Source organism: Vicia villosa, unplaced genomic scaffold, assembly GCF_029867415.1.
Source record: "Vicia villosa cultivar HV-30 ecotype Madison, WI unplaced genomic scaffold, Vvil1.0 ctg.001829F_1_1, whole genome shotgun sequence".
NCBI lineage: Eukaryota > Viridiplantae > Streptophyta > Magnoliopsida > Fabales > Fabaceae > Vicia > Vicia villosa.
Genome location: NW_026705740.1, coordinates 148,296 through 292,474, shown reverse-complemented (window position 1 = coordinate 292,474; position 144,179 = coordinate 148,296). Strand labels below are relative to the sequence as shown.

The window sequence follows — 144,179 nt, the reverse complement described above, 5'->3', positions numbered from 1 at the left end:
ACCTCGCTGTTTATTTCAGCATCATGAATCTCGAGCAATCAGTCAAAGACCTTCAAGCTCAGAACGCCCAGTTTCAAGATCTGATCCTGAACCTGTCCAAGGGGCAAGATGAACTGAAAGCACTCCTGACCAAGAAGAAGAAGAAGGGTAAGAAGACTCTGGGGAAAAAGCTTAGACCGATCTTGCAACTCAGGGATGCTGAACCCTCTGAAGACAGTGATGAGGATGAGCAAGATGATGATGCTAGTATCAAAAGTGATGCAAAAAGTAACCATGATTCTGCCAAACCCTCTGAAGAAGAAGAGGACTATCACCATGAGGATGAACATCCTGATGACAAATACAAGATGTTAGAAGAGCGTCTGAGAAGCGTGGAAATTCAGAAGGTACCTGGGCTGGATTTTGAAGAGCTTGGACTCGTTCCTGGGGTCGTTATTCCTCCAAAATTCAAAACTCCCGCCTTTGCTAAGTATGATGGAGTCTCTTGTCCAAAGATGCACTTGAGGTCTTATGTAAGAAAGATTCAGCCCCACACTGCTGATAAGAGGCTCTGGATCCATTTCTTCCAAGAGAGTTTATCTGGAACTCAACTCGAATGGTACTATCAACTGGAAAGTACCAACATCCGTACTTGGGAAGATTTGGTTGTTGCTTTCTATAAGCAATACCAATATAATTCTGATCTCGCACCAACTCGCATGCAACTACAAAGCATGTCCATGGGACCTAAGGAAAGTTTCAAGGAGTATGCTCAGAAATGGAGAGATCTAGCTGGAAGAGTCAAACCTTCCTTGACTGACAGAGAGTTGGTAGATACGTTCATGAATACACTGACTGGCCCTTTCTATAGTCATTTGTTGGGAAGTTCATCATCTGGATTCACCGAGCTTATACTGACTGGGGAACGGGTTGAAAGCGGCATCCGAAGCGGTAAAATTCAAGTGGCTACATATTCTAATACCGCAAAGAAAGTGCACAATGAGAGGAACGAATCCAATACTGTGGGATCAATCCTAGCCTCTAATCAAGTGCTGGTACGACAAAAGGGCAACCAGCGTAAACAAGGCGCATCTAAAAGACAATTCACAAAGATCAACATAACTTTGGCTGAAGCGTTACCACAGTTGCTGAAAGCAGGGTTGATTACTTTAAAGGATCCTCCTCTGAAGCCTAATACCGCGTCTCACCAATATAACCCTAATGCAAGGTGCGCTTATCACTCCGACAGCATTGGACATGACACTAATGATTGTTGGCCGCTGAAGAACAAAATCCAGGATATGATTGACGCTGGAGAAATTGAGTTCGACTCTCCTGCAACCATGACTAATCACAACAAGAATGCTAATACTGTGGATGGCTAGAAGGGTGGACTTTAAGATCATTAGTTTTACTTTCATTTGCAATTCCTTTTTCTGTTTGTTTAAACATTTGACTTATGATAGACATTATTTGTTTTAATAATCATCATCAGTGCATTGCATATGTTTATCTTGAGTAATTTATCTCGCTATCACTCTTTTTAAATTATGTCTTTACTTTGCATATGTTTTGTGATACTCGACTCCTACTAAAAGTTGTATGCCTTTTGAGGGAGGATGACGAAAACGATACCGCAACCTCATACAGTATGCTTTTGAGCGGACTATGCTGACGATGTACAGGCATTGTTTCAATTCCTAAACAGCGGAGATATAAGGATGTTAATCCCTCGTCAACCCCTTTGAGCCTAAGAAGTAGAAGTTTCTTCCTTGTACTAATTAAAACCATTGATTATAACCTGGGGCAGGGTAGTTCTCAGTTAATTTGGTTGTGCATTCTATTTTAAGAGAATCATTCAGTACACCTTTCGATAAAGGCTTCAATCACAAGCGTTCATCCGCACACATCAAAGAAGTGTTAGAGATGACAATCAAAAGACAATGATGGTTCGTCAATCATTAAACAAGACAGTCAATATCTTCAAAAGAAAAAATGAAAAATATAAATACAAAGAAAAGCCTGCTAAGTCAAAAATCAAAAGACGACTTAGGCAAAATCAAGGCTTCCCGCTGACTGTAATCTCAGAAATAAACAGTTCAGGCAAAAGTTAGGGATATCAAAAAGATGAAAAAAGAGAAGTCAATATACAACACAATGTTGTGACTACCAAAGGAAGAAGCGACTGCCATCTCAAAAGCGTTCCTTGCTTGTGAACCATCATCATTATCAAAGGTGCGAATCCAAAAGTCTCTTGGAACCTGAATGCACAAGTTGAATTAACTGAGCTTAGGATCGAAGATCATCACGAAGAGGGGTGGGTACAATCAATTTTTGAGCCTTTATCCTTCGTTTCTTAAACCGTGAACCAAGCCACGTTACAACCCTTAAAAGTCCTAACTGAAGCATGGTTAGTTCGAAAGCATACTGTCACAAAAAAGGTATCCTGACTCCTTAAGGTTTACCACAAATGCTGAGTTGACACTTCGTTTTTTTACAAACATCACGTTTTTATAAACATCATGCTTTTACATATCCAATTTTAATGTTTTTCAACAAACTCAAGACAGACATATGCATTGCATCTCATGAACTAATTATTAAACATATTCTGCTACATAATTTCAAAAGTTAGCATCAGAAAGAACTAGCACAGGGTATGACTAATGACTCAAAGTTATTCCAACCAACAAAGATTACTCCAAAGAAGCAATGTATCCTACATATACAAGGGGCATGACGCAGTTTATCCAATCAATCTGGGGCAATCAAGTCAAGAATCGAAGAATCTCTCAAATTCTAAACAGTCAAGGGCATACACCCAAGTGGACCCGAAGCTACTTCCCGATCAGTCAGGGGCATCATACGATTACTAGGGGCATGTCGCCCATAGTGCACATCTCATAAAGTCCTCGCAAGGCGAATCTTCCCAAAGTTCCTACTAGCAGGGGCAAATCTATGCAAGTCCAGTTCGACATCTTGATCAATACTCAGTGACGTGTCCTAATCAAATCCAGGGATGGTAGTTGCTATAATACTGGAGGAAATATTCAAGGCATCCATGCCTTCCCGCAATTCCGATTTTACAAAATCATATCCCCACAGAGCAATCCTCAAGAAGATATCTTCAAACATACTCGTCCTGACAAAGACATAGCTCCCCAACAGAGTTTACATCTTCCGCATTACCGGTCATCCAATATGTTGCTCTTCTCCAACATGGTTTATCTCTACAATCAGGGTACATCAAACTACTAATCATCCCCAAGCAGAAACCATAAATCACCAGCTGAGCATCTTCAAGACAAGATCCGACAATAAAATCACAAGGATATAGAGATTTATTTTCTCAATCAGGACAACATAAATCATATTCGCATATCATATGTCATAAACATATTCATACATTGCATACATCACTTCATGCAAGTTTCTCATTTATTTTGAGAATCCCATCTCATTCATTACATGCATCATGACATTGCATACTTTGTTTTCAGGTTCCGCCTCGACAATCATTCCTCTCAGATATAATCGAGCTGGAGATTCATTCTGACAAGCCTTTTTACATTCCAAAACTTCGTCAAATAACTCATCAAACAAACATTCTCTATCAGATATGGTCTAATATACGACCCGTTCCGGTATTCTTAATCAGATATGGTCTAATATACGACCCGTTCCGATATTTTTAGTCAGATATGGTCTAATATACGACCCGTTCCGGTATTCTTAATCAGATATGGTCTAATATACGACCCGTTCCGGTATTTTTAGTCAGATATGGTCTAAATGTATGACTCGTTCTGGCATTATCCATCAGATATGGTCTAATATATGACCCGTTCCGGTATTCTTAATCAGATATGGTCTAATATGCGACCCGTTCCGGTATTCTTAATCGGATATGGTCTAATGTACGACCCGTTCCGGTATTCTCAGTCAGATATGGTTAAATGTATGACTCGTTCTGGCATTATCCTTCAGATATGGTTTAATGAATAACTCGTTCTGACATCCTTCATCAGATATGGTCTAATGTATGACCCGTTCCGGTATTCTCAGTCAGATATGGTTAAATGTATGACTCGTTCTGGCATTATCCTTCAGATATGGTTTAATGAATAACTCGTTCTGACATCCTTCATCAGATATGGTCTAATGTATGACCCGTTCCGGTATTCTCAGTCAGATATGGTTAAATGTATGACTCGTTCTGGCATTATCCTTCAGATATGGTTTAATGAATAACTCGTTCTGACATCCTTCATCAGATATGGTCTAATGCATGACTCGTTCTGACACCCTCCAACAAATACGATCTAATATTCTCCTGCAGATATGGTTTAAAGCATGACTCGTTCTGACGTCCTCTATCATATATGGTCTAATGTATGACCCGTTATGGTATTCTATTTACAAGATCTAAATCTATCATCACAAACGAGGTAGATGCGATCAACTGTCAAAGTCTAAATCCTGTTACTACAGAAATGACACGATTAACATTTAACAACCACTTCTCAACACTTCAAGTTCAGATATAATCTAACGTATGATTCATTCTGACTTTCAAAACTTATCGAGACAAATGGCATCTTCAAACCCATCACAATCAAATCCCAAGAATCTGGATGGCATCTCCAAGCCCATCTCTGACAAAAATCCCTACTTCAGCTAGGGCAAATTTCTTGGTATTCTAGTGTTCAATCACCTTCCACCTTCAGATACCGACTGGCATACAAACCACTCTACATCTTCAGGTTTAAGATAATTGAACAGGGGCAGCTGTCATACCCCAAAATTTGCCCATACATTTTCTCCTATTCAAATTCAAATCAATACACAAAGCTCCAAAGACACACTCCCCTAAACTAGGCTCAGAAACTAGGGTTTGTTCTGCTCAAAGGAAAATCACAGAATCAATGGCTCCAAAGCATCTCATATGCCTCAATACATTTCACACTATCTCTATGACAAGTATCCAAAAGCCCAAAAATCTCGTTGCCACGAATTTTGATCATTATTTGATTTTTTATTGGATTTATATTCATTAAAATACAATTTAAATCAAATAAATCAAAGAAATTTAAAAAAAAATTGATTTAATTATATTTTCTAATTAATTCAATAAATAATATTGTCTAAAATTTGTGCAAAAAATAGAATTGGAGTGATTGAAACAATCTTGGCTATAATTAGAAAGAAAGTATCAAAATCAACAATCAAACTTCAATCAAATTTCCAAATATCAAAGATAAAGATTCAATTGGATTTTTTACAATTTTGGTGACCTAAAACCTTCATCTATATATTCACAACAGAACCAAATCGTGAAAAAGGGAATTGGGCAAGGTTTTTGCAGCCAAGAACAAAGCTTTTTTTCCATAAGAATTCAATCCGGTTTCAAAGGTTGGGGGAAAATTAAAAGTGTTTCGAGCCTTGCAATACATTCTCCTGTGTCTCCTGAAGCTTTCCAGGCCATCATCCATCACCAACGCGTTCGAATTCGCGGCCAATAGCATCACGGTTTGCACAATTTTCTCAAACTTACCTCTGTCAATTCACGCAATATAAATGACATTTAAGCATACCCATGTGTTCATATGTTTGTGTGGAGTAATTCTGAATTGTTAATTGTAAGGTTTGGTGCATAAATCGATAGCCACCATTGTTAGGGTTTGTGACCTTTAAAAAGGGGTTTTTGGGTTAGAGACAATTTCAGGGTGAATTAACGAGTCTAATCAATCCGTAAGGCTCTGTTTATATAATCTGGGCTATTATTCGGTATTTTTTGGAAGTGATTTGCAGGTTTGGAGTTCCCATACACATGGCCACGGTATAAAACCGTGGGTAAAGGTCCTTCCCCATGTAACAGAAAAACCCAAACGAGGAAGACAACTCCTGGGCGCGTCTCGTTTTGATTTAAATTTGCTAGCTTGTTTTCTTATTTAACGATGCGAAACGAAGTCCTTAACAGCGGCTTGATCTTGGTGTGGTGGTAAGAGCGCTTGCTAGTGACCAAGACGACCTGGGTTCGATCCCAGTGTCGTGTGTATTTTTTGCCTATTTTCTTGTTCTAATTTCTCTGCAGATCCAATGCAATTCATCAAAGCAAGATTACCATAGGCTCTCCAATCTCAGACGTCAGATCAAGCACCTCGCAGATCCAGCGTCTCCAAACATGCGAGTGTACCATACTCCTTCAGCCACTTACCACACACGATCATAAGCTAAGAATTCTTTAATTTTTTTATTTTTAATTGCATAATCTATTTTACCTATATATTAACATATATACTATTTTTATTTGTTTTTCTTCCTCTATTTATAAATAATTATTATATTTGTTTTCAAAAATCTTTTTATATACAATTGATAATTTATTTATTTTATTTATTTATTTTAAATAGATTATATTTAATTACTTATATTTATTCACAAATTCATACATTTTATTTTTATTCAAAATTTCAATGAAAACTACCTATGGGCCTGATTTTATTTTTTCTTCCCGATTTAATTAATTAGGTCACGAGACCAATAATTAATTAAATCGTTTGCGCTATTTTGTTCAATTCGTACCCTGATTAGGGTTCACAATGATCATGCCATACACTAAAAATATTGTTTTTGTGTATTCTTTTCAGGATTGTCTTTTCAAATGCCTTCCGAATACGCGCCTATCCCAAAACGCGAAGTTAAGTGTTCTATTCAGTTTAATTTAAATTCTATTTGGTTTATTTTTAAAATTAGGGTTTGTTTCGCCTTCATCCCTTTTCTGCCTTGCCTTTCAGGGTCAACCCTAAAAGCGCCTACTAACCATATCAGATCAAATGCAAAGCTAAGTATCTATTCTTCTTTATTTATTTATTTAGCCTTACAATATTTATCCTTTATTTTAGGTTTAGTTATTTTGCCTTCGAACCGATAATGCACTCACTGTACTTTGCCTTCTTGTTCTTCCTCCTTTTCAGGTTTATCAATTGCCAAAGCCACGTCATTGGTAACCCTAAACCTCATTTTATTCTATGCCTTTTATTATTATTACTTGTGTCAAACCCCATTGGGGATCCGCTGGTTTCATTGTCCCCTTCCCCTTTATTACTTTATAACTGCGTGGTTAATAATTTAGGGAGTGCAACTCGTTAATTGAATTAGAATAACTAATTAAAAGATAAATATTTGAATATAATCACGTGATTGTTGCACACACGCACCCTTTGGGTAACCTCTCTGCTGCCTTGTTGCCTGTTGCCTTTGTGTTTTTGCAGAATAAGCCATGTCCCTCGAATTCGAAGATACCTCAGCCATGTTGCCTCGAATAAAGGTTATGAGACCCTAAAAATGATGCTGCCTTCGATACACTAACATGACCTCGACCCTCGGATGTTGCCTACGGAAAAAGGCTGAGGTATCTTCTGGCTGCCTACGAAATGGCTTATTCTGATCCTTGCCTTAGACTACCTGCCCCTCTATGGCATGGGTCAGTCTTTGGGCAAAGGATATCTCGACGACCCTTCAACCTCCAAACGAAAGGCTTCCTGCCCTCTTATGGCAAGGATAGACCCTTTCATTCTGAAAGGCTAAAAAGAGACCTATCATCTGAGTTTAAGGTAATTGCCCCTAATTGCCTTGCAATGCTCAAACTTTCATTATATTCTTTCTCATAATTTTTCAAAAGGGCTACGCTCATTCACGAGCTAAAGTCCACTTTTTTTTCTTTCATCTACATTTTCTAAACAAACGAGCAAGCAAAGCAATTAAGAGCCCATGGAAAACCATGGATGCAAAGGGTGCCTTACACCTTCCCTTTGCATAAATTACCCCCCGAACTCAGATTTTCTTTAAAAAAGGTTTTTTTCTGTTTCTTTTTGCCTTTCCGAATAAATTTGGATAAAATAAAAGTCGGTGGCGACTCTTGCTTACCGCGACATTTCGATCGATAAAAAGTCAGTTCACCGTATTACACCATGTTATTAGAGTTATCTTTAAAGAAATTTCTAGTTCTTACCTGATCAGAGGTGTCTCCTATTATTTGTTCACGAGGATGATCAGTTACACTTTTCCATCCTTTTGGAGGATTTGTTGTAGGTTGTTCAGAGTTGTTTTTAGCTTCTTGGATAATGTTCATAGTGTTGCTCGTATCTGTTGATTGAGTGTTAGGAATTGCTTCTAAATCGGTTACTTCATCCTCGTGAGATTTTTCTAAAGCTGCAACATTTAGTTCATCAAACATAACACGCATGCTTTCTTCTACACATTGATTTTTCAAATTGTAAATTCGGTAACCTTTTGATGTTGAGGAATAACCAAGAAAGATGCCTTTGTCAGATTTTGAATCAAATTTTCCTAGAGAATCTTTGTTGTTAAAAAAATAGCAATAGCATCCAAAGATATGAAAATATGAAGTATTTGGAGTTCTATTTTTCCATAGTTCATAAGGAGTTTTCTTCAAGATTTTCCTTATGGTTACTCTATTTAAAACATAGCAAGAAGTATTGATAGCTTCAGCCCAGAAATATTTTTCAACATTTGATTCATTTATCATAGTTCTAGCCATTTTTTGTAAAGTTCTATTTTTCCTTTCTACAACACCATTTTGTTGAGGTGTTCTTGGACAGGAGAAATTGTGAGATATACCATTTTCATCAAAGAAAGTTTTAGAGGAAATATTTTCAAATTCTCCTCCATGATCACTTCTTATAGCAATAATATTTGAGTTTTTTTCATTTTGAACTTTTTTGCAAAAGATTTTGAATGCTTCAAAAGAGTCATCTTTATTTTTTAAGAAAAGTACCCATGTGTACCTTGAGAAATCATCAACAATGACAAAACCATATTTTTTCCCACTTAGACTTGAAGTTTTTACCGGACCAAACAAATCAATATGAAGGAGTTCCAAAGGTTTGTGTGTTGACACTATATTTTTTGAATGAAAACTACTTTTGACCTGTTTGCCTTTTATGCAAGCTTCACAGATTGAGTCTTTTTCAAAATTAAGTTTGGGAAGACCTCTAACAAGATCTAAATTTGAAAGTGTTGAAATATTTTTCATACTTGTATGACCACGTCTTCTGTGCCATAGCCATTTATCCTTTTCCTTGGATAAAAAGCAAGATTCAGATGAAAGATCATCTAAATAAAATGTATAAAGATTTTTGTGCCTTTTTCCTAGGAAAAGAATTTTGTAAGAAGATGGGATTTTTACAATACATGAATTTTGATTAAAACTGACTTCATAGCCATCATCACATAGTTGACTAATGTTAAGAAGGTTGTGTTTTAATCCTTCCACGTATTGCACATTGTTTATAAAGATATTACCTTTTTTACCTATGGAACCAATACCTTTGATTTTTGCTTTATCATTGTTTCCAAAGGTTACAGTTCCTCCTTCTTTATTTTTGAAAGAGACAAAACTTTCCCTATCTCCAGTCATATGTCTTGAGCAGCCACTATCCAAGTACCAAGGCTTTTTCTTGAGATTCAGAAGACATTCCTGCATTATGCGTTAGTAGCCTTTTAGGTACCCATATTTCTTTGGGTCCTTTGTTGTTAGAAATATGATCTTTTGATATAGTGGTTTTCTTTTTGAAATAACAATGTTTTTCAAGATGATATGTTTTCTTGCAATAACAACATTTTGGTTTGGTAATATTTTTCTCTTTTAAAATATTTTTTTCTTTTATTTGGATTTTAGTTCTATTTTTATTTGGAAGGAAAAAGTTTTCATAGATCATTTGATTTTCAGATTGTTTAAATCCTAAGCCAGCTTTATCAAAGACCCCTGATTGAGATCCCATTATTTTTTGAAATGTTTCAGTAGATTTTACAAAGGAGGTTATATTTTTAGTAAGAGTTTCTACTTGATTTTCAAGATTGTCAATTTTATCTTGATTGTTAAGAGGTTTGATTTTTTCATTAATAACTTTCTGATGTAATGACAAACAAGAATATGCCTTTTGTAACTCCTTAATGGTTTCTAAATGTTTTAGGTTGGATTTTATTAGATCTTCTTTTTCAGTTTTAAGAGTGTGAATTTGTTCTTTTTGAAAGAAACATTTCTGAGTTAAGATGTTTGAATCTTCTAATAAATTGTCAAACAGAATTCCTGTTTCTTTGCAGGTATAACAATAGTTTAGTGTATTTACCTCTTCAGAGTCGGAGTTAGTCATCAGGCATAAGTTGGCTTCCTCATCTTCGGCTTCAGAGTAAGAGTTCTCTGAGTCGTCCTATTGTGCAAGCCTGGATTTTTTAGAGGAGAAGTTCCAATGAGTTTTGAGTGGACATTCTGTTTTGAAGTGTCCAAGTTTGTTGCATCCATAGCATGTAATCTTGCTTTTATCAATCTCAGGTTTTTGGTATTCTTTCCTGGGTTGAAATGATTTTCTGTTTTGATTTCTTTTTAAAATCATTTGTTGAATTCTTCTAGAGATTAAAGCCAAATCATTTTCATCCTCAGATAGAAATCCGGTATCTTCTTCAGTTGTTCCTTGTGAGGTGGTGATTTTAGATGCAGAATTTTGAGAGGTTTTAAGAGCTATTATTTTACCTTTTCTTTGTGGTTTATCTTCATTGAGGATACCTTCATGAGCACAAAGAGATCCTATAAGTTCTTCAACTTGTAGAATCTTTAGATCTTTTGCTTGTGATATAGCTGTTACCATAGGTCTCCAAATTTTTGGGAGACATCTTAGAATTTTTCTGATTCTTTCATGAGCAGTATAAGCTTTACCAAGTGATCTAAGTTCATTGACAATTACAGTGAATCTGGAGAACATTTCATCTATGGTTTCTTCTTCCTTCATTTCGAAGGTTTCAAATTTCCTGACTCCTAGATCAATTCTTTCTTCTTTAACATGATTTGTTCCTTCATGATGTATTTTGAGAGCATCCCAGATTTCTTTGGCAGTTGTGCATTCCTCTATCCGGTCGTATTCTTCCCTGCTAAGAGCACATGATAATATAAATTGAGCTTTAGATTTTAGTAGTACCTTGTCGTTTTCTTTTTTTGTCCATTGTGACTGTATTTTTGGAACAGACGCAACTGTGTCTGTTGCAGTAGTCATTGGTGTGTAGTTGCCATTTTCAACCACAGACCACATGTTGTTATCTTGAGATAGTAGAAACAATCTCATCTTACCTTTCCAGTAGTAGTACTCAGAGCCATTAAAGTAAGGAGGCCTGTGTGATGATCCTCCTTCAGCTATAAACTTTGTATCAGCCATTTCCTGTTTGATCGATTAAATCTAACACGGTTAAGTGTTCTGTATATTCACAACCCGTAGCTCTGATACCAATTGATGGAATAAGGTACGACACAACAAGGGGGGTTGGATTGTGTCCCTTTTAAAAATTTACCTAAGTATTTAAAAATTTTCCTTTAATAAGAAGAAAAAGATTAGTAATAACTTTAGAGGTTCTAAGTAATTAGTGTTAATGTGTGTGATAAAGTATAGTTGTGAATAATATGAATAAAGGACAATAAATAAAGAACACAAGAAAACTTATCCTGGTTCACCAACTTGGTTAGTCCAGTCCCCACACCCTGTGAGATTATCCTTTATTGAATACTTCTTACAATAGCCTTTTTCTTCTATGTATTCTTAGCCTCACCAGGCTTACACTTCTGAATGGTATAGCTTACAGATAGCTTACAAGATGATTGGTTTGTATATCTATGATATACTTTGTGATCTTATGAGGTTTACAATAAATTCCTAAATACTCTCCGTATGGCAGTGAGTATTTTACTTACAGAATGTGTATGATAACTCTAATATATTTTCATCACTTATATGGTAGTGAGAGCTAAAGATAATATACAGAGATTATGAATAGATTGAGAGTAAGAGCTTTTGCTTTCTTTGAGTGCTTGTCAATAATTTTCGGTGCTGAGAGTAAAGCATGAGACTTGTATTTATAGAGCAATGCCAAGAGTGAATGCATGCCGAGAGCTTCTTGAGAGTAATGCTGGCCGATTTGTCTTTGTAGGACTTGGTCTTGGTTTTACTTGGTCTTGGTACTGCTGACACTCTGCAAATTCTGACATTTGACCATTTCAACAAAGACTTATTCTTGGCACAGTAAATCTGGAGGAGTACCTCTGGGATGAGTAACTCTGGGACGAGTAACTCTGGGACGAGTAACTCTAGGACGAGTAACTCTGGGACCGTGATTCTTGAGAGTAACTCTAGGGCCATAATTCTGAAGAGTAACTCTGGGGCCATAATTCTGGAGAGTAACTCTGGGGCCATAATTCTGGAGAGTAACTCTGGGACTGTCATTCTGGAGAGTAACTCTGGGACCATAATTCTGAAGAGTAACTCATTGATCTTCTGAGAGTCCATATGTTCTTAAAGCTTTGTTCTTTGTCAGCACGATCTTGAATCATCATTTTAACTCTTTGTTTGATAGAGACCATAAATTATTTAGATGATAAATTGATGAAATCACTTTGGAGTTTCTTTAGATAAAATAGTTTGTAATATTCAAAACATTAACAGAATATGTTTCAACAATACGCGTACCAACAGAGCCAAAATTCCACAAAACACACACCATACGCGTATCATACGCGTATCAACCGAGGCCAATTTCCATATAAAACAACATCATACGCGTATCACAGTCCATACGCGCCACCATACGCACGCATACGCGTACGGGCAGAAGGTGTGTTTTTGGTGCGTAACGGGGTGCGTACCATACGCGTATCATCCCCTCATACGCGTACCATACGCGTACGATACGTAAATGGGCAGAAATTCCCAAAACCTGCAACTTACTCATTCATCTTCCTCGCGATTTCACCTGTTACAGCCTGCGATTTTAGATCTAAAACAGAATTTCTACACTTCTAAACACATGGCATTCATCTATCATCCATAGCCTATTACCCTATGTTTATTTTATTCGATCCAAACCTAATTTCACTCAATTCATTAGGGATTCACAATCATAGGTTTCAATATACAGATTAACACAGTAACACAAATCAAAATATAGAACCTCTTGATCTAAACAACATCACTAATCAACGTCATCATTCATAACACAATAATAGAGATTAATTGGAGAGTCCCCCTTACCTTAGCCAAGAGTTCTTGATTGGTCTCTCCCTCTACAGTTCTTCTTTCACGTTCTTCGTGTTCCAAAACCTTCAGCTCTTCTTTCACGTTCTTTCCTTTCTTTCCCAATTCCTTATTATTTTATGAAAAATAATATTTAAATTTAGTAAAGGGCTTTACTACACAACGCCCCCTTACTTACTAACCTCTCACATGGCCCAAATGCCATAAACCATTCTTTTTCCAATTATTTTCATAAAATCCTTAATAATTCTAATTATTAATTCAATTTCCAAATTAAATTAAAATTAAAAATATATGGGTGTTACAGTAATACTTAACACTGACCTGATTGTATTGAGAATTAAACAAGGGAAAAATCTCTATGTAACTAACTCATTACTTTTGCTGGAATCCCTTGACCACTAGTCGAGCTTTGTATCTCTTGGAACAATCATGATCCTCCTTTACTTGATACACCCATTTGTTGTGAAGTGTCTTTTTTCCCACAGGTAACTCAGCTAGTTCCCATGTTTGATTGGAGATTAAAGACTTCATCTCGTCTTTAATGGCAAACTTCCACTTGCTAGAACCTACCGTCTGACATGCCTCTTCGTAGTCTTCAGACTCTCCTTCATCTGTTAAAAAAGCATAACATGTTGACCTCTAGTTAGGAACATGTGATCAAGTGGACCTTTTCATAGAAGGAGAATGTTCTTCCCTGCTTGATTCAGATAATTCCTCATATTGAAGACTTTCAGGAACATCATATAAGTTTGCATAATCATCCTCACGAACATCTGAATCTCTAGTGGTTGTTTTATGCCTATCATTGTACATCCCTCATTCATTGAATATCACAACTCTACTTCTGATCATCCTTTTATTTTCTTCATCCCAACGATGGTAGCCAAACTCATCCTCACCATAACCAATGAAAGTGCACTTCTTAGATTTAGGAACAAGTTTATTTCTACCTTTATCACCAATATACACGTATGCTACACATCTGAAACCTCTAAGATGTGAGAGTTTTACCTCTTTTCCACTCCATACCTCTTATGGTATTTTATGCTCCAATGGTACCAATGGACATCGGTTGATCAAGTAAGTTACTATGTTGACTGCTTCTTCCCAAAATTTCTTTGGTTGGCTTGACTGCATTCACAAGCTTCTGGCTCTTTCTATTCACGACTTGTTCATATGCTCAGCTACACCGTTGTGTTGAGGCGTACATGATACAGTTCCCTCCATTTTGATAATGTGCTCATATCAAAACTTCTTGAATCCAATGTTTTCATCTTCACTGTCATTGTTGGTTTTGGACTTTTTGATCTTCAACCCTGTCTCATTTTCTACCATGGCTTTCCACTTCTTGAAAGCCTTGAATACTTCTGACTAGTGTTTTAGAAAGTATATATATAAATTTTAGAATGATCATCGATAAAAGTCATAAAGTAATTATTCCCACCAATGGATGAGAAAATTGTTGAACCTCAAACATTAGAATGAACAAGCTAAAGTTTACCTTTTTTTTTTCTTCCACTTGTCTGAAAGTTGACTCTTTTGTGCTTTCCAAATATGCAGTATTCACATATATTAATTTCTATTGTTCGAAGACTTGGAAGTTTTCCCTTTGAGTGCGTAATCTTCATATTTTGCTGTATTTGCAATCAAGGGACATGTTCATGTTGTCTAGTAAAGAGTACCACCTTTTTACTGCCCCGCGATCATCATTGCACCCTTTGAAATCTCTCAATCATCACCTTGGAATACCGTTGTGTATCGGTCATTGGCCAACTAGCCTACTGAGATTAAGTTCTTTGTTAGGTCGAGAATATGTCTGACATTTTTCAATTCCTAAACAGACCCACTCAACTTAATATTCACTTCACCTTTGCCCATAATCTCACAAGATTGCTCATTACCAAGATAAACTTTACCAAGGTTACCAGGGACATAATTCTCGAAGAATTAATTTTGTGAAGTAGCATGAAAAGATGCTCTATAGTCTAAGACCCAAGTCTCTTCATTGCTCTCTAAAGAACATATTAAAGCAACACTTTGTCCTGAGGTGTAAGAAATGTTGGCCTCGTCCTTCGCCTCATTGTTCTTTGGTGGACTCTTGCACTGATTTCTGAAGAACCCCGTCTTTCCACAATTCTAACACTCGATAGTTGCCCATTTCCTCTTGTAGAATTTTTTCCTCTTGAATATGTAAGCAACACTTAAGAGGATGAAAATTCACCCGACTCTCTTTGTCGGATCTCTTCACTGAGAACCAGATCACGAACATCACCAAACTTGAACTTTTTACTTCCCAAATAGCTACTCACAACAGTGACAGTAACACTCTAACTATCTGGTAGGGAATACAAAAGTATCAATGATCGTACCTTATCATTAAACTTTATTCCAACTGAACTCAACTGGGTTGTGACGATGTTGAGCAACTGAAGCACCTTGTGTCATCCATAACGTAAATAATTGCCTCATCAAATGAACTTTATTTGATGTTGATGGATTTTCATACATATAGTAAGAGCCTCCATAAGACTCCCTGTGGTCTTTCCCTTTGCAATATTAAATGCAATGTTATGAGACAACGACAATTAGATAACACCGAGAGCTTATTTGTCAAGAAGCTTCCACTCACCATCTTTCATTTTGTTTGTTTTTTTTCTTCTTGTGAGAGGTTGATAGAGCTTTTTCTGATGTAAATATTCTTCTATCTGCATCTTCCTAAAGCCAAAGTCAACAACATCAAACTTTTCAATTTTCACATTTCCTTCATCTACAACCATCACTCCCACTTGAATTTGGCTTCCTCGGGATTGTTTATAATGAACCAAAACTCTTGATACCAGTTGTTACTTGTTAGGAAACTACTCCCAATTTCCCTTAAATCATATTTTTTAAAAACCCATAAATGCGGAATAATAAAACACAGATTGATTACGGAGTTCGGCCAAATATGCCTACATCTTTGGGTTGTTGCAGATCTTTCTATTTAAAAGGAAAATTTACACAAAATCTTTACCAATATTCACAATCACTCACTAGCCAAAACCCAATTACACTCAAGAATTTCACTAACTAGAAATCTCTCTAATTCTTTTGAAACTCTCTCAAGGTTGTAATGTTTTTCTCTCTCAATATTAGAATACTCTTGTGGTGTGTATTAAATGTTTTGCTCATAATCCTATTTATAGGAGAAGTAAGTCAAATGTGCCTTACATGCACGTAGACAATTGACACCATGCAAAGTGTCTCTTGCAAAACATGCACCACAACAAGTGTTACTCATGCACTACACCATTGTCTTCCATGCAAAGCATCAAATATCTCTTGCAAAGCATGCACCATAACTAATGTTACTCATGCATTACATTTGTCTTTCACACAAAACACCAAATATCTTTTACAAAACATGCACCATAACAATAACAAATGTAAATTTACTTCTTGATTAATATTTGATTAATATTGCTTTCACAATATTATAACAATGTTGCCATGCCTAAGAATCGAATCGTGAATTTTTAACTAATTAGGTAATTACTAATTACCCATAATGATACATAAAATCAATTTCGTTTTCAAATAATATTTATATATTTATATATATGAATATATGATACTAAAGTAAATTATTGACTAATCTACGCCAGTAGTACATTAGTACGCCCTATGTAAGAATGTACGGACACGAATTTTTCTTGTGAGCAGTATACGAACTATGATTGTTACGTGAAAAAGTAAAAAAAGGAGAAACTTCCGGGAAATTGGCCCGACGGAAAGAATGGAAAAGAAAAACGAACGAAGAACACCACGAACGCAATCTGACGAAAGCCATGAGGCACGAAGTTCATTCCACCATCCACTAAAAACGCGCCACGTAACAATGCCAAAACTCCGTCCAGGTTCAAAAACCGCCATAATAGAGAAACCTTTATAAGCAACCCCTACTCTCTCTTTCAACACCACACTTTTTCATTTTCCAATTTTAATAACTCACATTCCTCATGGCTCTCTCTGTTTCTTCTTCTTCAATCGCTATTTCAACTTCCACATTTCAATCATCACAACCTAAACGTAACCTCTCTTCTTCTTCTTTTTAATTTATTTTTAACACTGCATTGATCTCAATTCAAATTTTAACTCTTGATTTCGTGTTTCAGTTTCACAATTTGGTTCTATTAGGGTTTTGAAAAAACCTTATCATGGAGTAGGTGTTAGATCATCTCAACCACGGAGCTTCGTAAAACCGATCAATGCCACGGATTCCGATGTGCTTCATTTTGCAGAGGCTAATGAGACGCAAGAGGAAGATTATGAACGGTTAGCATATCAACTTGAAAATGCTTCCCCTCTCCAAATTATGGATAGAGCCCTTCAAAAATTTGGCAATGACATAGCTATTGCATTCAGGTAAAAAAATTATATAAAATGGATTTGAATTTATTTAATTGAATTGTAATAATATATGATATGATATCATGTGTTAACCGTGTTTCTAAATGTTGACGAAGCCGAAAATTTGTAGTATGATAGTTACGTTGTTGCGTTGTGTTTTCAGTGGGGCTGAAGATGTTGCTTTGATTGAGTATGCATATTTGACGGGTAGGCCGTTTAGGGTATTTAGTCTTGACACGGGGAGACTGAACCCCGAAACTTATCGACTTTTTGATGCTGTTGAAAAGAAGTATGGAATTCGTATTGAGTATATGTTTCCGGATGCTGTTGAGGTTCAGGCTTTGGTTAGAAGTAAGGGGCTGTTTTCGTTTTATGAGGATGGGCATCAAGAGTGCTGTAGAGTGAGGAAGGTGAGACCTTTAAGAAGGGCGCTTAAGGGTTTAAGGGCATGGATAACAGGGCAGAGGAAAGATCAGTCGCCTGGTACTAGGTCTGAAATACCGGTTGTTCAGGTGGATCCTGTTTTTGAGGGAATTGAAGGTGGAACGGGGAGTTTGATAAAATGGAACCCTCTTGCAAATGTGAAAGGAAATGATGTATGGAACTTTCTTAGGACCATGAATGTGCCTGTCAATTCCTTGCATTCACAAGGATACATTTCCATTGGATGTGAGCCGTGCACAAGGGCTGTTTTACCCGGACAACACGAGAGAGAAGGTAGGTGGTGGTGGGAAGATGCCAAAGCTAAAGAATGTGGTCTTCACAAAGGAAATATAAAGCAGGAAGATGATGCTCATCTTAATGGAAATGGTGCTGTCCAAGCAAATGGCACTCCCGAAGTCGCTGACCTTTTCAATACTCAAAATGTAGTTACTTTGAGTAGAACTGGAATTGAGAATTTGACAAGATTAGAGACCCGGAAAAAACCATGGCTTGTTGTGCTATATGCACCATGGTGTCCCTACTGCCAGGTAAACTAGTTTTCCTGAACTTTTTTGCTTACTGTTGCGATTAGCTCACATACTAATACTAATATGGTTACTTTGTCTAGAAAGATTTCGTTTCTAATGAGATTTGTATTCAAATTAAAACAGGATATGGAGCAATCTTATGTTGACTTGGCAGAGAAGTTAGCAGGGTCAGGGGTGAATGTTGGGAAATTTAGAGCCGATGGAGAGCAGAAAGAATTTGCAAAGCATGAACTGCAATTGGGAAGCTTCCCGACGATATTATTTTTCCCAGAACACTCATCGCGGCCGATAAAGTATCCCTCTGAAAAGAGAGATGTTGATTCCTCGATGGCATTTGTAAATGCATTAAGATGAGACTTATCTAGAAATTCATATTGTTTGGGTTGCAATCCAACTATAAGTACTGATCTGGGTTCTTTAATTACAACACATATATACTAGTATCATTCATTTCACTGTGGAGTTTAGGAGAATAATAAATAAAAAAATGTAGGAGAATAATGAGGTTCTGTACAGTAGGTTTGTCGTATTAATGTACTATCTTGTGGTGTTAAACTACATGAGTATAATGTACTATCTTGGTGTCAAAATTTAATAACTACATGATGTATCTATTCGATGTTTGTGAGTGTCCATATTCTTTGATAGGGTAATGCCCACGGGTGAGTAAGGGCATGTGATTCTCTGTTGCTCTGGTTAGTTCAGTATGAAGCTCATGAATCATTGTCTGTTTGATTGGTAACAGAGTCCTCACATGCAACTTGGGAGGAGTTATATTTTCTTGTTTTTTACCTTGCATCCAGATGAAATCTACTTAAATTTGGTATATAAGTTTAATAAAACTTCAAGTTTTCATGAGTTTTTGTTTGGACAAAATTTAGCTATGGTGTTTTTTTTTTTTTAACAAATGCTACGGTGTTGTAGCTTGTAAAGTTGTTTTCCAATAATATTTAATAATTGACTCAAGTGTTTTAAAAACCGGACCGGACATCAAATCGGTGAGGATATTAAGTCACTGGTTTATTGGTCGAACCACTAGGTCACTAGTCGAACCACATGATTAAACCGGATTAAACCGGATAACTCGGTTCAATAGATCGTCGTTATAACAAAATTATATAGGTATAAAATATGTCAAACCGGATGATTTAATCTCTATAAAATATAACTAGCACTTAAATTTTTTGAAAATATCATTTCATAAATAAATTTACAAGTTCATAATTTAAATTCAAATTTTAAACATAGATATCACACATGATAAAATAGTACAAAATTATAAAGTAGAACTGCAAACAAACTTTAATCGCAACATAATCTACTTAAATAATATATAATTAAATAATTTATAACCAAATAATTTCATTGTCTACTAAATTTAATTTAAAGGAAGAAACATTGTTTAGATGTTGGGATCTCCGTCTTCAATATCAAAATCATATGCAACAAAGTCAACTGTCAGTGGCATCTTTATTTTTATTTTTTATTTTTTATTTAAGTACTTTTATTTTTATTTCTTTTATTTTTTATTTTTCATTAAAATAATCAAAATGACGTCATTTTAATTTTTTAAATAATTTTTTTATTAAAATGCAATTAAACCACCGGTTCATGAAAACTGCCGGTTTTAGCGGTTTTGACCGGTTCACACCGGTTCAATGACATATCCGATCTAGCAATTGAACCAGACCGATTACCTGACCGGTTCCCGATTTGACCGGTCAATTCGGTCCGGTTTTAAAACACTGATTGACCCAATGTTATTCACACTCGCGTGCATCCTCTAATTTTCAATTTTCTCTAACTTTCTCTTAATTTATTTTTTTTCACATCTTTTTTCCTTTAAAATCTATATAAAAATCTTTTTTACTTCATTTATATTTTATCTAAAGTTACTCTAACTTTTCCTCCGAAAAATTAAAGAATCTTTTTTCATTCATAGTCACATGTTATATTTTAGAACTTTTTACCCTAATCAACTTCTCCAACTTTAATAAGATACCCAACCAACATTTCCAATTTTAATTTTAATACCATAATACTCAACTTTCCCCCTTAAAAAAAATTAAAATTGTACAAAACACTTAAATCCAATTAGCGCACACTCTAAATACATAGGACACTTAAAGTCAATTAACTTCAAAATGTATCATATTAACCTCAAGATTCAAGATTCATATTGGTCCTTTAACTTTTTAAAATGTATCATGTTAGTCTCTTTTGTCTAATTAGCTACATAAAAATTTAGAAATTGATCGCTAAATTTGTCTCTAATTAGACAAAAGGACTAACATAATATGTTTTGAAGAGTTAAGAGACTAATATTGATCTTTTTTAACTTAAGGATCAAAATGAACTCATGGTAAACATACGAGACATAAAAGAGTATTAAACCTATTTTAGATTATACTTAAATAGAACACGCCAATTGAATAAAAATGTACTTTCAACGAAATTTTGTATAGATAGAGGTGTGATATGAATCATTTTCGCTCACCTCTTCTAAATTTTTATAATTTTTTTGTTCATTTGGCGTAACTGAAATTCCAAGCAACCTAACACTAACTTGAACCTTTGGTTATCCAGATAGATTAAAGATGGTGAAATAGTTAGAAGAATACACCTTGTTTCGTACATATATATATATATATATATATATATATATATATATATATATATATATATATATATATATATATATATTACGGATGACATTGATGAAATCCAGCGTCGTTGATTGTCGGTTAAGGATGACAATCATGATAAGGATATGATTTCTGAAACAAATGATATTGTTTTGATTGTTGCATACTCTTAGATATTTTGTAGTGTTAAGTGTTTTTATTTGTTGTTTGTGTTATAATTTTAGACCATAATTCCATCACAACCACAATGATTGCATACAACAAAAACAAAAACAACAACAATAATAATTATAACAACGACGATAATAACAACGGCAAAAAACAACAGCAACAACTACTACTACAAATACATCAATAACAACATGCAGAGAGTTTTACATGTCGGAAACCTGATGAGAGAGTTGAAGAAAAGTGTTGGTTTGAGGTTCGAGCTTCGTTCCTCCTTGGAGAAGATGAAGTTTTAGTTCGTTAGGGGGAGAGAATGGTGTTTCAGTGGAAGAAATGTGCTAGGGTGTAAAAAGTGAATGAAACTTAACATTCTGATGAGTGAGTTTTCAGAAAAACCTAGAGAACATAACTGAGGTAAAAACTACGTTCAATTTATTTAAATAAAATATTAAAAAACTTTTAATGTCGGTTTTTTAAAAAACCGAGGTATAAGATAATTTATAAAATAAAGGAAAATTTTGGTTTTAAATAAAGCATACATTTGTAAGAGCTAGAAATTGAATCTCAAATAATAAGTTACATAACCTGTCGGTTTTCTATAAAACCGAGGGATAAAATTAAACTTAAAAAATGACATGTTTGAGGTCATTTGACCTCTAATTTTCATTGTCTGAGGTGAAAGCTCTATTATGAAATATATTATTTAAATAATGTGCCTGATACTGTGGGCGTCGTCTTCCAAGGTCTGGTTATGACGAGGTAATTCATCCATGGCGGCACGCATCTCCGTCAAAGCGGCAACATCATTGATACTGCTGGTACCTTCCGATGTAGGGGATGAAGCTCTCTTATTAACCATAGTTGAAGGTGGCTAAGTATAAAAGTAAAGGATAACAACAAGGGTGATGGTGGTAAAGAGGGTGTGGCATGGATTAGTTTTATTGGGATCCCACAGTGGGTGCCACTATACTGGTTAAAAGTATAAGTGTGTGTGTGTGTATTCCTCTTGCAAAGGCAGGAAGACTCAGAGGCCATAATGGGTTTATAACACGATATGGTGGTTATGGTTTGCTCACGACGATGAGAAACCCTGTATGGTGGTGTTTTTAGGTAGTTTAGGAGTCATGCTCATGTGAGGTGAGAGGCTCTAGAGATGACCAGTGATGCTATGGAGCAAGCGTATAGTTACGCTCTATCCTGTGTTGTGACCTTAATAAGTGTTATGCTCTTTTGAGTTGTAAAGAATAATATCTTCTCTCCCCTAGGGAGAAGAGTAATTATAGTGGCCCTTTGAGCCTAGGTTTTGAGTCCCCTTGGTGGCGTCAACCGTTCCCTTCTTATCAAGGGAAGTTACTGATCACCTAATTGTCAAGAATTAGTGGAGACTTTATCTTTCTTGACTTGCACGTTAAGGATACCTTTGGGCGGGTCTCCGTGTTATCACCTAGGCAACAATATTCCTATGCGAGGGCGCCGTGGTTTAGAACTTCCACAAATATAACACAATAATAATAAACCCTAAGTTATACAATTATTTAAGGACATTAAAACTACCATATAGTGATCACCTATGATGTCCAAGGAAGAAATCATTTAAAAGAGTCACATTTCCTTTCAAAATAAACACTTCAAACAAAGAAATCAAGTTTGTATTTAAAGAATGCAAAATAAACTCACTAGAAGAAAAATGTTACCACGAGCAACAAAGAAAGGAGTGAATATGGAGGGATTAAGAAGAAATCTTAGCGAGAAATGTTTTTCAAATAATCAAAGAAAAAACAAGAAGGAAAAAATATGGAAGAAGTAAATGCATCAATATATATATATATATATATATATATATATATATATATATATATATATTGAGAGAGAGATTTCAAAGACTAACGAAGAGTTGCTTAATGGACACATGTCCCAAGAAATAATGAGTGGTCACCTTTACCCATGATAAAATGATTAATTCTAGTACATAGGGGAAAAGGCGTTTTATACATACATTAAATATGGAAGTGATTAAGGTATGTCCCAATAAACGACAAAAGAAGATAAATGATCTGGTCCAAGAAGAACACAATCAAAATCCAAAGGATAACACAAAAATCATTGCTGATAAGCAAAAATAAGAGTACAACACAAGTAAAAAAAGATCGACCCTCATCACACTTTGGGACGAGATAGGGAAATCACAAATCAATAGAAACTAAGAACCCCAAACTCTAAAGGTGGATGAAATTCTGATTACAGCAGACTCAGATGTCATATATGGATGTCTTGACATCTGATCTGACATTATAAAAACAGACAAGGTAGGAATACAAATAACAATGCATGAAAGCAATAAAAACACAACAGAATTGTTTATCCAGTTTGGTGAACAACAATACCTATTCTGGGGGCTATCAAGCCAGGAATGAGATTCATTATCAATAGTCTTAATTTGAAGTTGAACTTCTCCATTCACAACTTCTCACTTAAACCCGACCCAATGCAATCTCTACCTAGGTTCTTCCTAGATATGGAATATCTCCATTCCACTCCCAATCACCCCAGTGATGTTGTACAATTCTCCATTCCCAGGAGCTGAAACAATGGCCTAATCACCAACTTTCTAACCACACAAACAAGCATAACTTAGAGTTACTTACAAGCTTTCTCTAAGAACAAAATTGCACTCATTGCTTCACAGGTTCTGAGTGAGTAAAATAAACCTCTTGCCTACAGGCTTCGAGGAATAAATCAGTGACCATCCCACAATCCGGGTGGTTCACTTACATGGCTAACCCTAAAGACTACATCTTTCTAAAACCGACTAGCTTATTAAACTAGGTTACAAAGCTTCCTATTTATAACCTATTCCCAACTAGACTTGGGCCTTCAATCACAGTCTTATTTGCTGTTACAAATCAGCAGAAAACTTCTGCTAAAAGTTAGATCTTCAATCATAAGTTTCCTAAATTATCTCCATAATTAGAAACTGCATAATCTTCAATATTCTGACTTGATTCTCTTGACCTTTAACCCTGCGCCACATATGATTGCATAATATTCCATAGAATATTCTGCATCTGTTGAGTACATACTGAATCTTCATATTCCAGCTCAGCAGGCGCGATGTCATGAGTTTCTGCATATGACATTTCATAAGACATGTTGTCATAGAACATGTCTCAACATTCCATAGGTCATCTTCTTGATGTACCTTGTTTTTTACAAATCACAGCAAACAGTATTCTTCACTTCAATTCTCTGTTTCTGAAAGTAGGACTAACAGTCTTCTGTTATGCAGATCCTGGGCCTTGGGCCTAAAGAACATAAATTAGGGTTAACCAAGTTAACCTAATTTTCACAAATCATGGTGCTAAAAATCAGGCCATGGCTTGGTCTCTTATTGATATACAGTCATCACATAATAGTTAGTTTCATAAAATATAGCCTGAGATAAAGTAGGAAACATAACAGAAACATAGCTGCCCATGCTGTCAGATACTGATTTCACAACATTCAGCTTGACATCCAATAAAATCTGAATTAGCTAACCATACATATCCTGCAGTACACTATAAATGCATGTCATGACATCAGTCAAGACATCTAAGCTCAGAATTATGTTTTACCATAAAATGCAGCCAATCAAAAACATCTACAAATTCCCCCTTTGACAAATTTTTGGCTAAAATAACTTGTCACCATATCAGAGATCACATGCAGCAGAAAAGTACACGTTATACACCCAATCATGCAGAATAGCTAATACACTACCAATTGAGATATACCACTATACCACCATATCAGAATCAGCTACCCTACAATCACATATAGCTATACTACCATCACACACATAGCTACACTACCACACCAGAAGGACTTCAAAATCAGCTTCATCAAAACAGGAATAGTTGTTCACACATACATCTGTTTTGGGTGACATACTTCTCCCCCTTTTTGGCCATAAAAGATGCCAAAGTAACTATGATATTCAGATTAAGTACAGACCATAAGCTATACAAAAATAGAAATCCATCATCACTATCATTGTCTTCATCAGAGCCATCTTCAGGACTGGCATCTGCTTCTTCTTCTGATTCAACTTCCTTTTCATCTCATTCGTCTGACACAACATCCTGTTCATCACCTTCCTCATGGCTATCATCCTTTTCATTCACATTAGTGACAGCAAACTCAGCACCTTCATTTAACATGTCCATGCAGAGACATGTTTTGTATAATGTCCTGACATTCAGTCAAATATTGTCTGCTGACTTTTCTTAACTTTTCAGCATAAAACAATTTTCACTTCCAAGTGTTCAACACTTCTTTTCAGACTATACTTCAGATGTGATATAATATTTAAAATCACATTCACACAGATTCCATCTGCCTTGGCTCTAATATTACAATAGCGCTGCTCCTTTAAAGTTTTTGTCTCCAGGACATTCAAGACAATAGCAGTAGATTCTCCTTCACATCAGCTAAAGAACAACTTCTCCCCCTTAATAGCAGCTTGGCATGGAAACATATTAGGATTAATGATCAACACATATAGCAGCTGCTCCTCATATATACAGTTGCCGGAGGAACAACCGAGTCTGATTTATATGTCTTAACATCTTGTTCGACATTTTTCAAAACAATAACAGAACTCTCCTTAAAACTAATTTACATATGACATGTGTACCAATCTCCCCCTTAAAACCTGCTATAGAGAATTATAAGCTTCTCCCTCACAATAGGCAATCAGTGCCACTTCAGCATAAAACAAAATCCACATGTATCTTCTCACATGCTTACAATGAAGGACCACTACTAGTGAATACACTCATATCCTTGTGAAAACAATTCTGAACCAGAATCTCTTACTTATTGATTGGTTCATACCGGCTACCTGGCCTAACCAATCCACACAACTTCAAGATACTCTTACAGTAGGACTTAGGGTATTTGACTAACTCATCATATGTGCAATATTTCCAAAGTATCACATGTTATATTTCCAGATACTATAAATTCACATGACTCTTGTAGGACCAGCACCTCCTCTTGGAGTAAAAATATTACAAAATAGTTACTCAAGGCTAAAAATAAACAAATTACATCTTATAGTACCATGTCCAGACATGTTATCCGATATCCTCATAAGAGGAAAACAAAACTCCATACGCTTACTCATTCCATAAGCCCAAAAATACATTTATTAATCCACCTATCCATTGACTCCAAATTTACTCCACTTACACAACACATATGTGACTATCCGATGCAGATGTGACAAGTCTTTTAACACCTGCTGATACAAAACAATCTCTTCCAAACATATCCATTAATTACCCGAGAGATGTGGACTCCATCTTCACATGGATAGATCCAACCATCCCTAGTTAGGATTTCCAACTAATTTTAATGTCACAACATGTTATATGACATCAAATTATCACAAGGTTATGCAATCTTCACATGTTTCACATTAACTGCTCCAAACAGAATGCAGGTATCCTTCAGCTAATAGCATCAGTTCTAATTACTGATAAATACATCTTCCCTTTAATGTCACTGTTCTGATGGCTCAGAAACAAGAGATAGACTCAGACTAAATGTACACGATGCTAGAACATCTCTGTCCAAGAAAGCACTCCCGTAGAGACTCATCTTAAATCAAGAGGCAACTCCCCCTATCCAAGATAACCTGTGCTTCTTCAAGGAAAACTTGCGTTGATGAATGGAAAACATAAGACACATCTTCATGTTTTCAAGAGCCCACTCTCTGTTCAACTAACCTGCTAAACACACTCATTTTAGCACCATTGCTCCTTCACACCAGTTACTCATCATGGTCAGATAAGATTACCTTCTCATACAAGGTATGACATTTTGTCAGACATTCTTCTTCTGCATATATGTTGCACTTAGCAGATCCCTCTTTATTCATCCACACCACTTATTACTTCAAGTTAGGTAAGTGGCATGACCGTATAATCCGCTTTCGACCAAAAAACAGTGCATTGAGAAGGAACCCAAAATAGCTAAAAAGTCCAAAAGGTAAAAACATTTGTGATAAAAATGACGTTAGAGAGACGATGTTAAGAGGAAAACTATCTATTTCAACATTTGATACTAAGTAGAAGGTTCTAAAACTTGAGGAACATACATAAACATGCCCTAAAAAGTATCTGATTTAGGCAAGAAACCAAAGTGGGGCATTCAGATGACAGAACAAATTATATTCTTTCACCTGCCAGTTTGGACGATTCTAATTGAATTTGTGGGTGGCTGGCCTACAAAACCCTAATAAGATCCCTATAAAAAAGACAATAGATGTGAAATCAAGGTGCACAAAAATTCCTTGAAAATTTATATCTCTCTATCCGACAACCATTAACTTGAACGTTAGAGTGTGTGTATGTACCACCTCCACCAAATCAATCGAGCAGCTAGGCAGGGACCGACCTTCAGATCGGTGACGACTAAAACTTGACCCTTTCGAAAAGAAGCTTTCTTGTTGGGAGGAATAAAGGGATTTAAGTTTCTCACACATGTCCATGTCAAAGAATATGCAAAAGTTCACAATCTAATTTGGGACAAAAAAGTTCCCATAAAAGTCCCCATTTGTGCTTGACGTTTGCTAAAAAATAAACTACCGACCAAAGACAATATTATGAGGAGTTGAATCTTTATCAATCATTCTTAGTTATGTGACTTAATATAGAAATAATGAAACATTGTAACATTAATTTTTTATTGTATTTTCTCTAAGAGTGTTTCGAGTGTGATTTTTGTATGGTAAGACATTTTTCGTGCCTTAACAAATGATCTTAGCAAATATACTATTCAATTATATGATTTATTTTAGAGAAATGCTAACAAGTGCCTTTAGGGCAATGATTAAGATTTTAAAAATAATAAATTTATTTCGGTAATCTGCGTATTTAATGTCTTGAAAATTGAAATATTATATTTTCTATAAAATATTTTCTTTTTTTGGAATGCTTAACCATTGTCCTGAGGGCATTGATTAACAAGACCCTTTATCTACAATATAAGAAAGTTAGATGCTCTGGAAAAGACCTAACTGCCCCTTTGCTTTGTTAGAGAGCCACGTGGCTACCTCCTTTGCGCTTCTTGCTTTTACTATCAGTCTCTCATTCCTTTTCCTATCTATCTCTCCCTCTTTCTCTCATTTTTGTTATCTTTTTCTCTCTCTCACGTGTCTGTTTTTCTTCCCCCTCTTTCTCTTCTTCATTCACTCTCTTCTCCCTCTTTCTCTTCTTCCTCGAAACGAAAGGCTACAGTGGTGCGAACAGGGGAGAAGATGACGAAAGGCTAATTTGGCGACGATGTCGGATTCGTAACGAACAGGTGGTGGTCGGCCACTGTTTATGAAATTTGAAGGTAATGTTTTATACCTTCACTCCAAGTTGCTTCTGATATATTATGCTCTTCCTCTTCATCCTTTTTTTCCAGATCCAACACTTTCGTGGCTTAGGTTTTCTATATCTAACACTTTCGTGGCTTAGGGTTTCCAGATCCAACTCTTTCATGACTTAGGGTTTGCGGATCCAACGCTTTCTGTTTCTTCTGTATAGGATGCAATAAGTGGTGGTGGTGGTTGTGTGTCTTCTCATGTCGACATATTTTTTTAGGTTTGATATTTCTGGCCTTTGTTACTCTGAAACGGGATATTTATTTTTGGTGTTGTTCTCACATTCTCTTATTCTTATGCAACCTATTATTGTTACAAGGTGAAAGGACATTGTTGTTATTTTCTTATTCCAATGATTATCGAGCAATACATGTGTCTCTGGTGAAGGTGTACTTAAAGGTTTGTATACAAACTGCTTAATCATGTACAATTATTTCATCTTTCACTTAACCATATGTTTGTTTGTTTTCACTTAACCATCTTTCAGTTATGTTTTAAAGTGACATAATTTAAACTATATTTGCAGATCTGTGATATTTGATTTGTGTGGGTGCGATTTTTGGTTTCAAGTGTGTTTCGATGGTGGAGAAGAAACATATAACTAGAGACAATGGGTTACCAGTATGGTGGTGGTGGTGGAAACGGGCTTGCGACGACGAGTGTGGTGGTGGTGGTTGAAATTGGTTAGCAGCGATGAGTTTGTATGTGGTGTATTGATTGGCTTAGCAATGGATGGAATGCAGGTAATCACTCTAGAAAATTTAGACCCTATCTATTGTCTCATTCAGCAGTTTACTTTATACTATATTAAATCATAATAAAGTTTTTACAGGGTGTTGTCTCTATTGTGGTGTGAAATGAAATTACTTTCAAATGCAATCCAAGATAGGGCATGAAGGTGTTAATATTATGTAAGTTGATTGTTTTGATTTATTGACTATTTTGTTTTTGTTGTTGTTGAACAGGTTTTTCACAATGCCATTGAAGCTTTACGAATCTCATATATGAAGATGAATCCTTTTTGTGTACCTTTTGCAACCACAAATGTGGGTTCTGCCATGCTTGCAATATATCTGGTTTTTTTAATAGATAAAATTAAGCGCATATTAAAGAGTACAAATTAAAAACATATTAAAGTGTAATATTTTTGTGCTCGAACTCTGATGGGCTTGCTAGCAGCAAGCTTTTTGTTTTGGTTTATATGACGCAGGTTTGGCTTATGAAGCTGGTGCATCTGTTATCGCGGTTTATGATTCGGTGGCACCTGAGCCGGCTATGACCGCGGTTCCTGATTCCTGTGCACCTGAGCCGGCTGTTACAGCTGTTCCTGACTTCGCTGCACCTAACGAACAACCTGTCGCAACAATCCTAGGTACTAATGAATTTAATATACCATTTTGGCAAAATCTCTTGATGAGGATGAATCAGAAAGTGCTTCTGAACTTACCAAATATTACTGGAGCCGGAGGAGTCTTAAGTCCGGCAACAAATTTGGTGCTTATATTAATAAATAAATTTCCAGATCTTACTGTCATTCCGAGCAGACGCAGATTTAGTCCTCTCAAAACTTCTTGCTCCTAGGCCCTCAGCATTCCAAAGTGGATGCATGATGATATGGTGAAAGAGGATTTTGTAGCATTGTAAGTGTGCAATATTTTAATATTGTGTATATTGTTGTCCATTATTCATTGTTTTAATACATTAATGCATTACAAGGTATACCTGTGGGATTTCTAAATGTGAAAGAAGCTGTCATGCTTGTGCCATAAAAAAAGAGTCAAGCTCACACAGAAAATTTCCAAAGAACCATGACACATGTTATCTCTTTCTTCAAAAATGTAAAAAGTATGTTGATCCACTTATACACCTTACGAAGCGACTGCTGATCCACTTATACATTTTACAGTAGTATATAAAACACATAACCCGAAAATGAAACGGGTATTGAATTGCAGGATCTAAAAATATGGGAGAGAAACACAAACTGTTTCAAAATTATCAACATCGCAATATAATAATGCAATCTGAACACAAACATCTACTGATTTTGTTGTTTATGACTTACTGCACATAGTGTATTAAGTATGCTTGCTTTAGGCTGGTATAGTAGCATCTCTAGATGACTTGGTGAAGGAGTTTGTGATAGCCGACAACGATGAGAAGAAGATTCTCTTTTCCCAACTTGAAGAGGAAGTTAATATACTTAAGGGTTCTGCTGCAAGGTTTGAATGATATCATCAGATATCCTTTTTTGTTCTGGTTTGATAAAGTATTATAATTTGAATTGTTTATTTTGTTTTGTTTTGTTTCAAACATGGCAAGCTCTACTTAAAACTTATGAATTTAAATATGGACAAGGGTAAAGATTACATGAAGAACGAGATTCAACGTCTCGAGGGTATGCTTCATAAGGTAATTTATTAATGACAGTAAAGTTTTTTAAAACATGAAGGCTATAAGTATTTCAAAACTTTCAAGGGTTATTATTTTGTATGGTAATTTGCATGACTTGTGTCTGAGTGCATTTGAAAATTTTCTTATGATGCAGTCAATAAGTGCACCAAAGGCAGATGAATTTACAATCAAGAAGAATATCTTATCTATCTTTATTTGATCTTATGGTGATAGAGTAGTCATTGCTTTTATCATGAGTGTATAGGTGTTATCACCCAAGTTTTGATTATGATGTGGCCTCTAAATATGTACTGTTTTACACACATTTTTTCATCATTTATGTACCAAATTGTAAAAATTAAAGTAAGTGATAGACTTTCATTTGAGAAATGGTATAATAAGTCTTATATTAGAATGACTTATGGTTTAGGATAAAGTCTGGACATTATTAATTGTAGTCATTTCTTGCATTTTCCTATCACTAATGATTTCATTGAGCTATTTTTGTTTCAAGAAGTCCAATTGGAAATGTTTAATTGCCTCTATTCCTTTGATTGTGACTTTTATTGGTGAGGCTACAATTACAATCTCCCATGTACAAAAAGCTATATATTTCCAACATTTATGTATATGCAGAACTAACTATATTTGTTGTTCAGTATAATGAACACATGCATATCTCTTCCTAAAAAGATGGGTGGAGGCATGAACTGGTGACTAATCAAAATCATGCAATACTAATTATATATATATATATATATATATATATATATATATATATATATATATATATATATATATATATATTAATGATAATTATTTGGCCAATGTCATTTAAAAAATAATCCTTTTCATACCTGCAATGGAATTGCAATTCTTTATTTCCTTTGCTTTTCATTGTCCATGGCTCATAAATTGATTTGGTCATTTATTTTGATAACAAGTATGTGAGTAATGTTGGAACAATGTTCTTTACTTTTATACCTTGGTTTTATCTGGCAATAATGGAGATTTGTTTCTTCTAAACAACAAGTGGTAGTCATAGCTGATGAGTAACTCTAACCATTTAAATATAATTTGGCAATTTAATAGTAATTTTTGAAGTTAAATTAGCACTTTGAGAATATTTCAATCTCACAGGAAACAAATCAATAACGTATCAACCAATGGGTATTATACCAAAATCCGCATGAATTCACGAAGAATCATACCAAAATTAATAATTTTGTTTTTATTTTACAAATATGTTTGTCTTTTAAAAATAATAAACTATTTTAGCAAAAATAAATTATTTTGATTATTTTTTTTTTTTTTTGCATTTTGAAAATAAAATTAAGCGTAACACATTTGTACCTGTACGAACGCACGGGTAACACTCCAGTACTGTGTGAACGCATAGATAACCATATTAAAATCCCCGCGAACGCACGGGTATAATGTATAAATGAATAATCCATATATTTTACGATTGATTATTTTTTTACAAATTATGTGTTTAATAGTTTTTTTTTAACAATAACAGTTTTTAAAAACTTATACACTGATCTTCCGATTCATTTTTTTTCTTTCTTCAATAATATTTTGATATTTTTAATTTGTTTGAATTTTCATGATAAAAACTATTTTTTTAAACATTATTTTTTTTATTAATATTATACCATTTTTTAAACTATTTTAAACTATTTTTGAATTTTTTTATCAATTTAATATTTTTGTTCAAATATTAAAACTTCTATATTTTACTTTTAATATTTTTTTTTTGATTTTTTTACTTAATACTATATGTATCTGATAAACCCAGTTCAATTATTATTTTTTTCACAAGTATCAGACATTTTTCTATACATTCAATTATTATTTTTTCACGGGTACCAGACATTTTTCTATACATTCAAATATTATTTTTTCACGGGTACCAGACATTTTTTTAAAAATTCAATTATTATTTTTTCACGGGCACCAGACTTTTTTCTATATATTCAATTATTATATTTTTACAGGTATCAAATATTTTTTTAATAAAATATATACACTTGAAACAAATGCGCGTCCCATACCAGAACCCGTGCAAACGCACGGATTATTACAATAAATACGTATTTTTTATGTGAGTTATCTTAAATTATGTTTCTATTGATTTTTAACTAATTTTAATTTTAAATATTGATTCATCTCATTTATTAAACTTAATATTTTCAACTAATTTTAAATTTAATCATTATCTTTGAACATTTATTTTGTTTTGGTTTTCCACAATAAAACATATATCTTATCGATGTTGCATGAAATACTTCTCGATCTTAGAAGATATACACAATTTATCTGGTATATCTGGTCCAGACCAAACCTGTACCCGTGCGGAGATAGCAAAATCATAAACCCTACATAATTTTGAATAATATATATTTTATAATACCAATTATACATCTGAAATGAATAAATGCGCGTCTCATACCAGAACCCGTGCAAACGCACGGGTTAGTTACTAGTTTTATAAGAAAGAGGTTTTAAAAGAAAACTTGGAATGATGTAGTTGATGTGCATCTTCCTGATTTGACATGAGAGGAATTTGAGACATTTTGAGCAAAAATAATCTTTTGTATTACAAATAGTTGATGAGGTGAAAGCTCACTCACTCGTAATGGTAGTTAAAATGCAAAAACTTTCGTTTTGATTACCTTCTTCACTAAAGCTGGTTTTATTTGTAAACTTACGGATGATTTTTTATGCGGAAAATGTTTAGACAACCAATTATGATGTGTCTCTTTTCCTTGTTTCGTTGCACTCTTTTTGCCTTGATATTTTCTTTAATATATTTTAGTTTATTAAAAAAACCAATAAAGTCTCTTTCGCCTTGGTATTTTCTTTAATCTATTTTAGTTCATTAAAACAAAAAACACGAAAGTCTCTTTTTTAGTAAGATAAAGAAATAACGAAACAAAACCAAAAAATAAAAGTACTAACCAATAAAGTAATTTTGGCTTACTTTAATAAATTTCATAACTTGTCTTTATCACAGACTTTGAGTTGAAGGGTACTTTAGAGAAAGCACAAGACAACACGAGCAACGAATCTTCAAAGACTCACAAGAAACCAGTAAAGTCCGAAGAAAGAACATCCAGTCAGTACAAACTATCTCTTCCCACCAGATCTCTCTTCTTCACTAGATCTTCTTCTTCCCTTAACTCACCCAAACCAAACACAATAATCACTTTTTTTTAATCACTTATATTTTTAATCACTTATATTTTAATGAGAAATAATGCTAGCTTCTGTTCTACCTGAAACTGAACCAGTACATCTTCAATGGCAATTTCCAACAACCTCATCTTCCTTCTCATTTCCTTCCTCTCATTTTCCTTCCTCTCCATTTCCATCTCAGGTAATCAAAACACACTATCTCATTCATTCAATTCAGCTTTTTCTATAATCCACTAAATAATCGATTATTTTCTCTTGCAGGTGAAGACGAACAAAAAGGACCATTCGTCGGTGTTAACATTGGAACCGACGTGGAAAACATGCCATCAACTTCCGACATAGTTTCATTCCTGCAATTACAAAAAATAACACATATTCGTCTCTACGATGCAAATCCCGACATTCTTAAATCCTTGTCCGGAACCAAAATTCGCGTTACCATCAGTGTCCCCAACAACCAGCTTATCGCTATTGGTTCTTCCAACACCACCGCAGCTTCATGGATCCAACGAAACGTTGTCGCTTACTATCCTCAGACACTAATCACCGGAATCTCCGTCGGTGACGAGGTTCTTACCACTGTTTCTTCTTCCGCTCCTCTTCTTCTTCCTGCTATGGAGTCTCTTTACAATGCTCTTGTTTCTTCGAATCTTCATCAGTTAATCAAAGTTTCAACTCCGCATGCTGCTTCCATTATTCTTGACCCTTTTCCGCCTTCTCAGGCTTTTTTTAACCAAACCCTTGTTGATGTTCTTCTACCGATTCTTCAGTTTCTTGAGAAGACGGAATCTCCGTTGATGATGAATCTTTATCCTTATTATGTTTTCATGCAGAATAAAGGGGTTGTTCCTTTGGATAACGCGCTTTTTAAACCGGTTACTCCGAATAAGGAAATGGTGGATCCTAATACTTTGCTGCATTATACTAATGTGCTTGATGCCATGATTGATTCGGCATATTTTTCGATGAAGAATCTTAATGTGACTGATGTTGTTGTTCTTGTTACTGAAACGGGTTGGCCTAGTAAGGGTGATTCTAAAGAGCCGTATGCGACGAAAGATAATGCGGATACTTATAATTCGAATTTGATTAAGCATGTTTTTGATCGTAGTGGGACTCCTTTGCATCCTGAAGCTACTTCTAGTGTTTTTATCTATGAGCTTTTTAATGAGGATTTGAGGTCTCCGCCGGTTTCGGAGGCGAACTGGGGTCTTTTTTATGGGAACATGTCTGCGGTTTATTTGCTTCATGTGTCTGGAATTGGGACTTTTTTGGCGAATGATACGACAAATCAGACGTACTGCATTGCTATGGATGGTTTTGATTCGAAGACGTTGCAGGCTGCGTTGGATTGGGCGTGTGGACCGGGAAGGGCTAATTGTTCGGAGATTCAGCCCGGAGAGAGTTGCTATAAACCTAATAATGTTAAGAATCATGCTTCTTATGCTTTTGACAGCTATTACCAGAAAGAAGGGAAGTCTCTTGGGAGCTGTGATTTCAAAGGAGTTGCTATGATCACTACCACAGATCCTAGTAAGTGCTTTCTAATTCAATGTAGCATCAAATTTGACTTGATTCTTGAAAGGGATGAGCAACATTCTTGCTTTTTGTGCTTCAAATCTTTGTTGTTTTTCCTAATTAGCATATTTTAATGTGGTAAAGTATAATAAACTCTTTTATGATTAGTAATAAAAGACCTTTGATTCTTGTAACAAACGTTAGTGATGATTTGAAAAGGGGAATAATTTAAAAGTAGAGAAGTATGGCAAAGTAATGTTATGTAATGATTCATGAAATGCATTTGTTTGTGTGTGGCACCCACTCAATACAAAGGAGCTTTTGGTTTGGCTCTACTCTTGTTTTATGTGAAATTTGAAATGAAAAAAAGGAGACTAGGTATAGCACTGGCACCCACTCTCCATGAGTTGGATGTTTGTTTGTCATAGAGCACCTGTTTGTTTCTCCTGACATTTGCAAAGATTCTGGACCATGTTTCTAGATTACCTTCACATATGGCAGTAATCTTTGGATCTACGTAGCGTGCAGTCACATGTGCCCGCGACTATATGCAGTCAGCCACATTTTTAGACTGTCCTAATTTCAAACTTGGTAAAAATTAAAATGTGTAATGTAATCTTGACCGACTGATTTTGATCGGGCTGTTTAGATGTGTCGACTGCACACAATCCAAATCCTGAAAACTTTAATGTTCTTGCCTTACGACTAATTTAGTTTAGTACATTGTCTTGTAAGCATACTAACCCCAAATACCTCTGCAGGTCACGGGAGCTGTGAATTTCCTGGAAGGTAAGAAACATTGATCTTCCTAGCGACCCTCTTGTTTTATTTATGCTTAAAATGCAAGTACTTGGGTTTTATCTAAGTGCGAGTCTTAATTTGATGTGATATTGCAGCAAGAACATAAGCAACAAGACAAAGGAAGTGGTGAACGCTACTCAATCAAGCAGCGCAGGAGAGAATTTAAGGTTCAAAACCTTAAACAGCATCGAAATAAACACAGTTAACAACGTTTTGCACATTTTCTTGACATGTCTCCCTGCTTTGTTGTTAGTTCTTTTATGAGGTCAGATAATTCAATTTTTTTTTTTCCATTATGGAGTTTTGTGTTAGTTAAGGATAACTAAGATTATAAGAGAAAAAGGAGTGATGATCTTTAGGTCTAATCTTAGACTTAGTGCATATGATAGATGCTTCCCTTTTTAATAATGATGTGGTGTGAATAATTTTTCACAGAGATCTTGTAATTAACGTATGTATTTGTTGAAATTACATTTGTTAATTAATTTTGTTTAGTGTAATGTAATTTGTTTAGTGATCATCATCATAATGTAATGTAGCACACAGCTCTGGGAAGTGTGAAGCAATATTGTTGACAAGAACATCTTCTAGTATTTGTGAATTTCAAGAATGTTAGTTAGAACTCTTTAATTCATTCATTCATAGTTGGTGTATTGAAGCTGCAAGCATGCAGCATTAAGAGCCTCATTTGTGAAGTAAATCTTGCAACATCCAAGGAGTAGGTAAAAGGAGGATCAATAATATAAATAATATTTTACTCTTCCTACCTCCATTATTATGCATTATTGCTTGCTTTAAAACAAAAATGCCTAGAAACTTTTTCAATGTCTATGATATGATAGTTCAATAGTAAAATGATGGACTTGTGACCTTGAAGGACCAAGTTTATATCATCTCGAGACCGATGGTAAAATAACTAATGACTAATAGAATAATTGTCTCTTTTTTCATATCATAAAATATACAAAATACAAAGAATATTCTATATTCTACTAATACATCCGTGTATTGAAAGTTAATGAATGTTGAGTCTGTCTCTAAAGGCAGTTAATGTGAAGAAACATGAACATCACATAATATTTTTTGTTTTTACTTTCATCACATAATATTTTTTGTCATCTTTCTTAGGAATGAATTATTTATTTAGGGTGTCTAATTGTCAAACTCTTAAAGAAGTATGAGAGACCTTTGAAATCACACACAAAGGTACAAATGAAGTAAAACGATCTAAACTAAACACTCTCTTTTAAGATGGTGAGATGTTTAAAACGCAACTAGGAGAAAATATACTTGATTTGCAAGAGAGATTCACTCATTTGAAAAACCACTTAAATGTTTTTGGAAAAACTTTCACAAATGATGAATTGAATCTAAAGGTACCAAAATTCTTAACAAGAGCATGACAACCAAAAGTGACAGCAATTTTAGCAAATAAGTCTATCTAAGATGACATTGGCGATTTTGTTCGAAAAATTGCAAGAACATGAATTGAAACTTAAACGATTGGAAAAGCATGAAGGGCATGAACATAAAGTAAGATTTAATGCCTTAAAAACTAAAGAAAAATACTATGATGGTGATCAAGAAGAAGAGTCTCAATATGATAGTGATGAAGATGATGTACTAGTCAAGAAGTTCCGAAAATTCTTGAAAATAGAAAAGACAGTGAAACTCAATCAAATAAAGAAGTTTAATGTACAATCAACTTCAAGACAAAAGGCCACTTACTTTGAATGAGGAAAACTAGGACATATTAAGAGTTATTGTCCTTTTCTTAAAAAGATAATAATGTGAGTACAAATTCTGAAAATGAAGAACAAGCACATCTATCTTTCATGGTTTCACATCATTCTGATGTTGCCGACGAGGTTAGTAATGATAAACTTTTTAATGATGAATTACATGATGATTTTAATTATTTGCATGATGAATTTCTAAAGATTACTATATTATGTACTAAGCAAAAGAAAATGATTTCATCTCTAAAAAGTAAATCGAATACCATGCAAGTAGAATTTGACAAAGTTAAAACAATTTCATTATGTAATAAATATATATCCTTTTAGGCAAATATTGTTGAACTAAATCAAGTAATATGCATTTATGAAAAAAGCAGAAATGAATTGGATAATATTCTAAGTAATCAAAGATATGTTAATGATAAAATTGGGCTAGGATATTATAAATTTGAAAATTTTAGTCAAATAAAAAAGACAATCTTTATCAAATTTATCTATGCTTGTAACAATCAATCTAGAAAAGTAGGTAATAATGTACAACCTAGAAAGGAATATAACAAGAAATATTTCTATGATCATAAAAAGAAAATTCCTAACAAGACACATACTTGTTTTTATTGCTATTGTAAATGTCATATCACTAATGCATATTATGTTTGAAAATTTGGTAGGGTAGGTTTTGTTCTTGTTCATAAAATTTTCAGGGGGGAGAAAGTCTTAAATTGAAAAATAAAGGGGAGATAGACAACATAAGGGAGTTTTTAGTTACTGCACATATTGCAAGATTCAAAAATATTGAAGCAACTCGTTGATGAACAGGAAAATTTCAAAAAATGTTTTCATAATTTAAAAGAGGGAGATTGTGAAGAAAAGTCTCTCCTTGACCATGACTAGTGTTTTGATGAATTTAAATACATCAACAAAAGAAGAAAAATAGAAAGTCAACAATGATCGAGAAAGAAGAAAAAGATGAAGACAACAATCAATCATGACAAAATGGTAAAGATCAACATTGAACAAAGTTAACATTGTCTTTATCCATGTATCAACACTCATCTTATATATTACTTAAAAGTTTAGAAAATATTATTCGAACTTAAACTAAAATCTTTTCAAAGTTAGCGCATAAAAACCCATGCAAGTCTTGTCTTAAAGAGTTGTTTTCAAGTGTCAAAGGCTTATTATAGTGCTGCTAGAAATGTGGTAGTCGACTAATAGAATGTGGTATTCGACTTCCAGTTTTTAAATTTTGAATAATTCGAACGTTGGAAAGTGGTAGTCAACTAACAGAGTGTAGTAGTTAAATACCAATTGAATCGATGTTTCTTTTCGTCAAACAAAATCACTTTTTTGATCGACAATGTTTCAAGAACCTTTTCAATCATATGCAATCATTCATAGAGGTTTCTATGTGTGTATAAATGATAATTTAACATAGACAACAAATTAATAACTTTCACATAATGATTTACAAAATTCAAAGGTCATTTTCAAGAAACATTCTTTTTCAAAATTGTTTGAAATTATAGGAACTTTCATTAATCAGAAAAAGTTTTTTAAACCAAAATAAAATCAGAGAAATTATGTGATATACATTTGAGTTGTGATATTGATAAGAATCACTAATCAAAGTCTGAATCTAGTCGTTGTATAGTCACATAAGTTCTTCATTTCTCTGCAAAATCAAGTGTGACTTGTTTCACCATAGTATTTGGTGAAGATCATCATAATGTTTGGTGATTGTGAAAAATGTTCTTTAAATTGGGGTGATTTAAAGTTCACCATAGAGTTTGGTGTTTGTGTATGTCTTAGAAAGTTTTAAAGAAGTGTTGGTGTGAAGAGTTGGACACGAATGTAAACATAGTGAAAAATCCTCTAAGGAGTAGATAGACCAAATGTGCCCGTCGTTGATAAGCGGAATTAGTATAATTATTGTGCCTCATTTATCTTTATGCCTTTAATTTTCTGCACTTTAATTTCATATTAAAGTTGCAACCAATCACTTGTTTGCGACAAAATTAAAAGTTAAGAAACATTGCATAAAATCAAGAAAAATTCAACAAACATAATTCACTCCCTCTTAGATTTCCTCTCATAATTCACCCCCTCTTAGTTCAACGAAGCATTTGACAAAGAGGTCAATAATTATTTTGTAGAGCATAATAATATAAGCATAAATGTGTCATTACTCATTAAATATGAAATCTCTCATCTTAACATCTTAACATTGCGTACCAGACTAAATTACAATCATTAAAAAAATTACCTCGTAATTAGTTACTCCCTCCGTCTCAAAATATAAGAGAAAAAAATGTATTTTTCTTGTCGCAAAATGTAAGAGAAAGAATTATCTTTCAATTCTTTCAAAGTAAAATTAATTGCAAATTACATTTAACTTACATATCTTTCATCATTTCAATAACCAACAACCCGTTAGAATTTTGTTTAAATCTTCTAAAGCATTTTATTTCAAAAACATCATAAGTCAAATGATCGTGTTTTTACTTTTTTTAATAAGTGTGATTTTGTTTTTTCATCTTATAATTTGGAACGGAGTGAGTACCAAACAAAAAATTAAGTCAATTTTCATCACTAATAAATTATTTGGAATTATCCATCACCTATGACATTTTGTTTTTATTTCTTCTTCAAATAGAAAGTGAATGTAGTATTGAATCAAATTTTTTTTTAATGACTTATGATCTTAAAAATAAAGAGGTTAAAAGTATTAAAAGTGTAACACTATCATTCAATAAACTTATGATCTTAAAAATAAAGAGGTTAAAAGGATTAAAAGTGTAACACTATCATTCAATAAAGTTATAAATTAAATCATATCATATCGATATTTTAAAATTAATATTGTGATTTGGCGAAATACAAATTTATGATTGGTTGACAATGTAAAAATATTTTACTATAATGCATACTTTTTTTTCTCAAAAGTAAAACTTAAACACAAGTTAAGGGGAAAAAAATTTCTAAAATAAGAAATATTTAAGTGTAAAAATATTTTACGGATAGTGCTACTCTTTTTTTTCTCAAAAATAAAACTCTTAAACACAAGTTAAGAAAAAAAAAATTTCAAAAATAAAAAATACTGTATTTAAATGTAAAAATATTTTACGGATAATCATACTCTTTTTTTCTCAAAAATAAAACTCTTAAACACAAGGTAAGGAAAAAAAGTTTCTAAAATAAAAAATATTTCTATAAAAAAACAAAGTTTAAATTAAAAAATTAACGTACAATTTACGAGACAAAGTTTCCACATTTAGCATCATCCTTTTTTATGCCTTTTGATTACCTTATGAAGCTTATTTAAATATTGAGAGAAAAAAAAAACATAGAAAATGCAATTTGGATTTGTAGAAAATGTCCCGTTTTTGAATAGCGAACCGTTGAATTCCAATGAATGTTTTTTTCCATATTGATTACAGTGCAAATTTCAAAATGAGAAACCCAAATGCTCGCGTTTCGTTCCTCACCCTTTCCTCTACTTCATTCTCCACTCCCAAACCCTAGATTTCAAAATCTCAAAAACTCCAACTTTCACCCCCAAATTCCATCATCATCATCATCATCTCCAATGTCTTCTTGGTCATGCAAAAAATGCACTTTCCTCAACCCTCCGTCACAAACTTCCGAATGCCAAATCTGTTCATCCTCACCTCCACCTCCATCTCTTTCTCCCTCCGCTTCTTCTTCGTCTTCCCCAAAATGGTCCTGCAAATCATGCACTCTCTTCAATTCCTACAAAAACTCATCTTGCCACCTCTGTGGTACTCGAAGCCACGCTCTTTCCGTTTCCACTTTTCGCGATTTGACTGAAATCGAACATGATGATTCCGTTGGCTCTGTTTTCTTGCCTCTTCGATCCTGCAAAAGGAAAGCCACCGATTTTTCTGAAGATTCTGTTCAACCACCAGATTCTAAACGTTCCAGTGGCAGTAGTAACCCCATTGATCTCACCGGTGTGTATTTTTTTTTTTTTTTTGTATTGATTTGTACTCTGTGCATTTTGTGTTAACTGGTTGAGAAATACTCTGCAGAGAAAGATGATTCTGTAAAAAGGTTTAGTTCGTTGAAGATTTTGAGTTACAATGTTTGGTTTCGCGAAGACTTGGAGTTGCACAAGAGGATGAAAGCTATTGGTGATCTTGTTCAATTGCATTCACCTGATTTGATCTGTTTTCAGGTTTTATTTTCATTACACTTTTTTTCTTTTCATTTTGTATATGTTTGGCTTTGTTTGATTTTGTTGAGCTGTGTTCTAGGAAGTTACTCCTGATATATATGACATTTTCAAGCGATCCTCGTGGTGGAATGTTTATCATTGTTCAGTTTCTTCGGAGAAGGCTCATTCAAGACCCTACTTTTGTATGCTGGTAAATTTCACAACCTTTGTTTCCATTTTCAATTGATGTTTTAGAACCTTTGTAATCGGCCTGATAACTTGATGATTATAGTCAACGGTTTGAAAACAGTACTGCGACAAAACGGTATTGGAATTTGGAAGGTGCGGATGCTGATACTGTCATTCAACGTTTGGTTAATTCACACTGCTATGTCTGCAATCATTATCATAGAACCCATACCGGCTGAAATTGTGAAACCCTTTACTCGACCGTGACCGTCATTTAAAATCTTGATCATAATTTTGATATGAGTGATACCAGAGTTATATTGTATGTTTGCATGAAATCTGTTCAGATTAGTACCAAACATGTTCGATGCTAAAACTTTTGTATGCTAATGTTATAATATTTACGATTACTATGATAGGTTACTTTGTAGTTAGTTCATTCTGTTTCTTTTGATGTATAAACAATTAAACATCTATTATTTTATATTTTTATTTGATAAAAAGAGAGTTATGTATGTACTGAAATATCTGTCAAATCAATTTCAGTTAAGCAAACTACCTGTGAAGTCTTTTTCCACCAAATCGTTTAGCAACTCTATAATGGGAAGAGAGCTTTGCATTGCTGAAGTGGAGGATGTGAGCGGCAAGTCCTTGGTTGTAGCCACCAGCCATCTAGAGAGTCCCAGTCCAGCCCCTCCGAAATGGGATCAAATGTTCACCAAGGAACGAGTGGAGCAAGCTAATGAGGCTCTGAACATTCTCAAGAGGTACCCTAATGTTGTTTTTGGGGGTGACATGAACTGGGATGAGAAAAAGGATGGTCAATATCCTTTACAAGACGGGTGGGTTGATGCCTGGTCTGAGCTAAAACCAAGTGAAGTTGGTTGGACGTATGATACCAAGTCAAACAAGATGTTGTCAGGCAATCGTACTCTCCAAAAACGATTAGATCGTTTTGTTTGTCATTTACGTGATCTTAAGATAAGTAGTATTGACATGATTGGGATGGATGAAATACCTGGTGTTTCACACATCAAAGAGAAGAAAGTAAGAAATGAGATCAAACAACTGGTACTCCCTGTTTTGCCCAGTGATCACTACGGTCTCCTTTTGACATTATCTAGCAAGTAATTGTCCCTTTTGAAAATTCTAATGGTGAACCCCTAATTCACATTGTGCTATTTTTGTATCTAAGGCATGCACTACATGCATTTTTGTACCATGACAGCATGAAATATGTAATGGGGTTATTGAAATTGACAAATTGTACATGGGGGAACAGGATGCCACTTTTGCCTAAACTTTTTTATCTACCGTATTACCTTTTTTGTCTTATGAATCCATTTTGAAAATATTGTATTAGATTTGTGTTTATTCTAATATGCTTTATGCTTTTCTCACTGGAAGACAATGCTTTCTTCACTGCAAATGTGAAGTGTGTTTACCAAGTATTACTTTGCCTGAATCTGTCCAAATGATAATGCCGTATCCAAAGTTTAGCCAAGAAGGATCTGTGGTTTGCATAGTGACTAGTTAATTTCATATTTTTCCTTAATGTTTTCCGTCCATCATTCTTTGCCTATTGAATAGCATTCTTATATGTAATCTATGATTTTTAGACTTGCTTGGGTTGGCTAGTGATGCAAACTTCAAAATATTGTAAAGGCATTTTAAAGTGAATTTCTTTTTTCAGCATTTGAACTTCTCTGAAGTTTCTAGAATTGAAAAAAATTGTCTATTGGATTTTATAATTCGGAGGTTATTGTTATCAGTCCCAGGGATTTTAAAAAAGTATTAAGGGGTGAGAAAAGATAACCACCATTTTTAAATGGTGCATTGTTGTGGAGGTTCAATTTTCGAGTGCCTTCCTAAAATGATATTTCTTCCTGGGAGTAGGTATGAGGTCCCGGGCTCAGTGTTCTAATGGTAACAATATATACTATTTTTAGCAACACACTCTTCTCAACATCAAAAGTCTAATCAAAATTCTGTTATGATAATTAATAGTTAGTTACTAACTGTCACGATACAAGTGATCTTGAGCAAAAAATTAAAGTGTAAGAGCAAAGTCTTGTTTTTAATCCATCAAAGTGCAAACTTTGATATTTTTTTACTGCTGCCACATCCAAACAACCTTGAGATATCTTGGAGAAGTATTATCTCCAAGTATTATAATGGTGGAAGCAAGATGAAGAAATCAAAGCTACTAGCTTTGAGAAGGCAGTATAAAAATTGCTCCAGATAGAAGATTAAGAAAATATGGTTGACTTTTTTCATCGAGGTGCAAGATATGACCAACTCCACGACTCAATAGACGAATAACAAGCATGTGTTGCTAAAGCGGAAGATTTTAAGGATTCATATTCTATGTAGTTTTGATGATGGCGGAGCAGATCATTTTAAAGATTCTTATTCTATGTAGTTTTGATGATGACAGTTATAGATGAAGATCACATTTTGGTTATGTAGGACAAGTTCAATATTTGATTGTAGTCGTTCCATAAGACAATCAAAATAGACTTAAATATGATTAAAAGAGAAATTTGGACGAAAATAAAAAACTCCATAACTTACTATTAATATATTTAAGCCATCAAAATATCAAATTATTACATTCATCAAGTGGATATCTTAAAGTATGCAAATAAGGAGTAAAGATCTTCTCTATTTCTCAAAAGAAATGAAGATGTCCATTATTATAGTTTTAATGTATAAATGTTTATTAATGTCACAACTTTTAAAAATGCGTGCAAATATATCTTTTATTCACACTAAAACTATAGTAATTGAACCCAAGAGCACTTGGGTGAGATGGCAAGGGTCTCTTCCAGCTTAACTAGAGGTCATGGGTTCGATCCCTGTCCTGGGTACTGGGTATAGCTCTCCTCGAGGTATAGCTCTCCCTCGGTTTATAGGAGACAAAATCAACGTTATCGACCAATATGAACAATGAACATTAAAATATACAAATTAACCATAATCAGACTAAAATATTTGGGATGACCGCCAAAATTAATTAAAAATTATAAATAAATATATAAATTATGCGAAACATTATTAAGTCCTGGTTAGTGTATTATCAAACATTTGTTTTTGAATTTGTTTAAATAATTAAAAGGTCAAAATGTTTTACACATAAGTCTTTTTCTATCACATTCATCAAAATGTTTTTAACAAATATTAAATATTAAGATTCTCATTCATTAGAAATAAAAACCAAACTGATACATATATAGATTCTTAACATTTCATATCCAACTTAGGGTGCGTTTGATTTTCTAAAAGCGAGGTATTGGACAAGACAACTTTTTTTTTTGTAATCTGTTTGATGCAAAAACTAATCATGGCATTGGACAAAAAAATATGGCAAGGTACTAGACAAAACCATAATTTCTTGTCCTCCACTAAACCATGGGACAACTTTTTATCCCAAACACTAATTATCAAAAAAATTATTTTTTACTCTCTTTCTTATTATTTAATATTTTAATTCATAAATATGATATTAATATTTTATATATCAAAAAATGTTATAATAAAAATTATACTATTTTTATTCGGTTCATTGACATATCAATTAAAATAGAGAAAAAAAATCTCAATTTATTATTTTTCTTCTCTTCTCATTATTTAATATTTTGATTCAAAAATATTAATAAAAAATATTATATAAGAAATTATATTATTTTGTCTGCTGCATAAATATATTAAACAAAGTAGAGTAAAAAACCTATTTCTTCATCTTTTTTCTTCCTTATTATTTAATATTTTGATTCATAAATATTATATTTATATATTAATAAATAATATTATATTAGAAATTATATTATTTTGTCTGGTGCATAGACATATCAAGCAAAATCGAGAAAACAGTTGTCCAGTTCAATAATCATCAAACATATTACAATACAAAAAGTTGTCTTGTACTGTTATGTACTGTCTAGTACTGTTCAGTCCAGTACTTCATATTTTGTAAATCAAACGCACCCTTATTGTTTTTAACATTTTGTATTAAGATTCTCCCTTAATATAGTTTTTAACATTTCCAATCAAATATAATTACATATATAGTTTTTAACATTTCCAATTAAATATAATTTCCAATCAATTTCTCTAAAAAACTGATACATATAATTTTCAATCAATTACACATAAGTCTCTTAGAATCAGCATTGTTAAGTCCTACGAAGTTGATTGGAAATTATGCTTTTATGAAATGCCAGACTTCAACAATGCTTGTAAGGTTTAGAAAATTTTACTTGATTGTTGTCTTTTTTTTATCTATTTTTTATTAATTTTTTTTATCTTTACTATGAGGTTTGTAGAATAAAAGTGACTTTTTTTTACAATAAAAAATAAAAAATGAGGTCAGAACAATTATTTGGACATTGAGATGTTTGGTCTGCAAGTTGTTCATGGAATAAAGAAGGTTTATGAAAAAAATAAATAAAAACAGCATTGAAGTATAGATATATGACTATGAGTAGTGAAAATTATAGTGTGTGGGACCACGATATTGGTAATTAATTAGAATGATCTAACACATATACTTTAAGAATAGCATTGCTTTAAGATAATTTATACTATTAAATAGCTAGTAGCCTGTCCAGTCACTTATCCGGTCTATATATTTTGTATTTTTCAAAAAACAATGGGGTGGCCATGACCTTCTCCGGTCACCCCTGGCTCTGTCACTGGCAAGTTGTATTAAAATTGAACACAAATGCTTTCAAGTTAGTGGTATGACATGAATGAGTAATAAATTTTTATTTGAGGATAGGTTAAAACTATTTTACACTACCAATTCATGTTTATTACCTCAAATTATTTTAGAAATATATATATTTTTTAAATTTTGTAATTTTAACTATGTTTTAGATTTTAAAAATGTATATTTATATTATAGGATATCAAAATTAATTTTTTAATTTTATAAAAAATTATTCTTATAATATTTAAAAATATTTTTATAAAAATTTTAAATATAGAATAAATATCTATTTTTTCAAAAGTTAAAATTCAATATCTTGACGCAATAACAAAAAGGTAATAAAGTAGAATGAGATGTCATATTAATTTATAATACTTATATTTACATTTAAGTTAATTTAAAAAATTAATAAAATATCTCATATATATATATATATATATATATATATATATATATATATATATAAATATTTTGTCAACATTTTACTTTATGTGTAAAAAGATAAGTATAAAACAAACATCCAGAGTATGAATATCTATTTTATATTAATGAAACAGTAAAAATTAAGAGAAACTAACATACACAATTGAATATCAGAATTGAAATATTTTGATGATGGTGTTTACTTTAATAATATCGATTAATCTCTATAAAAAATCATTAGTTTAAATATAATTCTTTTTTAAAAATTAAAGATTAAGAGAAACTAACATACACAATTGAATATCAGAATTGACATTTAATTTAATAAAAATTAAAGATTAATTATTATACATTGTTAATATAAATTTCTTTATGCATTAAATCATTCAAAAATATTATTTTATAAATTATTAAAGTAAAAATTAAACATTAGTAAATATTTAAAGGTCACGATTATCTTTTACATTGTTGGTGCAAAATCATTTAAATTTTAAAAATATTAATTCATAATTAAGTGAACTTTTATGTCATTAAAATTACAAAAGTTAAAAATAAAAAAATAAATATTTAATAAATATAATTTTAAAATAAATGATAAAAATTAAATTAAAAAATAAAAGAGTAATAAAAATCAAAATAATTAAAATTGGACCGGGTTTATCAACTGGCATAAACATTGATATTTATAAGTATGACAAACTGACATGCCCGCTCCGTTTGATCTGCCACGCAAAAGTCCACAAAAATAGGGACGAGACGGAGTGAGCTTTGTTATGATGGAGACCTAAAACCTTGTCTACTTCGAAAAAAAATAAGTGTGGGATGGGCGGGCCCCGAATATTGTACCTTTTAAGCTTAATTTTTTTTTTTAATACCCGCATTTGCAAAAATTTATAAAAAATAGAGCGGAACGAGATGAATATTAAAGGGGTCGGATCATTTTACCATCCTTAAATATTTACTATTTATATATTAAAACTCAATTGTATAAACTCCCTAAATTGTCCTTTCACCACAAATTTTTTACACTAAAAATAAAAATTTAAATAATCAAGTAATATTTACTTTTTCTATTCTCATCTTCTACTACCGCATGACATGTGACATTTATTTTTTTTTAACATTTATCAATGAAATCACATTAAATATTCTACACTCATTCTTTCTCTTAATTAAAATTTTAAATTTCTCTCGTATTTCTTTTTCCCAACTTTTTTACTTTTAATTTTATTTTCTTTATTTATTATCGGTAAAAAGTATTAATAATATATTTTTTTGATTTTAATTAAATTTAAAATTTATTTATCTCATAGGTCACTATTAACGCATATTTATATTATTTTAATCAATAACTTTCTTAATTTGAGAGACAAAGTCTTTACTTTTAAACATTATTTTTTTCTTTTTTCATCTCACGATTTATTTTTATTTCTTTTTGTATGATGAAATGTGTCTCCGGAGGACTCATTAAGAGTTTTAAAAAATATATTTTGTTTATTAAAAACATATATTCAATGTAATGAAAATTGAAATAATTAACTTTTTTAATAAATAAAAGGTATGTTTTTAAAAATTCTTGTATTTAATGCATTGCAAGTTTAAATAATTGATTTATTTAAATAATATTTTGTTTATTTGAAATCCTTAACTAGTATTCCATGGGCAGCCGTTTTATATAATTATTATTTATTAACAATTAAGTTAATTATTTCAAATTTTACATTTATATATAAATATATTTTATATCATATTAAATAACTTTTTTATTTTATTAGTTATTATCATTCAAATATCTAGTTCTATTTCGGTTCATTGTTCTAAATATCTATTTCTAAATATGATATTATACTCAAAATATTTTATACAATATCAAATTTTTTGATAAATATCGGTTTATAACAAATAGTAACAAATATTTATATTGGGGTTTGTTTTAAAAACAACGTCAAGAAACCCTACTCTTCTCTCTCTATTTTCTATTCCGCTTGCAATTTTCATCTTCAACCTTCAAAACACTGTTAGGCTCTCTTTGGTAAGCCATATTTTCGACCTTATAGCTTATGTCTTATGTCTTATAAGCTCATATGATAATTTAGACCTGTTTAGTAACGGTCTTTTCATCACGAGCTTATAACTTATTTTACTAGCTTATAGCTTATTTTCCAGACGCTATTTCAAATAGCGTTTTAGTTTATGTCTTATAGCTTATCATTTTTTCTTCCTTTTTTATCCTTATTATTTTAATTAAAATCCATTTTCAACCCTTATAATTTATTTTAATTTAAAATAAAATAAATATATATTAAATATCTTTTATGTCATTTTACATTTATAAGTTAATTGAACCGCTAATTTTACCAAACACTTCAATTAGCTTATAAACTATCAGTCTCAACCATCCGCTATAACCTATAAGTCATCAGTCATCAGCTATCAGTCATAAGCTATAAGCTATCAGCTAGCTTATCAGTCAACCGCTATTTTTACCAAACAGACCTTTAAATATTTTTACAAACCCTATTCATCTTCTATTTATTCATCGGCCGCCGCACAGATAGACAGACATTTTCACCGGCCGCCGCACAGATAGACAGACATTTTCACCGGCCGCCGCATACAGACAACATGTTGGACATCAGGCTATTCAGAGAGGACAAGGAGGACATTGGCAATCCTGAACTCATCCGCGAATCCCAACATCGTCGATTCGCCAGCGTTGAAGTTGTTGATCAAGTTATCGATCTCGACAAACAATGGCGAAAGTGTACTCATCTTTTACTCTATCTCTAAATCTCTACTATACAAAAATTGCATCATCGACCTAATCTTGTTTTGTTGCAGGTCAATTCGAGTTAGAGAATCTCCGAAAAAAATTCAACAAGTTCAATAAGGAAATCTCCATACTCAAGCGTGTAAGCATCACTCTACATTCTATTCTTACTTATACAAATTCAATTGCAAATCCTCATTCCTTTCCATTGGTGTGTGCGTTAGGCTGGTGAAGATGCAACTAACCTCATTGCTCAATCTGAAGAGACCAAGAAATCAATAGCCGAGAAAGAGGTTGAGGTCCGCGAATCTCTAAACAGTTTGAATTCCAAATTGGAATCCATTGGTAACCTCATCCATGATACCGTTCCAATCAGCAATGATGAGGTCTGTTCTAGTTCTATTTCGCTTCATTGTTCATTGTATAACTAGTCTTAAAAATTCTTGTGCTAAATCAAATCAATGCTTTAGGCCGACAATGCCGTGATTAGAACGTGGGGAGAGAAAAGAGTAGAACCTAAACTCAAGAATCATGTCGATCTTGTTGACCTTCTCGGGATAGCAGATTTAAAGAAAGGTTAGTTAATTGTGCATCACTATTTTCACTGCATCTGTCTTTCCCAACTGAAGCTTTTTATGTTAATCACCAATGGAACACTTCCGTGATTCAACTGCTGTACCGAAGGCTTTTGATAGGTTCTGCATTTCTGACTGTGTTACCTTCTCTGATTGTATCCTAATCCTTTATACCATGTTGGTTGATGCATAATAGGAGCGGATGTAGCTGGAGGTAGAGGTTTCTATCTCAAAGGAGATGGCGTCCGTCTTAACCAAGCTCTAATCAACTTTGGGCTTGAATTTTTGGAGAAAAGAGAATATACCTTATTGCAAACTCCTTTCTTCATGAGAAAAGATATAATGTCCAAGTGTGCTCAATTAGCCCAATTTGATGAAGAACTTTATAAGGTAAAATTCTCAAGTTTATTCAAATGTTGATTTAAGTGTCCATATAAGAATTTGATTTTATTACAAACATATTAGTGATACCTTTGTACACAGTTCGTAGTCTATTGCAAGCTTATAATTTATATTTGAGATTTTGAGGCCACCGAATATGAATATTTCAAATGCATACTAACAAGCCTAAGGCCATCCCCAATCTTTTCCTCTGATCTGGTTATATTATTTTAGGTAACTGGTGAAGGAGATGACAAATATCTGATTGCAACAGCAGAGCAGCCGCTTTGTGCATATCATATAGATGATTGGATCCAGCCTACCCAGCTACCCCTTAGGTAACATGGATTTAGTCACATCTTTCATATTAAACTGGAAAACTATGTTATATTTTTAACTTTGGAAACATACTTTCTGCAGGTATGCTGGATATTCGTCTTGCTTTCGTAAAGAAGCTGGATCTCATGGTCGAGATACTCTAGGAATATTCCGAGTTCACCAATTTGAGAAAGTAGAGCAGTTTTGCATTACCTCCCCAGAAGGAAATAATTCATGGGACATGCACGAGGAAATGCTTAAGAACTCTGAGGAATTTTACAAGGCGGTACGACAATGTCCTTCATAATAAAGCCATTTTTTTAAATTTAAGCGCTTGTTTCAAAATGATTTATTAGTTTATGTCCCCCTCCCCTAAGAGATAGGGGTGTTATAAATAATATAATACTCTCTCTGGGCCTATATATAAAAAGAACAAATTATCAAGACCTATGACACTCATTTGATATGGTAATTTTGAAAGGTTTTTTCTAATGTAACCTTGTATTAAATGTTTTCCCACCCATAAAAAAAGGCACATTAATATTTGGATCCAAAAAGTCCTAAATATATTTCTCTTATATATGAGTCCTGAGGGAGAATTGTTTTGGAATGGTTGCTGAGTCCCAGGGTAAAGTCAATCTATGGGATTAATCTGCTGTCTTGTTTTTGACATTTCAAACACGTCTAAAGAGGGGAATAATTAATGCATCTCAACGTTTCTTGTAAGGCTTTTGATATGTAGGACTTTGTTGTATGTTTGTGATTATTGCCAGTCTTCTGTCATTACCTCATTCTATTTCATCTTGCTGTTGCCATTGCATAGAGATTTGCTATCTTGGTTGTTTTCAACCTAAATTGATTGCTTTCTTCACCCTCCTTTTTAGTTTCCGTCTCTTATGTAATTATATTTTATTTACTGCAGTTGAACATTCCATATCGAATTGTTTCCATTGTATCTGGTGCTTTAAATGATGCTGCTGCGAAGAAGTATGATCTTGAAGCATGGTTTCCAGCTTCTCAAACTTACAGGGAGTTGGTATCCTGTTCAAATTGTACTGACTACCAGGCCAGAAAATTAGAAATTCGATTTGGACAGAAAAAGGTCAGTTATGCCCAATTTCATCATATTGATGGCGTCTTTACATAATTGATAGCTTTATTACATAGTATTATTCAATTACTTTAGGATGAAGAAGTTCATTTCCAAAGAGAGGAGAGATCGAGAGTTCTTTCCCCGTTTATGTCAGGATCTCATAATAAGTGTAGCAGAGATGAGGATGATTAGAAATGACAATGTTAGAGAGTGTTAGGGTAGCAATCTATAGTAGAAAAATTGGCTTAGGTGGTTTGACATGTAGAGAGAAGACCTAGAGACATTATGGTATAATTTGATCCATGTAGAGCAGACCCCACTCAGTAGGATAAGTCTTGATTTTTTGTTGTTATACTTCCTGAAATTTCGAAATACTTTCCTCCCTGGTGACTAGTCTTTCATTGAAATTATATTTTGCAGACAAGTAAATTTTATCTACATTAAAACATTCTGAGAATAGCTGTTAGTAATGACGATGCCTACTTCTGTGTATAGGCCTAATACATTATGCAATTAGACCCTCAATGACTGCATACATATGGTTTGCAATGGGCAATATGTTCTTTTGGCTAACTAATTTCAACCGTCTTCAAGATTATTATTTCATAATTTTGACTGTTAGCCTTTGCATCTTTTTTCCTGTTGCAGAGCAATGATAATGTGAAGAAATACGTTCATTTGTTGAACTCTACTCTCACTGCTACTGAGAGGACCATTTGCTGCATACTAGAGAACAACCAGAAGGAGGATGGGGTAGAGATACCAGAAGTCCTCAGGCCATTCATGGGTGGAAAGACTTTCCTGCCCTTCAAGAACAAACCGAATAACGAAGCCAAAGGGAAGAAATCGAAGGCTTAATTACATTATTTTTAGTCTGATATTTTTGAAGAGCTTAGTTCAGAATTGTAGGTTATGATCACTATCATACTTTTAAATGTTTTTCAACCACCTCCTCCCTTCTTGTTGTATGCTTTGAATAGTAAATTATCTTCAGCAACATGCACAATAGTGCAGAAAGGACCACATGTCATATTCTGTAACTCATTATTCTATAAACCTTGTGTTTTATTGACTCCGTTGGGTTAGTTTTAAACATTGTGAAAGCTTTAGACTCCGCATTGAACGTCCACTTTTGCATCAAAGTTTCTGTCACAAAAATGGCTCAACATGTTTATTTTTGTTGCCATAATATGAGTAATGAGATTTAAGTGTAACTTAGTACAAGGGGGAATCCTGGTTTATGGGATTAGAGTTCTGAAGTCTGCATTGGTTTCTATCTTGCAGGGGGTTGAAACATGTTCAATTTAATCGAGCTGCTCACGTACTTAATTCAATTACGAATTTCATTGGAAAGAGGAATGCAGTCTGGAAAATTGGGACTAGAATTTTCAATGTATTGTAGTAGGGAGGAAATGGGGTGATTTTATTCGGTGGCCGGTATTTTATTGGGTAACCTTATAATTACGATTTCTAGTTTTACAACTATGATTTTTTATGGATAGTTTTACTTATAACTATGATTATTGATTTTACCCAAACTTTTGCCTGTTTCTGAATCCGTGTTGTTGTAAGAGACGGAACTTTGGATTCTAGGGATAATTCTGAGAAAATCCCATTCTGATGCTAAGGGGATTTAGAATAAAATCTGATTCTAAGAGAATATAAATGTATGCCATGAGGATTTAGAATAAAGTCCGAAGCTAAGAGAATATAAATGTAGTGATAAGTAAAGTCATATAGAGAAGATTGTATTTTTTTAAATTACGGATTTATTCATTTCTTAGATAATTGACCATAATATAGGAAGAAAACAAAAATCTGGGAATTGTCAATTATGAATGGAAAAATAAAAATAGAAATTAACATATTATAATGGAAATTATGTAGCACTCTAGTAAGTTAGGGATGGACATCGGAACAATCAATGTCTGTTGCAAAGTTCGATTTGGCCGGATGATGGGTGGAATAGTCGACGGGTGTAGCAGATGGTTTTGAGCAGGGGAGAAGGAGAAAAAAATAAAAGCCTAAGTAAATAACTTAGATTCTAACTACTAATATCTTCCACATCGCAACATTTTACAAAATGTATGGTTGGTTTCAATGCTAAGATGTCCATTGAAGCTCCAACAATTGCTCACGAGTCATGACCTTCATACTTGAACATTGTGGTCTTCATCGCATATATGGTCTTCTATCTAGGGGTGATCGTATCCGAACCAATCCAAAAGCAAAACCGCAAATCGAACCAATCCAAACCGAAACCGCAAAAAACCGCATTTGGTTTGGATGATTTTGGATGATTTTTGGACTAAACCGCGCGGTTCGGTTTGGTTTGCGGTTTTTATTTCACAAAACCGAACCAAACCGAACCAAACCACATATTTAACTTAAGTTTTAAATTTTAATAATTAATTTATCATCTTTCCAAATCTAATTGCACACACGTTTTGAATTTTAATAATTAATTTATTAACTTAAGTTTTGGCATAATCCACTTAGTTTTTGTATTTTATTGAGCTACATATATATATATATATATATATATATATATATATATATATATATATATATATATATATATATATATATATATATATAATTCTCTCTAATATATATATTTCATTTATAATATATTTTTAGTTCTCTACTGTTCTTGTAATATAATTGTTCTTGTAATATAATTTCTTTTGTATGGTATAATATTATATATTATATTGACATTGAATTATTTTCTTTTTTTCCTTTTATTTTAGTACAATTTTATTTTATAGTGTAAACCGCGGTCCACCGAACCGATCTAACCGCATTAGTTTGGTTTGGTTTGGTTTGGATGACTTTTTAAAAATCAACCGAACCAAACCGAACCGATCTAACCGCATTAGTTTGGTTTGGTTTGGTTTGGATGACTTTTTAAAAATCAACCGAACCAAACCGAACCGCATGCATTTTTATCTCGCGGTTAGGATGACTTTTATGCTCAAAACCGAACCAAACCGCACCGCGAACACCCCTACTTCTATCGCATGTATCTATGATGTATTACTTGCTATACATAAAATTTGTGGTTTTTTGTTATAATTAGTATTTTAATATGAACTCTATGCCACGTTTGCCTGATGTCGGTATCTGCAATCAACTCTTTTATGCCCATATATTGTATTGAGAAAGCAATTATAATTTTTTTCTTTTTTGATTGTAGTTACCGCTTTCTCTTCCATAATATATAGTTCGAAAGTTATGTCTACCTCTTCCTAGATGAGATGGATTAAAATTGTTGGAATAATTGTCTCTCCGATGGTGAAAGTTTCCATATCCTTTTTCTCTAAAGGTTCCTCAATCTCTACCTCTGAAATGTTTTTAAAACTCAGCTCTCGCAATGCCTAACTTTCTCTAGTACCATTTTAATATCAAATACATAAAATTAACAAGACAGAGCAAAGTCTAAGCAATTTTGTTACCACTATATTTCATTCATATTAATTGATACACCATTATATGCTAGTGAGCAACCATATGCACTTAGTAAAATCTCATATGGTAGTGATACAAAACATAGATGGTTCATTTCATTCTATCGGTGGTGCCCGTGACTGAAAGGATTTGTTCTGCCATTCTAGCAGCAGTTAAGGACAAGGATAATTGGCAGGATTAAGAAACTCAACTTCCAAAGTCCCAAGATAGCAAGTAACCTATTACTACTACTACTACTACTAACCTAGAAAGGGTTGCTAGAGTAGAATTGTTTTGTCGGTGTATCTTTTTTGGAGGTTAGCGTTTGGAATTTGGAGCAAAACAAAACGTGTGGAATAATTCACACAACAACCATTACTACCCTGTTGTCATTTTAAGGAGCACCATTTAATTGCCAGATACTAGTACACAATCTAATGGTTTTTACCGCATGTTATTGTCCTCGCCAACCGTATCTACTTGTTCTTTTTTTATTTTTTACTTGCCTTGTTTGTACTAATGATTTTCACATTCAATCTGAGATAACAATAGCCATGCATTTATGTAGAGCAGTAAAACAATAATACAAGAGTGATGATGTTTCGTACCATTGTAGTAGTTATTATTATAAGACAAATCAACCTGTTTTTTTCCAGCATCATCTGATATTGTTCAACCATGATAGTTACATATAGTGTCATAAAATGATGAAAAACTGAATGCGGTGAGCGTGGATCGAACACGCGACCTTCAGATCTTCAGTCTGACGCTCTCCCAACTGAGCTATCCCCGCATGTTGGAAGCATTTCTACTTGTTTATATTTGATTTACGATATACGATTCTAATAATACATCACATTAATATAGAATGACTCCATAATTATTTGAAATATAGTGTGTCAGATGCATGTGAAGTTATGCAGTGAGAATCAATATTAAAAAATGAGAGACGAATTTGTGAGTTGAGCAGCAAAGAACTTTGTTAGTGGGGACCACTCAGAAAAGCATGTGATCCATTATTGGGTATGGCTATGGCATACAACTCATTCCATCTTTCATTGCTTTCGCATCCAAACAAAATATTCACAAGTGGACACTAACCCTTTTCAGCATAAAACTGTCACAAGTGGACTAATATTTTACTTTTGTTGTTGTATGTTTAGTAGAAATCAATTAAGGAATTCTACAAAAAGAGAGAAAGAGGGAATCTATTAGGAAATGTATTGTAAAACATTAGTATATTATCTAAAAATTTAACATACAACATGTTTATATATTTCCTTCAACTAGTGTCTTTTTAAAAAAGAGTTTATTTAGATAGATACTACTTTGTATGGGGTGTACAAAACTCAGCCCTTTAAATCTTTCAGATTAATTCATGGTCATGTCGAGATTTAGAGGTGTACTTTTTTAATTATATATTTAGGTTTGAATCTTGTGTTTCGCCATCCACATAAAATTTTGTTCTGACATGATGATGAGATTGTTCTTACAAATTAATCGGTCATTGAGTAAAATATCAAAATTTTAAAAATAAAAAACACAACTCTTTAATACATTTCAACACGTAAATTTTGTGTTGTGTTTAACTCAAAGTGACTCTTTGGTGATTGTTCTGTTGCAGAACTAGAAATGGATGAGATTGTGGAAGTTACGACGGAGCGAAGTTTCGCGAGTGATTCAGTTATGCGACATCATGGATTGAAGGTTGTGATCACATTGCTTCTTGAACCCTAGACGCTGATCTTGAATTGATGTCGATCTTGAATCGACGTTGCTAATCTCCGATACGACAGATTAGAGTGAGGGTACCTGCATGGTTAACACTTCAACACTCAAGTTAATTTATGGTTCAAGATAAGCGTAGTGAGAGTGGAAATTACAGATTGTATACTTGAAAATCCTTTGTGAAGGTATTTATACCTTGGGCTTATTGGAGCAGGCGGGATAAATAGACCTCGTGTTATTAGGCCTTTGGCCGATGCGGAGCAGTATGTCCTTGGGTCTTTGACCGACACATAATAGTTGCCCATAAGACTCGTCAGTCACTCTGGATGTCGGGGGATTCTTTTAGTAGTCGTGGTTGGTCCTTGAGAATGGTTGCCCAAGCGTCTGATAGCATGAACTGCTTTAGTTTTTCCAAAGAGTAATGGGTAATGTGAGCATTACATGAAGTCTCATCATTGAAATGTTTCGTCGCTTTCCTCTTAACGTGTGGCATGAAAATGTATGGAGTGGCACGACATATCTTACTGTGCACTTGAGTTTGGTTGCGTTTCTAAGTTGAAATCTGACTCTTGATCTACACTTGCTTCTTACTTTCAATCAGATCCGATATATTGTCTTTGCTTATATAAGGATAAAGGGGAATATGGAGAAATTTTTTTTGCAATCTTGTATACTGAGTTTCCCTTGTTTCCTTTTAGTCTTTCCCTTTTCTCTAAGAGCATTTTAACAAGAGTAACTGTTACCACATATTCAAAGCTTCAAGCTTTGAATTTTAGCCTTCTATTTTGCTTGACTTCCTTTGACCTCGTATTTTAAGGTACCTTCTCTTAACTTCAACTTTTCATTTAAGCATTTACTGTATTTTTGTTACGATGAATGATAATCATGTTATCATAGATAATAATTTAGAGGGTAGTGATTGTACTTTTTCAAAATGGGGGAACATAGTATGAGTCGAATTCCTTTTCATATGGCCATATGGATTTCTAATCGGAGAATGCTTCTCAGATTGGGGATTCAAAAATAGAAGGAGTCTAAGGGGACTCCTTTTATAGGAGCATTTTTATCGGGAGGTCCTTTAGGGATCTCTTGTTAGGGATAACGGTGAGGGCGATACCCCTATCGAAAAACCAATGCCTCTTCTTGTTTTGACTGATGCAGCAGTAGAAACCGTCCTTCGATGGAGGGAACATGCAGATATTTTTATCAAAGCATATATGGGAAAAACTGGTCATAAACCTAGCAATGATGAAATTGCGTGTCATTTGGAATGCACGGGACATTCTAACATTGCGTCTTGCATCACCCATAGTGATCACTATTAAGCTGATGAACGGGCCCGCATGGGACTTCAGTTAGTTGAGTCAACTAACTCCAATAGATATAATTGGATGTCTGCTGAAATGGTCAGGACTCCTTCCATCTTGAATACTGCAGAGGCTATAGCGAACATTAACATTACGGTTGGTAACCCCTCGAATTGGTTGATTCTCTCGGTAGGCCCGAAGGAGAGGATATGCAGCTTTTTTTAGGGATGTTAAGTTCATAAATTTGAATGTATCTTCACTGGGTTGGGGACATGTTTTCCTTTTCCGAGTAGGAGTTATCCACATTGTGGGCAAAGGTCGAGCTTGCTAATTCTTTGCAGGAAGAGGTAGATCGGTGGGGTTCTCTATTATCTTTGGTTATTCTAATAATGAGACTAAAGGCTTCTTTTGTTGAGGGAGAGAAATGTTGGAAGAAGGCTTCTGAATATGCTGCGGAAGCATGTCCTCTATTTGAAGTAGATTTGAATCATACTTACAAACGAGGGACATGAAATTGGCTAGATGCGACCAAGATTTTTAAACGGTGCTTTGTGTCACAGAAGATCATTCCGCGACCAAGGGTAGATGATCCTTGTTCCTCTCCGTGACGAACTATCTCGGATCGAGGTTGACGTCTCTAGGCTCAACTAGTCACTCATCTTGGATTGTCTAGATCCGAAAGGGGGTGCGCCCAACAATGCAATATTGAATTTAGTTCTTTGACATGGGGTATATAAATGTTATATTCAGACGTGCAAAGCATCTCAGATAGCACCACTAAGGGAATTGGTTGCTATATCGGACGTGCAAAGCATCTCTGACCGCTCATCAAGATTTTGAAGGTGCACAAGGCATTGTGGGGAATTCATTTTTGTAGTTTGACGTGCATAACATCACTGATAGAACCATTGGACATCGAAGAGCACTCGGAGTTGAATGAATTTGATTGCTTTGGTAGGACGTGCAAAGCGTCTCCGACAACACCCTTGGACTTTGAAGGTGCACAAGGCATTGGGGGGATTTGATTGCTTTGGTTGAACATGCAAAACTTCTCTGAATGCACCCCTGAAATATGGAGGCGCGCTCGACACCGAGGGGATTTGATTGTTTTGGTCAGACATGCAAAGTGTCTCTGATAGCATCCCTAAAATCTGGAGGCGCGCTAGGTGCTGATGGGGATTTTATTGCTTTTATTATACGTACAGAGCATCTCTAATATCACCCATGGACTTTGAGTCGCGTGTCAACTGCACTGTTTGTACCTCTAGTTGGCTGTTACGTGCATTCACGTTTTGGTGTTTTGAAGAGGAGACATGGCAAAAAGTAGGGCAACAAATATATATACATATATATATATATATGTGTGTGTGTGTGTGTGTGTGTGTATGTGTGTGTGTGAGAGAGAGAGAGAGTAAGTATTTCATTTCACTATCATATCAATAATTAACAAATACATTAATTAAATATTGCAGTTGCTCGCAAGTGCATACTGATTACTCGCCTTCAGATGTGCTATTAGGGCAGCTTGACTTCTCCTTGGCCTTGAGGCCTGAGTCTTTTATTTAGTGGATTACTGACCCTTGATCGACGTGCCTGACTCTATCTATCGGGGTTAGGATGGATCAATGCCTTTGGACTCAGAGCTTCTTCGTAACATCTTGTTTGCTTGGTTGGCTTAGGAGATAGGGGATGATTTATTCCGAATTGTTCATTCCCTTCTCAAATAGAACCCGAGAGCTTTTGTCAAATGTGGTTACCAACAAGTCTTTTGGCAATCGGGGCTCAGAACATCTCTCATTGGGCATCTTTAGTGGACCCCTGCTTCGATATCTAGTATGTGGAAGCCCTGATGCATCCTGCAGAAATCCTACAAGATCCGTGGGGAGCAACCTAGTATTTTTTCGGTGCCCATATATTTAGGATTAGGAAGATGAGATCGAATAACTTTTCGTAATACTATTGGAAAGTCAAGTTCATGTGACGTAACTGGAGGAGCAGTTGAAGTAGGATATGGTAGATCAATATCCTCTTTTACTTCCAATGAAGGGTGTGTCTGTCGCTGGTAGACATGCAATGGAGGTGTATGGGTTGTAATGGGTGTGGGGATAACATAAGGGATATCTATAACATTTTAAGTACAATTTTCACCAGGTGACCCAGAGGCAGAGAAAAATGGGGAAGTTTCAAAGAATGTGACAGTAGAGGAAATAATATAACGTTGAAGTTGGGGACAAAAACAATAACATTATTTTTGTATACACGAGTAGCTTAGAAAAATATATTTGAGAGATTTTGTAGAAAGTTTGTCTTTACCTGGACTGAGGTCGTGAAAAAGCATCTGTTACCAAATATGTGAATATGAATAAGGTAGAGATCATATTGTGGGTTCAAGATAGAGTATGACATTTGATCTTGAAGGACCGATGAAGGTATTTAGTTGATAAGGTGACAAGCTGCTAGAAGAGCATCACCTTAAAAATGAGAAGCGACATTGTGGTAAAGTAAAACAGTTCGTGCAGTTTCAACTAAATGACGGTTCTTCCATTCAGCGACACTAATTTGTTGTGGTGTGTGAGCACATGATGATTGATGAATAATCCCATGTGATGTCAAAAAAGATTGAAACTAAGATGACATATATTCACGAGCACGATCAGTGCGTAAAATTTTAATGGAAGAGTCAAATTGATTTTTAATTTCAGCATAAAATACTTGGAATATATAAGAAGCATCTGGACAATTTTTCATTTAAATTAACCAAGTACATCGTGAAAAATCATCGATGAAAGTTACAAAGTAATAATATCCTAAAGTTGACTTGACATGACTAAGACCACAAATATCTAAATGAAGGCAAAGAATCAAAATAAGACAAGTGATATAAAAGAGATTTATTACCATTCATTTAATTAAAAGTATGTTTGATCCAAAAATAGGAGGGGGAAGGGGAGGGAGGATTTTTAATTAGAAATATGTTTGGTTCAAGAGGGGAGGAGAGAGATTTTAAAATTAATTTACCTTTTAACCCTTAAAATATTATAACACTCATGCTAAATCAAATAAAAACAATGTGATATTCACAAAAAAAAAAAAGTCTATTCATAAACAACATAGATAATCTAACACAAAATATTTTAAAATATATTAAAGCGTAAATAAAATATTGATAAATTTCATACAATAATAATATAATCTATGATCAGATGAATCATTTATCATCATTTATCATCTTTATGATCTATCTAATTCCAAAAAATATTTATAAAATTAGATTATAGATAATATATATATATATATATATATATATATATATATATATATATATATATATATATATATATATATAATACACCACAATATCTTATAAAACAATTAAGTTTTTACAAACAAAATAATAAATAAAAATGAATAAAATAAAACACATGAAAAAATAAACAAAGTTTAGTCAGCATATTAATAAAAAAATAATAGAGTTGTCATAAAAAATGGAGGAATTCTAATAAAGCACCAAAATTAAGTATAATATATATTAAAAATAATTTAAAATTTTAATTAAAAATTAAGGATAATTTGTCAATATATACAAAAATAAATTTTATTATTACTCATCTCCCTCCCCTCCAAATCCCTCCAAATTGGAGGTAACAAAAAATTACTCCAAAAAAAAATCTAATTACCTTCGACCCCCTCATAAAAAATTAAATCAACCATATTTAACTTAAAATATTTCCACCCCTCCAAAATCCCCTAACCAAAATGGACCCTAACATAGTCCATCTCAATTAAGTTCGATAATGTGACTACCATGCATTATGAAACTATTAAAATGAGAGAATCTATTAGAAACTCTAATGTGAACTCAACTATAACTTCCAATCTATGTTATGTTTGACAAACTCGATATAACTCCGCATTCCAAATTCTAAATATTTAGGATTAGGAAGATGAGACCGAATAACTTTTCGTAATACTATTGGAAAGTCAAGTTCATGTGACGTAACTGGAGGAGCAGTTAAAGTAGGAGATGGTGGATCAATATCCTCTTTTACTTCCGATGAAGGGTGTGTCTGTCGCTGGTAGACACGCAATGAAGGTGTATGGGTTGTAATAGGTGTGGGTGTAACATCCTATTTTTATTAGATATTTATTTAATTAATATTATTTGATATTTTGATAATTATGTGTTTTATTTAATTATTTTTTGGGTGATAATTATTTAATTATGTGCTAATGTGTTAATTGAGCTAATTTAGTAAATGGTAGAAATATAGTAAATTAGCCAATGGGCCTAATTGAGTTAGAAATGATAGTTGGATGGGTTAAGCCCAATAACAATTAAGAGCTAATAGAGAAATTTGTGAGATAACCTAGATTTAGAAAAGAGAAAAGATAGAAAGAAGAGAAAGAGGAAAGAGAAGAACAAAGAGAGGATTGTAGATTTCATCAAGAGGGTGGATTTGAACTAGAGGTAAGGGTTAGAATCCAAATTGCTATAGATTATATGATTGGATAATGTATGTGTTTGTGTGATTCTCTTCAATCTTTGCAATTTCATGAAAACCTAGAAAAGTTAAGGTTTATGCTAATCTATATGGATTTGAATGATTAAACATGATTTTTATGATGAATGTTGTTGAATAATGATGAATATAAGTTGTATTTGCTGTTTATTTGTGACTGGAAGTGATTTGGTGTAGTGGAGTATGATTTTCGCAGTTCTGAGTTTGTTGGTTTTTTCTGCAAAATCGCAGTTCCGCTAAGCAGCCCTGGCCCGCTAAGCGGATGCTGTTTGTTTTTGAAAAATTAAGTGAGCTCACTAAGCAGACCTAGCCCGCTAAGTGGAGCTTATATTTTGGTTCGCTTCTGGATTTAGTTTGTAGAAGCGCGCTTCAAGCTGGGTTATTGAATTTTCATTTCCATAAGCCCGCTGGAAGGTTGCTAAGCGGACCGTGCTGTATGGAACTTTTTCCAAACTTTGAAATGTTGTATCTTTTGATCCGTAACTTCTTTTCACGTTCCGTTTGAAGAATATTGAAGCTAATATGATTGTCTATATGATAGAATAGGATTGGTTGGCCCTTGTTTAACTAATTATGATGTTAATTGAGTATGACATATAATTATGAGTGCGTGTTATGAATGAATTGTTTATAATCAATGTTCATGAATGCATTGTGTGATAATGATAATCATGAATTATGTGATTGATTGCTAAATGCTAATTGGTGTTTGAGATTTGGATTGAATGTCATGTTGTGTAATTTTGTGCAAATTTGTGAAGATGCGATTGTGTAGTTTAAGAGAAAGAGAGATCGTCTTAAATGTATGAGTCTTGTTTTGTTGCACACGTACACAAGTATGAGTCTTTAAAAGTGACAATGTTGGGTAATTTCGCGAAGGTTATTTACTTGTCCCAAATCTAACTTCGAATGGGATTTGAAAGCTTAACACTGAATGGAGCTTTGAGGTGGTTATCTAGTCTGTAGAGAATGACAATCGGCTTGCCAGAAATGATAACATTGGGATCCACATGCATTTTGCATAAAGTCGCACTTGAGTCACATGTGTCGGTGTGAATTGTGTTTTGTGTGATTTTGCAATATGATTGGTGTGGATTAATTATGCGATAAGTGATGCATATATGTGGAATTTTGTGAAGTGATAATTGTATACTTGATGACATTTCATTAGTGGATTACGATAGTTGAATTGGTAATTAGATATGATTACTTGAATGATGGAACTTGGTTGTTTAATGATAAAACATGTTAATTTTGATGTATGGTTATAAAAACATGTTTTTATGAAGAGTGATGAATTGTGAAATGTATGCTTGTTTAGATTATGCATTTCCCATTATTATGTTTTTTATTATAATTTGAGTTCTCACCGTTCTGTTTGAATGTTACCCTTTGTTGGTAACGTGCAGGTTCTGACGCTTAGTAGTTTGTTCGAGGTTTAGCCGGAGAGCTTCAGAGTGTGTCGTTTGATTAGGTAGCGAGTCATATGCTCTGATCATGTAAAACTCGAGAGGTTTTCTTTAGACTTATGTTTATGTTTGGATATTGCTATTTCCTATGTTTTGTTGGATATTCGGATGTATTTGTTTGATATCTTGGATATGTTGTTTTAAGGTTATGTGGCCTAGATTGTGAATCTCAAATAGCATGTTTGGAGATGTTAATTTGAATTTGGTAGATGAATATAGTATGTGATATATTCATTGAAACTTTTAATAGCAATTCAATTATTTTCCGCAAGCGTTTATGCATAATGTATGAAAGCATGAGATTTTCGATGCGTGTTACAATATGATCTTTGCATATTATGAATGTTGTATGTATGCTATTTTGGGATTTTCATTCTATGGAAATCTATATGTGACACCCTTTTTCCTTATGCATGATTACTTTGTGAGATCGTATGATATATTTGGGGTTAGAAAATGGGTGTTACAGTGGGGATAACATAAGGGATATCTAGAACATTTTAAGTACAATTCTTACCAGGTGACCCAGAGGCAGAGAAAAATGTGGAAGTTTCAAAGAATGTGACATTAGAGGAAATAATGTATCATTGAAGTTGGGGATAAAAACAATAACATTCTTTTTGTATACACGAGTGGCCTAGAAAAATACATTTGAGAGATTTTGTAGAAAGTTTGTCTTTACCTGGACTGAGGTCATGAACAAAGCATGTGCTACCAAAGATGCGAAGAGGAATAAGGTAGAAATCATATTGCGGGTTCAAGATAGAGTATGAAATTTGATCTTGAAGGACCGATGAAGGTATTCAGTTGATAAGGTGATAAGCCGTGAGAAGAGCATCACCTTAAAAACGAGAAGGGGCAGGTGGTAGAATAAAAGAGTTCGTGTAGTTTCAACTAAAGGACAGTTCTTCCATTCAGTGACACTGTTATGTTGTGGTGTGTGGGCTCATGATGATTGATGAATAATCCCATGTGATGTTAAAAAAGATTGAAATTGGGATGACATATATTCACGAGCATTATCAATGCGTAAAATTTTAATGGAAGTGTCAAACTGATTTTTAATTTCATCATAAAATACTTTGAATATATGGAAAACATCTGAGCAGTTTTTCATTTAAATTAACCAATTACATCGTGAAAAATCATCGATGAAAGTTACAAAGTAATAATATCCTAAAGCTGACTTGACATGACTAAGACCCCAAATATTTGAATGAAGGCAAAGAATCAAAATAAGACAAGTGTGATAAAAGAAATTTATCACCATTCATATGATCAGAGGCCCGAGAGTCAAGGACCTAAGGACCAAGGGAGGATGCAGAGACAAAAGCTACATGATTACCAAGACGAGCAACGACAACAAAAGATAATGGTTGATGGACTGCTTTGAATTGAAGGAACTCATTGTAATTATAACATCGTTTGAGAAAAATTTCTTAGCATTTGGTAGCACATACTTTGTTTTCATGCCAACCAGAAAATGAAATAATGCTAACCCAAATAAATGCGAAGTTGTGTATTGTGGGCGACAAGGTTTCTAGGGCATAAAAGAAAGGATTCAAAAATCCTTAACTTATACTATATTGTAAACTATTTTCGGTATAATGTGTTTTTAATGAGACCACGCTAAAATATATTTATATTCATATGAGTTGTATACAATTAAAATACATGATTTATACAATTATACACGTTGATTCTAATTGATACGCATCGATGATAATTGATTCTTAAGGGTCTGTTTGGTTCAACGGAGGAGAGGGATTTTAATAAAAGGGAGGGGAAGAGAGGTATTTTAATTAAAAGTATGTTTGGTTCAAAAGAGGGGGGGGGGGGAGGGGGGAAGGGGAGAGAGGATTTTTAATGAGAAATATGTTTGGTTTAGAAGGGGAGGGGAGGGATTTTAAAACTAATTTACCTTTTAACCCTTAAAATATTATATCACTTTTGCTAAATCAAATAAAAACAATGTGATATTCACAAAAAAAAAGTCAATTCATAAACAACATAGATAATCTAACACAAAATATTTAATATTTCAAATATTTTAAAATATATTAAAGCGTAAATAAAATATTAATAAATTTCATTCAATAATAATATAATCTTTGATCAGATAAATCATTTATCATCTTGATGATCTATCTAATTTCAAAAATTAGTTATAAAATTAGATTATATATATCATATACTACAATTATATAATTATATGTAGATATGTAATACACCACAATATCTTATAAAACAATTAAATTTTTACAAACAAAATAATAAATAATAAAATAAAACACATGAAAAAATAAAGAAAGTTTAGTCAGCATATTAATAAAAAATAATAGAGTTGTTGTAGAAAATGGAGGAATTATGATAAAGCAGCATAAATTAACGTATAATATATATTAAAAATAATTTAGAATTTTAATTAAAAAGTGAAGATAATTTTATCAATATATACAAAAATAAGTTTTATTATTACTCATCTCCCTCCCCTCCAAATTCCTCCAAATTGGCGGTAACAAAAAATTGGGTAGAGATTCTCTCCATTTCTTACTAAAAATGGAAGACTTCATTACTATAGTTTTGAGTATATAAAATTAAATAAATGTGAAATAAATGTCACATGTCATAAAAATACGTGTTATTTATATACAAAACTAATAATGAAGAAAATGGAGAGAGAAAAATAGAAAGGATCCTGACCCCAAAAAATTGCTCCAAGAGAAAACTTGATTACCTCCAATCCCCTCATAAAAAATTGAACCATACATAACTAACTTAAAATATTTTCTTCTCTCCCCTCCAAAATCCCCCAACCAAACGGACACGAACATGGTCCATCTCAATTAAGTTCGTTAATGTGACTACCATGCATTATGAAACTATTAAAATGAGAGAATCTATTAGAAACTCTAATGTGAACTCAATTATAACTTCCAATCTATGTTATGTTTGACAAACTTGATATAACTCCGCATTCTCTGGCCAAAGTTCCAGCGTTCCACTAACGCAAAAAATAGTTGTAAGCATTAAAATATAAAAGAAAAGAAAACAGCATAAAAGGACGAAGGAGACACTTAGAAAAGTGAAACATTGTTTAGTTCCAACCTTGTTTCTATTGTTTTGTGTTATGTTGTGACTTGTGACTTCTCTTCACAATCCAACAACAAACCTAACAATAGATCTATCTATCCAAATCTAGTACTATAAAGTTACCAAAACTCAACACAGTTTAGTACTTTAACCAAAATGAAATCAAACAATGTTGTTTCTTCTTTCTCTTATCTCATTCTTTTTCTTGCCACATTCTTTTTCACATCTGTTACCTCTGAAGACCCTTATAAGTTCTTCACATGGAAAGTCACCTATGGTGACATTTATCCTCTTGGTGTTAAACAACAGGTAATAAATTTCAATCCTTTGATGTTTTCTTATCTGTGAAAATATAGTAACTGTTATCATTGTTGATGTTGTTTCTTGTTTTGTAGGGGATCTTGATTAATGGACAGTTTCCAGGTCCTCAAATAGATACTGTTACTAATGAGAACTTGATTATCAGTGTCTATAACTATCTCTCAGAACCATTCCTCATTTCTTGGTAAGTATACTATTGGTATATTCTATTAATTTCTCATTTTATGGAACACTACATGTTTGAAGTAATGCCAGATTTAAAGTTCTTCCCTTTTTTGGTTTTAATAACTACCCAGAAAAACTGTTTTTTTTTTTTAAATTTTTTTATTATTACTTTTTGCTAGATTAGATCACATGATTTCATTCTTGCTTAAAAAGGTGTAATCTTTTTTCGGAACTCACATGAATTGAAATATTTAATTTAGTTTATTGGATGGTTAGTTAGTGTGGTGATAATTAGACAAAATTTAATTGCTTTTTGAGCACTTTTAGAATCTTAGATTAAATGGAAGTATGTAGAGTTGTTTTTCTATGTTGTCTTTTTGAGCCTTTTTGTCTAATTGCTTTTTACTTTAACTATAGATTATAGATTAGACTCTTTTTTAATGGTCCATTCTCAGTCCAACACTGATTAGCACTGAGATTATGTTTCTACTAGGATGGCTTGGGCTCATAAACAATCTTCTCAACTTGTTAAATTTGTAATTCATGGACCGTACCGAATACCGATCCATTATTATGTAGTAGTACTATATTTGAGTAGCCAGCCAGCAACTTAGGAAAGCCAGCTAACACACTGTATGTGTATTGATTGCCACTGCAATCAAATTTATTGGTGTGGTTGAGTATACTATACAATCCATAAATCCACCTGGACAGTGCTACATGAGCTGGTGAATCATTTAGAAGCCTTCTTAAGCTCTGTAGCACCGACACCTCTGAAAAAAGGTGTGTTTGTGTCTGTGTCGGTGTCTGAAACCGATACCGACACTTGTGATTACGTTTAATTTATTCGTGGTTTCAAATTATTACCAGTGTTGGTATTGTGTTTCCAGTGTCCATGCTTCATAGTTCTTTAAGTGAATAGGATGAGGAAATAATTTTAGTTTGTTTGAGTATAATGGTTTCAAAATATCTTGTGCAGGAATGGCTTACAGCACAGGAGGAATTCATGGCAGGATGGTGTCTCTGGTACAAACTGTGCGATCCCGCCTAGGAGGAACTTCACTTACACTCTCCAGGCAAAAGACCAGATTGGTAGCTATTTCTACTTCCCATCACTTGGAATGCATAAAGCTGCTGGTGCATTTGGTGCTATCAGAATTTGGAGCCGCCCTGGCATTCCTGTCCCTTTTCCTTCTCCTTCAGGAGACATAACCATACTTGCTGGTGATTGGTTCAAGCTAGGCCACCGCGTAATTAAACCCTTTGCATTCATTTCATTTTTTTTTTCTCTTTTCAATTCATTGTCTCCTAAATCCTTTATCAATACTTAATATTTATTCTCTGTTGTTTTAGAGATTGAGACGTGTCGCCGAGAGTGGTCACAAACTCCCCTTCCCTGACGGCCTTCTTATCAATGGTCGTGGTTGGAATGGAAACACATTCACTGTCGATCAAGGTTGGTAAAAAAATAATTTTTATTTTAAAGCCTGACTGGATTTCGGTCTAGAACTCTAGATTACCAGGGCCTCTTTCTCTTGAAAACCCGAGGGTTAAGACCAGAAAAAGATTTTCAAATGCACGCCTTTCATTACCTTTACACCATTGTTAAATTGTTGAATCTGCAGGTAGGACATATAGATTCAGGATATCAAATGTGGGGCTGGCAACATCCCTCAACTTCAGAATCCAAGGGCACAGATTGAAACTTGTGGAAGTAGAAGGATCTCATACCCTCCAAAACACTTACTCTTCACTCGACATCCATCTAGGACAGTCCTATTCTGTTCTGGTCACAGCTGATCAGCCTGTCAGGGATTACTATGTAGTTGTCTCTACGCGATTCACCAGACGAGTACTCACAACAACTTCCATTCTTCATTATAGCAACTCACGCATCGGGGTATCTGGCCCTCCTCCTCCCGGGCCTACTCTTGATATTGCCTCATCTGTCTTTCAAGCCAGAACTATCCGGTATTCTTTTTTTCACCTATATGGCCCCTTCTCTTGTTGAAGCCTAGTATTACTACCGATATTTTCATGTACATATAGTGTATTGATAATGTTGGATCAAATTTCGAACAATTCAAGAAAAATCTATTTCTCATAAATTACTTGAGTAAGAAGAAAGTAAAAAATTAATGTGTTAATGCTTCTGAAACCAGATGGAACCTGACAGCAAGCGGACCAAGACCAAACCCTCAAGGATCTTACCACTATGGATTGATCAAGCCGAGCCGAACCATCATGCTTGCAAACTCTGCTCCTTATATCAATGGCAAGCAGAGGTATGCTGTCAACAGTGTATCGTATATTGCGCCAGACACTCCATTGAAACTTGCTGACTACTTCAACATTCCCGGAGTTTTTTATGTTGGAAGTATTCCTACCTTTCCTACCGGAGGCAATAATGGCTACCTCCAAACTGCTGTTATGGGAGCTAATTTCCATGAAAATGTGGAGATTGTGTTCCAAAATTGGGAGGATTCTGTGCAGTCATGGCACATTGACGGCTATTCCTTCTTCGTTGTAGGGTAAGCTTATAATACACAGTAACGTACTGCTATTTAACCAACTGTTTAATTTCGATACACTTCCATCAGTGTAAAAGCTTTTTCACTGTCAGAAAATTTCAGCCAATTATGCGCGTGACAATTATGATTGAAGTCAAACATATTTAATGATCTAACAATTATGAATAGGTTTGGTAGCGGGCAGTGGACACCTGATAGTAGAGGACGCTACAATCTGAGAGACACTGTTGCTAGATGTACTACTCAGGTATAAATAATGCTTTAATTATTATGCTTTTAATTCATTTGTAAATGAATTTGTCCATTCTAAATTGGTATTTGATTGCATACATGCAGGTTTACCCAAGGTCATGGACAGCAGTATACATTGCACTTGACAATGTCGGAATGTGGAATATAAGGTCTGAGAATTGGGAAAGACAGTACTTAGGACAACAATTTTATCTTAGAGTATACACCCCTTCAAAATCACTGAGAGATGAATATCCAGTCCCAAAGAATGCTCTTCTATGTGGCAGAGCAAGTGGTCGTGTCACAAGGCCTGTCTAGTTTAATTAGGATAGTATAGTATCATAGTATGGTATATATATATAACATGATGTCACGAGAGGGTGGCATAATGCTTATATCTATATCTATATGATATGATGAGGACTTATTCTGAATTGGCGGGAAATTTAGTCGCAAAGCTCACCTTGAGCTTCCAATGTTAGTCTCATTTTTTCGGAAACAGATGAATGATGCAGTATGTTATCTGCACATGTTCTAAGAATGATCTATCATCAATTTTTCATGTACTAATAAGGTTAGTTTATTCTGTAATCTTTGTAACAACTTCATAAAATTGTCCCAATAGGTACTTTGCCAAGCTTTTACTTTCCAACATGCTTCTAACCATGTTTATGATGCTTATATTCTTCCTTTCTACTATACCATTGAGTTGATGTGAATATGGAGGAGTTATCTCATGAATTTTGCCACAATCTTCAAGAAAATGCTTAATTATGTTTACACATATTCCTTACTTCCATTAGTTCTCAAAACTTCAATTAGTTTTCCACTTCGTCTAATGACCATTGCCTAACTGCTTTTGAATACCTCTAGCACTTCACATTTACTCTTGATTAATTAACTCCATGTCTTTCTAGCGAAATAATCAATAAAAGACATGAAATACATGTTACACCAAGGAAATATATGACTTCAAGTTTTCATCTTGATTTATTTTTCATGTGTTGTTTGAAAGATTCTATGTGTTGTTTTGACTCAATACACTCCTAGCACATATCAGCTGGCACAGAATGTTCTGGTAGACCATGCGTTAGAACATAAAATATGGTTTTTGATACCATAATTATACTCACCTGGGTCACTCAAAAACCCACAAGTGGTGAGTATAATTATGGTATCCAAAAAGATTGTTGTTGATCAAGATCAAAGAGATTATACTTGTGTTTAGGTAAATAACCAGACATGTAAATTGGGGATACACATAGCATAATTGAGTTGTTTATTATGGTAAAAGTGATTAGGCTCTTTTTTCTTTTCTTTTTTTTTTTAAATTTTTTTTTCCCTATCTTTGTGTGGTTAATCTCTTCTCGAACACTTAATGACTCGTCAGATATCACAACTATTTTAACAAAATAGTTGTGCCCAATATCTTGTTACACAATCCTCTTTGTCAAATTACAATCTTCAAATGTCTTGGACAATGTCGCAACTGACGAAGATTTGAATGACCGTTAAAAGCTCTATGTCACAACTAGGCATGGCAACGGGGAGGGTCGGGGACGGTTTTTACGTTCTCCAAACCCAAACCCAAAACCCCAATCAATCCCTGTTCCCCGCTCCAAATCCAAACGGGGATGGAGAATTAAAACCCAAACCCGTCCTAAACGAGTTCGGGTTGAGTTTGGGTATCCCCGCCCCGCTACCATCTATTTCGTAAAATTAATTTTTTTAATAAAAATATTTACTTTTTCAAAAATCAAATTACATTATAAATAACAAAATAAAACAATTTCAAAAAATTTCATACATACATTTTAAATATTTAAAATAATAAATACAAATCAAATTATCAAAACATCAACCACATATTTATTAATATAAATTATAAAATATAAATAATAGTGTACATGATGAAATAAACGGGGCGGGTTCGGGGTGGGTATTAGTGTCCCCATTACCCGACTCGTCCCCATATTTTATAATCGGGGAAAACCCAAACCCGAACCCAAACCAGTCAAAGCGGGTTTTCCCCGTCAACTTCGGGGCGGGTTCGGGTGAGTACCTGCGGGTATGGGTTTTATTGCCATGCCTAGTCACAACTGAGTATAGCTTATTCTAGCAATATAAGCAGTCTGACGATAATATTAGATCCAATTGCATTATATACATTAAGTTTCAATGTGCGGTGGAGGTGGAGTTGTCGGGTGGGGGCGGTGCTCTGGGAGGGTCGCAAGTCTCGGACTGGGCCGATTTGTTGATGAGTCGTGTTTTGCGTCTGTTTTGGATTTATAAAATTTTGCCCGTTATAAATATGTATCTCTATCTCTTTTGTTAGTTAAGAAAAAAAATATAAAGGAAAAATGTAGTAATCCTAGTTAGAAACTCAAAAGTAGAAATTCATAGGATTGCATTCTAGAAATTTAGCAGACTTTATATCTAAGAGAAATATATAGAGGCGATGATAAAATTTCTTAGTGTTCTTAAAATTTAGGAGACTTGTTGAGGTATTCAAAGAGATTTAGAAACACTTCTAGATACCTTGAATTTGTGTAATTCATATATAGAGTTGGAGAAATTTTGAAACACTAAGGGTAAAAAATAGAGTTTGTTCTTAGGAACTTAAGAGACTATTGTAACTCATTTGTAATCAGTTGGAACAATTTTTGGAAGTATAGTGAATCAAAGAGCTTCTCTCTCCATAGAGTAGATCAGTTTAATCTAATAAGATAAACATGTTCTTTGTGTATTCATTTTTTATATTCCTCTTACTTGTTGTGGATTTACTTAGACTATTTGGAAAGTTATATTTTTTACTAGAGGTCTTTTAGTTTGGTCATTGTTATTCTCTCTCAACATTAATATTTTGTATGATTGATATATTATCAGATTTCTCAACAAGAAGATCTTGGTGTGGTTGAACGTTTCAATTTCATAACAAGTGACACTCATCGTGAAGCATACGAGTTAAGTTGAAAAGTGTACACCATGTGTTATTAATGAGATATCAATAAGATTTATGGAGAAAACAACTATGAGTTTTTGAAAGTTAAGATGCAAACAATATTAACTCAGTAGAAGTGTGTTGAAGCATTGAAGGTTGAGGTATTGATGCATGCACACCTAACATAAGCATTGAAGTCTCTGTTGAGAAGATTGTGACTTTGATGTTGGAAATGCTTAAATCAATGTATATGAATATGTATTTGTCTCATAGGTTGTGTTTGAAACAATAACTATATTCATATCAAATGGTAGAGAACAAATCTATAATGAAGCAGTTGATAAATTTTCACAAGATCATTGATGATTTAGAGAATATTGATGTGGAAAATTGATGATAAGGACATAGGTCTAATTTTGGTAAGCTCATTACTCAAATCCATTTAGTACTTCAAGAATGCTATTCTTTATGATAATGAATGTACTATTACTTTAGATGAAGTCTAAATGGATGTGAGATCCTAAAAAATTCAATGGTGAGAGATTTGAATATTGAATATGGTGATAAAGGTTCGAGTGTGTCAGGAAGAGGAAGTAATTGTATAAGGATGTCCAAATCCAAGAGGTTTTCTAAGTCAAGTTTGAAATGCTTTATTTATCAAAAAATCAATCACTTCAAAAAGGATTGTCCTAAGAAGGAGGACAATAAAGATTTTGTTTAGATTGTAATTCCCTCATATGAGGATAGTTATGACAATACTGGACCGCCCTTAACAGGTTGTGGGCGAGGGTTTTTCCTCTAACATGACAGCTACAGGCTCCCTTGTGTACCTCTGCAAGCACTAGAGTAGTTTCATGCTCACCTAGGCATCACAACATGGGCGAAGCCATTCCCATTTTGTAAATTTTCCAAAGAGTAGGGGGCACTTGGAAGCTTGTTTTTATATTCTTCTTGCTTCCTCTTCGTCCTTTGAAAATTCATCCGATTGTAGATAACATAATATATGTGACATCAAGCTAGACTCGGGAACAACTTCTATAGAGTACATCTCATTCGCTTCGATGTTAGGAGAGGCGAGATTCTCCTGGATGAAAATTCTATTAAAACCTAATGTTTTCAATGTGGCGAGTTTATACAGGTGGTTTGCTCTGAAGTTCTGCTCGTGGTGGACATGTTCTATTTCAAATGAAATAAAACGGGAATACAAACTTCGTACCTTTTGGAGATATTTAACTAGTTGCGGCTCCTTTGCCTAGTATTTCCAGAAGAATTGATGGTGACCAGTTGGGAGTCCCTTTTGGCCTTTGGTCTAAAGGCTTCCATCTCTAAGGCGAGGACATGCCGACACTAAGAGCCTCGCGCTCATACTGATAGTTGCTGGTAGTGAGCTCGAAATTTAGAGCCTGCTCGAAGGGTATGTAGTCAGGTTCTTCCAAGACTACCCTTGCACCGTTTCCTTTCACATCAGAGGCGCCATCTACAAATAGCGTCCATTCTGAGGGCGTCACCTTGTCTACAAGAAAGTTAAAGTCTTCTATAAAATCTACTAGGGCTTGCGATTTGATGTATCCCCCTGAACATATTGGATGTAGTATTTTGAGAGTTCCACTATCCAAGATACCATTCTTCCTTCTAGATCAGACTTCTTTAAGACTTAACAAATAGGATAATTAGTTTTCATCAAGATCTTGCGACCCTGAAAGTACAATATTAGTTTCCTCGCCGAAAAATGATGGCTAGCTCCAGCTTCTCAATCTTATGATAACGATCAACGACTCTGCTAAACACTTGGCTAACGAAAGACACATGTCTCTCTGTCATGTATATCTCTTGGACAAGGACTGAGGTCATCACCTGATCTATAACCGAGAGATAGAGGAGTAGCGGTGACTCCTCCCTTAGGAGAGTAAGGATAAAGGCATTGTGAGGAAGTCCTTTACCTTTGTAAAAGCCTCCGCGCACTTGGAGGTCCATTCAAATATTTCTTTCTTCTTTAAAGTGGTGAATAAGAGGAAGGTTTTATCACCTGCGCAAGAGAGGAAGCGAGATAGGGGGATAAGGCGAACTATAAGATGATATACCTCCTTTTCATTATTGGGCCTCCTCATTGTGATAACTCCTTGGAATTCATTTAGGTTGGCATTAATGCCTTTTCTTGTTAGCATAAAAACTAGGAATTTCCCATACTAAACCTTAAAAGAGAAATAAGAGAAATTAGCGAGGTTTATATGCATATCATACTTCTTAATCAACTGTAAGTCATCCTCTAAATCTTCTTCATGGTTGCTCCCTCGATAGTATTAACTATCATGTCATCGACGTAGACTTCCAGTTTTTTCCTTATCTGGTGGGCACACACAACGTTCATCAGCCGCTTGTAAGTGGTACCAACATTCTTGAGTTCAAAGGGCATGACATTGTAGTAGTAGTTGTCATGATTCGACATAAAGGTTGTTTTAGGAGCATCTAGGAGGTCCATATGAATTTGGTTATACCTTGAGTATGCATCAATGTAACTCAACGTATGGTAACCTGATGACCCATCAATCATGCGATCGATGTCTGGTAGTGGGTACCGGTCGTTAAGACAGGTGGAATTTATATCAGGGAAGGCTACATACATACACCACCTGTTTTTAGCTTTATGTACTAGAATATTGTTGGCTAGCCAAGTGGGGTACTTTGTTTTTGTAATGAAATCGACTTAATATAGTTTCCCTACCTCTTCATCAATTGCAACCCTCTTCTCCTCTCCAACTTTTTGCTTCCTCTACATCACTGGTCTGGCAGAGGACTGGATGGTGAGGTGATAACTCACCACTATGGTGTATATCCTAGGCATATAGGAGAGAGCCTATGCAAACAAATCGACGTTCTTAATGATTTCGCCGGCTAGCTCCTGTTCTTCCTCCCCAAGAAGTAAAATTCATATCTTCGTTACCTGATGGGCAAAAGGACTTATTTGGACCTCCTTCAAGTCCTCGATGGGCGTGAGCCTTTCCTCTCTTACACCTAATATACGATTCCAACACTCAAGGTCAATATTTAGAACATTAAAGGGGGGACATCAACATGAGAGAGTTCATTTTTATCTATCCCAGGCCATTTTGGTAGCACTCTTGAGCGATCTATTGGTCTCCTTAGATTGTACCGACTCGCCCTCTAGGAAGGGGATACTTTAGAACCATACACAAGGTGGAAACGAATGCCTCTAGCGTGTTGATGACGGGTCTCCTAAGAATGATCTTATACGGCGACAAGGCGTCCATAATAAGGTAGATAACACCATCCGCCTTGGTGTTTTCGCCCTCATCACATGTCGTGTCTAGGGCTATATGACTTATTACTTGTACCTTCTCACTTGATAATCCTGTTAACATACTGTTAAACGCTTCAACATCGTTAGGGTCGAGCTGTAACTTTTGGAAAACTTCCTAGAATATAATGTAGCAAAGCTATCAGGGTCTATCAAGACTCGTTTGATATCCGAGTTACCATATTGCACGGTGATGACTAAGGGGTCATTATCATGAGGGTTGGTTTTGAGGGCGTCCTCCTCGGAAAAGGTGATATTGATTCCTTTTCTCCTTTGTGCGTCCATGGGGAAACCAGGAGATATCATGTTTGCTATAAGCATCTATTTTATGTATTTCCTTCGGGAGGAGCTAGAGCTTCCTCCATTAGCGAAACCTCTGACAATGGTGTTTGTGTTGTAATATGGAGTTTTGTCAGCGATCTTCTAAGGGAAGATGGAAGGAGTTAGAGTAAAGGTGCGGTCCATGTTAGTTTTACTATGGACCACTGTGAGTGCCACTGTATTAGTAAAAAAAATACATGAATGTGTGTTCCTCCTACAAGGGCATGGGAGACTCATAGACCTTAGTATTTGTATTACGCTTGGTGGTTAAAACTTTCCCACAACAATGATAAGGAATGAGCGATGGTTTAAGAGGTCAAACTCATGTGAGGTGAAAAACTCTATTTTTTATTGGTGTGCTTAGATATAATCGTAAATGGGGTGTGATTTGAATGATTTTAGATCTGTTCCATCTTCCCACGGGGGAGAAGTATTTATAGAGGCTACTTGGGCCTAGGATTTTTTTGGAAAGGGTCAATGTCCACTTAGTCAAAGGTGAACCGTTGAATCTTTATTTCCAATTGGGATGTGAGTCAGTTAATGACTCTGACTTCTCTCTACTCAAGAAATGTCTTATCCAATATTTCCTAGGACTGGACAATAGGAAAGCCATGAGGGGAGGCGATACCCTCCCTTATGCGACATGATATTGTTGCCTCTCATAGGGTGGCATACAGTCATCGCCCGAGACATGTTCTTTTACAAATATAACACTACAAAGATTATCTACCTCGTCGCTTCATTGTTTACTTGTAACAAATTCAATTCATTATTAAGAACTACAAATCCAATTCAAATTCAATTAGGAAAATACGATGTACAAATCAATGCACTACTACAACATGAACTAATTCCAACGAACAAGCATAGCAACAAAAGCTGGTAGCTAAAATTATTCAATACATCAAGATGTAAAAAGCAGGAAAATTACATAGGCTCATTTCCCATTTCGTTGCAGTCAAATGTGTTGTTTCTATTGTAAAGCAAGTAGTTAAGGTTGTCACGCCCAAAACGGATATCCCATCATATCTGATGAATGCCAATGGTCTGACCTAAGCAAACGAACTTCACAGGGTAAAATATCAAACCCTAGAGTCAGAACAATTTTTAATAACAATGATGACAAAGCAAAGACAAAACAAAAAGCTTTAAAGAGAAAAACACTTGAATCGTGAATGTAAAAATATTTTCTTTAATCATTAAAGATTGTTAAACCGGAGGCAAAAATATCCAGGGAGTATTGCAGGGAATAAAAAGTAGCAAAAATAAAATAGAATATCAAGCTGTGGTATCTGAAGTTGAGGTATTGGGACCACCTCCAAGAGAATGCTTAAATGGAGCATTATTGCTGGAAATGGATAAGTGTGTACTACGGATTTGGTGATGATGGAGGAGGAGCTATGGTTATGATGGAAGTTCTAGTGCAGCAAGCTTGCCTTCTAATCTCCATTTTAATCAGGTGAGTTCCATTAGATAGAATTTGGGTAGGAATGAGGATTAATTATATGTTGAATGGGTTAGTGAGACTATGACTGAATGTGTCAGTGTTTGAATGCTTATCGTTGCATGCCTGATCAATTAGTACAAATGTGTTATTTAAATGTCCTTGCATGTGCTGGTATGTTGATACATGTTAGGGTTCGATTTGGGATGGATTGGGATGCAAAGAATGACTGTTAGAACCTAAAATCCGTGTTCTGCACTGTCAGGTTTGCTACAGCGAACTCTGTGTTCGCTGCAGCAAATGCCTGTAGACTGCATAATTGTGTTTTCACTAAAACGACCATAACTTGAGTTCTACAACTCGAAACGGAGCACCGTCAGAAGCATTGGAAAGGTCTTTCAGTGTTCTATGTGATATTGCTTAGATAACATGCTTTTGATGCAGATATACATTATGGCACATGATTAGGTGTTGCTTGGTTTTAGAATAAACACAAATTAGCCTTGAGTTTATGTCAATAAGATGTTATCCTTGTGTTGAACTTAGACCAGAATGTTACCCTAACTATTAGACTGTATTATGTCATTCTAAACTGAGTATTGAACCCTTGGTCGTATTTTAGGAGTTTAGACGGACTATAGAAATTCTGGCTTTTTCCTTGAGTTGAGAACTTCGTTGTAGTGAACTTTGGCTCGCTGTAGCGAACTAATAGCGAATAAGTCTGGGAGTTGAGTTAATTGATTCGCTGGAGCTCGCTACTGCTCGCTGTAGCGAACTAATAGCGAATAAGTCTGGAAGTTGAGTTAATTGATTCGCTGGAGCTCGCTACTGCTCGCTGTAGCGAATCAGGGCTTCGCTGGCAGTTCGCGTAGCGAACTGCCCTGATGCAGAATTTATACTTTTCCCTATGAACGCAGTTTTGTTTCGTATCAGAATCGTAGGCCTCTTATGACGTGTATGATATGCTGGTACATATTTTAAATATATGAGACTATGATATGATCATCATCCCACTTGTATGCATGTATGTTTGAGAAATGCAATTGTGGACTTCGTTTGATGTGATCATTGTTATTCTCGTTCGTTCCGGTTGAAAGTTCGGAGACACGTTGCCTGTGTGGCCTGATTGTGTTATGGTATGCTTGAATCGGAGTGGGCCTAGGCTATTAGGGGGTAAATCGCATAAAACACTTGATACCGTTGCGATGTGCTTGTGAAGGCCGTAGGGGGCACTTCCACACTTGCAATACACATCAGCGTTCTCGGTATGTTCTACACACCTGAGCTACCATTGTGATGTGCATGTGGAGGTCTTATAGGGGGTTTCTCCACTAGCGGTTACACATCGGCGTGCTTGGTATGGTGGAGAAGTAATGCCATGTAGGCAACATTACTTTCGATTCGCCTCTAGTGATGCCACGTAGGCAAGATCACTAGGCTTTTGCCCGGTGGGCTTGTGTTGTTAAGATGGCGTTTTGTACTGAGCTGGCTAGGTCCCTCACACGTGCGTTTTGATGGTTGACGAGGCCGTGATGCCATGTAGGCAATGTTACTGCTGTAACTCGTCACGAATGGGGTGCCACTTAAGACTCATTTGTTCCATCGTGGAGTGTGCCGGTACAAGTCTCTTGATGCGATACACGGGTGTAACTCACCGAGGGTGTGGATTGCATAGCCTAATTAGCGGGCTATAACTTGCTCCTGGATTCCTCGTACATGGGTACGGGTTTGCATATTTGCTTGTTGTTGTATGGTTCCAGGCTTACATGTGTTACGTGACGAGTAAGACTTATCTGGGATGAGTAGTGCCACAAGTAAGACTTGCCTGGGGTAAGCAGCGTGGTTCGCCATAAGTCGTAAGCCGTGGAACTATACTTTTTTGTTGTTGGCTGTGTGCGTGTTTGTTGTTGTTGCCTCATTGGATAGTTATGGGACTTCCAATGGTGGTGTATCCTTGTTTGTACTTGTACCTAGCCGTGAGGAAAACCCGGATTCTCGGTGAATCCGTTTGATTGCACGCACCTTGTAGAACCGAGCGAACCCATAAGATAGGGGAACTCACTGAGATTTAGTAATCTCACCCCAATCCTCTTAATATTTTCAGGAACAGGTTAGAAGTAGACGGATTGCTTGAAGGATTGCTTTGAAGACTGTGGACAAGCAAATGGCAGGAATACCTCGTCAGACGTTATCTTTCTGTTGTGCATTGTTGAAGACAACCCGATCGTATACCTCTTAGTTAGAAACTTGAATTGTATATGATTTTAATTTCTTGTCTTTACCGCTTATGTATGTTTCTTGTACCATTTATAGCATCACTACATATTATTCTAGACATATATGTATGAGGTGTTGCATGAATAAACTGTATAATTTGAAGAAACACTCAATTGGGAAACAATTGACCCTGCTGTGGGGGAAATAACAAGACTTAATGATCTCTTTGTGTATTGCATGTGGATAAAGACTCCATCAAGAATTTACATCACGACTCTGGACATGTTCCAAATACTGAATCATGGATCCATTATTTTAGAAAAAGTAATTCAGCTTCCATAGGGTTTCAACATAACTTCTCTTTTTGATTTCCAAATTTTGATAATAATTCTGAGGTTCATGAAAAATCCGTTCCAAGAGAAATTACCGTTTATGAAATTTGTAATGTTGCAAATAAAGTGATTTTAATGGTAAGTTTCTTGTGAGACAATTTATCGTAACTTGATTATTTCAATGTAAGGAGCATTATGTTGTTTGGTTAAGTCAACTCAGTTGATAGTTGTGCAGAACATTAGATGTAGAATCAATTTGCGATATTCCATTTATTCAACGTTGAATTTAAAATTCTTCAACTTCATAATTTCTTTTTATTTGCGGTTTATAATATACTTTTATTTGTTTTTGTTCATTTTTAATTTTAATTTGTCTTTTATTTGCTTTTGTTAATTAACATTTTATTTACTTTTTTATTTTCTTTGTTAATTTTTTGTATTAATGAAATGATGCAATTCAATTTATGTGCAGGCTTGGTCAACTCTACGTTTGTATTGTGATGGATTATTGAAATATATTATTGTGAATGGAGAAATTTTGTCACCGACTGATTTAGAAGATCTTTTATCCCAGGCTTGTATAAGAAATGGCTAATTACTTCAAGATAGTGTTGATCTAGAAAGAACAACTAATTTCTTTTAACAAGTTTATTGTTCATTAAGGACATGTCAATAAATATCTTAATTCTCGCACATATTGTTAAAACATGGGTTAAGGTATTATTTGAAAACACTCACTAGTATTCAACCTATTACTGTTTAAGTTTACTTTTACTTTATATACATGAGCAGATTCAATGTGAACTTCATAAGGATGATATTGATAATGTTGATTCTCTCTCCTTAAATTGTATGTTAAAGGATATAAAATTGTTACAGAGGAACTCCTTAACAATCTTGGAATAGGTTCAACTTCTTAGTGCTTTTGCATTGAATTTTCTTACATTTTGTTTACATTAAATGTGTCTAAAGTGTTTCAATGAATATTTTTTTTCCTTCATGACTATTTAGGAAGTTATGATAGGTATAAAATTAGCTACTGATTATCCTTTAAGATATGGTAAGAAAATGCAACAAAAAAAAGTCAACTGCTTACCCTGCAACATTTATACACAACTCCTAGATGTTCAGAAACTCATACTAAAAAGGAGAAGAATACACTAAGGTTTTATAACAGAAATAATTTAAGCAATCAACTTTATATTCTGAATCTATATAGATTTTGGTTCTTCCCTCAAATACCTATCCTTTATTATTAACAAAGAATTTTACATTAGAGATGTACATGCCATTAATATAAAGTATGTTCACTCAATCAGGAGAAGATTTGTGGTGATATGACAAAGCTTACCCAAGATAATCTCATAGTTCATCAGTTCTGTCTATCATATTGTACTCATGCACTATGTACCGGAGAATGTGACCCTTTTTCAAAGATATTAAAATATATCAAGATAGCGCCAAATATGAGATTTCTCAATAATAACTTTGCTTCATTGTGAATTATTTGTTTTATTATTTATTTTAACATGGATTAAACAACTTTACATTATTGTGTGTCATTTGTTTTCTATAGTTTATTTTACTTATTGTATTGATTTATCGTTTATTCATTTTATCTCAATATTCTTGTCTATGTCAATATCAATTTATTTATGTTTTTACAATAAACAGACCGATTGCAGTGACTTCATGACATTTTATCTATTAAATAAAAGTATAATGTATATACTTCACAGGCTATCTTATTTTTTATGATTTAATGTCTGTTTTTCTTCTTGAACAATTTGTTTTTTTATTGTTTTTACATAATATTTATAATAACTTTTTCCCTCACCTCCCCTTCCCTTCTCTCCCCTCTATTAAAATCCCTCCCCTCGTTTGAATTAAACACAGCCTAAATATAAGTATGTTTGGGAGTTTGGAGGGGAAAGGAGGGGAGAGCTTTGTAAAATAAGAAGAATTGGGTGAAAAAGATAAAAAGATTTTGGGTAAGAGGATTTTGGAGGGTTTGAGTTTATTCATAACACCAAAAAACCCCATAAAATGGAGAACTTAAAAATTGTATTGAACGAGAGTTTTGGAGGGTTTTGAAGGGCTTGCATAAATTTTCCAAATATCTTTTAGGTTGTTATAGTATTTTGAAAATTAAAAATTTAGTAATGATAATGACTCTTATCATTCTAAACAAAATTATTTTTTCATAAAATGTCAAATATTTATCTATATTTTTTTAAAATTTCATTTTTGAAGCTTTTCCCTCCCCTCCCCTCCCTTTCAAACTCCCAAATATAGCCTAAAAGACATTTTTGAATTTAACAAAGAAGACTCATAAATTCATATGTGAGAAAAAGACGGACCTTTTACAATAATAACATAACTAAGGGCCAGTTTGTTTCAGCTTTAAAAAAATGGATTTTTTCTGTGTATTTTTGAAAATAGATTTTCGAAAACCGTTTTTCAAAATATTACAAGTTTTTTTATATTCGTTTTTTCTAAAATAAAACATTAATTTTGACATCTTATAACATAAACATACATAATTGAAGACCAAAACTTAGTCAAAATCATAATTTTTTCAAAAAGTTGTATTTCAAAAATGATTTTTATGAAAATCTATTTGAAATAGCTTCAAAATTAAGTGATTTTTTGAAATTTTGATATCCAAATTTTTTGACCATAAATAGATGAAATACCTAAAATCACATTTTAAGAATAACTATTCAAACAAAATTTTCATTTGAAGCTTTTATAAAAAGTTTCTTTGTAAAAAAATTTTCACAAAATTTAATAACACTATAAAAATCATTTTTATTTAAAGCTAAAACAAACGGGCCCTAAATCCACCATTTTATATATTATTATAATCTAAAAGATAAACTAAAAGGTACCTAATAAACTCTTATTTGATAAAGATTAATACTTTGAAATTTTTATACATAAATAATCGAGATGTCTTAACAGAAAGTTTATGTTTTAAAACAACATAAAGTGCTGCTGTGTAAATAAAAATGAAATTAATTTCAAAATGCAGAGGTAAATGTCAAATTGTAGAGTGTAAGAATAATAATTTTCTAAGCCTTAATAATATAACAGGCCCAACTAAATCAAAAACCCTTCTTAAACCTATCAACCAAAAAACCTCCCCTCAACCAACCACTATCTCAAACTAAACCTAAACAGATTACTCGTCGCCGCCTCCGTCGACGGTGGCCGTAATCGTAACCGTAACCATAACCATAACCGCCACTCATGGCCGACATAGTGCAATACAAGATGGAGCGCATGGTCGACGAGCTCGAAGATCTCGAGCAACGCGGCCTATTCACCCGCCAAGAAATCGCCGAGATCGTCAAACAGCGCCGAAAATTCGAGTACAGGCTAAAGCGACCTTCTCCCCTGAAGGAGGACTTCGTGGCGTACATTGAGTATGAGACGCAGCTCGATGCTCTTCGCAGCCTCCGCAAGAAATCGGTGACGCGTGAGTTGAAGAAACAGGGAAACAAGAATTTGAGAAAATCGAAGTTCGATTTGGCTGGATTGATTCGGATTATTGATATCTATGAACTTGCTTTGAAGCGTTATAAAGGGGATATTGATCTCTGGTTTCGTTATCTTGAGTTTTGTAGGGTCAGGAAAAATGGAAGAATGAAGAAGGTAACCTCATTTCTCTTACTTCATTACTTATTAGAAACCCTAGCATAGTCGAGAATTGGATTTTCAAAGAGAATTGAAATTGCGTTACTGTTTAATTTGTTGCATTGACACTGCTATTAGGATTTTTGGTTATTACATGAGTAGATTTTTTTTGACATTTTGCTTTTGAAATGTTGTAGGCACTTGCGAAACTTGTTAGGTTGCATCCAAAGGTTGCCGGAGTTTGGATATATGCTGCAGCTTGGGAGTTTGATCAAAACTCGAATGTGGTGGCTGCTGGTGCTTTAATGCAGGAAGGTCTTAGGTTTTGTCCATCATCAGAAGACCTTTGGGTGGAGTATCTTCGGATGGAACTTACGTATCTTAACAAGTTAAAGGCCAGGAAGGTAGCGTTGGGTGAGGATAAGGGAACGCTAACTCGTGATCCTAGAACTGATGAGGAAAAACAATGGAAAGATGAAAACAAAGAGTTGTTTATGACCCTTGATGAAAAAGAGGATAACGATGGAGGAAATGTTGTACCGGAGGATAACAATGGAGAAAATGTTGAACCGGATGAATCACAGACGAATCAGGAACTATTTGCTGACCATGGTATGGACATTTTTCGAACTGTCTATGCTGGAGCGATTGAAGCTGTTCCGAGTCTTAATCTTAGGAAGAGATTTTTTGAAATATTGGAGGGAACAAACTTGTCGCATCATGAAGATATGTGCAAAGAAGTACTGTATGACATGAAGAGGGATTTTTCAACTGAACCAGAATTTTGGGACTGGCTTGCGAGGCAAGAATGCAATCTTGAAACTACGCTTGAGAATGGCCAAGAAATCAAAATTCCTCAGGTGGAAAAAGCAATTGAGGTATGAATATGTAGAAATTACTGAACCCGTTGGGCTTATTATCTTATGGTATATGTTTTTATGGTGGATGGGATTCATGAATGCTTTTAATATAAAACTAGGAAAATTCATCATGTTATCTTAGTGTAGTTTGTTATGGTAATCCCATTTTTCCAATATTTAAGTATAATATTGGTTAGATCTTTTATCAAAAATGTTCATAGTTAATTATAACATATAAATATATATGTATCGGTGTTGGTGTCCTATATTTTTTAAATTTGCAATGTCGCTATGTCCATGTTCTGTTAGGTGTCTGTGTTTCATAGTTAGATCTAGGGTGCTACAAAATGTTTCAATGCTTGTTTTTTTTAGTTCTTTTGTGCTTATATTGATTAACTAAACCGTGGGTTCTGTTCTGTTGTAGGTTTATGAGGAGGCTTTGATGAGTGTGCCTTCTGGAACTATGTTTAGTTTGTATGCAAGTTTTCTAACAGATATTGTAGCTCCTAAAGATGAAGAAATCAATATAACCGGGTTATCAGGTCTTGCTGAAAACTTTTTACCACAACTCCTCTCAGTATATGAAAGGGCTGAAAGCATGAGAATCATTACTGAAGATCTTGCTTGCAAGTATGTCTCCTTACATTTGCAACTGAGAAAATTAGTTGATGCCAGGAAACTGGTAATAAAGCTTTGCAGTGGAAAACTTGCAGAATCAGTGCCGTTATGGGAATTAAGGATAGCTATAGAAATTTCATGCATCACACGAAGTTCTTTGTTGCCCAGTGATACTGATTTGTTATACCTTTTTAAACTCCTTAAAGAAATTTTGACCAAAGTCCCTGTTTCAAAATCAGAGAACTTGTGGCTAAAGGTATGATGTCAACACTTACCTTATTTTTGTTCCTTAGAGTGCGGTGCTTTGTCTTTTATAAAATGTACTCCCTGTGAAAGGAATTAAAAAAACAAATATTTTATAAAATGAACACTAGTGTCAATAATCAACCTCTTGCAAATGCGTGATTGTTTATAATAGATCTGTAATGGGTTTGATCCTCACCTGACTAAGACATGGTGGGAGCTTTAAAGCAACAGGCTGCCTCTTATTCCTTGATCGTTGGATTTTTTTAGTAATTTTATGGATAGAATTATCTGGCTTGTTTTTTTTTTCACATAGGATGCTTTCCCAGTTGGAGATTAAATGTGCATTGATTATTTTAAAATAATTATCTCTGATACTACAAATGTATTGTTTTCTATTTTTATTTTGAAGTTGGATTTGGATTTATATTTCTCTTGGAATCAAGTTTAGAGTTAAAAGTTTGAAAGTTCCTAAATTTGTTCTCATGCAGGCCTTTAAATTCTATGCAAGTAAAAGACGATACTTTGATAAACTGGTGGAGATTTCTTTTCGTCCTTTGGCCAGAGATGGTGGTAGTGAAAGCGGATTTTCCCTTTCCTCTACCATTTTAGGTTTCATACTTCAAAAAGATGGAATTCACAAGGCCAGAGATATCTATAAAAGGTATGTTCTGTGTAAGTGGAATCAGTGATGGGTGTTATTTGCCATAATATGTTGTATGGGAGTTTTTCTATCTTGTATCCATCATAACTCCTCAACTATTTCTCATTGCAGATTTCTAGCTTTACCACATCCTGGCCTTGCATTATATAGAAAATGTATTGAGCTGGAAACAGACCTTACTTCAAAAGGAGATAAAGATAGTCTTGCAAATGCCAGGAAATTATACGAATCTGCACTTGCAACTTATGATCAAAATGTTGGCTTGTGGCAAGATTACTATCGCTTGGAGACCAAGGTACCAAAATTGTCTAAATACATTTAATTGGTCTTACTATTTAGTTTTCAATTATATATTGGTGCATGATGCATCATCAAAATCATATAATTCATGTATTACCTTTAATTTATTGGGTTTTGATCATGCAGATGGGAACATCACAAAAGGCTACTGCTGTCTATTGGAGGGCAATGAAAACAATTAAAGATGCTAGTGAATTTACTGCCTCTCTAGATTTGTGATAAATCTTAAGTTAAAACCATGGCCATGGAGCACAATTTTGACCATATTATTTTTCAGAAATTTGTTCTTTTTTATTCACCAAACCTTTTATTTTAGATACTGACTTGGGGTCTATGTAATGATAAGTTTGTAAAATGTATCCTAATATATTCTTACACACTGAAGCCAGTGGATTAAGAAGAGTTTTATGAATTTGATTTTGTCATGCTGCATTTGCAGGCATCATTAGTTGCAGAAGGAAAAATGAGGGAACAAAAAAATGTTAGGGTGATGAATTTTAAAAATAAAATGAATCAGTTCATTTTGTTGCTTTCATGGACTCAAATAATTTTCTATGGAGAAAAGCTGATAATTGTTTTCCCCTTATTTTATAGTGTGTAAGTTACTAATATTAACAAATGAAAAATACATGGTTTCTTTTTATTACCGGAAGTAGAAAAAACTAGTACATGTTAATTTAGTTTTTTCTTTGCTTTATGTATAATTCCACACGAAAGTGTAGGGAAAAGTTTATCCTGGTCTCATTTGCTACACTTTTGGCCACTGCGGACTAACTACCTGCAACAAGGAATTCAAGTTTGTCATTTGCATGTTTGGTACTACAGTGACTTTGGTAGATATGCTGATAAATTTTGCAGATATTGTAAAATGCTGACCTCAAGTGTGCTAAAGACTAATTGCATTCGGCTAGCAACAACTGATGGTTTCTCAGCTTCATCCATCACAACCGTCTGTTCTAATTGAAGAGTCTTTACAGGTAGCCTTCAATAACAGGTAAAGAACAATTCACACACTAAGTTAATCAGGCTTAGCAAGTAGCATCTGTTAAGATTCGACTAGATAGATTATATTCATTTGTGCAACAATTAGGACCTAAATTCATTCTTCTTACCAAGCCATTCCCTTCATAAAATATGCATTTGCTATGAGAGCACAGAATCCTTTCCATTGAATTCTCACTTCATCTGAAACTGAAGGTGTTGATGACCATCTAACAATAGTTAGCTGGGGTGTACACAAGATTGTGATAAATATAATGCTTAACCACAGAATGCACTCATCAATCTGCATCACACAAAAACATGCCAAACAAGACAACTCAAATCTCTGCATTGCTTCATTAATAACCTATGAACCTACAGATACTGACCTCGTGGGAGATGACTTTAGATTTCAAGCTTGTGCTTCCACCATATCTCTGCATTGCTTCAATTTCAATGCCAGAGTCCTTCATGTCAGTAAGCTCTTTCCTTAATCCTTCATCAGTGCACCCAAGTTCATATGCATTCACCCCAGCAGTGATGAACTCCTGAAAATGAAAAAAAATCAAAAATTTCAATTAGACAAAGCTTGAAAAAGAAACTTCCAATTGAATGTAAACATATTCTTAATAGAAGCAGTGGAATTACTTTAAGATTGTCACCTCCCCCACGATCAGCGAAGTTCCTGTAACGCTTAAACAAGGTGATGGCTATGTTGCGCGAAGAACGGTACTCATCATCATTGGATGAAATTGAATCATGTAACCCACACTGGTGCAAATATATATGATGTCAAAAGCTTATCAATGGCCAAAGTAGATAAAGAACTGAGGTATCATAGCATGTTTTATTAATTACCAGCCACTTATGATGGAATATACTATGAACACTCTTGTGTTGCTTTTCACATATCCAAGAGAAAGATGAACTATAAAATATGTTGCTACAATAGCTTCCATAAGGTTTAGGAAAAGCCGGATTGAAATTTACGAAATTAACATTGATTTTGTATGCTTGTTGCGTGGAAGCTGAGTGTTGTTGGTATAATAAATGAGAGTTTAGAATAGCTCTGGGAGCATAAAGTGTTAACATGGTTGAACCATGATATAATATGATACTGCTTCCTTCAAAATAATCAATAAATAACTGAAAACAAGTTAGTTAATTCAGAAAAATAAAAGCATAAGGAAGAAAGTAATAAAATAAGGGTAAGAAAGAGAGTGATCATATTCATACCTGTTTGAGGGTAAGAAGCAAAGAAATTGGAAAAAAATTGTGCAAAATGAAAAGTTGGGTGGCCAAAACAATAAAAAGAGAAGTAATAAATTTGGAGAAGAATGAGTGAAACAGAACCACTAGTTATTTATGGTCCAGAAGAAAAAACATAACCACGTATTGTATGAATGATTTTCAGCCGCCAAAGATTGTTTTCATTTCGCAATAGATATTATTATTTCTTGTTGCTTATAGATAAAAATAGTTAGGTTGATGTTGCGTGTACTGTACCTGAACAAATTATCATTTTTATCTTCTCTTCTCCCATGATTAAGACTTAAACGAACTTCACAAGCGCTATGTTAAAACTATGATAAAAAACACACACACACCAATAACTATGCCAAACTAACTCTTAGTTAATTATTTATGTAACAAGTAACTTAATTAACCACTTCTAGGCTTTAACTAAATTTTAACACTCTCTAAATTTCAAGTCTCTACATTCATTTAATTTTTAATTTTTTAGTCTTAAGTGGCTTGGTTAGAATATTTGCTAGCTAATCCAGTGTTTTAAATGTACGAGTTATTCAATGAACTTAAAAAGTAAAATTTGTTTATAAAAAAGAATGGAGTGAGTATGTTAAAGTGATGTTACATTTGCTTACTTAATCTATAAGATAATGCAATGTGATTTTAATGTGTTTGTTCATTCCGTAAGTTATGAGGTTATTTTGCAAGGTTAATTGTTGATTTATTGTCTACCACATGCACCCTTCTTGAAACACCATGAAATTAGAAAATTGAACAACTTGAACACATATCCCATAGTCTTTCTTTTTTCCACTTTGTCTATACACTAATCAGATTCACAAAAATTAGCCAACTTATCCCTCTAGTCATAAAGTTTTTAAAATAAGATGCTATAGTCTATTTTTCTCTTTTCTCTTTAAGATATCTCATGATCCTTTTGGTTGTTTGCATATGTGACCATTTAGATTCCTGCATAAATATTCTTACCGCACCTACTCTATGAAATATATTGGGCCTAGAATTGCAAGGGTGCCTCAAACATCCCATCCTTTTCTTGTTTAGAGTGCTATCAAGAAATTTTGAACTAACTCCCATGATAGTACTTGCTGAGTTGGAGTTCAAGCTCAAATCTCTTTAGGATATCACGTCCTACCTCTTGTAACTAACTAAACCCTTCAAGGTTGTAAAAATTTCAAGGCCATGGAATTAACTTAGGTATCCCAAATCAATCATACCAAATTCAACGATCATAATGGATTCGAAGTTCGAATATCATTGATTCATTGTGATTGCTTTCTATGATGAGGAGATCATCCATAAATAAATAAATTATTTTGAATAGCTAATCTTTCAAGTCTATCTTTTTTATGTGATGTGTTTGAAAAATAAAGAGCCATAAATCCTCAAATTTCCTGCTCAAATATAGAGTATGCCCTGCTCAAATTTCCTCTAGAACCATATCCAATATTTTGTTTGGACTCCTATTAATCACATAACAGGTAGGTGTGACCGATTCTCCCAAAAAAAAAAAAAAGCATGTGAAAGTTTCTTTTATTTGAACATGCATATGGTCATGTTCATGATAGTCATATTTCTCCTCTCAACAATACCATTATGTTCAGAGTTGTGTAGTATTGTTATCTCATGCTAAATTATCATTTATTTATGAAAATTTCAAATCATGAAGAGTATTCATCAACTTCATTACTATGGAGGATTTTGAGTTGTATTTTGCTTGTTTTTCTACCATCACTTTCAACTCTAGAAAACTTGGAGCACTTCATTTTTGATTTTAGTCAGGTAGATCCACATCATTCTACTAAGGTCACACATAAAGGTAACAAAGTGTTTATTTCCTCCCAATACAATGTGTTAAAAGGACTAAAACATTAGTGTGTACCACATCAAATTTACCATGAGCTCTCATTAAAATCTAAGACACAATTTTTTTTTAATGATTGCTATCAAGCAATTATTGCACACATCTATAGAAAATATGATTATGAGAAAATAATATACAATTTCCTTTGACTTTAAGATATAAAGACTCTTAAATTTAAGGTGTCTGTACCCAAATTTCCATAACTAAGAATCATCTCCAATCTCCTCGAAACCAAACAATGAGAGTCTATTGCATTTATATGGATCTAAAAAGTTCTATTTTGAGAGAAAAAGGTTCTCAAAATAATTTTTTTGATGTGCAATATCAAAGACCCCATCTAATTATTAGTAAGGTGCATGGTAAACCCCTTCTTAAGCAATTGACCCATGCTCAACGAGCTACTCATTATGCTTGAAACAGAGTCAATATTTTGATAACTTTTTTTTGCCAACCCCTTATAGTGGAATGGTTATGTTATCATCAAACTTTATATGCGTATTTCTTGGATCATCAAAATTGACTAGTCATTCTCTACGACTTGTCAAGTGATTTGAACAACTTGTGTCTAAATATCACTTATTTATGCTTCCAAATTCATCTTGTGTTGTTTCTACAAGGATAATAGGGTTTGAGTCAAAGTCACTCTCACCCTGACCTAAGCGTGCTTCATTATATGTATTGCTTTTTTATTTTTCTAGGAACACCTCTTCTTTTACACCCATCTCCAAAGTGTCCATATTGTCGGCACATACATTAATGAATGTTCTTCTTGTTTATTAGTTTCTTTCCCTTCTTATCTTGATGAGTATTATATTTTTTTTGTTGAAGAAATTTGAGATTTATCATCTTTTTCGGAGTTATCTTGTTGAGATCCCATTTTATTAAATTTTTCCTTTCAACTTAACTTTGAACCACCACCTTGTTTTGGATGTTTGAGTATGCTCAGTCACTTGTTCATTGGTTCTTTTAAGCACCCTCTGTTCATGTGCTTTCAAGAAACACTATAATTATTCAACCTTCATTACAGTCAATATCCTTTGATTCCTCAATTTACACAATAATATAATTAAATTTAGAGAAAAGAGTGCACATCACTTTATTAATAGTTTGATCAGAAACAACTTCATCACAATTCTTCATCTGATTGGTGATCGTTGTGATTGTATTGAAAAACTCGACAACCTTGCCATTGTTCCCCATTTATAACATTTTGAATTGTTTTCTCATTATATATAAATGATATTTCTTGAATTTGTAATCACCAACATGACCTTTCTTAAAAATGTTACACGTCTCATTTGATGAAGTAGCATTCTTAATTATCTCAAAATCGGTTGTATCAACTCAATTATTGAGCATGCATGTATGTCATCTTGCAAACCACTAGCCATACCGATGGACACAAAATGCAAACCAAGTGGATCTTCTGGAAATCCATATCATGATCCCATTAAGTATCATAGTCTTATTGGAGCACTTCAATATTTGAATTTTACAAGACCATATCACTTACGTCGTGCGGCAAGTGTGTTTGTTTATGCATGATCCAAAAACACAACATATCTCTGCCTTGAAGTGCATCATTCGATATATTCAGAGTACTCTTGATTTCTGTCTAACTTTATATCCTTCCTCTATTGATAAGCTCATCGCATATACTAATGCAGGTTGGGGTGAATGTTCATACACTAGAAGATCCACATCTGGATATTGTGTATGTTTTGGGGATAACCTTATCTCTTGGTCTGCCAAACAAGAACTTACATTGTCTAATTCCTACGTTGAAGTCGGATATCGTGGAGTCGTTAATGTAGTATATGAGTCATGTTGGCTTAGGAGTATTCTTTTGGAAATTAATTGCTTTATTTCGAAGGTCATGTTTGTCTATTATGATAACATAAATGTAACACATCTCTATAGTAATTCTGTTCAACATCATTGTACTAAGCACATTGAGATGGATATTCACTTTGTGCATGAGAGAGTTAATTGTGACCAAGTTCGTATGTTACATGTCCCTGCATCATACCTAATAGCTGATTTCTTCAATAAGGGTCTTCAACGAAAATTCTTTGATGATTTTTGATTTAGTTTCCACATTCGACAACCTCTAGTTTTGGCTATAAGGGTGTATTAGAATATATAAATATCTTTTATATTTAACAAATATAATAGACATCCTACAACTAGGTATTGTGTATATCTTGGAGACATTGAATTTATTTAGCAAATCAATCTCATTAATTAAGAAATTACGGTTATGATTTAGTAACATCTTAATAGTCAAAACACTTTTGTATATATACATGTTTATGCAATGAAATATGAAGGCAAATATTCTCTTAAAATTTTTTCGACTCAGAACTTTTTTCAGGAGTTGAACACCACACACAGTCTATTCAACATTTTAAGAGGTTGTCACCGAAAAATGATGTCTGTGCGAACTAACATGTACAATATCATGTTCAGAACTTTTGTCTTAGTAATAGTGCTATATCCACTAGTAAAAAAGTCCCTGAAAAATTGACTTTTCTTTTTGTCTTAGTAATAGTGCTACATCCTTTAATAACTAACATTAGAAAACACAGCAAGTTATGCTTTCTTTTTACAGTATTCTCTTTAATAAGATATATCAAGAGTTCATATGCTATGCTGTTTATCAATATTGGCTGCCTGCCTGCTGCAGTCAATTCAATGCCCTCGTTTACATTTTCAACACACAACACAAGTGCCATTGCCATGCATGCTATTTCAATTCCAATTCTATCTGTACAACCATATTTTTAATTTGACACAAAATAAATGTCTTTGCATTTGGGAACATGTTTTTTCTAAGCTGAGAAAATAATTAGTTTCTTACAACATCATCAATTCTTGTCTACTCATTTCCTTACAACCTGTTCAACATCATCAATTCTTGTCCATTCATTTCCTTACAACCTGTTCTAATTCCATGCAACATTAACTCATTCACTTCATTTTTTAATACTTAAAATATCTTATTTTATTCTTTATGTATAAAACTACATAACATTTATTATAGAAAAAGGAAACTTTGTTTAATACTCCCATAACTCTTCTACTCAAAATATAATAAAACTATAACTTTACAAGTTGCTATAAATATCCACCCTGGCACAATATTAAACCATAGAGTATATATATAAACCATTCCTCACTATTTTCTAAACACAAATCAAAACACAGCATACACGTAAAATTCTTCTTATATTTTCATGGCTTCCATGCACACCTCAACAACATTTTCTTCGAAGAGAGTAAATGTAAATGCCTCAATCCATGTGCCAAGAACCAATTCTGCTATTCCCAAGAAGAATATACTTTCTAAATCAAAGCTGATTGAAGGGCTAAGTACCTTCACAGACTCAGTTCCTTTATTATTACTTGAAAAAAATGATTTGTCCAATTCGACAATCTCTAACAACTCCACCATGCAACTCTATGCTATCTTAGAAGCTGTATCCGACAGAATCGAAATGCACAAAAACATAGGCGAACAGCGTCAGAATTGGAATGAACTACTTCTAAATAATATCAACATGATTACACTCACTGCTACAACTTTAACCGGTGTTGCAGCTGCAAGTGGTGCTGTTGGTGCACATTTTTTGGCTCTGAAACTATCATCCACTCTTCTGTTTTCTGCGGCAACTTGTATGCTTCTTGTCATGAACAAGATTCAACCTTCACAACTAGCGGAGGAACAAAGAAATGCTACGAGATTGTTTAAACAGCTTTTGACTCAAATCCAAACCAAAATCAGTCTTGGTAGTCTTATTACCGAGGAAGATGTGGAATCTTCAATGGAGAAAGTGTTGGCACTTGACAAAGCTTATCCACTTCCTTTGTTAGGAGCTATGCTTGAAAAGTTTCCTTCAAAATATGAACCTGCTGTCTGGTGGCCTGGAAAAAGAAGAGAAGGAAATTTAGCAGCAAGAAAGAGGGCGAAGAGGACTAGTAATAGTAGTAATGGATGGAGTGAAGAACTAGAAACTGAACTGAGGGAAGTTATTGAAGTTATGAAAAGAAAGGACATAGAGGATTATGAAAGACTTGGGAACATTGCATTGAAGATTAACAAGAGTTTGGCAATAGCAGGTCCATTACTCACTGGAATTGCAGCTATAGGTTCTGCATTTGTAGGAAATGATGATGGATTTTGGTCAGCCATGGTTCCTTTGATGGCAGGGTCAATGGCTTGTGCAATAAATGGTTTAGAGCATGGTGGACAAGTTGGAATGGTGTATGAAATGTACAGAAACAGTGGTGGATTCTTTAGGATGTTGGGAGAGAGTATCGAAAGCACACTTGAAGAGAATGATTTGGAAAAAAGAGAAAATGGTGAGATATTTGAAATGAAGATAGCAATGATGTTGGGAAGAAGTCTTTTGGAGCTAAGACAAGTTGCTTCAAAATCTGCTTCTTGCTGTATGGAAGGGATTGTTTTAGACGAATTTGCTAGCAAGCTTTTCTAAGATGATATACTCCCTATCTCCTAACTTATAAAATAAATCATATTTATTAAAAAGCAACATAATAATTTAGAGTATGATTTTTGTGTTCTTTTAGAATATTTTTTTTTATAGAAAGATATAAAATTAATTGTAATTGATTATTGATTACAGAAAAAATAAGCAAGAATAAATTAAATATAATTAGATTTGATCATGTTCTATTCCATAGAAACCTAAGAGAAAGAAAATAGAGGCAAGACCAATATGTTGGTGATTTTAGTATCATCAATGTATTTTGGTAGTAATGTGATTTACTATAGGCCGATGTAATTATGCGTTAAGCTTGAAACGAGTTAGGATAGTGCGGAGTAGACGCTCGTCGAGCCAAACGTGTAATTGAATACGAATAATTGAAACGGGGTTCCAAGGGGCGAAGCCCCTGGCGGGGTGCGGGGCAGCGCCCCGTCGGGGTCCAAGGGGCAGAGCTCCTGGCGGGGTGCGGGGCAGCGCCCCGTCGGGGTCCAAGGGGCAGACCTCCTGGCTGGTTTCTGTTATTGATCTCCTATATAAGGAGTCATTTGGCCTCGGTTTTGGTTACACGAAAAACCATACTTTCTCTCTACATTCCTGATCAGTTTTCTTTTGCCAGAAACAGATTGTTCTTCGAGAATTACCCCCACAAAGATTTCGTGAACCCAGACAAGAATATGGTCGAAATACTTTGTTCGGAAAGTGTACGAACACGATTCTTCGAAGTTATCCAGGATCATCATACCCAAATTTCTAACACAACAGAGGCAAATTGAGCTGGCAAATGAGCCAAATATTTAAAAGCTCTTTTAGCCTCACTAAAGCTCCGCTATATCAAAACCCCAACTAATAAGATTTTGACAATTTCCTTATAAATTTTCGAGCTTTGAACAATGATTTATAAATTTAACACCCTAATTTTTCACTTTTTACACTTTCACATCATCTTCTCCCTCTTCCACCTAATAATTCAATACTCATTCAACTTTTATTCACTACAATGATTTTTGTTTAATAAAATTCAACACCCTATCCCACCACTTTTTTTTCATATTCATATTTTCTTTTATGTTTTTGTTATTTTGATTATATATAATAACAATTATCATTTAAAATTAAATTAAAATAATTAAGAGTTAAATAATTTTTTTCTAATTTAATAATTTATTTGAATTTTATTTTTCTAATTTTATATTTTAGTAGAATTTTGGGTGTTAAAAGGTTATTATTGGAATCTATTTTACTAAAAAGATTGTTATGCTACAAACAAGATTTTACTTGAGGCTAAATAGAAAAATTAGAGAGAAAAATCTCAATTTTTTTCCGTGTTCAAATTTAATAAACCAAGTCTCTATTTATAGAGGAAAAAAATAATAAATTTTGATGAAAATAAAAATAAATAAAAAATTGACTTAAAATAAAATAATAATTTCAAATAATTAAAGTGAGATAAAAATCTAAACAATTACAACAACCAATAAGATTTTGCAAAATATTATAGTGACCCCCACTTCCTCCTCATTCAACATGTTGAATGTTTTCAACACAAATTAATCCACATCATTTTCAACACTTCATTCAACACTCTATTGCAACTATTCAACTATTGAATAATTTTTTCAACACCTCCATTCTACATAGTCTTAGCAATCCGTAGTGAAAGTTTTAAAATACTCCTATATTTCAGAAGTACATTTTCAAAGGTGTTTTTTTGGAAAAAAAAAGTTATTTAGGATGTGCATATCCGAAGACACATGTTTTTAAGAAAAAATATGACTTCGGAGATTCACTTCCGAAGACACTTTTTTTTGAGAAAGGAGTATCTTCGAAAATTATTAAAAAATTAAAATCAAGGTGAATCAATACAATTAATAGTATAATTAATTGTATTAGTTAAAATATATTATTAAATACATATTAAGATATAATAATAATATTAGCCTAGTAAATATTTTAATCAACACCTTCTTTTTATATATAAAATTAATAATAATAATAATAATAAATATGTTTATTTATTATTTATTGATTATTTTTATGATAGATAAAAAAATCATTTTATAAACTAATTTTCAAAAACAATTTTATAGTTAAAAAAAATCATTTTATAAACAAAATTTCCAAAACAATTTTAAAGTTAAAAATTATTTTATATATAAATGATTTTTTTATCATAATTAGTTATTAAAATAATTTTTATATTTGTGATTTTGATTTATTATTTTGAAAAGTTATCTAATTTGAAATTTATATTAAAATATAAATATACTAGTAAATAATTTTATTCTTATTTGATTTCTTTTATTTTAAACTTTTGTTGAATAATTATTAATGTATTTATTTTTTATATATCATAATTGTTATGTATTAGTCTCATCAAATAAAATAATCACTATGTCAATCAATACTAAACAATATATTAATTACATTGTCTTCTTTGAATATAAAGGAAAAACTAAAATATTTTTTGTTTGAAGAATAAATAAAAAATAAATTCAAAGTTAATTACTATCTCTAATTTATTTATAGAGTGAAGACCCATTTTGGTCCCTCACAAATATAACACGAGTCAAATTAGTCCCTCACAAAAAAATTGACCCAACTTAATCCCTTACGAAATTTAACCGGGTCATATTAGTCCTTCTGCTAATATTTTTCTCAAATCGGTTTTTTCCTACTTCTAAACCGGTTCTTTTCATACTTTTAAACCGTAATTGGACTGACACGTTGGATTTTTTTATTTTTTAAATACTAAATTAATTTTTGTTTTTAATTTCATTTTTAAAGAGTTATCAATGAATAATATCAAAAAAAGGCAAAATTATTTCTTATAAAGTAATTTTTAAATAAGTAATTTTCATAATTTCTACTAATGTTAACAATTTTTATCTATGAAGTCTCAAATCCAAGTCTTTCAAGTTAAATGATTTTCACTTTACAACTAGACAAATCAATTTATATCGTTAATAAAGTGACTATCATTTACAACTAGAAAAATCAATTTCTATTGTTAGTAAAGTGACTATTATTTACAACAAGACAAATCAATTTCTATTGTTAGTAAAGTGACTATCATTTACAACTAGATAAATCAATTTCTATTGTTAATAAAATGATTATCATTTACAACTAGACAAATCAATTTCTACGGTTAGTAAAATGACTATCAATAACAACTAGACAAATCAATTTCTATTGTTAGTAAAGTGACTATCATTTACAAATAGACAAATCAATTTCTATTTTATTAAATTGACTGTCATTTAATCTGAATAGACTTAGGTTCGAGACCATATTGATACAAATTTTGTATTTTTTTTTTAAATTTAGAATTGTTTAAAATTAACCACATGGGCCTTAGTTCATTGTTTAAAAATGAAATTAAACATAAAAATTTAAAAAATGAAAATAAAATAAAATCCAACGTGGCAATCCAGTCACGGTTTAAAACTATGAAAAAACCGATTTGAAAAAAATATTAGCAGAAGGACTAATATGACCCGGTTAAATTTTATAAGGGATTAAGTTGGGTCAATTTTTTTGTGAGGAACTATTTTGACTCGTGTAATATTTGTGAGGGACTAAAATGGATCTTCACTCTTATTTATATTTGTTGCTAAACATTCTAATTAGAGAAAGAGTTGATAAGTGATCATACCTCATTTTGGTATCAATATTCAACCGAAGAAACAATTAATAACAAAACTCGTTATAAACGATCGAAGTAGTCAAAAATCATTAAAAAATTTAGATAATTTCTTTACCCACCTCCTAAACTTCTTAGTCACCTCTCACGAATTTACCAAAATACCCCTTGTTTTGAAATTACATTTCCGAAAACGTACTTTTATTGAAAAAAAAAGGTGTTTTCGGAAATGCACTTCCGAAAACACGAAAAAAAGGTGTTTTCGGAGATGCATTTCCGAAAACACCCCTTTTTTGAATTTTCGGAGATGCATTTCCGAAAACATCCCTTTTTGGGAGAGGGGGTGTTTTCGGAGATGCATATCCGAAATATTCCAAGACCAAATTGGTCTTGTAATGTTTCGGATATACACTTCCGAAAGAATTCAATAATTATTAAAAAATTAAAATCAAGGTGAATCAATACAATTAATAGGTATAAAATGAAAGTGAATCAATAAAATGAAGGTGAATCAATAAAATCAAGGTGAATCAAAATTTCCTAAACAATTTTAAAGTTAAAAATTATTTTACTAACTTATATAAATAAAAAAAATCTTAATTTCATAAGTAAATTTTGAATTATATAAAATTAAATATAAAATTTATTCATTAAATAAAATTAAGACAAAATCTTTTTTTAATTTTTTTAAACTAAATAAAAAATTATAACTCATTTTTAATTATGAATCAGAATAGAAATATATAAATTTATAATCATAATTATTTATTTTGAATTATATAAAATTAAATATAAAATTTATTCTTTAAATAAAATTAAGACAAAATCTTTTTTTAATTTTTTTAAACTAAATAAAAAATTATAACTCATTTTTAATTATGAATCAGAATAGAAATATATAATCATAATTATTAATTTTGTAAGTGAAATATATAAATATATAATATATAAATATATAATAATTATTATATAAATATATAATAATTATTATAAATTAAAACACTCATTTTTTAAATTTTTATAATTATTATATAAATATATAATAATTTTTATAAATGTATAATAATTATTATAATTATTATATAAATATATAAATTAAAACACTAATTTTTTAATTTTTTTTATAAATATATAACAATTATTATAAATATATAAATAAAAAATTATAACTTATTTTGTAAGTGAAATTATTTTAATTTTTTTAATTAAAATTATTTTAAATTTTAAAATATGAATCAGGATAAAAATATATAATAACTATTATTCATAACTCATAAATTATATCAAAATATATAATTATTATTATTCATTACTCATAAATTATATCAAATTTATAATATGTGAATTAATTAATATCCTAAAATTAATTTTTGGGATTTTTTTAGATTTTTTTTTGTTGTTTCGGAGATGCATCTCCGAATTAGTCAAAATCTCAATTTTTGGAATTTTTTCGGAAATGCACATCCAAAGTCTGTAAAAATTTAGAAAAAAGCAGACTGTTTTCTTTAACAATGCAGCAAGACCAAGAGCGAAATTCCAATTATGGTTATTGTTCATGGGGGAGACTTCCTACAAAAGATAGATTGCAAAGATTTGGAATCATTACAGAATCCACTTGCGTGTTTTGCCCAGCTATGGAATCAATAGACCACCTATTCTTCCAATGCAAAGTATCGGCTGCAATTTGGCATAGGATGCTACAATGGCTCGGCTATTCACAAACGGTACAGAATTGGAATGTTGAGAGAGTTTGGTTGATCAAGGAATTGTCAAAAAAAGGATGGAGAAGATTGCTGTTGAAAATGATACTAGCAGAGACAACATATGCTATATGGAGAGCACGAAACGATATTGTGTTTAACAACACGCCAATGGATCAAGCTTCTATCCTGGACCAGATTCAGCATATTGTTTATATTCGTGGTAGAGGATATAAGAAACTCCAGGGCCATGTAGAGTCGCTGCGTAGGAATTAGGAGCTTTGATTTGATGTTTGTTGATTTGGTGTTTTGATGTTGTGTGAACTGTCTGGATCCTTTTGGATCGACTGTAATTTCTCTGTTTTTGTGGAATAAAATATCTATTCTCCAAAAAAAAAAATTTAGAAAAAAAAATATCTCGGAAATGCATTTCCGAAGCGGGGTAAAATGGGGTTTTCATTGGGGGTGACCCCATAGAGAAGTGGGTAAAGAAATTTTCAAAATTTAAGCTATAAAACTTATTTGAAGTTGAACAGATTTAACTATTCCATTTTTTGTATGATGTTACACATCAGTAGTTATAACTTATAAGCTTGAAGGTGTAAGGGTGTGTTTGGCTATAAGATGAAATTGAGAAGAGAGAAAGATGTGAGAAAGAGTGTGAGAAGAGAGAAATAAATGAGAAATAGAGTAGATTTCGATGTATTGTTTGTTATAAGAGAAGTATGAGAGAAATTGAAGAGAGAGAAGTGTTATTATTTTTAAAATGACAAAATTATCCTTACCTCTAAACTTTTATCAATACACAACTATATAAATTAATTAAATTATATTATTTAACAAATTTTTAAATATTTAAAGATTATTTTATTAAAAATAATAATAATAATTAATTATTTTTTTTGTTTATAATTAATTAATTAAATAATTAAATATTTATTTTATATTAGTTTCAGTATTTTATTTAATTTTATAAAAGAATCAATATTTGATTTCATACGCAATTTTTCATAGTTAAAATGCATTTTTTTAATCAAAATTAGTTTAAATTAATGAATATAATTTTCGTTAGTTAATTAGTTTAAACAAATAAATTAGTTTAAAGTTAATATAACTAATTTATAATAGAGTGTAAGTTGTTGTTAAAGTGAAAAAAAAAAATACCACTGATTCATTCAAGTTGGCAACATTAATTTATTATATAAGTTGAACAATGCAGAATGAAATAATCAAGGGTACATTTGGGAGAAAGACAACCATTTTCTCTCTCCTTCTTTCTTTGCTAAACAGCAGAGAAAAGAAAAGGTGGCGGACCCCACCATTTTTAATCTCTCTTTCTCATTTCAGTTGTGTTCCAAGCAGGAGAAGTATTTTATTTCTCCTTTAACTCTCTCGCCCCTATTTCTCTCTCACCCATTTCTCTTCAAACAAACACATTGTAAATGTTCACCACCTAACTAAGTTATCTTTGGAAATATTGAAAATGTCCAATTGCGATAGGTTCTGGAAAATTCCCACCGTATAGACGTGGTCATTGGCAAAATAGAGTATGCCACACACCAAGAAATGTCAGTTGCATAAGTGACATAAATACTATATACTATATCATTCATATGTTTGCGACTTAAACATTATATTATTCATAAGTATATTTTTCTTATTAGGGGCCGTTTATTTTGGCTTTTTAAAAAAATATTTTTATAGTGTTATCAAATTTTGTGAAATTTTTTTTATAAAGAAATTTTTTATAAAAGCTTCAAATGAAAATTTTGTTTGAATAGTTATTCTTAAAATGCGATTTTAGGTATTTTATTTATTTATGGAGAAAAAATTTGGATATCAAAATTTCAAAAAATCACTTAATTTTGAAGCTATTTCAAATAGATTTTCATAAAAATCATTTTTGAAATACAACTTTTAAAAAAAATTATGATTTTGACTAAGTTTTAGTCTTCAATTATGTATGCTTATGTTATAGGATGTCAAATTAAGTGTTTCATCTTAGAAAAAACGAATATAAAAAAACTTGTAATATTTTAAAAAATGGTTTTAGATAATTTATTTTCAAAAATATAAAGAAAAAATCCATTTTTTTAAAGCTGAAACAAACTAACCCTAGATCAGTAAGTCATTTTTATTGGATCAAATGAGATTTTTTTTAGGTATGATTATATATATATATATATATATATATATATATATATATATATATATATATATATATATATATATATATATATATATATATATATATATATATATATATATATATATATATATATATATATATATATATATATATATATATATATACCGCTTTATTGCTCAATCATGAATTTGAACTTCTTAAAAACTTAAATACCTCATATTTTTTATTGATTAGTAATGTCCATTGCTTTCTACTATGGTCATCAATAAATGTTACCAAGTATATATTGTCACCAAATGAATCTAGTTGCATTCGCCCATACACATAAAAATACACCATCTTAAGGTGATGTTTGGTTCTGCAACCTTCATCCTTGATGAATTTATTCTTGTGTTGCTTCACTTGCACATACTCTTCACAAATTTTAGCCGGTTTATGGATGACAACCCGGTTACCATTCCATTTTTTTCTATACATTAAGATCTCTAAAATTGAGATGCCCAAGATAGTATTGCCATATCCACTCGTCTCGACTAGCCATTGTAGCAAGATTATGCTACTTAACATTCAGCTCAGCCCTAAAAATTCTATTGACACTTGTTAGTTCCATGGTTTTGGGGTTGGCAACAATTTTGCTAAAGCCTGGTTCTTGACAAATGCTGAGCAAGATGTCGTAACATCTTGATTATACTGATACAACAGAGTTTGAGCTTACTGTAAAGAAAGATGTTCTACCGGATGTCATGACAACTTGAACCAGAACATTAGTATCGCGTGTTTTAAATCTTGACAGATTTGATTTGATTTTTTTATATCTCTTTTAGATATATCTCAATAATAATCGCAAGTCAAGAAAATTTAATCTAGAACTATAGAATCAAATCAAGACTGAATTAAATTTGCTAAAATTGGTTGATTGAACAATTTAGGAAACTTGAAGATTTGTTCCAAGATTCGAAAAGATTATTCTACAGATTTACTACAGCTCTCAATGTGTGGATCAAGTAACATTTGGAAAAAGGTTGCAAAGCCCATGGATTGCTGAAGATTATTTAACGAAAATCCTAACCTATTGTAAATGTAACTTTCACTATTGTAAATTAGGGGAAGCTTTGAGTCTTAGGTTTTGAGAGTCTCTTGCGTTTCAAGTCTCCCACATATATTTTGATATTGTGTGACATATTGTATGTTGCTTGACTGCATGTCAAGTTGTTTGTTTTCTCGCAGAAGCCTTTAGGTAATGCGTTGAGTTGTGTGTTCTAACTATTTAAGTTTTTAAGCAAAGAGTTGAGTATTGTTCTTGATTAAAGCTTTTTGCAAGATCAAGTACTGTTCTTAGTTGAAGTAGTGAAGCAAGACTAGGTATATTTGAATGGAAGTATAGTCTTCCTTTATCACTGGTTTGTGGCTTATTTATTTGAAAGCGTGATCTTTCTATTTGGGTTCCCTTGGTCACAGGGTGTGTGACTGTTTTATCACTACGATGATTGGAGGTGGGATGTCGACTTCTCAGGTCTAGATGTCGACTTCTAGGCAGAAGTAGCATTGGGTAGTGATTAGGCGATAAGTTGTAAACTAGGGTGTTCAGGCTTGGAACTAATACTGCTGATAGTCGACTTCCTTCCTGGCTTGGTAGCCCCTATATTAGGTGTTGTTGCACTTAACTCAGTTAATAATTCCTTATGCTATTTATCATTCTGCAATAGTTTTCTGCATATCCTCCAGTTTGGTAAATATGCGTTTTGTCAGCAGATGATGTTAAGACATTTGTCCTGACATTGTTGTTTAAGTTGAGATATTATTCTCAACCTGTGATTTGTGATGGCTGTCATTATATGATTTATCTGTGTTCAAAAGTATCAGGTGAATGCTATTATTCTGTATCAGGATCAAATGTTATAACATTTGTCTTGATGTTATGTTCTGATGTTGGAACATCAGTATCAACATGTACCTACCACTGTACCAGGGAAATTCCAGCACTCATATGAGCTTTAAGGATTAAAACCCTATTTAATTTGCATCAATAACGTGTATCATCTTGTTTTCCATGTTAATCTTGTATCCTTTCTCAAGCAATTGGCTAATGCTTAGAAGGTTACCTTTGATTTTAGGAATGTACAATACATATTTAATCAAGGAATGCCCATCATCCTTTTTCATGATCAAAACATCACTGGTACAATCAGCCTCTAAAGTAGTGTCATTCACGAATTTCACTTTATTCTTCACGACTTAATTAATTTTGACAAATCAATCCTTCCTCCTCGTCATATGAGTTGAAAAAACGGAGTCCAAATACCATTTCTCACTAGTTTGAACTCCCTCTTTCGCACTCATCATAATGTTTTCTAGTCTCTGCAACTGATTGTCGTCTTTACACAATCAATTACGGCATATTTTGCAGAGTTCCCGAAACTGCTGCTGCTGATGTCCTGTGTTGAAAGTATATTGGAGTACTTTTAGATTATCGTTTCCACAGGGATTATTGCGATATCACCGCCGTTCTATAGTTTATGTTGTTTTTTAGTTAAAGTTACTTTGGGTTTGGTAAAAGATCATTCACAGATTTAGTAGCAAAGAGTAAAATATTGGAAAGCTCTAAGTTTAAGAGAATGTATCAAGATTCGATTTCACCGACCTAACTTTGTATGTCAACCTATAAATATATATATATATATATATATATATATATATGAACTTGTTAACGATCAATATAATAACGTATCGACGTCTATACCGTCCGTGTCCGCAACGATATAGCTAGATTTACCGTATTGTTTAACCGCCGATTTCTCCACCGCTTAAACAATACAAATAACGTTTTATAAACCGATACAAAGTAAATATCAAACGTTAAATCCATGTCTGCAATTTATAGTTTGATAGATGATGAAATTAGGTCAAGGTACAAACATTGATGTCTCAAACATTTATACCATAGAAAAGCTTTAATAAACAAACTAAACCATCTATATTGATCATCACTTGTTCATACATAATATTCACAAGAAAAACATACAAAAGTAAAGGAAGATTACATCTTATCTTGATACAAATGAGATTTAGCTATCCATAGACATGGTAGCTTGCTCAACAAAGAAAGGATGAAGAACAACAAGCATCAACGGTGATTAATCGACGATCAAAGCTTCGAATCTTCACTTCTCAGTTGCTACAGTAAAAAAATGGTGTATTGAGCTCCTAAAAGTTGAATCTCCCTCACAAATATCTGATTTGATCCTTATATAGCATTTCTCTTTTCTGTCCAGGGCGCTTCGCGCCCTTTAGCGCGCTTCGTGCCAAGTCACTTGCAGATTAAACCGCCCCAGCGTGCAACGCGCGCATTTCTCTGCTAGAAGCCTCAGAAATATCTAAAACAGGGCGCGGCGCGCCCTAATACCGCGCGACGCGCGTTAAGCTCTGCCAGCCAAACTTCAATCTTGGCCAAATCAAGCTCAAAGGTTCCAAAAATTGCCAAGACCTGCAAAATCATAACTAAAAAACATATTAACATGAAATAAAAACTGAATTTATAAAACTACAAATAATTATATAAAACTAAAAGGAATTATACGAATACTCGATAAAATCGGTCGAAAGGTGCCACAAACTAAACTTGATATTAACACAATTTGGCACCTAACATCCTGCATCTTGCTACTACTGCATTCACCTTTTATGATCATGACCAACAGTGTGTTATCATCATCAAAATCTTGCCTTGCAACCTTGCCTTCATCCGCTTGAGGTTCTTTCTTGTTCGCATTGCAATCTATTGCAAAATAACCGAACCTTCCTCTTGTCAAGTTTTCCCTTTTTACCTCTAAAGTTGTCTTGACCACCATTCTTGTTGCAACTGCTCTCACTCTTTTGACAAGTTGAATTCTTTAAATTTTAAGACTCTCTCGCTCTAAAATTCTGAAAAGTTCCCTTTACTCTTCATGGACCATTTTCCTTTTGACTTCTTGTTCTTCTCATTGAATGGAGCTTGCAAAGAGATCTCCATATTTTCCTTGTCGTTATTTCTGTCCTCCATCCTTTGCTCACGATCCTCAAGAGAGCTTTGAAGCTCCTCTTTGCTCAATGTCGCAAGATCCTTCTATTTCTCAATCGCCACCACAATATTGTAAAATCTTGCCGTTAAAGAATGCAAAATCTTTGACACAAAATTCCGCTAAGTAACAGTTTCTCCACAAGCCTTGATTTGGTTCACCAATTGAGTAATTCACATCATGTAATAGTTAATTGTCTCCTTTTCCTCCATTTGAATTTATTCAAGTTGACATTTGTGAGTTTGTAACCACCTTCGCATTATCAACTCCAACATATGTCTTTTCCAAAATTTTCCACGCTTGCTTTAATGATTCACAATCACCAACCTTTTTTAAGCTGTCACTATCCATACATTGATGGATCAAGAACAATGCCTTGAATTCTTTCTTCTTCTCTTCCTTATGTGTTGCTCGTTGTGCATCCGTTGCACCTTCGACAAGGGGATTCACCATGTTCTTGATCACTTTAAGAACATCTTGGTAGTCAAACAACACCTTCATTTGATTGTACCATTTATCGGAATTCTTCGCAACAAGGGTTGGTAGGTTTATATGGATTCTTTCATTGGAGAAATAATTCATGTTGCACACTAGGTGTTTGGTGGATAGAATCAGACTCTTGATGCCAAGTATTAGAACATTCAATCACAAGATTTGTAAAGAATGGAAGGCTTGAGTGTGTGAGGAAATAAAGAGGAGAGAGTTATAGAGAAAGATAATTGAGGGTGAATTTTTTGTATTTTATTCATTATTCAATACAAACATACCACTAGGGTATGTATACAAGCATTGGAATACATAAACATCAAGTCAGAAGTAAAAAAAAATTGTCAGACATGTAACTGGTTACATCAAACTTGTAACCGGTTACAACTGACAAAACTAAAACAATAATAATCATGTGTAATCGGTTACTGCGAATGCATAACCGGTTACGCCAACTCCAAAATCACTTTTCTGTAACTTATTTAATCTCTTTTTAATGTCTGTAACCGATGACACCCCGTGTTATCTGGTTAAACCAACTTGAATGATTAAAATCTCTTAACTTTTTGAGAGTTTAATTAGACTCAAAATTATAAGTTTTTTCAACTCTTATCAAATTTTTATTATTACACATTAAATTTAATAATATTAGACATTAGACATGAGCGAGGGGTGTTAAAAGGCACATGTGAAATATAGTTTGAAAAATATATTTATAAGTAGAATAATTTTCAATTTATAAATCAATTTTGTAAAGTTAAGTTTGACTCAACTAAAATTCTAAAAGATGTGTTTATAAAAACATTAAAATAAAGTTAAAATATCATTAAATTTTATGTTGGTCTTTTTAGATTATTTTATTTTCTCTTACAATTGAGAGGAAGAGGAGTAATAATACATATAAACAAATGAAAATTGTTGTGGTAGGTTGTGTATGGTGATTCTTTATATCTTTCAACAAGTTATGAAGTTGGTTTTAGTTTTACTATGTCACATTGAAACCTAAGCCAAACCTCTCTTGCAGAAAATTTTGAACATGACCAAGTCAATAAACATTGCTAAGTCTCATAGGTCTTGGTTTTGATTCTGACTTTTCCATTCTTTATAATAACATCATAATATTATATAAACACCACCACCTACACATTCTATATATCAATACCAAAACACAAATATACACATAAATAAACTATACCATTCAAATATTAATATTTTTCATTTCATGGCTTTGGCTTTGGCCTCCATACATACCTCAACATCATTCTTTTCTTCATCTTCTGTTCCTTTAAGAAGATCAGTAAATGCTTCAATTCGTGTCCCAAAAACCAATAATTTCTCAGTTCCTAAAATACCTACTAAGAACAATGTTGAAGGATTAACAATTCCATTGTTAAATGGTCAAAAAAATGTTTTGTCCAATTATGATATCACCATGCAACTCTATGCTATCTTAGATTCTGTATCCGACAGAATAGAAATGCACAACAACCTCAGCCAACAACGTCAGAATTGGAACAACCTACTTCTAAACAACATCAACATGATCACACTCACTGCTACAACGTTAACCGGTGTAGCCGCGGCAAGCGGTGCTATCGGAGCACCTCTTCTGGCTCTTAAACTATCATCCACTCTTTTGTTTTCAGCAGCAACAGGTTTGCTTCTAATCATGAACAAGATTCAGCCTTCGCAACTCGCCGAGGAACAACGAAACGCTACGAGGTTGTTTAAACAGCTTAGGGCTAAAATCGAAACCGGGATTTCTCTTGGAAATCTAACGGAACATGATGTGAGGTGTTTGGTGGAGAATGTTTTGGCTCTTGATAAAGCTTATCCTCTTCCTTTATTAGGTGTTATGCTTGAAAAGTTTCCGGAGAAATATGAACCTGCTGTTTGGTGGCCGAGAAAAAGAAAAGAAGGAAATACAGCAGAAAGAAAGATGAAGAAGAGAAATAGTAATAATAATAATAATAATGGATGGAGTGAAGAACTTGAAATGGAATTGAAAGAAGTTATTGAAGTTGTGAAGAGGAAAGACATTGAAGATTATGAGAGACTTGGAAATATGATATTGAAGGTTAACAAGAGTTTAGGAATAGCAGGTCCATTACTCACTGGAATTGCAGCTATAGGTTCTGCATGTGTAGGAAACAGTTCAATTGCAGCTATAGTTGCTGTCATGGCTGGTTCATTAGGTGCTGTAGTGAATGCTATTGAACATGGTGGACAAATAGGTATGGTGTTTGAAATGTATAGAAACTGTGGTGGATTCTTCAAGCTGTTGGAAGAAAGTGTTGATGATACGTTGGAAGAGAAAGATTATGAGATGAGAGAAAATGGAGAGTTGTTTGAAATGAAAATGGCTTTGATGTTGGGAAGAAGTGTTTGTGAGATGAGACAACTTGCTTTGAAATCTGTTGCTTGTAGAATGGAAGGAATTGAGGTTGATGAATTTGCTAGCAAGTTGTTTTGATTGCGTGTGATACAAGGAAACAGATGAAGCTGGATTAGATCTAGTGTTGATTCATTAACTTTATTTTTTAATTGTAAAGTAAAAACATGTTATTTTATTCTTTATGTACAAATATTTATTTGATATATATTCACCTCTATATATATATATATATATATATATATATATATATATATATATATATATATATATATATATATATATATATATATATATATATATATATATATATATAGGGGACGACTCAAGTGAGAACACTTGGTTATTATGAGAAATGAGAACAATGAATCACGACCATTAGATTTGATTTTAATGGACTGGATTGGTTTCTCTTTCCATGATCCTTAATATTTATTTTAAATCAACACCGAAAGAGAAACTAATCCAGTCCATTAAAATCAAATCTAATGGTCGTGATTCATTGTTCTCATTTCTCATAATAACCAAGTGTTCTCACTTGAGTCGTCCCCATATATATATATATATATATATATATATATATATATATATATATATATATATATATATATATATATATATATATATATATATATATATATATATATATATATATATATATATATATATATATATATATATATATATATATATATATATATATATATATGGAAAGGAAAGTTTAGTTTTAGATTGATAAATGTATATTTCCTTTATGTTTAAAGGAATGTTCAAAAGTTGGACTATTATGAAATATTAGAATTTATTTCTTTGGTATTCTTGAAAAATTTGATTGAAATTCATATATTTGACTTCTCAAGCTACAATATAAGATGGTGGAATTAGGTAGCTGCGACATAAAAGAGAAGCTATTTTTTTAACCAAAAAGTAATTGAATGAGTTTCTAACACAAATATGTCACTTATTATAATATTATTTTTGTTAAAACATGTTTAACTCTATAGAGTTAGATGGATTAGTTATGGTATTATGGTAGTTAAATAATGTTTGTTTGATGACTTTATTTAATGGTCTAATAAGAGTGCTAACCCATAATTGAGAAGATGATGAAGAGATTGAATCACTGGAGCACAAAACTTTTATCTTATGCAGGAAGACAACAATTGTTGAAAAGTGTCATCTTTTCTATTGCAAACTATTGGATGCAAATCTTTCCGTTATCAAAAAAGGTGATCACACATATTGAAGGCTTATGCAAAAACTTTCTTTGGACTGGAAAGGATAGTTACAACAGGAAGGCTCCAATTGCATGGGATCATGTCTGTGGTCCAATTGCTGCAGGAGGGTTGAATATCATATCCCTTAACACTTGGAACAAAGCCTCCATAGGGAAGATGTTGTGGAATTTAACAAACAAAAAAGATAGACTGTGGATACATTGGATACACGCATACTAACTGAAAAATGAAGACAGTAGAAATTATCAACCATCTTAGAACTGCTCTTGGATCATTAAGGCAATCTTCAAAAACAAAGACAACCTAATGGCTTCTGGTGTGTGGAATTCGTTTATACAAACAGGTACCTATTTCACTAAACTCATGTATGATATGCTTCGAGGCCCCAAGCTGAAGGTTTCATGGAGAAAACTGATGATAGACAATCTTGCTCGCCCACGAGCAATATTCTTGTTATGGCTCACTTGCCATGGGCGTATTCCAACTAAAGATAGACTGGCCAGGTTTGGAACTGTTAGTGATGGGCTATGTGTTTTCTGTGGCTTAATTGAAAGTATTGTAACCACCTGTTCTTTGGATGTGACAAAACCAAGCAGATTTGGATCCAAATCTTAGCTTGGATGGGCATTCACCATTGACTTGAAGAATGGCCTGCAGAATTGGCATGGATCAGCAACATGGTTAAAGGAAAAGGTAGCAAGAGAAAGCTGGTGAAGATGACATTGGCAGAGACAATCTACATGATATGGAGCCTTCGCAATAAGATTATATTTTAGAATGGCACACAAAAGTTACTACACAGTCAAGAAATTATAGATATTATATTATGGCGTGTGGATAATAATAAGAAATTGGCTAGATTTTGTAACAGAAACTAATTCACTAGTTTGGTTTGTAATGGTCATATAGTCCTTTAGTGGCCTGGATCTACGGATCAGCTTGTACCGCACTTGTTTTTTGGGAATAAAATTTCTATTTTTCTCAAAAAAAAGAAGATAAAAAACCGTTGAATTAAGACAAGATATCATCGAATATTACCATCCAAAGGTAGGTGTCTTAAAATAGAAAATTATAAAGGAATTTAAAACTTTAGAATCGAACTATAAAATCTATCGCATGCCTTAAAATTTAGGTACACATTTTCTAATTCAAAAATACCTATCACTTTCAATAATTGTTGACTTAGGTGTTGCAACATTTACATATACACCCTCCCCCAACATTGAACTAGGACTTCAGCGTTGCAACCATAACTCATAGTACACCATCAAATGTTAATCCATCGCTTCAATAGTGACCATCTTGAGTTCACACAAGATCATCGACATTGTTTACGGGAAACATTTTAACGACATTTTTCTTCTCTTTTATCTTATCTCAAACTAGTTGGTGAATTCAGGTGGAAGAAACCTTCAACATAGCCTCTTAGATATAGCGAGAATACAATGTAAACACAACCAAAGGAACTACCTCAGGCTGATAGAGGTGGATGGAGGAAAGCAGATTTGTCCTTTTTTCCCCCAAAAACACTCTAGGGGAATTTTCAACCAGTGGGGTGACATATGCATCGTAGCTTGCATCGATGGGAAACTGTGTACCATTTGGAAAGATTTACCCATTAAGTGTCCACTAAAATACAAGGCAAGAACTCAAATCCAATCCTTTATCATAAATGGAGACCATCCTCACTCAGAATGAAAACTCTTGCGAAGGGTGCCTTTTGAAGGATCATTGGCAAGAAAAGACCATAATTGCCATAATATGGTAATCCACTAGTTAGCTGCTCTAAAACCATCAAATACTCATCCATATAAGAGCATCAATGGAAGGGCACAAAGTTCAATGTGTTTTGATGTACCAAGGGAGCTCTCACGACATTAAGTAAGTGAAAATGTACATTAATTTGGGCCTGGAATCGATACTGCAACCCTATCACGAAGGAAGCCTCTAAAGTTTCCACGGTACTGACACAAAAACCCGAGGATATATTGAGATTCCGATGGCATTTGGGATCAAAAAGGAGAAAAGAATTGTTAAGGTAAAGTTATTTGTGATTAGGAGTGAGTTAACAAAATTCTAGAAAGGCTTACATTGGCCATCCTTAGTGTTATATACCATTGCGGACCATATCGTGGTGCTCGATTCAGACTTGTGTTAAGTATGCTTGGATCTCAATCCCAAAAGCTTTCTTAATAGGTGAGGTTTCTCTCACATATTTATACACCCAACAGTCCGGGAACCTAAATAATGTGGGACTTCAAACAAACTCTAACAAACACAAATACCAACTTCAACAACTTGGTCTCATCAAATTCATAGCTTTTGGCCCTTCTAACAAATTAACACTTGCTTGAGGAGGTTGCAGCCTCGGGTGTAAACCCCACATAACTGGTAGATCTAGACCCCTGCGAGGAAGAGAAACCTTCAAAGGGAATGGAGGGGATACAAACATCATAACTATGGAAAGAGATAAAAGAAGGAGAGGCCGAAATTCCTGGATGATTTTATTGAATGTTTCGTCAAAGAGGATCCATCGAAAGTCATCTGAATTAAGGCAGGGCTGCCCAAATACCACTACTACAAAACACGTAAACAACAATGCCATGGTCACCACGGTTTTTCACTACACCGTGGTGACATCTCTAAAATAAGGCGCTATCATATTATTTTTGTTTTTTGATTAAAAATTAATTGTATATAACAACTGTTGAGCAGTCAACCGTGGTAAAACCATCAAGCTTTCATGGGTTCGAACCCCAACGCCATCATATATATATTATTCCCTTAATGTTAAGGCGTGTCTTTTCTCTTTTATTTATTTTTATATAATAACTTAAAGGAATATGAATACGGTTGGTATGTTCCACCGTTGTGATATATTTATAATAAATAAACACTTATTAATACGGTTGGTAGATAACCATTGTGAAATAATTTTCCCATATAAGTGAATTTTCTCTCCCTTATTGACAGTAGCGTCGTTTCCTTCAAAGTGAAACCCTAGCACCCATTTTTCTCTTCTTCACCATTAGCCGTGAATCTTGTGCTTCATATGTTAAGGTATTATTCTTCTTACATCTTATTGTTAGATAGTTCCCCATTATCTCGTTTGTTGCATGTTATTTTTGTTGATTAATTGTTCTCATTTTTTCAGATTCGTCTTCACTACCTTAACAAAGACCATACTTTGACTATGGTACATATTGTTTGTGTAACTATGGGAAAAAGTACAAGAAGCATGAAGCTATGATGGAAACTTCATCCATCTTGTACTTCTTCTTCATAGCTTCACAAACAAGATGTTTTTCATACTCTGTTGACAAATAAGTTTGTGTTTTCACATGTGAATAACTTTCATGATTATTGTAGGACTCAACAAGAATAACACATTTTAGTTAATGAAGAAACAACAGCGATAACAAACTTCATCTAGTTTGAGATAGAATGAGAAGAAATATAAGTATGAAGTTGTTGTGTAAGCTTCTTCCTCCTTATATTTCTTCTTCATTGCTTCACAAACTAGATGAACTTTAGAATTGATTCCCGTTCAACGATTAGTTTCAATAAAAGGTGTGTCCTAGAAATTTATAATATATCTTTTTCATTTCTCACAAATTTATACTATCTTGTTTTGTAGTATGATGTTGTTTGAGTTTATTATATAATATGTAGATTGCTTGTTTTCCATACACCTGACTTAAAATACATTCATTTAAATTGACATAGATATTATAATCTGAAAATTAAATTGTATTTGAAAACCAACTTAAACAAACCATTGTTTTCGGACAGCATGCGTCTCATCGTTCATTTGATGTTCTTTTACATATAAATTATGGTATAATGACATGGCTCCTTAGATGCATTGTTGTCTTCGATTATAGTTAAGTTTCATTAACTACAAGAAATTTAACTATTATCGAATACAACGATGTATCTAAGGAGTTAGACCAATAGACCATAATATATATGTAAAAGAGTATGAAATGCACGATGAGACACATGCAATCAGAAAACAATGGTTTGTTTAAGTTGGTTTTCAAGAATAGCTTAACTTTCAGATTATAAACTTCTTCATCAATTTGAAAGCATGTATTTCTTTAATGAAGTGTATGAAAAACAATCAATTTACATATTATATAATAAATTCTAGACACTTCTCACAACAATTATATATTTTAGAAGATAAATAAACATTTTAAAAAGTATTATTTTTTTAGAGAGAAGATAAATAAACAGTAAATTAGAGCACACAGTGATGGGAGGATATTGGATATTTAATCTAATTTAACAAACAAAAGTTAACGTAACCATACTTGTAAGGGTGGGAATAGGCCAGGCCGACTAACAGGGGCCTACGGCTCAGCCTACATAGGCCTAGGTCAGACCAGGCTTTTTAGATAAATAGAAAAGGTCTAGGCTTTTTTATAAGCCTATTTAGCTAAAAAGGCTAGGCCACAGGCCACATAAAAAGCCTTTTAAGCTTAAGAGGCCGGCCTATTTAAATACATATGAATAATTTTATTATTATTATATTATATTTTTTACTTTGAATTAAAAATATAAAAATAAATTTTAGTTATCTTGAAGAAATTATGAAAATAAGATGAAAAGAATCTTATGAACAATGTCATAAGTTGTTTCGATAAGTTCTCTCAAACAAATAATATCACAAAATTGATGCTACTAGGTAAACTCAAATAAATTAATGCAAACAAACCTTTAATCTCATTGATCTTTTAATTTGTTAGTCTATATAAAGACGAGTTGAATGACTTATTTACAAATGTTCAAATGAAATAGGCTTTTAAGTAGGCTAATAGGCCAATCAGGCCTTCAAAAAGGCCAGACCCAGGCCAAAAAAATAAGCCTATGATAGACTACAGGCCATACTTAGGCTTTGAATATTATAACAGACCAGGTTCAGGCTTGACAAAGCCTATCTCGGCCCAGCCTATTCCCACCCCTACATACTTGTAGTGCAGTCAAACCTAAAGGGAATTAGAAGAGAGAAGAGGTACAAAAGAATATGATATACACTTTTCGTTGTTTTACAAGATATACGAAATATTTTCATATTATACCTTAACTATTATTAATATCTTTTCCTAATACTTGGAATAATAATAAGAGAGTAATGGATAACTTGTTGAATGTGAATTGAGCGATTATTAAGTCTATGTCAAAACAAATAAAATATTCAATGTACATGGATTCAAGAAAATGGTTGTAGAGTGAAAAAATGTTTCAAATATTAATTTTTGATATTTTTGTGCGCTAAGGAGAACAAGATGATAGCGACAAGGCTGATTAATATGAGGCAGTGCTGAATATGAATAGAATAATAATCCTGGTCTTCTTTGAGAAATGACTTTTTTAGTGTGAGATTAGTATGCAACTATTAATTCAACACCGCGTTTTTCACTCTATATTATAGAATTAAATATTGAGTCGATCATTGTCGAATCAGTTATTAAATCATATCGTACATAAACTAGAATTGACCAGGTGTATTAGCTCAAAAATTAGTAATTTTTCAATTTACTTTTGCATAAATTTAATTTTATAAAATCAATCTTTTTAAAATTAATTTTGATCCAAACACGTAGTCCTGGGTTTTAGACTGTTTGAAATAATAAATGTATAGGAAAGATAATACTAATGTGGGTTCTGTTTCTTTTTAATGCAAAAAGAATTGATTTCTGTTCTTTGACTTAAAATAAGAAACTACGAAACTATTAATTAAGATTTAAGATTATATGACCAATTTTTTCAAAGATGGACTTGTGGAGATATAACTTAACCTATAAGAATGAAATTTGATTTATGTTGGATCATCACGGGGAACTTACATATCGTCTTAAGAGCAATACACAAGTGAAAGAGACGCCAAATATTTATCCAAAATCTTAAAATGATTGGTGTTTGGATTCTTTCACTAATTATAAAGTGTTCAACCTCCACTTTTCTAAGCAATATGAGACTAACAACTCACACTTGTACACAACAATCTCCCCCTCGAGTGTGAGTTCATCCACTATGTTCCGCCTCAAGCGGAAGCTCTTTCATCCACATACACTTGTACCGTCGTTGCAGGCACATAAGCGGGACATGCCGCCTGACCACCACATTGTCAGGAAAACTTTCGATACAAGGAGTTGGTCCTTTCATTGAACCATTGGCTCTGATACCACTCTGATAGAAAACTAAGACACAATAATAAACCAATACGCAGTAGATATAGAATTCTCCACACTTGTAGGAACCTCGAGGATCAATAACAAATATAAAATGACAGGTCAAACAAATAAACGCACTAAAAAATACCGATATTTTTAACGTATGGAAAATCACTCAATATGAGAGTAAAAATCACGTGTCGTCCTGACCAAAGAAATAGCTTCACTATAATCAATTAAGCGTACAAGAGAGTCTTAATGTGATTCACAAACAATAGCTAACAGTGACAAATCACAAAGCAAAACTAACTTACAAGTAAGAATAAAAAAGTTGAAAAATAACCCAAATCTGCAGCTCTAATGCGAGACACATATCTCTCAATTCAGACCTTGTTTTCAAATTTTGAACGGTCTAAAGTTAGATACATGAGTTGTGAACATGCCCATAAATTTTCAGCTCGATCTGACGGTGAACGAATCGGGGATCTTCAATTTAGTGAGACTGGTGTAGAAAAAACAGGAATGAGTTTCTCTCCTCTTTTCTCTCTTTTAAATCCTTATTTTTTCTCTATTTCTCTTCACCCTAAATTGACACTCTCCACTTAAATAAGTGAGACAAATGGGTTATTTATATTTGACTTTTCTCCACATAGGAAGGGAACCCAAGCCCAACAAATCTCTTACTCACAACTATGTGGAGGAAATCGCCAAACCGGTGATATCACAACAAGCTTCAAACTTCCCTCTTGGTAATGTTTTAGTCATCATATCAGAACCATTATCATCTGTATGAACTTTAGCTAACTCGAACAACTGAGCATCCAAAACATCACCTATCCAATGATATCTCACATCAATGTGTTTGGACCTATTATGAAAAGTTGGATTCTTACCAAGAAGAATGGCGCTTTGACTATCAACAAATAACACATATTTGTCTTGAACAAAACCAAGCTCTTGCAAAAAATTCTTCAACCACAATAACTTTTTGCATGCTTCGATAATGACAATGAACTCAGCCTCTATAGTAGGACAATGCTACACACTTTTGCAATCTGGATTGCCAAGCCACAACTCCCACTGAAAATTTAATCATGTAGCCCGAAGTGGACTTTGTGGAATCAACGTCTCCAGCCATATCAGAGTCAGAGTACCCCACTAGAGTAGGCTTATCTCCTTCAAAACAAAGTCTCGTATAAGTAGTACCGTGAAGGTATCTTAAAATCTATTTTACAGCATTCTAATGCTCTCTACCTAGATTTGACAAAAATCTACTAACTGTACCAACATCATGTGCTATATCTGATTTTGTACACACCATTGCATACATCAAACTACCCACAGCAGACGCATAAGGAACATGTTTCATATCAAACACTTCATGGACTTTGATTAGAACTCAACTTAAAATGAGTAACAAGAGGAGTGCTTACTGCCTTAGAGTTTTCCATTTTGAATCGTTGCAACACTCTTTCGATATAATGTTCTTGTGACATCCAAAATTTCTTCACTTTTCAGTCACACATGAACCTAATGCCAGAGATTTGTTTAGCTGCTCCCATGTCTTTCATGAAAAATGACTCGACGAGGTGCTTCTTTAACCTGTCAATGTTAGAAATATCTTTCCCTATAATAAACATATCATCAACCTATAACAACAGGATAATGAAGTCATCGTAAGAAAATTTTCTAACAAAGACACAATGATCTGAAGTAGTCTTATGATATCTTTGATCAAACATAACAGACTCAAACTTCTTGTACCATTGCCTTGAACATCCATTTGCTCAAACTCTAAATCAAGAGTAGCAGCCAAATTCAACACGGTTCTAATTGATGACATCTTTACAACAGGTGAGAAAATATCATTAAAGTCAACACCATTTCTTTGAAGGAAACCTTTCACCACTAATCTATCTTTATACCTTGGATACTTAGAGTTGCTTTCCTGTTTAATTCTATAAATCCACCTTTTTTCCAAAGCTCTTTTTCCTTTAAGAAACTTCACTGAATCATAAGTGTGATTATCATGCAATGATTTCATCTCATAATGCATTGCATCCAACCAGATTTTATTTTCATCACTTTTCATGGCTTCTTGAAAACACTCGGGTTTACCCTCATCAGTCAAGGTCACATGCTCATCAGAATTATACCTTGTAGAAGTTTGTCTCTGTCTGTTAGACCTCCTTAGTTGAACTTGAGATGACTCTAGAGCTTCACCAAGATTCTCATCCTGTGACATATCTCTCCCCTTCATCATCATTAGTTGGAATATTTTCCTCATCTCTAACTTGTTGATCATCAACATAATCATATGGTTCATTATGCATACACCTCACTCCCTAAATTAGTGTTCGATTCATATCCTCTCTGCTAAACTATTCAATTGAGGAGTTTTAGGAGGAGTCTTTTCATTCGCAATATCATACTGCTTGCAATAAGAATCAAATGGTCCACAATAATCACCACCATTATTAGAACGAACACGTTTCAGCTTCTCGCAGGTCTGTCTCTCTACTAAAGCATGGAATTCTTTGAACTTCTCCAATACTTGGTCTTTTGTCACACATGCAATGAGAACACTTATCCAAATATGCATTCTTTAATCCAGGAAGAACATCTTTTTTGTCCAAAACATTCATCCGTCTTCACTAATATGACTAAGTCTTCGGTGCCACAAAGATGCTTCCATGTTGATAGCATTCAGAGTGTCCCTAGCAACCAAAGCTTTTGTCCTATACAATTTAGAAAGCTTCTCCCCTCTAGCCACAACGAAGTTATCTTTGTTGAGTTTCCACTTTCTAGAACCAAAGTGATTGTCATAACCACAATCATCAAACATATGCACAGAGATCAAATTAAAGTGGACATCTGGAGTATGTTTGACACCTTTAAGCAATAATTGCATTCTCATGTTGGTTTGTAAGCAAACATCACCAACACCAATTACTTTAGATGCACCATCATTACCCATCTTCAACACTCCAAAATCACCAGAAGTGTAAGATGTGAAGAAATTCTTCCTTGGTGTAACATGCAATGTAGCACCACTGTCAACTATCCACATGCTCTCGTCTGATACAAGCTTAACAGACTCATGATCACGAAGAATAATAAGATCATCACTAGTAGCAGTAGTAACACGATCATCATCATGATCTCTTTGTTTAGACTTACCTTTCTTGCCTTTGTTATCCCTTTACCATTGATAACAATATTTTTGTACGTGTCCTATTTTGTGACAATATTGACACTTTATATTCTTGTATCGTGGCTTGGACTTGCTTCTGCTATTCTCTCTACCACCCTTCGATTACTTTTTCCGACTTCTCCTCTATTTTCAATGGCAAGTACCTCTGATTGAGATGAAGAACCACGTACCTTCATTCTCATCTCCTCATTAAGAATATCATCCTTAGTCATGTTTAAAGAAACAACACCTCTACGAGCAGAATTTGTAATATAAATCCAAAACGTCTCCCAAGACTAATAAATATAGCAATAGAAATAGTCTCAAAAGTTCATCATCAAATTTAATACTCATTCCTGATATCTGATCAAAGAGCCCTTGAAATTCACTCAAGTGATCCGAAATAGAAGTCTCCTTCTTATACTTCAAACTTATGAAGCTATTCAACAAGAGCAACTTATTATTCCCTGATTTAAAGGCATACAATGACTCGATCTTCTCACCTATAATGTTTTTTCAACCTTATTATATTATTCAGATTTAGTCTTATATCATTAGCTACTATTTAATGAATGAAAAACAGGCCTCAAAATAGTCTTGCCTGTCTATAATATATTGTTCTACTTACTTTAGCACAGAACACACAGGAAAATATTGAAAAAATTCATGATAACATCAAGTTCAAGCAATACATGTTTGAAATGAAATTGAGTTATTAATCAAGATGAAGCCTTGTACTTGACATGAGAAACATAATAATGACATTAACATTTATGTAACACTCAGTTTATAGGAAAATTAGTCAAGAAAGGAGAAATGCTGCAGCAAACTACGAAGGCTTGTAGTATTTTGTGGGTACAAACGGCATTTTCGTGACAACTCCTTCATTCTGCTTACCTCGAATAACGATCTTTACTTTGGTACCTGCTTTGTGCAATCCAGATTTGACATATCCAATAGCTATGTTCTTCTTGAGACAAGGACTGAATCCACCACTGGTCACTTCACCAATGTTGTTGCCTCCTTCATCTTGAATCTCGCTGTGGCTTCTTGGAGGTGGACCGGAAGAAATGAAACCGACACGCCTAATGGAAGGACCATCTGCGAGCTGTTTCAGGATAACATCGGCGCCTAGGAAACCACCTTCTGCTCTCCTTCTCTTACCTATGGCCCATGTCAGTCCGGCTTCAATAGGTGTAATGTGCTGTTCCAAGTCATTTCCGTATAAGCACAATCCAGCTTCGAGACGTAGACTGTCTCTAGCACCGAGTCCTGTCAATCTTATTTTCCCTTCGGATTTTTCTAGCAGTGCCTTGGCAAGTTCAAGTCCGTGCTCTGATGGAACTGAGATCTCAAATCCATCTTCACCAGTGTACCTGATAGTCTCATTAAAGAATGAGTTATTATGTATGCATTGAACAGCCAATTGGATAAAACCACACATTTGAAAATGAAGCATACCCTGTCCGAGTGAGAAAGCACTGCGAGCCATTGATCTCCAACACACGGAACTCCCCAAAGTATAGCTTGCTCAAATCCTCTTTAGTCAGATGTTGAAGAACAGGAGCAGCAAGAGGGCCCTGCTTCCAGAGAAAAGAAGAAAACTTCATTAGTGTTAATTACGATTAGGTGCAAATCATTAATTTAAAACCCCATCAATTATTTGTCAACTTTAACATGGATACAAACCAGGGCGTCTTTGAGGGCGTGCAAGGCAGGCTACTGAATAAGACGCAATATTAGACATAGTTAAATCGTGGCTAAATAGGGCCTTATAAAATATTAGTCACGGTTAAACCATGGCAAAATAGGGCTCCTTTTGTTTTGCCACAGCTAAATTGTGGCTAACCTACATAGAGCCTTCGAAAACTTAAGAACCCTCGTACAAACCACCTGAAGAAGTGAATTAGAATCATTTTATGACCACAATAGACAATGTGCCACAACTATACTTCATGCTGTCAATCGCGGAATTACAAAAGTATATTAAAACTCCACTACGCAACATTGATATAGCATCATATTTGGTAACACTTCGTACCAAATAGCGTATTGCACAACAGTAGCATTTTGTTCAAATTTCACTATGTTCTATCCACTACTTGACAACACTAACTACACCAAAAGATACACATGGTAGTGTGCAGTGCAGGCCACATTACAGTGTATAGGAATAATTTCTAATGATCATTGTTTTAGTGTCTAGATTCTGGAACAAATACAGCCATTCCGAGTGACACGGGGAAGAACCAAAACATACAATGCTATAGATCTTAACAATTAAAATGCAGAAGCAAGAGATCGGTATTATATATCAAACAAACAAAACGAGTTAAAAGTGTGTGATAAATGACCTGCAGAGCAAGTAGAGATCTGTCATCGTGAATATGCCACGAGACATCACCACCTTTGGCCTTGAATGCCTTCATATGCTCCTCAATATGAGCCAAATCTTTATCTCTACACCCAGCATTGACAACCAAGTAAAGATGATCATCCGTCACCTTAGTAATCACGGAATCATCGATAGCCCCTCCCTTTTCATTAGTGAAAACAGTCAATGTCCCAGTTCCGTTAGCAAGAGAAGCAACATCAGCAATCACTAACTTCTCAAGGAATGAAATAACATCCTTTCCCTTGAGACTAAGACCACACATATGAGAAACATCGAAAAGACTCCCGTTCTGTCTACAGTTTAACGTCGAATCAATGATTGAGTCTTTGTATTGAATAGGCATACTCCAACCAGCAAATGGAACCATCTTTCCACCATGAGCAACATGGAAGTCATACAGAACTGTCTTCTTCAACTCAGATTCTGTCGCGAAACACCTTCGTACAACCTCTTTCTTATCACCTCCATTGGCCAGACGGCGGGTGATTGATTGGCCAAGTTGCCACAAGCCCCCTCTCATTTTCTAAGCAAATACAAAATATACCAAAACTGAATCAAGATTGTTCATCACATCACTACCAGAAACAAAACACGATGCAGTGAGAATGAAAAAAAGAAATCTATAGCATTTCGTAGATCTACATTATTATATTGAAATTTATCGATGATGATGAAGAAGTTAATAGTAACAAGATATACAAATATAGATCAAGAAAATGTTATAGAAAAGTGCAATAAAATGAGAGTAATGTTATATAGAGCACTTACAGAGATTGGTTTGATGATTGAGTTGGGAGTGCAGAAACAAAACAATGTAAACTTGTTTGTGTTTGTGTGAAACACAGACAAGTGACGAGAAGAGAGAACCTCGTTTATCAAATGAATATGGACATAGATGAATAAATAAAATAAAATAATATATTATTTTATATATTTATTTAATTTAAATAGAATAGAAAAAGAGGGAGTTGGTGGATGTGAGATTGAGAACAACTTAGCCTCATCTTACTCCAAATCAAGAGAGCCTATGATACCCCATCCTTAGTGAGTGGTAGCAACATTACCATTACCTCTTTCACGTTCTTTTTCTTTTTCTTTTTGTCCACCAACCAAGTTTATTTAGTAAATTTATAAAAAAAAAAAATCATTTTTATGACATACATATGAAGTATTATGGAATGTGTTTGTTACACATCATTATATTAATGTATTCTTTAATTTTAATTAATTGATACTTGTGTATCTTTAGGGTTTGGTCTCTTATAACAAATCCATTTATATATTGTGGGCTTTCTGTTAAGAACATAGATATATAAGTAAGCCCACTAAGTTGTAATTGATAAGAAAAATAATATAATTTTTTATTTCAATTTTAATTGTTTTTTTTTTTTTGCATTTTTTTCTATATATAAGTTATGACTTGGCTAAGGTGTTCAATCAGCTAGACTTAACATGGTATTAGAAGAATTAAGCTCAAATTTTATATATTTGATCAAAAAAAAAAAAGCTCAGATTTTATATCTCTTCTTCACATTACTTTTCCTTTATTCTTGATCAAATCGAGATTTTTCACTACATGGGCTTTCCTCCACCATCACAATCTTCAATTTTCCTTTTTCAACCTCGATGTTTATACATCATTCCCCCACCACCACAACATTCATACTTGTTCTCTCATCTGAAACTTCAAACCCTAATCCACTAACAACAAAACCTTCATATTTTCCCTATCTTCTTCAACCTCAAGCTTTCCTTCTACAATAAAAATGACTTCTCTTGAACCCATCAACGAACCCAAACCACAAACATCTTCCTCACCACATGTTTTCATTATCACCATTACACCTTATACAACCCCTCATAATCCAAAATAACATGCTACTTCATGCACCCCACCGATGACTAGGGTCTATATATTATTTCTCCTCTTCTTAACATTTTCAGTTATCACTCATTGTTTGGAGCTATTCTCGTTGCCATGTGTTTCTAAAATAAGATATATTTTCTTGACGGAACCTTAGTGTGTCCTATTGAAGCTGATATACTTTTTCTTGCAAAGGATAAAATGTAGTATCATGGTTATGACGTGGATGAAAAAATCCATTCACGACGATATAGCTCAAAGTGTCCTCTGAATGTACATTACACACGACATTGGGTGGAGCTTTGTGATCACTACCATCAAGGGGTTGTGTTTCAAATTTCTGACCTTTAAGAAAAGATCTTCGGCCTCAAATAGGGCGATCAATCCATAACCCAATACTATAGGATGCTCAAGAAACTTTGACAAGAATTCGAGAACTTTAGGCACATCCTAACATGTTCTTGCACAACAAAATGCACTTGCAACCTTATCCCCGCCATTAAAAAACTATAAAGAAACTAACTATGTCACACGGTGTCTTAAAGGCCTCAATGATCAGTACGCATCAATTTAGTCTCCAGTTATGCGCGTGATCCCTTTACCCCAAATTAACAAAGTCTTCTCCTTGCTCATTCAACAATAGTAGCAATTCACTTTCCCTATTTGTGACGAAGATAAAATTCACGCAAATTTTTACAAATTAAACAATCGTTTCCCCACCCAAGGGTCTACCACCAAAGATGTTTATTATGGTTGTGGCAAAGGTACAAAGATGTGTAGTTACCGCAACAAACTGAGGCATACCATTGAAGTTTATTTCAAAAGCATGGGTTACCTCTCTATCTCAATAAAAACAACATCAATCAAACATTCACTCTCCCTGACAACCTAGATGAATTTTAATAAGAAGACGTAGAAGCTCCTTAACAAGTCACAACTATTTTCTTTTTCACTATTGAACAACACAAAACACTTCGGGCTCTCCTTCAACAACATTCGCCATCAAGTTCGACCAATATTCAACATTTTCGGACCTCGATAAAAAATTATTCATGTATTCCTAATTCTCATATCTTTTTAGAAAACAAAAACACTTAGATATTAGACGACATTGGGTCACATCTCATGTTTGCCATTATCAATCCTTCTTTGAAAATCTCTTTAGCACTTTCTCCATCTAATTTTTATAAAGAGCATCAAGATCGAAAAATGAAAAACCTGTCTACTTCTTATCATTAGGATTATCACAAATTTAATCGTAAGAAAGATAATCTAGATGACTTAATTAATACCGAACCTAAACTTATACAACAAATCACTATGTACAAATTAAGCCTAACAACATGTGATTTCTAAGAAAGCACTAAAAACCTAAACTTGTGACCTATGTAGAAAATTAAAAGGAGATGGGTAAATTGAAAATTGAACCAAGATTTATACTAGTTCAACACATTCATCCTTGCTTTGGACCTAATACAGTCTTCAATGGCAAGCCATTGAAATTTCACAGTCTTCCACTATTTTGACAATTTTTACAATATATGTTTTATACAATCAAGGAACCGCATGTTGAAATTAAAAAAAACAAAATTAACAACTACAATTTGAATCTTTCGTTGTTTTGTTGTACATAACCTACGTAGCTGAAATCCCAAGACCTTCACTCAGTCGTAATTATCCTCTTGCTCGTATCCATGATCCGCTCCAAGTATTCGTTCCCCATACATCTTTACTCAATCTTAAAGATCCCTTTTCCGAGCTCTTATCCTATCTGAAGGAATATTAACTCCCAACTTAATTTCACATTAACCTTTACTCATTTATACCAAAGTCTTCAATGGAGAAGAAATTATTTCATTTTCCTTTTGCTGGATTGTCAATCCCAGCAACAACACACAATAGGAATCTTGATTTACAACTAAAAAAATCACAAATATTAATGACAAATGAACCTCCTCTACATCTAACTCCCTAACAATTAAGAAGCAACCACATCATGGTAATCTTGATAGAGTTTAAAGATGAATTCAAATGCAATAGAAAATTGTCAAAAGGTGTACTTTGAAAGCTAAAACCTTGTTTTAAAAGAGTTTCAAACTTTGATATATATATATATATATATATATATATATATATATATATATATTATATATATATATATATATATATATATATATATATATATATATATATATGTTCTTGATATTGAACACTAAAAATGAGTAAAAGCACCCTTTGATTGAGTCAAGAGAAAAGGGTATGATTTGAGTGAAATTAGAAAATTATTTGAATCAAGAACCTAAAACCAAGAAGTTTACCATTTGATTCAAATTAGTGATTCAAGCCAGTCATTCGATTCAAGGAATCATGTAATTTGAATCCTGCTGACATAATTGAAATCCAGGATTTGAAATGAATTTTTGATTCGAATCAACCTTTAGCTTGACTCAAATCAAGCTTGCTCCTGATTTGAATCAGAGAAGCTTGTGATTCGAATCACACTGGTAGTTGAAAACCTAATTTTCACATTCATTTATTGAATCAAATCATGCATAACCTTGTTACAAATCACACTTCACAAATTTTGTATTTTAAGAAAAATGAAGTGCTTGATTGAATATAAAGCTAGTATGATAGGAATCATTCATTCATGTGTTTCTTAACCCAAACATTAGACTAATTTTGGAAGCACTTTGCAACAAATTTTATCTCAGAGTTCAATTTATGCACGTAAAACTTGATTTTATTCATTACGCTCAATTCTATGATATGCGCAAAATCTAACCTAGAGGAGATTCAATAACAAAAAAAAAAAGATAAGGTAATAAATGAGACAAGCAACAAAATTAAAACCCTAGAGGGGCAGAGCAACTTCAATAAAGTATCATCTAAATTTTCTATATGTGGGGTCTTTAAAAACTTCGAAATGCTTCTTTTCTCCATTAAAACTTTTTTACAAAGACCACGACTATAGAAGAATTCATACATGTTACTCTTAATGATCTAACCGCTTTTATGGTAATGGTAGAATTATTTGTTTGTGCAAGTATTTTGAAAGAATATTCTTTTAGAAGATAAAGATCAAGAAAGACCAAGATAAAGATTGAGATCAAGATAAAGGTTATCCCGAGCATTTATCCAAATGTTTTTTATCGATAAGGGGAAATATTTAATTTTTGAAGAATTCTTTGGAGAGAATCTCAATAAGGAAGAAAGTAATTCCATAATTGCCTCTCGCGTCAAACAATTTAGAAAGCTTCCAAAGGAAAAAAATAAAATAAAATTTATTTACGGTTGGTAAAAACCTAAATTAATTTTTATAAAATAAACTCGAAAAACTTTGATTATTTCTCTAACATGTGCTAAATTATCGCATTTCTTTTTATTTTCACTAGTTGTGTGCTCAAGATGAGTTTTGTGAGAAAAGAGGGGCCAACAATCAAAAGGGGGGAACTTCGGTACTTTCTTAGGTTAAAAATCAAAGGGAGGCTGTATAAAATAGATCCACTTAATGTATCTGAAATACTAAAATATATATAAAAATCTACATAAACAAATATGAAAAAGGTGAGCAAAGACTTCCGCTTAATAAACTAGTCTCAAAGCTGGATGATGCCATGTATGGAAGAAGTATGGTGTTATGTCCTGCCTAAGTATGTCTCCATGTGATTATGTATCCACCTTTATAAGGTGACTAATTACCTTTATATGAGCTATTACATTGTGGTATATGTGTTGTTTCTTTATCCACCTTTTTGATAATTCTAAATAGAGAGAAGTATACTTTTAGAGAGAGCAGAGTATACTCTCTTTAATTGTAAAGGAGAGTTTTACCACTCCAATCTTTCAATCTATATTTTTTGTTTGTTTTGCCACCTCTTGAGAATCATGTTATCATCATTAAAAACAATGAGATCGTACAAGTATAATCGTCAGTTGGCATTAATGATGACAAATGATGAAAACTCTCTAGTAGATTAAAGAAAATAGCTCCATAAGTCAATCTGCTTTTGGTATCGACAACCCTTTCAAGAGTTCTTTGTGACGATTTCTAGAAGTTCTTGATGATGGCGTCTAATTAAGAAGAAAATATCTCAAGCCTCATTAGTCAAATGATTCAGGTTCCAATTGAAGTGCTAGACAATGTTGAATCAAGTAGTGGATTTGAAGTCTTAATAGTTTGAAAGTGTAAACGCTTGTATGGTCATGTTCTTAACGCTTTAGATTGATCAATTTATAATAAAATGGACAAGAGTATGTGTTAAGGTAATAAGACAATGCACACGCACGCACACACATAATGTTTTTCAAACATCTTCTAATTTTATTAAAGTTTTAAAAATCAATCTAGGAATCAATTAAAACGTGTTTCAAATCAATTGGAAAAGCTAACTCACTGCCTAATCAATTAAGGCTTTAGTCAAATAGTATAAACACCTTATAATCAATTAAAGTATATAGATGTTTTATGTTTTCCTTTTTTGGATTAGGGTTTCCATTTTTAAAGTAGTTTTAATTGATTAAAAGCTATTTTAATTGACTACTTCTTTAATTTAGTCCATGAACTGTTTCCTTTTTGAGCTATATCATTTACTATATAAAGAAGGCTTCTCCTCATTTCATTTTACACCATATTTAAAATAATAAACCTCTTTACTGTTTTCTAGCCTCTGCCTTTCTAATATTCTTTTTTCCACTAGAGTTGCCTTAGTGCCAAGAGAGTGAAAAATACTTTTGAGAGTTGTGTTGTACACGTGCTATACTTAATTTTTTTAATTCAAGATTATGATTCTCTTGTGTAATATATTTGTAAAGGATTTGAAGGTTGCAAGCTTAACCTAGAAAAAAACCTAGGTGAAGGTTCATGAGTTAAGCCCATAAAAAAGCCCAGTTAGCTGGTTCTTAAGCTAAGTTTGTGTAAAAGCTCTGTTTGTTGTTAGAAGGTTTGTAGGATTATCATGTGTAAAATATCAAAGTGTTTTTAAATTTTGTTTGGGATGATCCTATAAAAGTTCAAGGTTGATTTTATTGAAACTCTCCAAAGAAAACTCTTGAGGACGAGAGTAAGTTGGGTGGTTAAGTTGAACTTGAATGAATCGTTACCAAGTCTCTCATAATCTTCTATGTCTTTTCTCTTCACAACTTCAATAACTTCCCTCAGTTTAGTTTCTAGTTTTTCACTCCATCCAAGTGCTGAAGGTTTCGATAAATCACAATGTTGCTGATATGATCATCAAGTCATTACCGAGTTGCAAGTTTTTCCACTGTATGCAGTTGATAAAGTTGCATGAAGAAAGCTAGTTTGTTCCCTTGATGTTGTAGAGTTAGATCCAAGGTGGAGATTTGTGAGATATTGGATCGAACTCTAGTATGGTCGAAGGGTAGCAGTTATAACCAATTCTTGTGTTCTTCTTCTTCCTTGTTCTTTGTTCTTCCCTTGTTCTATACTTTGTTATTGGTATTGAATTCACAACACCACTGAATAATTGATAAAACCGCATGACTAAATTGAATTAAATTGGATAAATCAGATTGAGTAAACTGGTATTTATAAAAAAAATTATGTAGTTATTAAACCGATTGAATCAGCGGAATTTGTCTCTAAAAGAATCACGACATCTACAAAATTTCAAAATATTATAATTTCACAAGTTCGTTTTTTAAATTCAAATTGTAAACTTAGTCATCACATACAATAAAATAGTAAAAAAAAAATTCAAATAAATTTTGAACAAAATCTAATTCTAACATTAAGAGACTAACAAAATAATTATGGTGTCTAATAAATTAAATCCAATGAGATAAAGTTGATTCAAATAAGATTTAGCGAAGTCAACTTATATTTTAATTTTACTTTTTAAAATTAATATCAAAATGATATCGTTTTGTCCAAGGAAAATAAAAACAAGCATGTAACCCGTAGGTTTTCTAAAGTTGTCGGTTCGCCATTTTTTACAAGTTTTTGTTGGTTCAGCCAAATTTTTACGGGTTCAATAGTTTACTCGTCCAACAATCAGATCATACTAGTGACATTTAAATTCCTGATTCGATCAATTTTACCATGGGTCTAGTTCGAGTTTCAAAACACTAAGTATTGTAACTAACTTTGGAATCAAATCTTATATTGAATGAATCTAATCCATATTTTTTTTAACAATATTAGTAAATCTGGTGTATAAGATAACAAATTTGAAATCCGACCCTAAATTGATTTTTTTTTTAAAATTTGAACATAACAAATTAAATTTTGCTAAAAAAAAACTAAGTCTACCAAAAAAAATCTCGAATTAAATCTTATATTGGATGAATATAATCCATATTTTTCGTTAACAAGTGAATGTTGTTTATAAGATAACAAATTTGAAATCCAACCCTAAATTGATTTTTTGTTTCAAATTTGAATATAACAAATTAAATTTTAGATAACTCACTCAACGAAAAAAATCACATTCAATATTACATAACTAAGTATTTCGGCCTGATTTGATAAATTTATGTAACTAATTTATGAATGAAATATTTATATTAAATTTTTAATACCATTTAACAACCATATATCACGGAACATATCAAAATCTTCTTCACAAACAAATTTCAATCTTCTATAAATAGAGCACAATACTATTCCTTCAAATTCACATTTAAATCTCAATTGTATGTGGCAATACTATTCTCTCCTATTTTATCACTCTCCCCATTCTTTTATTTTTGTTAATTAATTAATATTTTCTTCTAAACTACTCTTTCTTTGATGTTATTTCAGTGGACTACTCTGCAAGAAAACCTCTCAGGTACTTCATTCACTTTCATGTTTTTTTAATACTAATTTTATTTCAACTACTAGTTAAATTTTTTATATGATAAATTATCTGTTACTTATAAATTGTTACTTATAAATTCATCTTGAATATTTTCTCCTATATATATTTTTTAATTTTAGTTAGAGTTTAATTATTTTGCTGCAAAATATGGAAGCTATAATGGACAAGAAGCGTAAGAGCGAGATCAATGCATTGTTGCAAAATATGGAAGATGTGAAGAAAACCGAGTTAAAAAATATAACCCATATGACTATGTTTTTGTCTCAACTTGCTCCACAATATTATACGGAAAACGAATTAGCAGAGATAGAAAAATCGAGGCAAAGTTTGTGTTTAGAAAAAAGCTTACAGCCTATTTTACCAAATTCGATTGAAGGAGAAAAAGTAGACATCGAAACAAGTCTCCAGTCAAGTGATGAATGTATCATATCTTGTGAAGAAAGAAGGGTGAAATCAAAGATTTTAAAGAAAAGAGCACTACAAGAGCAGGCTCTAGAAACTCAACCATTGCCTCCACCAGAATTGCCTATTCGTCTCAAAAACCTCATTAATTTCTTAGACGGCAACAATATCAAATATATTATGTCTAAGACATTGTCTCAATCAGATCTCAACAAAAACCTCAAATGTCTTTCAATGCCACTTACACAAATTAAATCTAATTTTCTCACTGACAAAGAAAAGAAAATATTAAATACAAGGGATAAAAAACATAGACCGGTTGGCCTAGAAGTGGTTGTGTTGGATCCTAATTTTAAAAAGTTTACAATGTCTTTGAGGATGTGGGATATGACGTCTACTAGTATTTACAATATTAATCAAGATTGGACCCTTGTTTTGAAAGAAAATGAATTTAAAGAGAAACAAGTATTCAATATTTGGTCATTTAGGGTTAACGACAAGTTGCACCTTTTACTCGATAATCATGTCGAGCAAGAAATTGAAGAAAATGGAGAACTGAATAATGTAGTTGTGAATCTGAACAATGAAGGAATAATCGAGGAGACAAATGGCGAAGATGGCTAATCCGATAATAATGTGGTCACAATTAGGGTATTAGTTTTATGTTTCTTTTTCTTTACAACATTGGTCGTTATAATTGTTTTTTTAATGAGGAAGAACATTATTATTGTTTCTTTGATGATATTATATAAATTTTATATATTTCATAATGAGTATTTTCATGTTGGACACATGCATCTTTGGGAAAGTGTTCTTGTGGTATTTGTTTAATGTACAAAAATTGAATAACAATATTAAATTTATTGATTTCCTAATACATTATTCCTTTTGAATTTTGAATTTCATCAAACAAAATATATTTTTTCATCTACAAAAATTGTTCAAATATGAAGAGTTTAAATATGAAGAGGACATAGCAATTGATGTTTCCATAAAAGATATGAGAATGTAAAATACAAAAGAAATATTTAATTAACTAATAATGGATTATCAATTAATATCGATATAAATTATGATATATTATTATTACTATTATTTATTAAAAAATTGTTTGACTGATTAATATTTTATAATATCAATTATGATATTAAAATTAAACTTGATGAATTTTACTATTAATTTTTTGATATATTGAATTTCAATTAAAATATTTATTTATATTTCCATTACTTTTAAATGTACTCTTTTTTATCATTGTAATTTTAGTTTTATGTTATTTAAGTCTATATATATATTTGATCTATATTGAAATTAAACTCTACAATACATTTTCTTTTGTAAACGATGATATATATATATATATATATATATATATATATATATATATATATATATATATATATATATATATATATATATATATATATATATATATATATATATATATATATATATATATGGTGAATTCTTATCTACCCAACTCAAAAAGTTGGGTAAGGTTACCTCCTGTGTAAAATGTCTTGAAAACAACAATCAATTGTAATATTTAATAAATAATTAATTATGTTAAAATTAAATGACATCATATGATTGGTTGAATGTACATTACCCAACTTTTTGTGATGGGTAGAGAAGTTGTCCCCTATATATATATATATATATATATATATATATATATATATATATATATATATATATATATATATATATATATATATATATATATATATATATATATATATATATATATATATATATATAGATTAAAAGAGTACCAACAGTACTCAGAATTACATAAAAAGGATTTTGTCTCCAAACATCACCAGCCCTATATAAGACAGAATATAATCCTAGATGAAATCTAGAGGACTATGATTCCATTCATAAAAACTACAATACACTTTATGTTTTGTTCCCAAAGCTAGCCACCACCAAGAGTACATCTTCACACCATGCACAATTTCCTCAATATCTCCAACAGCACTACTGAAAATGATATTATTCCTCTGATTCCAAACACTCCAGCATAAAGCCATCCAAAAGACCGCTGCTCTCCGAATTGAACACGAGCTCCTCATGTTTTCCATCAACTGCATAAAATGACCTGGACAATCTGTGTCTGTTACAACATTTATACCAAGCCACACCAGAATTTTCTCCCACACTTTTCTTACAAATGGGCAGTTTAAGAACAAATGTATAGAATCTTCTAATTGTCCATACCCAAAAACACACAAACTTTCATCATTAGGCTCTATTATGCCTCTTTTGATCAGCTGTTGTTTCGTTGCTAGTCTATCCTTCAGCAATCTCCAGCCGAAGATTTTGACTTTCGACGACAACCATGACTGCCATAACACATTCAGCGCTACCTTCACATCTGGCTGACCCTCTTCCTCCGTAACCTCCCTCAAGAGTTTGTTATAATACTCTCCCACCACATACACACCCGAATTCCCACCAGGCTAAACAAACTTATCCTCGCCGTTTTTAAGCGGTGCAACTTCTATAAGGATACAGCATAGTTCCTGCAACTCCCCCTTTGCCTCTTGGTCCTGTTGTATGTTATACTCATGCAGCCCCCACAGCCAATTGTTTGCCTTCCACCTGCCCATTTCTAAAATGCTCGAATTTTTATTCTCAATCATCTGGTACAAAGAAGGAAAACTGCTGCACAGGGGTTTATGCCCAATCCACCTGCCAGTCCAAAAAGGAATTTTGATTCCCTCACCCAATTTAGTTGTAACCGTTTCCACAAAGCCACCTTCCTCCTCATTATCTACCATTTTCATTAAATCTCTCCACCATATAGATTTAGATGCCGTATTCCCCCTTTTTTCTCTTAAACATGATCCTCTCATACAATAGCCCATATCTTCCCTCGAGTATACCTTTCCATATTGGATCTTCATCATTCAAAAATCTCCAAAGCCACTTTGTCAAAAGAGCTTTGTTAAACAGCTCCAAATCTTAACACCAAGACCTCCACCTTCTTGTTTCTTGCATATCGTATTCCAACTTATCCAAGCCACACCCTTTTTCTCCTCCGCATTATGCCACAAGAAACTTCTTTGCACTCTAATAAAAGCCTTCTTTATCTTCTTAGGAAGTTTAAAAAAAGATAAATAATACACCGGAAGATTGGTAAGAACAGAATTTATGAGAGCAACTCTTCCACCAATGGACAGCAATCTTCCAATCCATGGTGACAATTTTGCTTTCATCCCTTCTAAAATTGGATTCCAGAAACTAGGTTTTCCCGAATTCCAATCCACAGTGATCCCAAGGAATTTAAAAGGAATGTTGTCTAACCTGCAACACAAGAATTGATTGGCTGCCTGTAAGAAGAAATCGTCCACGCATATCCCATATAACTTGCTCTTCCACATATTCACTCTTAGTCTTGATACCATCTCAAATCCATGCAAAATCACTTTTATAGCCCACAAATTAATCCATGTAGCTTCTCCCACAAAGATGGCGTCGTCAGCAAACTGTAATAATTCATGTGAAGTTCCTTCATTAATGCAAAATCCTTTCAGATCTCCTCTTTCCACTGACTTACTGTTAGCTGAAGATTTCGTTTTATAAATTGGTTCTTCGAAGAAGTAAAAATTCGAAGGAAAGATGGTTACTGATGACCATCCCTTAAAAATAAAAGAATGGCTCCTGATGGCCATGCTTCGAGAATGAAGACTTCTAAGTTCGTTCTGAAGATAATGAATACTGAAGCTAGTAGAAGTGTATGTCTTCGAGGACTTAGACAAAATTTATGAAATATGTTCAAGTATTACTACTTAGCGTGTTTTCGTAGTGTTTTTAAATACACTGCCACGCGTCGAAGAAGGACTCAGGCGGGAAGATTTGAAATTCGAAGACGGTTTCGTAACTGTCTAAATAACAGATGGCGTCCCTGGAGTTCTTATGAGAAACGTGGCATTAGATTAGCGTAGGACCGTTAAGGTCGAAATTAGTATAAATAGGAGTCTTAATATTAGGATTCTGTGTGTTCATTTTGTACAAATCACTCACATATTACTCAAGTATCAAGTGTTAAGAGAAAGAGTTCGCTGAGAAAATGTACGTATGACACCACCATTTTAATACATGTGTATTCTCTTTCGTTTTCAAATATCTTTCAGTATTATTGCATTTCATTTACTTCTTGCCATTTACATTTCTGTATTTTTTACTTTCATGTCATTTACTTTTGAAGTATTTAACATTCCTGCATTTTAAGATTCTTTATGCTTTAAACAGTACTTTCGTTTCATATGTTATTTTACTTATCCTTTCACTGAAATTATACTTACGTATAACCAAGTGATTGTCAAGACTACTCATTTTATTCGAAACAATTCTTATTAACGAAGACGAATCATGACTATGGTTCGAATGACCATTGATAACAATCTTTTTGACTATGTGTCCTAGGATCAATCTAGTCGATCCTGCGAGTAACCAAATCATATTTATTATAGTTTGGAAGACTAGCGGTTGTTTACCGAAAATCACCGTAAACAAATTGGCACGCCCAGTGGGACTGTGTCAAGCAGATTGTTTTAATCAATTGTTTTATTTTTGTCTAGACAATATCAAGACCTTGTATGAACCTTAGGAACGGTAAGTTAACAAACAGTGCACAACTGATTCCCAAACGAAGGTACAACAAGAAAATGGTCGTTACGGCCAGTGCAGGGGGTGACCAAGGTCCCCCACAAGGTTCAGGATCAGGAGCGGCAAATTCGACTTCTAGTCAGGGAACACGGGATACACCGGGTCCAAATGGATCGAGACCTGCAGATAATTCCCAGGCTATGCCTGAAAATAATACAGGATCTTCAGGGACTATTCCAGTTTCAGTATCGACAACCGCACCTTCATCCACAAGCGCAGAGGAAATACCGTTTTCCTCGACAAATGCTGCGAATAACTTGTTTGGTCAAGGCACGAATTCTACTTTCGAGTGGAGGCCAAATAATCCATATGGAATGCCATATCCATTAGGAACAGGCGTACGAGGGGCAGGGCCCACATATGCCACAACTAACAATGCGACGTTTTCACCGAATGTTGGTTCAGTGGGTCGAAGTGCACACAACACTAGTTTTTCTACCCAGATGCCCTATTTTACCACAAATAACCAAGCAGCATTTCGGCAAGAAATGGATGCAAGCAACCATGATATGTTAGGGGTCTTGGCCAAAGAATTGGCTTCAATTTTGAACCCACTAGCGACAAATATTGCTAATACAAATCGGGATAATGTGGAAACTTTCCAAAAGATATCATCCCAAATGAATCGAATGGCAGATTTCATGGGAGTGCCACAACCAAGAAGGAAAGACAAACAGCCTTCGAATCAAGAAGAGAGGCCCATTTTGGAACGTATACAAGATGTAGTTCCACCATCTAGGACAACCACTAGAGATGTAGGCCCCTCACGAAGAACAGAGATGACCGAAGGAACTCCAGTAATTAATTTAGAGGCTTCAAATCAAAGAACCGTTCCCGTTCGACAGGAAACGGAGGAAGAGAGACCCAGATTAAGGATCGTGGGTAGAGACGAGCATCCAGATGAGATTGTCTAAAGAGTCAGAAGAGAAAATCTGGCTACAGAAAATAACTTAACTGCCATGATAGAAAGGGTTATGGCCAATAATGGCCTTAGTACTGGACTTCGACGTCCAAATTATACATCCCCCATATCAGATTATATCATGCAGACAGGGTTGCCTAGGGGCACTAAGGTACCCAAATTTACAAAGTTTTCAGGAGAAACTAACGAGTCAACGATGGAACATATTGCTAGATATTTGACAGAAGCAGGGGACTTAGCAGGAAACGAAGATCTAAGGATCAAATATTTCCCTAGTTCGCTAACAAAGAATGCTTTCATTTGGTTCACTACCCTGCCACCAAATTCAATAGATGCATGGGCACACTTAGAAAGGCTTTTCCATGAACAATTCTATATAGGCCAAACTAAGATAAGTCTGAAAGAATTGGCTAGTATTAAAAGAAAGTTCACAGAACCAATTGATGATTACTTGAATAGGTTCCGTCTGTTGAAATCAAGGTGTTTTACAACAGTCCCAGAGCATGAACTAGTCGAAATGGCTGCGGGTGGTCTAGATTATTCAATTAGAAAGAAACTAGATACCCAATACCTTAGGGATATGGCCCAGTTGGCAGATAGGGTTCGACAGGTCGAACACTTGAAGGCAGAAAAGGTTAGAGCAAATAAAAGTTATAAAAAGGAAAGGGTAGCGTACGTCGAAGCCGAAAACGCTGATGATGAGTCTTTCAATGACTCGTATAACCCTGAAGAAGTCGAAATAGACTTAGCTGAGTTAAAAGAAGCGCCACCTTATGCCTGCAAATTGTTAAACCCTGCAAATGGAAAAAATCCAGTAGAAAACGATAAGAATGATAGGTTCCCTAAGAAAACCTATACATTCGACGTTACCAAGTGTGATGAAATATTTGATTTACTGGTAAAAGATGGCCAAATGATACTGCCTCCAAATTCCAAAATTCCTCCGTTGGAACAACGGAAGAAAAGAGGTTTTTGTAAATATCATGGTTTTTTAGGCCATAAAACTTCACAATGTTTTCTTTTCAGGGATCTAATTCAAAATGCTATCAAAGATGGAAGGTTGAAGTTTGCTGACAAGACCAAGAATCACATGAAGGTCGATACCAATCCCCTGAACATTGCTGACGCAAGCCTCTGTGAGCTAGAAGATATCAACATGGTGGAGGCATCTGAAGTCGAAGTTGCGGAAACCAAAACAATGTTCAATGGAAAGCAGGCTACTGAGAGCCTAAATAATGATATACTCTTCAATACTGATGTTGAAGAATCTTCCAAGACAGAGATACCTGAAGGGTCGAAGGAAGACAACAGTGAGGCCACTGAAGACCTCAGAATGAAACTCCAGAAAATCCAAATCTCTGAAGTTCCTCCAGCAGTTGTTAACATGGTCAGCGCCAGACGTCTAATGTCTGAATTTGGCGAATTAGAGACATGACTGACGAGGCAAAATGGGGGCATCGAAGCTCCTCCAAAAGGTGAAAGCCTCAAAGACTACCTTTGGAATTGCCATGAGAGGAATGGTGGAAAACAATGGATGTGTCCAAGGTGTTCGATCATGCTGAATCGAAGGGTCGAAGCTAACTTCGAAAGGGCTCGACGCGAAAGATGGGAACACCCAGGGAGAGAACCAAATCCCCTACTACAAGTGTACCCAAGGATGGAGGAAAGCTTAGTAGGATTTTTGGTCAGATGCCACAAAGGGAACACTGAAGTTGCACTATGCCCCAGATGTGGGGCAGTCTATGATGAGATGCTGGCAAGATCTTTCGAACGTGTGTACTGCTGCATGGGTCGAGAAACTCAGGGGTTGCGTCCTAACCTATATGGTTTCGACATATGGACTCCAACGAAGAGGCCTGATAGCCCACACCCCAGAGCTCGAAGGGTAACATTCAAAGTCCCTGCAGATGCACCCAGGGATAGATGGGTGCAAGCTAATGCAAGAAACAATAAATGGCGAAGTTGGGACCAAGGAGGAAGAACTGCAATGGCATACAGGAAGCAATTTCAAAAACCAAATCGAGAGGCGTATCGACTGGAGAATTACAAAGGAGAAAATCCTATGTCCCGTTCCCAGTGGAGAAGGCATCAGAGAATAAAAAAGGCTCAAAAGGAATACAGACCAAGAGAAGTTGGAGATTCTAGTAGCAACCAAGTCCCACACCAGGGGGCAAAGTCAAACAAACCTCCGGTGGAACGTAGGCTCTTCGAAGCTGAAAACATTTTAGAAGAGGAAGAAAAGATGCGCTCCAATTCCTGGAAAGAAGAGGATAGAATGACAAATGATTTCGATTCTGATGGAGTGTCGTCTATAAACCTCAATTGCAACGTTGTATCCGTACTCCCTCATGAGTTTAATCAGGAGACTGAAGTTGAAGACTGCGAAGAGGCTGATATCGAGGAAATGGCGAAGCACAAGCCTGTGTGTTATTATGTGCTGAATAATGGTGCAGTTGAAGAACAGAACGCTTTCTTCGAAAGGCCTGATGAGGGTATGCGAAATCATTTGAAGCCACTCTATATCAGGGCTAAAATTGAGAATGTTGGCATTAATAAAGTCCTAGTCGATGGGGGAGCAGCGGTGAACCTAATGCCTCAATACATGCTAAAGAGAATTGGTATGTTCGATACTGATATAAGGCCACATAACATGGTCTTATCTAACTACGAAGGCAAGATAGGACAAACATTGGGAGTCGTTCAGGTCAATTTGACAGTGGGCTTAGTCACAAGGCCAACTATGTTCATGGTTATACCAGCAAAAGCAAATTACAACCTTTTGCTTGGTAGGGAATGGATTCATGGGGTGGCAGTTGTGCCCTCCACAATGCATCAAAGGGTGACAATTTGGAGGGAAGATGGTATAGTGGAGAATATCGAAGGAGATCAGAGTTACTATATGGCTGAAGTTAACCAGGTGAATAAAACCAACTTCGATAGGAACCTGGCAAACATAAGTCCTTGTCATGCTGCAGAAGAGATGTATGCCCCAAATAAGAATGCATTGTACTATTTAACTTTACACCCAAATGGATTCCAGTGGGATAGAGAGATCATGGATGGTCCAGCAGATACATCACAATTGGAGAATTATCCAGCAGTACGGCCAACAGGCTGGGACGATGACATTAATAATGTCTGAGTCTTCCTTCTTCGAAAAGATTTCGGCTTACGTGGCCGAGAACAAAAGGAAGGCGGCTCTCGAAGCCGAACTATCAAATGCAAAGATGGACGCAGTTCTAACCAAAAAAGGAGTAACATAGTTAGAGATACATACGAGTTTCGAATCCTCTGGAGACCCGGTTCAAGTCGAAAAGATCATGAGAGAAGAATCGAGTCAAAGGTTAGATGCAATTTACGACGAAGAACCTTTGGGATTTGAAAAAGACCCAATGGCGTCGAACATAAAGATGTTGGCTCAAGATCCACTTGAAGAAGTAAATCTTGGAGACATGGATCAAAAAAGAATAACATACATCAGCGCGAAACTAGAGCCAGAACTAAAAGCAACGGTCATCAAAATGTTGAAAGAAAACAGAGATTGTTTTGCTTGGGATTATGATGAGATGCCTGGTCTAGGAAGAGACTTGGTTGAATTGAAACTACCAATAAAAGAAGGGAAGAAGCCTGTAAAGCAAACTCCTAGGAGATTCGCGCCAGAGATTCATTCGAAGATTAAAGCAGAGGTCGAAAGGCTTCTACGTTGCAAGTTTATCCGAACTACAAGGTATGTTGAATGGATTGCTAATATAGTACCTGTAATTAAAAAGAATGGTTCATTAAGAGTATGCATAGACTTTCGTGATCTTAATGCAGCCACTCCTAAAGACGAATATCCCATGCCTGTAGCAGAAATGCTAGTAGACTCAGCCGCAGGCTTCGAGTATTTGAGCATGTTGGATGGATATTCTGGGTACAATCAGATCTTTATTGCAGAGGATGATGTATCCAAAACAGCATTTCGTTGCCCAGAGGCAATAGGCACTTACGAATGGGTTGTAATGCCTTTTGGTTTAAAAAAATGCTGGGGCAACTTATCAAAGAGCAATGAATTCTATATTCCATGACTTTATAGAAACATTCATGCAAGTATATATAGATGACATTGTGGTAAAATCTACCTCGGGTATGAGTCATCTCGACCATTTGAGCCAATCATTCGAAAGAATGAGGAAACATGGCTTGAAGATGAACCCCCTCAAATGTGCTTTCTTTGTGCAGGCAGGTGATTTCTTGGGTTTCGTAGTCCACAAAAAAGGAATAGAAATTAACCAGAACAAGACGAAAGCCATAATGGAAACCAAGTCTCCATCCACAAAGAAAGAACTACAATCATTATTGGGAAAGATAAATTTCTTAAGGAGATTTATCTCTAATTTGAGTGGACGAACGCAAGCTTTCTCACCTCTACTACGGCTTAAGAAAGGAGAATTTGAATGGCGTGCTGAACATCAAGAAGCTTTCGATCAGATCAAGCAATACTTGACTTGTCCACCAATCTTATCTCCCCCAAATGGGAAGAAGCACATGCGCCTATACATTTCAGCGTCGGATAAAACAATAGGCAGCATGCTGGCGCAAGAAGATGAGAATGGCATCGAAAGAGCCATTTACTACTTAAGTAGAGTACTCAATGATGCAGAGACTAGATATACTGCTATAGAAAAGCTCTGCGTTTGCTTGTATTTCTCTTGTATCAAACTTAAGTATTATATAAAGCCAGTTGATGTTTATGTTTCATCTCATTGTGATGTTATTAAACATATGTTATCTAAGCC

General features: G+C 33.7%; 13 protein-coding genes, 1 long non-coding RNA gene, 1 other non-coding gene and 1 pseudogene across 20 annotated transcripts; 11 read left to right on the top strand and 5 right to left on the bottom strand.

Moving 5' to 3' along the window:
• Positions 1-10,214: 10,214 nt before the first annotated feature.
• LOC131636783 (uncharacterized) lies at positions 10,215-11,210 on the bottom strand. The gene has a single exon (XM_058907379.1). The coding sequence runs from the start codon at positions 11,208-11,210 to the stop codon at positions 10,215-10,217; it is 996 nt and encodes a 331-aa protein (XP_058763362.1).
• Positions 11,211-16,869: 5,659 nt separating this feature from the next.
• On the top strand, positions 16,870-19,193 carry LOC131636758 (5'-adenylylsulfate reductase 3, chloroplastic-like). The gene is made up of 4 exons (XM_058907356.1): positions 16,870-17,147; positions 17,234-17,483; positions 17,632-18,439; positions 18,563-19,193. Exons 1-4 carry the CDS (start codon positions 17,078-17,080, stop codon positions 18,791-18,793), a joined length of 1,359 nt encoding a protein of 452 aa, XP_058763339.1. The 5' UTR covers positions 16,870-17,077; the 3' UTR covers positions 18,794-19,193.
• Positions 19,194-28,388: 9,195 nt separating this feature from the next.
• Positions 28,389-31,396, top strand: LOC131636772 (uncharacterized). Of its 3 annotated transcripts, none has more exons than XR_009294174.1 (7): positions 28,389-28,635; positions 28,770-28,886; positions 28,986-29,065; positions 29,193-29,409; positions 29,632-30,038; positions 30,211-31,078; positions 31,215-31,396. It is a non-coding gene; the product is annotated as an uncharacterized LOC131636772 (long non-coding RNA). The 3 variants fall into 3 exon arrangements; XR_009294175.1 differs by having other exon boundaries at positions 29,632-30,306; positions 30,741-31,078; XR_009294173.1 differs by having other exon boundaries at positions 29,632-31,078.
• Positions 31,397-34,098: 2,702 nt separating this feature from the next.
• On the top strand, positions 34,099-37,074 carry LOC131636789 (glucan endo-1,3-beta-glucosidase 1-like). Its single transcript, XM_058907389.1, has 4 exons — positions 34,099-34,442; positions 34,523-35,794; positions 36,541-36,568; positions 36,676-37,074. The coding sequence occupies exons 1-4, from the start codon at positions 34,367-34,369 to the stop codon at positions 36,842-36,844; spliced, it is 1,545 nt and encodes a 514-aa protein (XP_058763372.1). The 5' UTR covers positions 34,099-34,366; the 3' UTR covers positions 36,845-37,074.
• A 4,610-nt stretch (positions 37,075-41,684) lies between these two features.
• On the top strand, positions 41,685-44,468 carry LOC131636759 (uncharacterized). The gene is made up of 4 exons (XM_058907357.1): positions 41,685-42,293; positions 42,372-42,517; positions 42,597-42,707; positions 43,232-44,468. Exons 1-4 carry the CDS (start codon positions 41,786-41,788, stop codon positions 43,814-43,816), a joined length of 1,350 nt encoding a protein of 449 aa, XP_058763340.1. The 5' UTR covers positions 41,685-41,785; the 3' UTR covers positions 43,817-44,468.
• Positions 44,469-50,327: 5,859 nt separating this feature from the next.
• On the top strand, positions 50,328-54,070 carry LOC131636770 (serine--tRNA ligase-like). Its single transcript, XM_058907369.1, has 9 exons — positions 50,328-50,583; positions 50,661-50,731; positions 50,814-50,975; positions 51,060-51,165; positions 51,361-51,554; positions 51,780-51,883; positions 51,966-52,149; positions 52,786-52,965; positions 53,605-54,070. Exons 1-9 carry the CDS (start codon positions 50,445-50,447, stop codon positions 53,812-53,814), a joined length of 1,350 nt encoding a protein of 449 aa, XP_058763352.1. The 5' UTR covers positions 50,328-50,444; the 3' UTR covers positions 53,815-54,070.
• Positions 54,071-57,126: 3,056 nt separating this feature from the next.
• On the bottom strand, positions 57,127-57,199 carry TRNAF-GAA (transfer RNA phenylalanine (anticodon GAA)). The gene has a single exon. It is a non-coding gene; the product is annotated as a tRNA-Phe (tRNA).
• An 11,234-nt stretch (positions 57,200-68,433) lies between these two features.
• Positions 68,434-72,446, top strand: LOC131636766 (L-ascorbate oxidase homolog). Its single transcript, XM_058907361.1, has 8 exons — positions 68,434-68,832; positions 68,919-69,028; positions 69,989-70,259; positions 70,363-70,465; positions 70,635-70,980; positions 71,172-71,540; positions 71,709-71,787; positions 71,877-72,446. Exons 1-8 carry the CDS (start codon positions 68,680-68,682, stop codon positions 72,087-72,089), a joined length of 1,644 nt encoding a protein of 547 aa, XP_058763344.1. The 5' UTR covers positions 68,434-68,679; the 3' UTR covers positions 72,090-72,446.
• A 13,030-nt stretch (positions 72,447-85,476) lies between these two features.
• LOC131636785 (uncharacterized) lies at positions 85,477-89,078 on the top strand. Its single transcript, XM_058907381.1, has 6 exons — positions 85,477-85,999; positions 86,179-86,859; positions 87,266-87,715; positions 88,194-88,366; positions 88,478-88,661; positions 88,793-89,078. Exons 1-6 carry the CDS (start codon positions 85,595-85,597, stop codon positions 88,883-88,885), a joined length of 1,986 nt encoding a protein of 661 aa, XP_058763364.1. The 5' UTR covers positions 85,477-85,594; the 3' UTR covers positions 88,886-89,078.
• A 205-nt stretch (positions 89,079-89,283) lies between these two features.
• Positions 89,284-91,064, bottom strand: LOC131636786 (uncharacterized). 4 transcript variants are annotated; one of them, XM_058907385.1, is made up of 7 exons: positions 90,884-91,064; positions 90,506-90,764; positions 90,296-90,418; positions 90,037-90,195; positions 89,779-89,951; positions 89,543-89,648; positions 89,284-89,444 (listed from the first exon to the last, which is right to left on the bottom strand). In XM_058907385.1, exons 2-7 carry the CDS (start codon positions 90,737-90,739, stop codon positions 89,415-89,417), a joined length of 825 nt encoding a protein of 274 aa, XP_058763368.1. In that variant the 5' UTR covers positions 90,740-90,764; positions 90,884-91,064; the 3' UTR covers positions 89,284-89,414. The 4 variants fall into 4 exon arrangements, with proteins under 4 accessions (XP_058763368.1, XP_058763367.1, XP_058763365.1 ...); XM_058907384.1 differs by having other exon boundaries at positions 90,506-90,793; positions 90,884-91,063; XM_058907382.1 differs by having other exon boundaries at positions 90,506-90,771; positions 90,884-91,063.
• Positions 91,065-96,013: 4,949 nt separating this feature from the next.
• On the top strand, positions 96,014-97,247 carry LOC131636781 (probable F-box protein At4g22030; annotated as a pseudogene).
• Positions 97,248-102,439: 5,192 nt separating this feature from the next.
• LOC131636780 (uncharacterized) lies at positions 102,440-102,904 on the top strand. Its single transcript, XM_058907378.1, has one exon. It carries the CDS (start codon positions 102,440-102,442, stop codon positions 102,902-102,904), a length of 465 nt encoding a protein of 154 aa, XP_058763361.1.
• A 7,579-nt stretch (positions 102,905-110,483) lies between these two features.
• Positions 110,484-111,823, top strand: LOC131636771 (probable F-box protein At4g22030). The gene has a single exon (XM_058907370.1). The coding sequence runs from the start codon at positions 110,541-110,543 to the stop codon at positions 111,789-111,791; it is 1,251 nt and encodes a 416-aa protein (XP_058763353.1). The 5' UTR covers positions 110,484-110,540; the 3' UTR covers positions 111,792-111,823.
• Positions 111,824-122,972: 11,149 nt separating this feature from the next.
• On the bottom strand, positions 122,973-125,640 carry LOC131636760 (aminomethyltransferase, mitochondrial). Its single transcript, XM_058907358.1, has 4 exons — positions 125,484-125,640; positions 124,675-125,238; positions 123,782-123,900; positions 122,973-123,696 (listed from the first exon to the last, which is right to left on the bottom strand). Exons 2-4 carry the CDS (start codon positions 125,233-125,235, stop codon positions 123,150-123,152), a joined length of 1,227 nt encoding a protein of 408 aa, XP_058763341.1. The 5' UTR covers positions 125,236-125,238; positions 125,484-125,640; the 3' UTR covers positions 122,973-123,149.
• Positions 125,641-133,547: 7,907 nt separating this feature from the next.
• Positions 133,548-134,426, top strand: LOC131636779 (B3 domain-containing protein At5g38500-like). Its single transcript, XM_058907377.1, has one exon. It carries the CDS (start codon positions 133,548-133,550, stop codon positions 134,424-134,426), a length of 879 nt encoding a protein of 292 aa, XP_058763360.1.
• A 1,226-nt stretch (positions 134,427-135,652) lies between these two features.
• Positions 135,653-136,588, bottom strand: LOC131636778 (uncharacterized). Its single transcript, XM_058907376.1, has 2 exons — positions 136,349-136,588; positions 135,653-136,267 (listed from the first exon to the last, which is right to left on the bottom strand). The coding sequence occupies exons 1-2, from the start codon at positions 136,586-136,588 to the stop codon at positions 135,653-135,655; spliced, it is 855 nt and encodes a 284-aa protein (XP_058763359.1).
• Between the last annotated feature and the right edge of the window lie 7,591 nt (positions 136,589-144,179).

Coding starts and splice junctions, on each gene's coding strand:
- LOC131636783 (XM_058907379.1), bottom strand. CDS start 11,210: ATGGCTGATACAAAGTTTATAGCTGAAGGAGGATCATCACACAGGCCT.
- LOC131636758 (XM_058907356.1), top strand. CDS start 17,078: ATGGCTCTCTCTGTTTCTTCTTCTTCAATCGCTATTTCAACTTCCACA. Junction 17,484..17,631: donor GACATAGCTATTGCATTCAG/GTAAAAAAATTA, acceptor TTGTGTTTTCAG/TGGGGCTGAAGATGTTGCTT. Junction 18,440..18,562: donor CATGGTGTCCCTACTGCCAG/GTAAACTAGTTT, acceptor AAATTAAAACAG/GATATGGAGCAATCTTATGT.
- LOC131636789 (XM_058907389.1), top strand. CDS start 34,367: ATGGCAATTTCCAACAACCTCATCTTCCTTCTCATTTCCTTCCTCTCA. Junction 34,443..34,522: donor CCTCTCCATTTCCATCTCAG/GTAATCAAAACA, acceptor TTTCTCTTGCAG/GTGAAGACGAACAAAAAGGA. Junction 36,569..36,675: donor AGCTGTGAATTTCCTGGAAG/GTAAGAAACATT, acceptor GTGATATTGCAG/CAAGAACATAAGCAACAAGA.
- LOC131636759 (XM_058907357.1), top strand. CDS start 41,786: ATGCTCGCGTTTCGTTCCTCACCCTTTCCTCTACTTCATTCTCCACTC. Junction 42,294..42,371: donor TAACCCCATTGATCTCACCG/GTGTGTATTTTT, acceptor AATACTCTGCAG/AGAAAGATGATTCTGTAAAA. Junction 42,518..42,596: donor CTGATTTGATCTGTTTTCAG/GTTTTATTTTCA, acceptor GCTGTGTTCTAG/GAAGTTACTCCTGATATATA.
- LOC131636770 (XM_058907369.1), top strand. CDS start 50,445: ATGTTGGACATCAGGCTATTCAGAGAGGACAAGGAGGACATTGGCAAT. Junction 51,166..51,360: donor GATAGCAGATTTAAAGAAAG/GTTAGTTAATTG, acceptor GATGCATAATAG/GAGCGGATGTAGCTGGAGGT. Junction 52,966..53,604: donor TTCGATTTGGACAGAAAAAG/GTCAGTTATGCC, acceptor TTCCTGTTGCAG/AGCAATGATAATGTGAAGAA.
- LOC131636766 (XM_058907361.1), top strand. CDS start 68,680: ATGAAATCAAACAATGTTGTTTCTTCTTTCTCTTATCTCATTCTTTTT. Junction 70,466..70,634: donor CACATTCACTGTCGATCAAG/GTTGGTAAAAAA, acceptor TTGAATCTGCAG/GTAGGACATATAGATTCAGG. Junction 71,541..71,708: donor TATTCCTTCTTCGTTGTAGG/GTAAGCTTATAA, acceptor AATTATGAATAG/GTTTGGTAGCGGGCAGTGGA.
- LOC131636785 (XM_058907381.1), top strand. CDS start 85,595: ATGGCCGACATAGTGCAATACAAGATGGAGCGCATGGTCGACGAGCTC. Junction 87,716..88,193: donor CAGAGAACTTGTGGCTAAAG/GTATGATGTCAA, acceptor GTTCTCATGCAG/GCCTTTAAATTCTATGCAAG. Junction 88,662..88,792: donor ACTATCGCTTGGAGACCAAG/GTACCAAAATTG, acceptor TTGATCATGCAG/ATGGGAACATCACAAAAGGC.
- LOC131636786 (XM_058907385.1), bottom strand. CDS start 90,739: ATGTTAACACTTTATGCTCCCAGAGCTATTCTAAACTCTCATTTATTA. Junction 89,952..90,036: donor CTAAAGTCATCTCCCACGAG/GTCAGTATCTGT, acceptor TGTGTGATGCAG/ATTGATGAGTGCATTCTGTG. Junction 89,445..89,542: donor TAGTCTTTAGCACACTTGAG/GTCAGCATTTTA, acceptor TCCTTGTTGCAG/GTAGTTAGTCCGCAGTGGCC.
- LOC131636780 (XM_058907378.1), top strand. CDS start 102,440: ATGCAGCAAGACCAAGAGCGAAATTCCAATTATGGTTATTGTTCATGG.
- LOC131636771 (XM_058907370.1), top strand. CDS start 110,541: ATGGCTTTGGCTTTGGCCTCCATACATACCTCAACATCATTCTTTTCT.
- LOC131636760 (XM_058907358.1), bottom strand. CDS start 125,235: ATGAGAGGGGGCTTGTGGCAACTTGGCCAATCAATCACCCGCCGTCTG. Junction 123,901..124,674: donor GATCTCTACTTGCTCTGCAG/GTCATTTATCAC, acceptor CTCTGGAAGCAG/GGCCCTCTTGCTGCTCCTGT. Junction 123,697..123,781: donor TGCTTTCTCACTCGGACAGG/GTATGCTTCATT, acceptor TGAGACTATCAG/GTACACTGGTGAAGATGGAT.
- LOC131636779 (XM_058907377.1), top strand. CDS start 133,548: ATGGAAGCTATAATGGACAAGAAGCGTAAGAGCGAGATCAATGCATTG.
- LOC131636778 (XM_058907376.1), bottom strand. CDS start 136,588: ATGGTAGATAATGAGGAGGAAGGTGGCTTTGTGGAAACGGTTACAACT. Junction 136,268..136,348: donor ACATACAACAGGACCAAGAG/GCAAAGGGGGAG, acceptor AAGTTTGTTTAG/CCTGGTGGGAATTCGGGTGT.